Here is a 122,296-nt window from a genome sequence, read left to right on the forward strand (position 1 = left end):
CTTTACCTTTCCTGCAACATATTTAAAATTTTACCAAATTGTGCAATGCAATAAGAAATAACACTTCGCTATAAAATTCATGTCACAAGAGCCCAGACTTCCGGTCACGGGTCGCACTTAGTTGGCTATCATCTCAATAGTCAAAACAACAATTTTTAAAAATAAGAATCTATTATTCCTTCTCAAAAAATATAACTGTTGTGAACGAGAAACTTTAAAACCTACCGTATACTGAAACATATTTAAGAAATGGTGTAAATCAAATGTGGATTTTCAAAAACTCCAAAAAGACTCTAAGAGACTTATATCACAAAAATTTTCCAAAATCAATAACATTAAAACATGTCCATGACTTTTCAACAGTTTCTACAACCATTTCTACACGATGGTTCTAGCTAATATCAAAATATTACTAGTACTTTATGAATAAATCAGTCTGATTTTACACACAAGTACTCCGTATGTGTAAATTAAATATGTATTTTCAAAAGCTTCTAAAAAAAGAACTTGAAGAAAATAAAGATTTTTTCCGAATTCTATTTTTATTGAATACTTAGTTGTCTGTGATGTCAAATTATCTTTGTAAAATTGATTGTAGAAACTGATAAAAGTCATATGTTTTAAAGTTATATGAAACTATGATACTTGAGAATTAACAGCATATATCTAAGACACTTGATGAAACCTTCAGCGTCAGCTGTTCCAAATCCTCAACTTTTACACATTTGTCAGGATTTTTCAAAGCACTCTACATTTTTATTAAGAGTACAAGAAGAAACAAACCAACAGAAATCAGATATAGAAAAAAAATAAGAGAGAAATATTGCCAGTCCACGAATATGCGACACGACCAGACAGACAGTCATGCCAAAACTAATATTCCCATTCTCTGTAGGGGACAGAATAGGGTGTTAATTGCTTAAGATAGCTCCTTTGCCAGAGAATTGCTTTTGATTCGTCATAATAAGCCTATTGCAATTATTTTTAATCAAAACCCTAATCATATTTTTAATTTTATGAGTCTAAGTACCACCGACAAATTACGATCCTTGGACAAAAAAGTTAAGAAAGTTGATGAGTTTATCACACTATTCTACTGATTTGCTATTATGAATTTTTTAATTTGAGTCTTGTATCAAAAAAGGAAAGCTATATTAGGGAAACAGAGTGTACTGGCCGGACAGAGGTCATCATCTACTTCAGCTTTCCAACCAAACTGTTGTATAGTAATCCTTTTACAGTCGATTTTAGAATGTGAGTATTCGATAAAAGTAATTATGTTTGATTCCCACATGTATGGATTTTGTTCTGGGTATTCAAAAATATTTGATGCAGTATTTCTAGATATAAGGCAAACTTTTCCTTTTTACAATGGAAAATACTAGTTTGCACGAAATATAATATCGATTTATTATCTTGTTAGCAAGACATACATGTATCTCTTTTGCTTAAAACAAATAAAAACTTAATGTTTTTTTTTTCACTATATAAGCAGCTGTGATTATACCAGATTTACCATGTATAGGCTTAGCATTGTAAATTGATCTAAGTTTGGATATGGGAAAGATATGAAATTTTGAATTACATTCTGATATATTAGCCTTTGGATTTGCAACTAGAATTAAACGATTTCTTCGGAAAATTGCAAAAATAGAAGTAAATTACACCTTTTTATTTTTCAAACAAAGTTTTGAACCTGACCAGATTTTTTTCATTTATACAGGAAATTACTAGTACGCAGCACTGTTAAGGCGTACTTCGAAGAAATCAACAGAATATAAACGTGCATAAATACATACCTTATTAAAAATAAATTCTAATTTTATAAAGGTACTATACTACCTTATGACTTTAACATTTTTTTGAAATAACATTGTATACCCCGCTCTGTACTAAATTTGGTTTGGTCACGTTATTTGATAGTCACGTGATAAATGCATGTAATGTGTACTGTATGTAGGTCACAAACAAATTTCAATATCGCAAGGGCATACCCTAGTTAAAATTAAAAATCAAAGTAATAGATTGTTTCTACATAACTTGTAGTTTATGGAAAGTGCTGCTGCTTTAAATAGAATTCGCATTTTATTAGTTTAAATTTCAAGTTATCTTGCTAAAGTTGAAATATGTGTGACCTTTACCAAGTATTTTATGTATTTATTAAGTTATGCTATCGATTTCAGAAAAGCAGCAGCACTTTTCAAGTTAAGGAATATGTCCATTATGTGTATTCAAAAAATTGTCAAGATCTATTATGTGTATGCCCTTGCGAAAAGGCGATTTAATGAGGCACCTCGGCGTGAAACATGCACACCCTGTATACAAAAACACGGTAGAATTAATTCAGTACATTCTCTCGATATTTTTTAAATAATGGCACTAAACAAACGTTTCAGATTTGTATTAATGGTCTACCTAAGATTTGCAAATAATATTCTGTTTAATAATAAAATGCATTTTTCACTGTGAAAAAATTACTTGATCCGCCTCTCACTGCACATAAAATGCGTCAAACTTTAACTGATGACGTCATGTCGACAAGTGCATTGCGATCAGTGACTTGTTTATATCTTGCTTTGTGGGATTTAACTAGCGACAAAAATGAATGCAGTGGTAAGTTTTGATGTAGTTCATTACTCTTATGCAGTTTAGATTCGCAAATTATTTCATTTTCTGTTATTGTGAGGAATTGCTATATTTGTGTGACGTCACAGTAAACTTTTCCCGTATAAATTAGGCCCCGCCCCCTTTATGCAGCCTTTATCAAAACTGTATTTATTTAATTATTTGGAGGCGCGGGGGGGGGGGGGCAACTGGTGTAAAAAATGTCAGTGAAAGAAAATTCTAAAACTTTGTTATCAAATCACTCGCATTACTATTCCTAACTCCTAACTGACAATTAATGTATTGCATTTTCTTATTCAAAATGAAGAAGTTCTTTACTTTTTCTTTAAAAAAGGGGGGATTCAAAAAGACTCTTGAATGAAGATGTTCCAGAAGCAATTTAATATAATTTGGCAAGATATGTGGATCGTTGGTTTCGAAATTGTAAGAATGACTTGAATGGCAACAAGATTCTATCCATGCGTACAATATTATTGAGGTGAATAACCATTAATGATTTTATAAGACAATATTAACTCATGAATTTTTATGCCCCCGTTATCGAATATTTGGGGCATAGAGTTTTTGGTCTGTCCCTTTCTGTTAGTCTGTTAGTCTGTTTGTCCGCAAAAACTTCGACCTTGCCCAAAACTTTTGAACGGTTGATGCTAAGGTTTTCATATTTCACTTATTTCTTTTTATGACAAGCTGCATTTTCTATCTAGTATCATTCTGTGAAATGTTCAAGTCCTAATTATCACTGGAAGCCCTCAGTTTCTTAAGTGCCAAAATGTTTTATGTTGTACTCCGAAGAAGTGACAAGTCGAAACGATCATTCTTAGAGGCAGGGGTTACCAAACTGAACACTTACTAGTATATCACGTTTATTCTGCTTAATCATGTGTATTTCTTACCTATGCAAACTGGAAATATTAGCCTGATTAGCTGGTTTAATTTGTTAATTTACGTAAGAAAACTAACTAACTAACTAACTAAGAAAACTAACATGTACAAATGTACTTGAATAAATACAATTCATTTCAAACTTTTTTGAAACACATCACTAGAATCTTGGCTTGCTGTACGAGCACATTCACATGCTGAGTATTCTTCAACAATAGAGACACCCCTCCCTTTCGTTAACTCCTGAAATGCATTAGAGACGCAGGAGGAATAACAGCACAGTTTACAAAAGTTAAAGCCTGTAATTTTACGCCCATCTTTTAAAAAAAAAGGGGGGGTACTTCGCAGACAAATATAATATGATCCTCACTACGTCCTAATTATTTTCATTTGAAAAGTTTGCGTTCCAGTTTTTGATTAAACTTGTTTGTGTCAAGTTGCCAGCCAAACCTGAGCCCAAGATTCTTGGGTACTTAAATGTTCATTTAAAAATTAAAGAAACAATTTAACACTTTTCTCAAAGTTTATATTTATTGAAAAGGATTCACACCTTGAATTGCACCATTATATTACATGGCAGATCTTACAATGTGTGGAAATACTGCACCAAAAGCTTGACACACAGTATGTTGAAAACCAAAAGTCAATGATTATATTGTAACTCTACTGGTGTGGAACTTATGGGAGGGGGGTACAATATTTTATCAAGTTCTGTTTCATACAAATATATTCTCTTTGCAACAGGAACATGCACAAGTTATGGCTAGACCAGGAATCAAACCAGGGACCCCTGCATTACTAGTCAGGTGCTCTAACCACTGAGCTACCCAGGCTAATATCCACAGTCCAGATAAACCAGACCATTACATTCCTCCCTCCTCAAATTGTCTTTGCCGTTGATGACACACTACGCAGGTTCTTTAGCATCTTGAATGACTTTCTTCTGCAAGTCCAGGGGTGTTCCATGACACCAAATGCAACAGAAAGGGAGAAAATTTCTGGCTGGACCAAGAATCGAACCCAGGACCCATGCATACTATTTAGGGGCTCTAATCACTGAGTTACCAACACTAATGTATCCATGGTCCATATGCCCAAACCACATCTTTTTAGTATTTTTTTAAGGCAACACCTACAACTAGAATAGTGTTTCATAGTATACTTTTGTGTGCCAGATTTTATTTAAATCAAACCCAAACTGTAGGAGATGTAGTGTATCTGAAAGAATTTCACAAATTATTCTTATCTTTATTAACCATCACAGCATTGTTCATCAAAATTTTAATGTGTACTCCCATAAATTAATGTAGAACTTCTGTGTTTTTTCTTGAAACCAGAACAAAAGGTATGAGGAGTAGCATTAAAAGGTCACAGAAATTCCTTTTTTTATAGTAATCATGGCAACACCACTCACTGAGACAAAGAGAAGACGTTTCTTGGTGTAGTCCACTTGCCTACCATGTTTTATTGAAATCAGACCAAAAGTTTTAGATACTTGAGAGAGAAACATTTTGAAAAATTACTTACATAGAGACAGAAGGATGGATGACAGACACCTTACTATGTCATAAGCTCTTCTGGTTTTTGACTAGTAAAGCTAAAAAAAATTTAAAAATCATGAAAGACAGGCTTGATTGAGCAGCTCCCATGCTTCAATAATGTGAACTTGACCAATGAGCAAATAACTTTGGCCTGTAAAGAAATAAAACTTGACAATTGTATTCGACCAGCTAGACAACTGGACACACTTTTATGAGAAAAATCAGTTGCATTTAGCATGAGACAGGATTTTTTTTATGTTTTCACTCGTGCTTGCACTTGTGAAAATATAAAAAGAAAATCCTGTCAAACTCGTGAAATAAATTCCATATCCAACAACAAAACACTGAATATCCTCTATACACATGCTGGGAATTCCATTAAATCTGTAATTTTTATGTCTAATAACAAAGCTTTACTCACATAATATGATTGGAACCTTTTGCATATAAATAGAAATAAAGAACGTATTATAATGCATTCACCTACGACAAACAAAATATCTTCCAATCATCCTACTCATTCTGACAGTGCAATTAAACTGTGGGTGTACTAATTACTCATTATCTTTCAACAATAACAGTTAATGTAATAAAATTAACAACATTTGTCACATGTCTGTCACAACTTTTAAAAGTTAATCTTGTGTGCTTGCCATGGTATGCATTTCACGTCAAATTCAAACATAAAAGACACGTGTTATACATAGTGGGGTTTCCAGGGGCCCTGTTTTTACCCTGTTCATGATTCACTTTGTTTACTGGATTTAGAAATTGATCACTGTTTATTTTCTTCACCATTTACATACAAAGAAAGACATTTAAATCCTGTTTTTTACATAATGCACATTATTAAAGGACAAAATTGACTTGTCAAAATGGTAACTGATGTCATTATTTTGTAAATGAAGTGTCTGAAATTATTATAAATATATATGTACACTTGTGCATGCATGACATTTCTTAAAAACCAATAATTGTTTGATTTCGGGTATATATGAAATAATTTCCTTCCCTTTCTCCACAGATATCATTTTTAGTTAAAATTCTAATAAAATTGGAATCAAATTATAGCTGTTCCAATGGAACTAACACTCAAACAATGCATGTTTGAAAAATAACAAAACAACACTATCATTTTGACACTGTAAATTTCTATGACATTCAAATGACCTTAATATGTCAAGGTAAGGGTCATGGCACATTTTCCAGTCAACTGAACTATCTTGCCACCAACAATTGAACCAACCTGACCACCACATTCTTCCCTCCTTAAATGATTTTGCCCCAGATCTAGAAGACACACTATAAAGATTCTTTTATCCCTGGTTAGACTTTCTCCTGCAAGTCCAAGGGTGGTCAACAGCACCAAGTGTAACACAAAGGAAAAAAATGAAACAGACCAGACCCTTTCTTCAAACCAGGGTCCCTATGAACTCCAGAAAGGTGCTCTACCAAATGAGCCATTGAGGCACTGACCACCTGCAATCAAACCTGCATGACTGCTATAGATACCTAGCAGTCAGACTACCTAGATAGAACATTCCATCGTTAAAACGATATTGTCCTACAGACACAGTTTAAGGCTTGTCCCAAGACACAGTTAGATTATTCTAACTAATCACTACCAAGTTAGGGATCTGTTATCAATTTTATATTTTTAATCATGTGACGTTGTTCAACTAATCATGCTTCAAGGTCAACACACATTATCTGAGTATATACTACATTTTGTGCAAAGTATGAGCTGCTAAGTTTCATCCTTTATACAAGTAGAGTTCTGACACAGTGGGAAAGACAAATGGAAGTACAGCTGGATATGACGAATACCTTAATATGCATGTAACCTTTAAAGTTTGTAATAATTAGTATATAAAACATAGACAAACAGTGATCATATGATCTTTTTGCATCTTCAGGCAAAATAAACAATTTATGTGACATGGATTTCTTATTGACATGTAATAAAATATCTTCCAAGACAAGTAGCACCAAATTATACCGTAAGCTGTATACTGTATTCAAGCAAAGACAACTGTTCTAAAACTGTTTCCACAGCCCAGCAGTGAAATGAAGCCTTGAAAATAATAAAATGATTCACAGAGACAAAGCCACAAAGGTCACACTGTACTCTCCGTGCTGATTAATCTTTCCCTAGAAGGAGTACAGCGTGTATCATCCTCTGTAGAAGACACCCTCTCTCCTATACACTCTGTTTTTATCCTCTTCCTAACAGTTTGATCCACACTGGATTCTAACACCTCCTCCACCCCTGACTCCAGAATTTCCTCATCCTGTTTTGGCAATGTAGAGAGATCATTTTCTTTCATATTGGAATGATTGTTTGAACTACCTTCCTCTAAGATGTCTGAATGAAGGTTTACTTTCTTGTGTCTTGAAAGAGGCAACTCCATCACAGAATCACACTTTCTAAGCTCTGTCTCTGCACATTTTTCATGTATATTTGGAATTGACTGAGATAAATTAGACTCCATACACTGAGGAACTTTTGTTTTCATCTTGCCTATGGAGGCCTTTTGATAGACTTGGTCAAACTTATCAAGGGAATGTTGGTCAATAGTGTAGTGCTCCTTGTAAAACTTGTGTTTTTCTTCCATTTCCATCTTTTCTTTTTCCTCTAGGAGTGTGTATGCCTTACCCAATAGAACAATGCTGATAAACACCTTAAAGGTCATCAAACTGCAAAACATGACCAAAAAAACGTGTATACATTATTGATTATATTATAGGAAGTTGACATTCTTGTTCATTATAAATGTACATTGTAATCATGCACTCAGTTTACCTGCTTAAAACCCAGGAGCAGAGAAGAAGATTTTCAAAGAATTAATACATTTTCACTATATAATCAAAAGACCAGCGCTCCTGACCCAGGGGCCAGGAGTTTCACAATTTACAACATAAAGATTTTGACTTAAGCTTAAGATGTTTCATGATCTCAATTTTTGTGATTTGCCATTTAATCTGTACATCAATGTACAAAAATAAACAGTAACTTAGGTTTTATGATGCCAAGACTGTAGAGATCAGTTATTTCTAAAATTATCATAAAAATCCTAGCCCAGCTTTTCTTAACTACCTTCCCGGATCTTTCCAGCAAGCTCGGAAAGACAACCTTGTATATGTTTTCCGAGCCTGCCAGAAAGGCAATGTTCGACTTGAAGCCCACTCTAGATTCACTATTCTGAATTAAGACCCTCCCCCCTTCTCAACCACCCCCAGTGCACCACAGTGTCTTCCCATTAATAGTTAATCGACCCAGAAAATTAAACTTATGGTCCAGATATCTACTTTTGTATTTTATGATGGCTACAGCATTAGCTCACATATCGTTTTTAAAAGATAAGCTTGTACTGTGCCTTAGGCCTTACAGACCTACTGTAGAACTATAGAGAGTCAGTAAATTCCATATATAATTTAACCTTCAGCTTCACTCCAAATTGATTTTATTTATGTGGAAACATTATATTTTGGGGGTTTAATTTCTGTGGAAATTATGGTACTCTTTTCCCATGAAGTTACAACCACCACAACTACTAATATGTATACAATATCCTTCATAAGGAGACCTTGTGCATGAACCTGTAATTTTTTTCAAACCATGATGGCCACCTCAGATTAAAATGGATCAACAAAGATTGAAATGATTCAACTATACCTGCAGTGCCATAGTAGGTTAAAATCAACCATATAACTTATATCAAATTTATACAGAATTTTATTTTGATAGTTATCATGAATTAGATCACTCATACCTGCACAAAATGCACAAACATACAGGAACCTAGCTTAAGTGTGCATACATGATTTTCTGTTTTAATTAGTTCCCTATCAGTGAAACTGGAGGGGCTGTAGGATTCCTCCTCCTCTGTCTGTCCCTCTGTCAGTCTGTCCCACTTAGTTTTTTGCACATGGTTTACTGCATTTTTTCCCCTAAACGCTTGCAGATATTGAGCTAATTTTTGGTATGTGAGTCTACCTTAATGAGTTATAGTATACACTTATTTCATGACTACGACGGGAACAGTCAAACTGTTGTCCCGAGGTAATGGGGAAGACCTGGGAAACTGTTGCCCAAGGCCGAAGGCCGAGGGCAACAGTTTCCCAGGTCTTCCCCATTATCGAGGGACAACAGTTTGACTGTTTCCCGAGTTGTCATGAAATAAGTGTTTTATTACCTAACCCACTATATAATTTCTTAAAGTAATGATATCTTCAAAATAATCAATGGCTTTTAAAATACACTGACAAAAGTTTGTATTATTTTTTAAAACCAAACTAAACAAGATGAATATTAATCAAATTCTCACACCGAAAAGTGTAAAATCAGAAAAATTAATGGGTGTGATATTATCATGCACTAATAGATTGAAAAAAAAACATGTAGTAAACAACATAATGATGTTTTGAAGATTTGAATATTGCACGTTTATGGCAAAGATCTATACTGAATGAAAGGGGCCTACATTTTTCCCAAACTACCCTCAGAAAAGGTGTTCATGGCCTCTTCTTTGAAATGATATTAAAGAGGCTGGGGGGTTGTGGCCATTTTTAGACTATATTGATCTCCTTTAGAAGAAGAGCTCCATATGAAGATATAGAAAATGATCAAATTTTAAAACTAAAATTTTTGAAATTTTTCTTTGCCAAATGATAGTTGACAGCTTAAGATATCATATCTAAAAAATTAAGTTAAATCTGGTGGTTTATTTGTGGTTAATTTGTTGACCCCCCCCCCCCCCCCCCCAGCCTCCTTAAATTGAATATATATTTAAATTGGTATCAGGATTACTTTTCAGATGATAATTTCAAATTGAACGAAAATGCTTCAATTTATACATAATTCAATATTATAGCTGTAAAGTACGGGAAATTAACTATGACATCATAATGGAACAGTTCAGCCATGCAACAGTTCATTCTGTGACCGGGTAAACAGTTTTGACTGTTTCATGATTTGCAAAAACATTAAAAAAAAATCAGGAAACAGTTCAAAATGCCTAATTACAATTTATATAGTAGGTAAGATAATAAATGAAATTAGTATTCAGTTCTGCTTTAATGATTTCTGATGGAATTATGGCCTTTTTATTTTAAAGGGGAACCAGATTACAGTTGCTGGTAGGGGAATGATATTGCTTATGCAATACTCTCAGAATGCTTGTTTCATGGGCTTTGTAATACATGTACTTGTAAAAACATATAAAATCAATAAACTCAAGCACAAAAATCTTCAATCATTAGAATAAAAGAAAGATTTGTAAAACAAAAGATAAATGTTAATGCTTGCTACACACCACAGATATAGAAGAACAAGAAGCCCTGCTCCTGTATATCCGGACACCTTGAATGACTTTGTACAAATCCTCATTAGTAGGACGGCCAGTGGTATAGGGGTAAAACCCATCCTCCGGGACACCAAGTCAGAATAGTCTATGAATGCCTAGGATAAAAAAGAAGAGATGACATTTATGCTTTCCTTCATGGATTCAAAGTATTCAGTACAGAGAATTTGACTCGATGTGATTGTGATAATTTTTCTAACAGAAAATGGTGATTAAAATGAAATTCAAGCAAACTTAGCATATCTACCAAATTTGGAACAATAATTAAACTCGAAAATTTAAGACAGAAATATTCAGGGCTCTAATTGGCGACTAATTTAGTCGCCATGGCATGTAAAATTTTTGATTGGCGCCTAAAATTTTTCAATAAGTCACCAAATTGGAGACCATTTTAAATTGACTGCGATTGTCGAATTCCAGAAATTTTCACATTTTTAACAATTTTTCTGAAAAAACAAAAAGAAATTTAAAACTACATGTGTATTTTTAGCAATGGACATGTCATGTTTTCTTAGGCACGTCATGAGTCCCTATATTCTATTTACTTTTAAAGTTGGTGCCTCAGAAAAATTGCCTGGTGAGCAGCTTGCACCTAACTTTTAGAGGCCACTTAGAGGCCTGATATTGCAATTAATTTTGGTCTTCTCTACTTAATCTCAATTCAATACATGATCATCTGAAGTCAATAGATCAGTTTACCCTGCTTTGTCTGTTGGCCACCATGTCCTCAGCCAGTCTGATGGAGAAGGAATGGTAAACCTACAGGATGTATATAAATAATACAAGTCACTAGATACTCTATCACTAGGTTTCTGTTTCAAGGCAATATTGTGTAGTGAAAAATAATGATGATCATCAAGTATCCTTGAAAATAGGTAATACATTGTACTTATGTTCATATCATTTTATCATTGATAAAATTAATGTGTAAGTCTAAAACATAGCTACCTATTACATGTAATACATGTACAAAAAAAATTGTTAAATTATTTTTACTGTAATAATAACAGATTATTAACATATTGTATTGTATTTTTATTAATAACATATCATTAACATATTGGTGTTGACAAGATCACACAATCATTCTGTCAGATAAATGTACTTAACATGTAACTTAACTGTCCCAAGAGGACTTATACCCCTGCAAACAAAACAAGAGGCTTATGGACCACATCGCTCACCTCAGTTAATAATGGCCCCGCTGTTCTCCCTTTTGTTTGTTGGGGTATTATAAGTAAGCTTTCTGAAAAAGGCAAACAACTTACATCTGCAGATATTTCATTGAACTTGAGAATAAATGCATGCTTCATCCAGTCGACCAAAATTTCAGCAACAAACACCAATACAGCATCAGGCAGGATAACCCAAACATGTTCTATAAATAAAAAATAGTACTTCATTATCTAACATACCTCCAGAAATACTTGCTGATATAGTCTAGCTCTCTAAATCCCTCAATGGATGCATAAATAAATAGTCTCATTTGAAGTTTGAGAGTTTGAGACAGTTACTTAAATCTGCTATCTCAAAGTGATGGGACTGAGAAAAAAAAACAGATAGATATTTGATGATTCAAAATATTGAGGGTAAAACTCGTTAAAAAATATGGTTGATACTTCCAACTCACTTTGACATATCAATGGTATCTGAGATATTTAAAAAATTGTACTTTCAAAACTTCATGTCTTACTACAAAATCTTAATTTATTGATTAAAATATGCCAGTACTTGAAAAATTCTAAGATTTTTCATGAAAACAAATATTGAAATTAGAGAATTATGCAAATAAAGAAAAAACAAGGATTAGGTAAATAGTAATCAATATATACTGACGGGGGTCCCAGGAAAACTCAGTCATATTTCTGATGAAGACTATTCCTAGCAAGACAATGTACAGAAATCTTTCCTTCACATCACTGCAAGAAATGTGGTAGAGGAATCCCTTGTCTATCTTCTTAAAGAGACTGCCTTTTATTTCAACAAACTAAAAATTTGGATAGAGTTGTTACTTTACATGGTAGTTTAATTACATGACTTTTACATTCATTCTAGAAATAACATGAATATTCAATATCTGCATGTAAAAATGCCTACATGTCTCTAAGTTGATGCCATATTTTCACTACAAGTAATACTTACATTATTTGACATCATAACTGTTAGCAAGGCTTTGTTGTGGGAGTTAAAGGCCACTAGAAGGACTGTGGCTTGGAACAGTATTAGAAGAGTATGGATTACTATTACACAATTATTAAGGAAATTTGCATTTTATTTCAATGACTAAAATTTTTTTTAGAATAATTCTTAGACACTTCTTATTGGTCCAGATACATTAATTTATTTTTTAAAAAAGCTAATGAAATAATAATACAGCATGAGCATATACATGTACATCACTCCACCGTTATACACTCAACTTTCTTTGATACTGATTAGTTATTGTTAAGCATCCTTAAAATACTGATATTTAGCATATAAACAATCATTAAGGTACCATTAAGCCATCTTTAACTCCTTAGAGGATGATTAAAGGTAGCTTAAGGGTGTCTTATAGATAAATTATAGGTGCTTAAAGGTGGCTTCTAGACATCTTTAAATCACCTTTAAGCCACCTTTAAGCCAGACTTAAAGGTACTTAATGTCCAAAGTCTTTTAAACCATCTTTAAGCCAGATTTAAAGTCACCTAACACCATACACTGATATACATTTTGCTAGGTAAAATATTATTCTTTTATTGAATCTCTCCAATTATAAATGCTGGATTTACAAATTTGTCAACAAGATGAATAATGTTTGTTTTTGAAAAAAAGAGGAAAATAATAATAAAAAAAAAACTTCTGCACACTGAACTGAACTCACAATCCTATTCTCAGAAGGTAAACACGTTGCCCCATCACAATGCAGCTCTTGTATTTAGACTTGTAATATGGAATCCATATAGTTGGCTAGAAGTGTATGAGACTAAGGTTTGTGTAAAAACATAGAACTGGGATTATATTTATGATATAAAGAAATACTCTTTAATATTACTTCAAAATTCAAAGATATGCCTGAACGATTTGGCATGATAAAAATACTTTATAACCCGATTCCTTTTTTACGTATATAAACTCAACGTCTTTTACTTCATACTGTAAATTTAATAGGATCCTGTGTTACAAAATTTTAATTTTTAATTTAGTACACTAAATATATATTACTGTTGATGAAAAAGAACAAGAGGCCCAAGGGCCTAAATGGTCACCTGAGTATCATACAACAATTTAAAGGATCCATAGAGTATAAAATAAACTGATACATGAATTATGCTTTGTTGCCCAAGAGAAGTAGGATGATCAGGATCAACAAAATAATTAGTCTAGTATTCAGTAACAACTAAAGAATCAAGTTCTAATCTGTCCTCCATTTATCACTCTCACCATGCAGACTATTAACAAACCATGAGTGCTTCTGTACTTTTTTTTAACCTTGTTTCATTACCTTCTCACATTGGCCTCGCTTGGTCTTTGAAGAACAATTTATAAAATATTAAGTTATTTTTGTGTCATTTTTATTTATCTATCATTTACAAGTCTACCTGATCATTAAAACTATAAAAGTACTTATTATATTATACAATAAAAATTCTTGCATGATTAACTCATCATATTAACCTTTACAGTGATTAATTATCAAAAGTGAAAGGCAAAGGGGAATAACTTCTCTCAGTAGAATACATATTAATAGAACAGGACCAGAATGCTTGGCTAAATGGTCCAGATGTTCAAAAATCTGGTAAAAATACCCTTGCTTATTAAAACTTTTACAAGTTTTGCCTTTGATATGCCCAGGAGCAGAGAAGATTTTCAAAGAAATAATGCATTTTCACTACAGATTATGCACAGCCCTACCCTAATACCAGAACCCACGACCCAGGGTCAAGAAATTCACAAATTTGGAAGAGGTACCCTCATCATCATAACTATACACTTAGTTGAAGATTTTCAAAGAATTAACATATTTTCACCTTATTATCAATAGAGCCAGGGGCCATGAAACACAATTCTGGAAGAAGCACTACTGCTCATACACTTTTCTTTGTATATAACCAGAAGCAGGAAAGATTATTTTTTTTGTTGGTTTGCTAAATACCTAGGAGCAAAGAAGAATATTTTCAAAGAAATTGTGCTTTTCTACTACCGGGTATATAATCAATAGACCCCCATTTCACCAGAACCCCTCACCCTGGGGCCATGAATTTTACAACTTTAGGAGAGGCATCCTTGCTTATCATAACCATGCACTTAGTTTGTTACCCAGGAGCAGAGAAAAGATTTTCAAAGAATTAATGCATTTTTACTGTATAATCAATAGAGCCCCACCCTAACACCAGAACCCCTGACCCAGAGTCCATGAAATTCATAATTTTGAAAGAGACATTCTTGCTTATCATAACTATGTACATAGTTAGTCTGTTTGATACCCAGGAGCAGAGAAGAAGATTTTCAAAGAAATAATGCACTTTCACTACATAATCAGAACCCCACCCTAACACCAGAGCCCCTGACCCTGGGGCCCTGGAATTCAAAATTTTGGTAGAGGACTCAATGTTTATTACAATCATGACAACAATTCAACTGCTTGATGTCCAGGAGTAAAGACGAAGACTTTTAAAGATAGCACTAATTTTGATGGTTTTAGCCCCACTCCTCAGGCCCCAGGGGGGCAGGGACCATGAAATTCAAAAAATTTGTTCCCCCTTATTCATATATGCTGTATGCCAAAATTGGTTCAGCAGTTCCAAAGAAGAAGCTGAAAATGTTCAAATGTTTACGGACGATGCACATGGCACAACACACAACGCAAGACAAAGGATGAAAACAGATAGCAATAGGTCACCTGAGTGACTCATGTTACCTAATAAAAACCAGGTTATATTTTCATAAATATTCCCATAAATTTCATCTATTTGTATGCTGAGTAATTTGATAATTTTTGTATAACATTTGACTCTGAAAATATTTCTTAACATATCCAGACCAGTTTTAATTCTTTTTATTCCATGACAGGTATCAAAATAATCATCCTATTGCAAACAATCTTAATCTTCATTTTGTTGTTATACTTGCATTACTTTAAATTTTTTTTTAATAATTTATCACCAAAGCCTGTCACTGTTGTGTAATAGCATCTTGTTAGCTGACCGGAGACTCAGAGTTCATGGCCTTGACAGCTAGGTCTTTTCAGTATTGTCTACTCTGTTTGCTACCCTACACTGTTATTTACACTGATTCCTGTTGTGTATACATCTGATCAGGTGTCACCTTTATTCCACTCTTTAGATTTGTTAAAATTAATTTAGAAATAACATTTCATTGTTTCAAATTCTATTAAAACGTAAAATTATGAACACCAGCCTTTCTTATTAAGCTCATTAAATTTTGTTAAATGTTTGCATTGTTATGAAATAAAGCGTAACTAAATGTTATGAAACCATTAAAAAAAAAAAAAAACAACCAAACAAACATAAATTAATTAAAATTGTTTCTGATGGAACAAGAATTTGATGAGCAAAGACCAGTCTTAATCTCATGGGTAAAGATTATTAATTCACTCCATTTTTTTATCTTAAACATTTTTAGTGAGAGTGATAGTACATGTATATATGATGTCAAGACAAAGTAATTCAATACATACTGTATCAGTTCGATTTACAGAATTGTTCAAAATCTTCATTAAAGAAAAGGATTCTTCCAGACAGTATTCCTATTGCTTTTAGTAGTGGAATGTAGATTTCCAAATACAAGAGAAAAAACTAAACTTCAAATAATTTTTGAAATAAATAAATTTACATTGTATGTGTTTGTGGGTTGGTAAAAATTCTTTTAAAACATGTATTTAAACATATAACCAAAATCATAGGAAAAATGTATGAGAGAAATTACTAGCTTTTAAACATTGTTCAACATGTTCACAAATATGTTATTCCAGCTTTTATATTTGGCAAGATAAAATAATTAAAGAATACAATGTACTAGTGTAAAGGTAACTTAAAGATAGCTTAAAGATGGTTTAAAGACTGTTGAAAGTTTGAATAAAGGTGAAAATAGTGGCTTAAAGAAGTGATTTTTAAGCTGCAGCTTATTCGTGGCTTACAAGAATTAACCTCCTTAAGCCACCATTAAGCATTTGCTTAAGCATTTTGTCCTGTGTAAGCAGCACAAAAAAGTGAATCTTGAACAGAGGGAGTGGCAAATGAACATTGAAGGGGGAAAGGGGTTAGAATTATGTCTCAGGGACTTTATCCTAAAACAATAAAGGTGATAATGAAGGGAAATGAATAGGATTTTGAGAATGATACTGCTGGTACTTTCAGTACATGTACTTTGATTGTATAAGGATACCAACATAAATAATTGCCATCACTAGATGAGGAAGAACCCCAATGTGTTCTCTCTTTCTGTCCTTTGGTTCAGTGGCTGTCCAGAATAAGGAATCCAAGATGTCCTGTCCAAAACTTGAAAACAACTTATCAGCCATCTGTCAATTTGAAAATTTCAATATGTAAAAAAACACAAATATAAATGGACAATATCTTGCAAGAAATAATCTGTATTGTAGAAGTAATATTTTTCCAAAGAACCAATAATTTACTAGTATCAATCTTTCCTAAAATCAAACATAAAGTTTTAGTGAAATTATACCATATAACTGTTTTTTTTTCCTTTCTGCAGGTGCAAATTTTGTAATTTCTTTGTAAATAGATAGATATTACAAATTTTGCTAAAATTCAAATTTCTACAAGCCAAAAGATCTGCAGGTATGAACTGCATGCAGTTTATCTGGTGGCTGGTGCTTCACAAATTTAATTATTCACACAAAAACTTACGTCCAGCATGTTGTAGAAAACATAAAGCTTGATAACTGCTTGTCCTCTGACTAGGTGATACATCATTGAGGTGTCAATATAATTAACAATAAGGAAACAGACCACTAGAATCACCCCCTTCAATATGTCACAAATCTGTGCAGGCTCCAAAACTTCATACCTAAAACAAAGAAATGTAATTTATAGTCCAATCTGACAATCTTTCTACCACATATAATACACACATTTATGCATACAGTAAATTTTTGTCTCCCCAAGTCTCATGGTGTTTCGCAGAGACAAAATTTAAAGAGTGTTTTTTCATTAATACGAAATACATTTCAACACCTCTTTTGAAAAAAAAAAATTATAATCTGGGAAACATAAAGATATTTTAAAACTATAAACATTAAGGTTCTACAGTGATCCGTATCATACCTTGGGATAAGAACTCCACATGGATGGGTCAAGATCTTCAGCAATGCTAGCAAAATTCTTACTGGAAGGAATGTGAAATAAAACAGGAATGCATCTAAACACTGGAAAAATCCATACACTATGAACTGTAAAAAAATATACATGATACGTGTTAATCTAATGGGTAATATTTCAAATTTATAACTGTTACTTATTCATTAATAATACCTAAGTAATCGTGCTTTTGATGCTGAATACAGGCAGTTTTCCCTTGGAAATTTGGTCATTTTCCCCCCAAACATTTACTACCTGGCATATTTTCCTAATTTTCAGATTTCAATTTTCAATATAAATTTCTTCTCAAAATATAAGCATGATCAAACATGTGTACACATTTATACAGTACACTGTTTTACTCAAAAATACCGTAAAATTTCACTTATTTTTGTGAAGTCAAATTTTCATGGTTTCTGCAGGAAAAACTTCTGGTTCAAAGTAATTTGATTTCATGGTTAAAAGATAAAATTATACTGCAGTATGAAATTTTGATATTTTGTTGGGGATATAAATCGTGGGTCTCTTCATAACATGAAAGCAATAAAATTTAAACCCTCATAAAAGTAAGTGATTTCATAGTATACTTTGATTTTGAGAAGACTATCATGCATATTTGCATTAAAGAAATTGTTGAACTTGTCAGCAAAGATTTATATGTTTAACTGATCAGAAATACAGTTTCAAAATTAATACAGTATTTATTTACAGTATTTCAGTTAAACATTTAAATATTTGCTCACTAAAACAACAATTTCTTTAAATACATGTAATGATAATCACAAAATCCAAATAACAAGCTTATGAAATGCATTACTTTTTCCAGTTCTCGAGGAGTTTTCATAAATGTGTAAACTCTCTGTCTTCTTTCTGAGAATTTTGCTTTATCTCTCTCTAAAAGGTATCCTCTGGTCAACTCTGTAGTGATGAAGCTCATCACGGACATTCCTGAATGTAATAATAAAAACTTTCTTAGTGTTAATAACAAACAGGATTCATTCCAGAATCCTGATTGGAGATCACTATCCATTCATTAGAATTATCAATTTATGTACACAGGGAAATTAAGATTCATATGAACTACATTTTTCAAGATGACATTTGTCATTTTGACTTGAACTTACAAACCTTCCACAAATAATTTGACCACTTTTCAATTATAGACACAATGATTTGATATTTTTGCTTTTGTTTGTTTATGTATAGTTTTAAAAATTTAAAGTAAGCACAGTACAATGTGCCTGGGTGAAGAGAAAATTCTGACTGTGCACATTGATCATAACCTCTTGACCCTAAATCCTTTGCAAATTGCATCTCGTTGAAAACTCTATTCTAGCTCTCAGTTACAACAAAATGTTCCCAAAAAATGAACTTACCTGACAATATTAATGGATATTGCAGAAAAATAATAGATTAAACAATATTCTATGTTAAAAATTTGCACTTTGCAGACTTCGTAATGGTTATGCTAAAATTTGCACTTTACAGACTTTGTTATGATTATGCAACTAACATACAACATCGTGTGACATCAGGGTCTAGACATTCCGAACATCAGGTGCGGTTTGAAGAGGCGGATCTAAATAAATTAAAACTGCATGACTAGGTATCAGCGCTGACACTCTAGGCCTAATGGTTGCACCGTCAACATATTAAAGCAATATGAGCTACAACTTTTATGTCCGAAATTTTTGAGGCAAAATCGTAATTAACAATTTCAATGACAGAAAAAAAGAACACTATAAACTTCTGTTGTTCATATTTGCGATGGAAGAACTATTTAGAAGTTTTGATTGAAGCAAAATTACATTATTGTCGTCCTGTACAATATTAATTTCTTATATAATACTTTACATTCCATTGTACAGAAATTTTTCTTCTGAAAAAATTAATAATTTATTTTAGTCTAATTGATGATAAAAGTTTAAATTTCATACAGAATTATCATAACAGCACATTGTAACAGCAAAATAAAATTCTCAAAAATGCAGCTCATATTGCTTTAAATAACAAACTTTAATCAAAATTAAACCAGTGAAAGTGAGTTACTGTAGCATTAAAGCGAGCGCAGCGAGCAGCGCAAAGCGCCGCTTGTCACTGCGAGCTCTAACGACAACACCTGGGTGAAGAGAAAATTCGGACTACTGCACATTCATTCAATAGAATTTTTTTCCGCAGTAATTCTGGACCCACAATGCATCGCTTGTTTAAGCTACGTTCTCGCGAGAATAACAACAACAGTTTAACTAACAAAGAATAAACTAGCCTTGATTTAAAGGCTATGGATATATTGCAGATAAATAGTAAATAAAACGTTCTTCATGAAAGTCAACAATGTTCAGGCTTCAGTTTGGTAATTAATGCAATTTAAATACGACGTTATGTGACGTCAGAGTCTAAACGCACCAAATGCAATTTGATGAATGAGCCCGTGAATAAATATCTGCGCTCGCCCTAACGGTCGCACCGTCAACATATTAGACATTATACAAAGGCTAGCATATATTTTAAATCTGTCAATGGCTAGTTTCTAATCCCTCTTTCTCATGTTCTCTGGTTAAATCAACTCGTGATTAAATACTAAGTGTGAAATTACTGTAAATTTGTGATGTCACTTCTGACATGATTTATACACAATTCAAACACAGTTAATCCGTTTGACGTTCCCTTTAAACATCTATCAAAACATTATTTATCTCTTACAAATTAATTATTCTACATCGTTAAACTTTTTATTGGGCATACTCGTTTGTTTCGTTTCCACTTCTTTCTCAGCTGCTGCATCCCCAGCACCCTCTAAGCTATCGATATTCTTTTCTGTATTTTTCATTTTTCAGTACTGACAGAGCTTACTGACAGCAGGGGAAAAAATCTCACGACACAAATGTCGTCTGTGTGGTTAATCCATGTCGAATGAAGACTGTATACACAATAATCTCTACCTGCAATACTAAACACACAAGCGACTTGGACTTTTCCTATATCCATTTGTGTTTTTCAATTGCAAAAGAGTTCCATTAATGACGTGTTGTTCCGATGGCAGACAAGGGAAAGAAGGATACCACACCACCCCCTCTGCTGCTAATGCCAGCAGGAGGGGGACTTACTTTGAATCCTCCCACGCAATCCAATCTTTTAATGCCAGTGGTGCAATCGGAGCCTTCATTATTGGGATCAGGTACGATTTAAAATTGTTTTATTTCAGCTAAACAGAATACCGGCTGCCATATGACAGTGACGTATCAGGTGTTTGAATTCGGTGGTGGAGATATATGTTTAAAAAAATCTTATATTGGCAATGCTCGTATACAGTAGCTACCGTATTCTCTTGAATGAACAACTGATGGGACTATTGTAAAAAAAATCCTTAAAACATATGGGGCAGAATTTGACATTTTAATAAATACAATGGTTCAAATTGCAAATGTAAATAATGTTTCAGTAAAATACACAACTTACAGCATTTTTGAAAGGAATTCAGATTTATGTATTTGAAGTATATTTAGTATTTTCCTTATATTTATACATGTACTTCAGCTGCATTATGCATGTATACATGTACATGTAATATGACACCTGTCATAATGAAGGTGCATGTATGCAATTAGTTAGAATAATCTAACTGTGTCTCGGGACAAGCCCTCACCACAGTTAGAATACGTTCCATATACTTGCAATGTAGCAAATCGGAGTGGATCCACTCCGAAATGATTTTGAAGAATACAAAAGGAGTTGCACTGAAAATAACAACCAAATTAATCATAACAAACCTTTTTGTGATTGTATATGCCTTTTAGCCTTAAAAATAATCCATATAAATACGAAAAATTCAAAATTCAACTCATTTTGTCAACGTTTTTTCCTCGCTTCAAATTTAACACCATGTTGACATTCGGAACTCTCTGGATTGTTCATAGAAAATGCACAGAGTTCGAGTTATCGCCCTGGTTATTTTGCAACATTGCCAGTACACGGAACGAATTCTATCGTTAAACCGGGTCCGTAGGACAATATCATTTTAACGATTGAACATTCTATCTAGTATGCAATCATTGGGTTATATATATAAGATTTTCACTGTAGTTTATAATGTGAAACATAAATGCTTTTCATAATATTTTTCATCTTTTTTTTAAATCAATAGATGAAGAAGGAGAAGCCGATAGTTTTGTGGGACAGACTCCACCCCAAAGTTCACAGAGTGTTACCCACAGCACTCCATTCAGTCATTTTCAGAACACACCCTCAGGATCAGATCCTTTTGCACATGTTGGCCACAATCCACTGCCTCCTCAGTCAACACCAAGGATGCAGTCTAATGTTGCAGCCCCAATGCCTCCCCCATCATTTGCTTCACCGACTCCTGCAGGCCCCCCTCCAGGTATGATAATACAATGTGTAACAAATGTACATCAATCTAATAGAAGTGTTGTTATGTCACTGATAATATCAGAGAGATTGATGATTACAACTCTAGAATAGGGCTATTTTTAATCAATGATTTACTTAAGTACATGTATATATTTTGATGAAAATAATTATGTATAGGATTGTTAAATAAGTCAGTTTATGAAAATACAGACTTAATATTAGTATGATCTTTGAATTTTCAAAGATTTTTTTTGCTTTGATAGAGTTGTTCAATTCTTTTTGTATTTTAATCTAGGTCCGTCTTCTGCAAATGCATTCAGAAAAACTGAAAGTCTAAGAAAAGTACAATATGCACAAATGCCTCAAGGAACCTATGCTCCTACTGGTGGAGGGGTAGGTGGTCCACCCCAATTCCAAGGTCAGCCCCCTTTAGCGGTGCCATCTTCAGGACCATCAATGTTTAGTCCCCCTCCAGTGGCCCAGGTTCGTAAGATTTGTTTAATGTAACTGATTAACATAAATGACTGTACGTACTGTAAAGGGATAAAACATTACTGTTAAACTTCTTTTTTTTCTGCAAGCACAATTTTTTTTTCAGTTTTGCTGGACTTATTTTTTCCCTTCATTTTAATGCAAAATTGTAATATGTTTAAAATAAACTGAAGAATGGTAAGAACAATTTATATGTACATGTATTTGTGGATATTTTTTTTCTTTTTTTTCATAACAACAAAAACTTGAAAAAAGACAGATAAAGCTTTATTGATACTATTATTTATTATTAATGGAGATAAACACAATAAGTGCATGTATCTTACAAATTTGTAAGTGTCTCCAACAGTAAAAAAAAAAAACAAACTTAGTATCTTACAAATCTGTAGGTTTCTCCAACTGTAACAAAAAAACACTTTAGTATCTTGAAAATTTGTAGGTGCCTCCAACAATGAATCAAACTCACCAACCCCCATCCTCCCAGTCCCCAATGCCCCCTAAGCCCAGTTTTACTGCCACAGTTCCCCCTCCCTCAGGGACTGGAGCTACTGTAGAAGGGAGTGGTATCTACATTCCTGTTCAGCCACATTGGTGTTTCTGTAAGAAAGTGGAGAATCGTGACATCTGGTATCCATTCTCTTTAGTGGACAGCATGCGACTGGAGGATGCTCTTAGATCTGGTTAGCACCTTACAGATTTTATTAACTTGACCTGATAATTAATTATGAAATGCTTGTCTTACACATAATTATTTGTTTCTGTTTAACTGTTTTTTCTTATTTGTCTGATATTTTGGCTTCAGGTAAAACTTCTGATCCGATACCAACAGAAGGTGGTCGTTATGATGCTATACTTTCTGACAGACAGCGAGTAGCTGTATACTGGGAAGAATCACCCAACCCCATCCGACGATGTACCTGGTTTTACAAAAGAGAAGGAGACAACAGATATGTTCCCTATGAGGAACATTTTGCACAGAAGTTAGAGGTATATATTATACAATGATTATCTTAAATTGATCATGCTTTTGAAATATAAAATTTAAAAGTGATATATAGATATGATAATTATTAAAGCCCCACATCAAGATGTGGTTGCATTTTAGTACATAGTGGGGCAATCTTTCCATCCATCTGTTACTTTTATGAAAGAGACCTTAAGTTGAGTACCTTTCAACTTACAGATTATAAATATACATAGAAGCATACTTTGGTGTCCTGTATGACTTTGTCCGTTTTCTAGTTTAATTCATGATCAGTGTTTGAATATTTATAACATTTTTGAATCATCAATTTTTTTCAGGAGGAGTATAGAAATGCCCTTCAGTACAACACCTGGCATAAACGCTTAGAGTTTCCAGGAGGGGAGACAATTGTCATGCATAATGCAAATGTCATAGTTCATTTCACAGCCTCATCACAGCCAGATGAATGGGGGTCCACTCAGGTATTAGATAACTTTTAATGTTCACTAGCAGCTATAGTGGATAAATAAATTATGAAATATATCATTTATAGTTGCATGTACAAACAAATTGGTTCAATTTTAGTATGAGGAACTGCATGTAAGTTTATTTTGTGGGCATTTATTTTCACTACTAGCTGTGATTAGAAACATTCTGTATAATACCACTCATATTTATATGTAGTTTCTTTTCTATATGTCTGATGTACCACTGTATGCCTATTAGATCAGTTTATTTTGAAATCAAGGAGAAAAATGGGAAAATTGATTTCATTACCTTTCTTTGCAGTACTGCTTGTAACTACATGTATATTGTATATATACCTAAGTTATTTGATCTGGCATGTGAGATATATATAGAACACCATTTTTCTCTTTAAAGGCTCCTTCTTCGTCAGTGGTGAGTGTGTAGTTAATGCTACTTAACCACAGAGCTTAAGTTTTCACATTTTCATTTCTACGCCTGTTTTACCCAGACTTTTCTTAGTTGTGTCACATTTGCATTTTTTATTACCTGTAATGTTTTTCAGTAATTCCTTTTTAAACTCATTAGTGTTTCCATGCTGCTCCAATCTGGATTCAATCCTTGAATCAACATTATTATTTATCCTTTATTCTTGAACTTAGGCCATTGTAAAGTTTTTAGTGTACATTTATTATGTTGTAATGTTATTGATAAATCATTCCATTAATATAACTCTCTTCATAATAAAGCATTTCCTTACTGATAAAAATTAATGTCCTATGGTATGTGTACAGTTATTATCTGTAAGTAAAAGAAGGTACAACAATTGCAAAATTTTACCCTTCATATGACATCAAAATAGAAAATATCAAAACTCATTAAAATTTTGGATAGTTTATATTAATGCCTGGATCATAATAAAGATAAGTTTTGATTAACAGCACACACTTTGTCATCTTAAATGTTCCTTTTTGTGATGAATTCATATATGTGTAGGATTGTTAAAATACGTTTATATGTTCTTTTTCTCTTATTAGAAGGGAAACATTGATGATTGCAGCAGCATTTTTGTCATTTTTCAGGGGGAAGGCATGCGTCCCAGAGTTGTTAAAAGAGGAATAGAAGACTTCCAAACAATTAATGATGGTAAGCATATTTTAACTGGTATTTGATACGAATGAAATAAAACCATGTCATATTCAACGATTAAGTTTTAGAGTAACTGAGTTGTATAAATCATTATTCTCCTAATATTTCCTCTGTTTTATTGAGAACTGATTAAATTCATACTTTGCTTGCTTCAATACTTTGTTTATATGTACAGGAGAACCTATACAGATAGATCACCTCGTGTTTGTGGTACACGGCATTGGGGACTTCTGTGATGTCAAGTTCAGAAACATCATTGAGTGTGGTAAGTTTACAGAGAAAAATTTGATGTATTCTTCATGAAAACAGAGAAAAAAAAAATATTCTTGTGAAAGTTTAAAAATTTTATTCATGAAACTTATTATGTCTGATGACTAGTTGATGACTTCCGCTCTATTTCCCTGAGTCTGCTCAAGTCTCATTTTGGTACCTATGTTGACCAGAAACGCATTGGTAGAGTGGAATTTATCCCGGTACAGTGGCACTCAGCGTTACATGGAGACACAACAGGACTAGATAAGTAAGATATCTGTCACTAATAGACTAGATAAGTACGATATCTGTCACTAACAGAATGGATAAGTCAGATATCTGTCACTGACAGACTGGATAAGTAAGATATCTGTCACTAACATACTGGATAATTAGATATCTGTCACTATCAGACTGGATAATTAGATATCTGTCACTTACAGAATGGATAATTAGATATCTGTCACTATGAGACTGGATAAGTAAGATATCTGTCACTGACAGACTAGATATTAAGTAAGATATCTGTCACTAATAGACTGGATAAGTTAGATATCTGTCACTGACAGACTGGATAAGTAAGATATCTGCCACTAGCAGACTGGATAAGTAAGATATCTGTCACTGACAGACTAGATAAGTAAGATATCTGTCACTAATAGACTGAATAAGTTAGATATCTGTCACTGACAGACTGGATAAGTAAGATATCTGTCACTAGCAGACTGGATAAGCAAGGTACCTTTTACTAACACTCAATAGCGTCATTCATTTCCGATTTAATTTTCACCATTTGATTATTTTTCTGTAGAAGTTTTACTACATAGCTCAAAGTTCAAACAAGAGACACACTGATCTAAATAAGTTATATGTATTTGAATCATTGAATTCATATTCAATATATGGTATATTAGAAATACACATTTTTCATAAGCTTGTGATAAAATATGACAACATTATTGTTGCAGGAGGTTAAAAGCCATAACATTGCCCAGCACACCCAAATTACGTAATTTCATTAATGACACACTGCTGGATGTACTGTTCTACACAAGTCCTACATACTGCCAGGTATTGCCCAGATTTTGAAATTAAATGATTTGTTATTTTATTGACATTATTGTAAGTGTTTGAGTTTATGGTAAAGAGCAATATTGAAACAGTAAAAGTTGTAGCTTCTAATGATAATGATATCTTTATATTGACCTGTTGTTTCCATGATTTTTCCCATTTTTTGCAGACAATAGCAGACCAAGTAGGAAATGAAATGAACAGACTTCATCAGTTGTTTCTGGAGAGAAACCCTCAGTTCCAGGGTACCGTGTCAGTAGCAGGGCACAGTCTGGGTGAGTTTGTATAAATCTAGCCCCCTCCCCTCCTCACCTACCCACCATCGAAGTCCCCTTGTTCCAAGGTACAGTGTCAGTAGCAGGTCACAGTCTGGGTGAGTGTCTATAAATCTAGCCCCTTCCTTTCCTCACCTACCCACCATCAAAGTCCCTCAGTTCTAAGCTACAGTTTCAGTAGCAGTGCACAGTCTGGGTGAGTGTCAAAAAATGGAACAAAATTAGTGCCAGGGCTAAGTCCCTCAATTCCAAGATACAGCTTCAGTAGCAGGGCAATCTGGGTGAATTTTTATAAATCTTGTACCCCCTCCTCCTCCCATCCCACCACCACCACCACCACCAAGTGTTACTAGCATGGAACACTCGGTGATTGTTCATTTACTGGATTTTAAAACGTTTTCATTGACACCTAAGTCTTTCAATGCATAAATAGTGGAAAGATTGCAAGTTAAAATCTTTATTTTTAGGTTCCTGTGTGCTGTTTGATTTACTGATGCACCAGAATGACAAATCTGACCAGAGTATTGACCCTTCCTTACCGAGTGAGCCCATACAACAGACTAATGGAGTGGAGATGTCAGGTCTATCAAATGTAGGTATTTTATGTCATACTGTTTACTATGAGATTTTATTTGTTAAGCTGCAGTTGGTTTGAAAAGGGGAAAAAAGGATTTTTTGGCAGAGAAAAAAATTGTACCTGGGGTTTAATTGAAAATTCACCTCCTAATTTCAAAAAATTATTTGATTGTCCTCAAATGTACAATGGATTCAAGTATTAGTTGAAATATATTAGTTTAACAATTGCAGTTGAACTTCAGTATCTTGAACACTGATATCTTGAACATTATGGATGTGTCGAAGTGATTTGGAAGTCCCAACCTCTTATTTTTTAAGTATTTATATTTATGGATGTCTCGAATCCTCAGATATCTCAAAAAAATTTTCTCAGTCTCATTGAGTTTGAGATAACAAGGTTTGAATGTACAGTTTTATATGTATTTTAGTATTTAAAGTTAACTTCAAAATAATTTTTCTTTTATAAAATCCTTTTTCTGTTTACAGACCTCCTTTATCACAGAAACAGAAGAGATAGAGAAAGAGGAGACAACTCTGGAGAAACTTCTCAGTCGTGTGGGCCTTCAGGACAAAGTGTCCATGTTTGAACAGGAACAAATCGATCTTGATGCGCTGGTCAGTGTAACAAAAATATAATATACTTAACTATATAAATTCTTTTTATGATCCCAGACTGAAGTAACATTTATTGTAATTATGTATACGTTATAAGTGAATTCAGGGAGGAGACTAGTAGACTTGTATTTCTTGTTGTGATTACAGACAATGTGCACAGAGAGTGATCTTAAAGATCTAGGACTTCCCATGGGCCCTAGGAAAAAATTACAGGGCATTCTGAAAGAGGAACAGGCCAAAAAGGTACGCTAAATCTACATGTTTTTATGCCCCGCCATGAATATGGCCGGGGCATATAATGTTTGTCATGTCCGTCTTCCGTCCCTCCATCCTTCTGTCCTTCCGTCTGTCCTTCCGTCACACTTTGCGTTTAGCTCTGTTCAAAGCTCAGTTTCAAAGAAACTATCCAAGATATTTTTATCAAACTTCATATGCTGATAGATATTGATGAGAGCTATGTAACTGCATCAACATTTTTTGACCTTGACCTTTTCTTTGACCTTGACCTCACTTTTCTTAAATTAGTGTTTAGCTCAATTTTAAAGATACCATTCAAGATATTTTTAACGAACTTCATATGCTGATACATACTGATGAGAGCTATCCAACTGCATCAATATTTTTTACCTTGACCTTTCCTTTGACCTTGACCTCACTTTTCTTAAATAAGTTTTTAGCTCAGTTTTAAAGATACCATTCAAGATAGTGTTATCAAACTTCATATGCTGATACATACTGATGAGAGCTTTTCAACTGCATCAACAATTTTTGACCTTGACCTTTCCTTTGACCTTGACCTCACTTTTCTTAAATTAGTGTCAAACTTCATATGCTGATACATACTGATGTAAGCTATTCAACTGCATCAATATTTTTTGACCTTGACCTTTACTTTGACCTTGACCTCACTTTTCTTAAATTAGTGTTTAGCTCAGTTTTAAAGAAACCATTCATAATATTTTTATCAAACTTCATATGCTAATACATATTGATGTAACCTTTTCAACTGCATCAACAATTTTTTACCTTGACCTTTCCTTTGACCTTGACCTCACTTTTCTTAAATTAGTGTCAAACTTCATATGCTGATACATACTGATGAAAGCTATTCAACTTCATCTATATTTTTTCACCTTGACCTTTCCTTTGACCTTGACCTCACTTTTCTCAAATTGTGTTAAAATGCTTCATTACTAATATACCCTCGGCGGGGCATTCATGTCCTATGGACATATTTCTAGTTCCTATTGCTTCATTAACAGAGATGCTAATTGGTCCATTTTCATTTTAAAAGGAAACCATATTTAAGAAGTTTATTATTTTGCAGGAGAAAAGAAAACATGACAAAGAAAGGAAAATAAAAGAGTCAGAGGAGAGAAGAATCCGAGAGCAGGTGGCAGCTGAAATGAGGGAAGCAAGGGCTTCACAAGAGAAGTATGGAAACTGAATTACATCATTATCTACCCACATAGTGTAAACCAATGTTAAATACCACGTAGGGGGTATAAATTCACAGGTATTTTCTGTGGCACCTAATCTCAGATGTTTGAATTGATCAAATTTTTCTTCATCATGTACCAATAAATGATGTTTTACAGTTTAGTGTATATATACTGTAAAAGCAGAAATATTCGTGGGGGGTTAATGTTTGTTTATTTCGTTGTTAACAATTATCAAACAAATTAAATCCCGCATGAAATTTTTATATGACTATAAATTGAATAGGGTTACTTTCAAAACAATGAAATTAAATGCCCACGAAACCTTTTTAGCTGACAAATCAACGAAATTTTATCTCAACAAAATTTGTGCTTCTACAGTATATATAATTATACATGTAATATGTGTACATCCTGTTTAGAATTGTTATTCAGTATTCCCTTTATTTATCAGGTCACTTGTCCAATCCAGCTCCAGTGTGTCTGTGGAATTTCTGTTAGGACCTGCTGGGACAGGACAACCCTCGGTGAAGTATCCTAAACTGGACTTCAAACCAAACACATTGTATGCTCTAGGATCACCCATCGGGATCTTTCTCTCTGCTAGGGGTGTAGATAACATTGGGGAGGAATTCACTTTACCCACATGTCCCAGAGTGTTCAACATCTTTCATCCAGTAAGTGACTATATTTGTGTGAAGCTAAGAGAGTCTTTGACAGATTTGAAATATGCATGTCCATGTTTTACTATATTTTAAACTTAAAACTACAAATTTTGCCCAGACAATATGGAAATAGATTACATGTAACATTTTTTTTAGTGATTAGTTCATATAATTTACGACATACTATGATAAATAAAGTGCATTTATGAATACTTTTATTAAATGAAAACTTTAGTTTAAGGCTACTGCAGTAGGAGTTTTATCAAGTTTTCTATCTGTTGATGAGGTAGCTGCAGAACTGTAGCTCTCACTGAAAAAAAAATTACAGACTGGAGAGCTACAGTGCCACCCATAGAAAAAACTGTATATTTATTGCGCACAAAAAAGTGCGCTGTTTCTCAATATACTTCTCCGTATTTTTAAACTGCAATCTCTAAATATTACTGACCGTGTACATGTGTTCCTAACACATTTTTGCACTATTCCCTATCAAAACATTTCCTATAACCGTTGTTAATATCCCTCCTGGGCCTGAAACTAAGACCATCCAAAATTTCGCTTTGTTAATACTGCCATTTTGGGTGGCTAGATAATTTGGCCAAAGGCACTTCGTAAAGATTTCAACTACAAGAGTAGTTGATACAGGTCTAAGGATTTTTTTGAAATCGAGCTTTTGTGCAGTTGAGGTAAGAATTTGGAGAAATAAATTCAGAACCGAGTGCAATTTTTTGTGTGAAATAAATATACAGTTTTTTTCTATAGGTGGCACTGTAGCTCTCTGGTCTGTCTTTCGGAGAGCTACAGTTCTGCAGCTATTGATGAGGCATATTCATCTAATTTATGCATAAATGAATTACCAAGTCATAAATATTTATAAATTTTCTTCATTTTTTTTCAGTTTGATCCGGTGGTAAGTAGATAATCAGAGGTAAACATCCTTATGGAAAAATGAACTTTATCACACAAATGCAAATTACACTGTTATAAGAAAAAAATTTAATCCAAAGTTAATTTTGTTTCATGTATCAAATGTTTTGCCTTGAAATTTGAAGAAAGTTCTATTATTTTCTTTAATATATATCTTTTACAGGCCTACAGATTAGAACCTTTAGTCAATCCTTCAGCATCTCATATAAAACCAGTGTTAATGCCACATCACAAGGGCAGGAAAAGGCTTCATCTAGGTAAATCAACATTTTTAAACCCTCCAGACTGTTAATGGTGCTTGGACACAGATTTGAAGTTAATATTTACTCAAATTTTCTGTATAATTTCATGACTTATATGTTGCTATAGCATTTCATATGAAAATTTGATAAAAATCTTATTTTATCTGGAAGTTATTGAAACTTCAAATTTCTGGACGCGTTTGATAGACATATCCTTGCACTTTCAGAAATTTTAACTTTATCCTTATTACTTTAGAAAAGTAGCAATTTTGTTGTTTATTAATGAAAAATATTAAAACTATAAAGCAGAAATTTCAGAGTAGAAATGTAGAAAGCAAAATCCTCTCACCAGTATTGTCAGTCTGCTCAGTGGTGTATGCAGAGTTTAACAATTGAACACATCCAGTGAAATGTAAACATTAACAACAACAGAGCTCATGCCCTGTTTACAAAAACAGTTTACGTTTCACAGGTGTATTCAATTTGTTAAATTCTACACAACACTGGGCACGGGCTGACAATACTTAAGTGAGTGGGTTTTGCTTTCGCACATTTTTACTCAGAATTTTCTGGATTATAGATGTAATATTTTTTATTAATACACAACAAAATTGCTACTTTTCTTAAGTATTAAGGATAAAGTTAAAAATTGTGAAAGTGCAAGGATTTGTTAATCAAACGCCTCCCGAAATTCATAGTTTCAATAATTTCCAGTTTAAATAAGATTTTAATTTTATTTTCATGTGAAATGCTATAACAACATATAAGTTGTGATATTATACAGAAAATTTGAGAAAATATAAACTTCAAATCTGTGTCTATGCACCCTTAAATACATGTAAAACCACTCATAATGATACACTGCAGTCAGAAAAAGGCTTCAACTAGGTAAATCATCAACATGTAAACCATCAGCATGTATGCTCTCCATCAACATGTAAACTCTCCATCAACATATAAACTCTTCTGTCGTTTAATGTCTAAATACAACATCACAAAGGCAGTAAAAGACTTCAGTTTGATAAATTATTAACATGAAAACCTTCAACATGTAAGCTCTCCAGCCTGTCATACACACTTATAAAACCTGTCCTTATGCTACATCATTTGGGCAGGAAAAGGTTTCATCTAACATAATTTGTCATTGTTTAGCCTCCATTTAAACTTGTCGTAATGCCCCTTCACAAGGCATTTCATTTAAGTAAATTAACAAGTACTCACTACTTAATATAAGCGTTTGAAAATCACTGTAATATTAATTACACTCGTAAAATTAGATACACATGCAGGGCTGATTGCTAATAAGAGTTGTCAGCCCTGCCAAAGATCTACTAGTTTTAACTGCATTCTATAACAGTGACTTTGTGGCGGTGAGTCGGTCAGCTTAACTTCGATCCCAATTCTATAGATTGATGAGTTCTACCGATTGGCTTGTTATTCTTTGCTACCAGTACAATTAGTTGATTTGAGACAGATTTATCTAATAGTATGTAAATTTTTAATTGGTCTAAATTTTAATACATCCAGCTGGGCATCGATACAGGCAAATTTGTTAGTGCACAACAAAGTTAATGTGTTTCCGGCAGTTGGGCACATGGATATTTCAAATACTGTTAATATTAGGGAAAGGCTTAATGTATGAAATTTTTATTCTTGATAAAAAGTGTCAGCTTTTGAGCAGTTATAGATTTATTGAAGAGAGTGAAACAGCAAGCTTTTTTTTCAAATGTATCTAATAGTCAATGTGTAATCAGTAAACAAAAAGTTTACCAAAAGCCTTTTCTAGAACACATTTGAATGAGATGTATTTTTTTTTTTTTTAAGAATTAAAAGAAAGCTTGACGAGAGTTGGAGCTGACATTAAACAGAAGATCATTGATTCTCTGAAGAGTACCTGGAACACTATAAATGAGTTTGCTAAAGCTCATCGTAACCAGGAAGAATCGCTGGAGCAGCACGTAGATAGCCAAATGTCGTCCGTCATGCAGGAGCTGGATGATGACCAGTCATGTAAATATCTAGTGGTTATCTTAACAAGATCTAGGGTCACTTAAACAAGAACAGAGTAGTGTAATCAGTAGTCACACTTTGATTATAAAGATTAAGAAAAGAAGCATGTTATTTAGAAAATCAAGATGTTATATGCAGTGTATTAGTTTTTAGGAAACTGACTCCAAAATTATTTGTTTGTAATGTATAAAATTATTTCTCTATGGCTTGATTTATTTCAGTATACACTGTATATGACTTAAATTTCAGTAGACTTTGCTTTCTGGGGTAAGAAAGGGATATTCATTACTAACAGTATTTGTACAAAGTTCTACTGAAACCAAAGTATAAACAGTATACTCAATGTATACACATGTATATAAATAACAGAACATTTATACCATATAAACTTATAAGGGTAGATAATTTTACCATATATACATGTGTACCATATAAGAAATGAATTTGATTTTTGAAAATTTGTGAGGGCTTGAACTGTGCTTCACCCAAGCATATTTCATGAAGTGCATAAGTGATTCATGATAAATACGCAGGCATGAAGCATTGTTGTTCATGCACCTCATTAATTTTCAAAAAATTAAATTCATAATATATTTCATACACTTCATATCTTATATTTACATTATTAAAATGTATCTGATGACTAACCGTAAATGTTTTCATTGAACTATCATTTTTGGAAGAAAAAAAAATGATTGCACTATATTTTTGACTTGGTGATACATGTATTTACAAGCAAATGAAATTGCATTCCTTTTTTGGAAAATAAAATCTAAGAGAAAATTATCAGAAATGTAAATATTTACCTTTGATTGCAGGAACATACTACACTAGTCATTTTACATTTAACACATTATACACACTTGATATTGTACATGTGCCTTAAACCTTGAGTGCTCAGTACAAGTATGTGGATTACATGTATTTATATTTAACAGCTGTTGCCTCCAGTCAACAAGAAGATATCTACATGGGGCAGTTAAATGAGGGCCACAGGATCGATTTTGTCCTCCAGGAGCGACCCATTGAAAGCTTTAACGATTACTTGTTTGCTTTATCTAGTCATGGATGTTATTGGTAAGACCCAGCAAAAAAAAACAACAAAATTTTAATATAAAGTCTGAGCTCTTTGTGAAATCTATCGACAACAGAAAAATCAAGGTTCAAACAATTTTATTTTGTTTTGCAGGGAGTCTGAAGATACAGTATTATTGGTCCTGAAGGAGCTATACTCCCCTCAGGGAATGACCCCCCAGATGCCTGGCCCAGAGGGAGCAGTGAAGCTATACAACACTGCAGCATCCCCACCCAGGGGATCTGTCCCTCCTCCTATGTCACAGTACCCCTCCCCTCCATCAAACCAGCCTGTGGGAGTCCCCCTGATGACACCTCCTTCACACGGACCCCCTCCAATGAGGACTTCTAATATGATGCCCCCTAGGGGCTCTGTGCCATCTCCTTATATGAACCCAGGGATGAACTCTGGTCCTCCTCCTCAGCCAGCCAGTTTTGGTCCCCCTCCACTGGCTGGCTTTGTCAAACCTCCCCAAAAGTAGAACAAACATTGATCACAGAAATAGATGAGCTGAAAACACTCTTAAATATATTTGTTTTTAAAATGTTAAGATTTAAATAATATAAAAAGGCTGTCATGTGTGGAGTTTCTTTCATTGCAGAACGTTTCATTTTCATCTCTGATACTGTAAGCACATTATTGTTACTCAAAGTATGCAGGGTTGGACATTACATGTATTTATATTCATGTGTGTGCAGATATATGTAATTTTTGCCTACTTCAGCTTGTCATGGATACATTGAAAACACTCCTCACTGAAAAAATTGTTTTATTAGATCTGCACATTTTTTTGTAAGAGATTCATTACTAGTATATATTTTAAAAATAGAATGTTATTTATTAAAATTTGTGAAACAAAGGTGTATATACATCTTTATATTGAATTGAATTATATCTTGCTATCACAAAATATGTAAATAAAGAAAGTATGGCAATTATTTTATTGATTTGTTGTAAATAATGTAAAAATAAATGGTGCTGAAATCATTTGGGTTTTTTTTTTAGTACATTTGGTGCTTGACAATTCTCTCTTCCTGTCATGCCACCATGATCTTACAATTTAATTTTGTGAACCTTTATATTATTTTATTATTAAAAAGTGAATATTTACTTAAAAAAACATTTCACAACCAAGTGATAACAAGAGAATAAGGATCATAAAACTTGGGTACATATGGCAAAGTCAGCCAAATGAGGAAGTTTCCATAAATATGACCAATCATGACCCTGCTGATTTTGAGGATTTTTAAACATTTTCCCCCCAAAAGAACTGTATGAAAAATAATAGTTACATGTACATTGTAAGACATCAAGTTTATAAGGTATACAGCTGTACTGTAGTTTAATTTAAAATGAGGGAGTAGGTGGATATATACATGTATATGTATGATTCAAAATAGTATAGAAAACCAACAAAAAGATATACATATAAACTGGACTTTTATATTCTACCTGGTTTAGATCTACAAATGAAGTGTGTAATAAGGAAAATAATACTAGTACATTCCAATATGTAACATAATGAGACTCATTCAGTATAAAAATAAATGTACATGTAATAATGTATAATATATGTTTTTACTTTTCACAAATGGGATGAAAGATCCATCATGTTTTCAGACAGTTTGATACCAGTTGGATTGATTGGTATCATTATTGTATTGTTTTCTAAGTTAGAATATATATATATATCTCCACATAAGGTTAAAGATATATGTATATACAGTGTAATACTGTGTATGAAACCAAATAATATCTTAATGAGAAAAAATGGTTATACAAGGAAATACTACCCTGACCTACTTTTTAACTAGCTGTACTAGAAGAAACTATGGTAACCCTGATCTACCTTTTCATCAGGTGTGGTAACTTCCAGAAATCAGGAAGTTTTAATACTGATGTATCAGGAAGTCTTAGTATGACGAAAAGGTTCCTTAATTATGTGAATATTTCAATGAATTTTTATATTGAAGTGAGTTATAGATTGTCATTTAAACAGCTTGTTAAAAACATCTTACAGTAAATTCTCAGTAAAACTACTATGTCTTCATGATTTGTAATTTTTAAAAAAAAACAATCATATTCTTTTTAAGACAGGCAAATCTGGAGTATGCCAAAATTAGATCTATAAGTTCCATCAGCAGGTGCCCGCTCTAACACGGTCTGTTGATACTCGGCTGGCTAGTGCTCGGTTGGTCTTGGTCCTCTTCTATTGAAGTAGTGGCAACTGTTCTGTATGGGGCCGTGGAGACGCGATGTACGTAGATGAGAAAACAGAACTCCAGGAGAGCTAGCAACACCGCTAAGGACAGGATAAACAGGGAATATGGAACATTGACCACCAGCGTCGGCTCCTCAGACAGGGTTATACTACTGTGTCCGAACAGGCCTATGATGACCAGGTTAAGAATGACTGGAAATGAAATTTAGCCATTGAAAGTATGCACACCCATCGGCACAATTAACGGAGGCCTATAAAGACTATAGTCTAAAGATAAGACGAGTTGTAGTGTATTTAATTAATCATTGTGTAGGAAAATCAGGAAATAATTATATAAAATATGGATAATTGAGGAAGGTTTAACACTTACAAATAATAAATATAAGTATGGCTAGTTTGAGATTGTTCCACCACGTGGTTTTCGGCTCATTTCCCGCCATATCTCCCAAGACGATTAACGCGCACATGATACAGATAATCATGTCTACCGATACCAGGAGCACGGTCGTGTCCGGTGTAGCTGCAATGTTCAACAATACTAAAATAACTGTTAAAGTAGTACCAATATTCTATCTAATTAAATAACAAAGTCTTCATGGTGAATGACAGCAACTTTGATGTGACACTTTTAGATTGAATGTTGCAATTTGGGCCAGCAGTGCTGTGTGCTACCTCTATACCAATTAACTATATAAGACTGCTATACGACAATGATTGATTGGGCATTTTGTGCATTCAATGATGCTGAATGAGGGGACACGTACGCCCATTTGATCCGGGGAATGAAAGGGGGGAGGGGGCTGGCTAAATTTGTCAAGTCAGATTATTTATCTTCATGCCCTTGTAGAACAGTGTATTCATTTTCAAGATGACCAGAGACAGATTATTTATTTTCTTCCCTTTATAAAAGTTGACAAGGAAAAAACGAACAAACAAACAATCTCCCAATCTGGGGTTACCACCTATCAGATTCCTTATGTTCCTCCCAGAGGAGGACAGATTATTTATTTCAACATTTTCATGGACGGATTATTTACATGTATTTTCAAAATCTGCCCCCCCCCCTCCCCCCGAATGAAATGGTCCCATCTTAGTGTAGTTAGATGTCCCATCTTACCGTTTGTTTTCTCGATGTACATGTAAGCTTCTGGTTGACCGACTCCATGGGCCCCACAGGTAGTGTTCCGAGCACCACACACCATCCAGTAATAGATACTGGCGGAAACGCTCAGCTAAAAATCATACAGAACCTTAAAATTTGATTTTTTTTGTCAAGCGGTCTGCTTTTGAAGGGTTACCTGTCATAGCTGTTTTAGTCCTATTGACATCTAAGACAAGTATTTCAAAAAGCTTTGAATTTGAAATATATAGCTTGACAGTATAAAACCCGAGTTTTGAAAAATAATAGCATAAAAGTAGGCAAAATATTTGGACAATAATCCTACAAGACAACTCACTATCATTAAACATGTCAAAATGCATGAGAATATGGTGTACATGGTAACATACGCTTGAGTTAATTTCTGTAAAGACGATCCACCCAGGGATGAAGATCGACAAGACGATAATTGCCATGGTACCCACAATTGTCCCTGCCAACCAGTTCTGCATGGTCGTCCCCACTGGGGCCGCCGCGACTCCCTCCTCGGGCATGTCCACGATTTAATTATCTTACAACAATGATACTTTCCTTGAATTACGGTACGAACACATTTTTTACAGAGTTATCACAAGATTCAGACACACAAGTCACAACCCGTTAATACACACATTAATGTACGACAATTTCCTCCTTTAAAACCCGGAAGTTAAGGAAGATCAAATATTCTTCCTTGTAGATATCTATATTTAGATTTTTAAAATTTAAATGGACCGTGTGTTAATAAAACGTCAGGAAAATTAAGGTGATTTATTTTCCAAGGACTATAAAAGTTTCTGAAGAAATCTTGGGAAAGTATTTTAAATTAGTAAGACTTTCTCATTTCATTTACTACATGCAGCGAATCAATGTCCATATAAAGAGTTGTAACAATTTAATTATAATATTATTATGTTAAGGACAGATGATACCAAAAAAAAAAAATGGATGCCTTTTATTTTGTTTGTATCATCTGCCCTTAAAACCAAAGAACTCATATTCAAATGACGAGGGAAGTACATGTATTAGTCAAAAGGGGATTAAAAGCGTCCCATCTCATTCCCTAAAATCTTTAAAAATGTTATCATTATTATTTAATGAAATTGAAATTATATCCGAAGAAGTGCATCGATTATAGTAGGTTATGATCTTGAACCTCTGCGAAAAAAACTTTCATGTGTCTCTATTCATTCAAAGATTAAGACAAATCTGAATATTTTTTTAAGTATTTGTCCAATAATGATTAAATATTTTTCAAAACTTGTGTCATTGTGCACACATTTCGAAAGCATCACGACACTTGAAATTAATAAAAGTTTTTAATTATCATATAAAAATACGCAAAAAAAAAACAATCTGTATGAAATCCCATTTTCATTCTATTTTTGGTACTATATACGTATTTCATGTCACATGAGATTTGGAACGTTTTGATTTACACACAAACCCCTCTCTGAATTTCAATGGCAAAAATGCACGAGCTGGCTCGATTCAGTTTCAGGAATGGATGACTCTCATGTTGGATTTTTCAGTAATAAGTATACAATGAGTTGTTTGAATGATTCCCAGTGACACAGTAACCTTCAAAATTATCGAACACTACCACGTGAACTTGATTTAGTTTGCTTCAGTTGGTGTAAGTCATTTTAAATAATTACGCACGGCTAAAGTTCCAAATGTATCGTGGGTTAAGAAAGTCTATACTGGTAATATTGTCTATACCTGATCAATACCTGAGGCTCACGGCGGGTGTGGCAGAGCAACAGGGGATACCTACCCCTCCTACGATCCCAACTTTGGTATTTCCATGGGCTCGTGTTTTTGCCCTGTTCATGATTTATTTTTGTTTCCTGGAATGATGGATTCATCTCTGATTACTATTTCCACCTTTTACAGAAAATGTACGTCAGATACAGAACCTTAAGCATGTCTGGTAGTGTGTATCCCAAAATGTGTCATGAACGTTAAGTCTCCATGAGGCTAATACTGACTTGTCATTGGTATTGCTCCAAAAACTATACCTGTAACTCTTTCAGAAAATGTAGGTCAAATCCAGCATCTCAAGCAAGCCTAATAGCATCCATCCTTAAATGCAGCATTTATGCAAGTTTAGTCACTAAATGTCTTACAAAGACTTGGGAATAGACTTACTGCTAAAACTTTAACCTGGTCATCCATCCAAAAAATGGAAGACACATCCAGCATATAAAAACTCTGGTAGTATCCATCCCTAGCTAGATGCATCATCCATGCTAGCTTAATCCAGGTAGGGCATATAGTTACTTGGCAATGGACTTGCTCCTAAAACTTTAACGTAGGCATTCATCTAGAAAACGTAGGTCATATTCAGAATCTGAAGCAAGTCTGGTAGTGTCCATCCCTAGATGCATCATCCATGAAATATGGAGATGATGATCAGCAAATCTAGCTCAAAAGTCCATTGAAACAATACGAATGGCGGAGCAGAGCAAACATAGACCTTTAGAAACATCAGAGGTGGGATCAGGTGCCATGGAGGAGTGAGCATCCCCTGTCAAACGGTCACACTAGCCGTGTGCTCCTTGTCATGATCGGACAAAAGAGAAAAAATCCGTAGACTATTCAGTGTGAAAATAACGGCTTAACAATTTGCATGAAAAACATTAGACAACATTCAACTTACCGATAGACTGTGTTTGCTAACAAGTTCATTGTTTCGACCTTAGATTTTGCGAAATGTTCACTTAAACGGGACAGTTGATACCTTCGTATCAGCGACTTAATTGTCAATAGTTTGACTCGTTGTAGAAATTGTTCGTACCTGAAGCATGCTCCTGCTCTTGAGTGTGTTATTAAAATCAGGACACAATAGCATTCAAATTAATATATAAAGAAACTCTTCCTTATATCATTATTGATTTTTAAATTTATTATAATTGTACATTAAATTTTGTTCGTTTGTACATGAAGTGTATTTATTGCTCATTTTGTTTGTATTGGAGAGGACAGTCTAAGTTTGAAATATTTTTGTCCAGTCCTAAGGATTTTGACGCAATAAAATGTTTTAATCAAACGTAGGGGAGATTTTTAATTTAATCATGGTTCAATATGAAATTAGACTTCTATTCTGTTAAAGGTTGGTATCTTTCGCCGGGGTTTGTCAAAATACATGATCAGCAATGATTTCATTTCTCGGTCTTAAAAAGCAATATAAAAAGTGGTTCATCGACCGCGATCCTTTTCATTCGTCTCACAATTAATTTGATTCAAATCAGCCCTAGCCCATGATACGAGCTCTCAAAAACCTCATACCGAGTCCGCCGGCCGAGAGATGACATTGGATTCACAGCAAAAATAAATTGTTATAATTAACTTAATGATTGTCTAGGGGATCTTTTCTGAAAAGATCAAATATTTGAATAGCATTCATCATATGCAATTGTTACATAATTTTCTGAATATCGTGGACTCTATCTTTACGCGTAATAGTATGGAACATGTTGCAGAAAATTGCCAATTCAATGGCTAAGATCACGTAGACATGATTTGAAAGCCTTCCCATTGTTCATGCTTTGTTGTAAATATGATAGGTTGTAAAGTCACTCTTGTTGAAACTATCCCGGTGCAAATTTTACTTATTGTCGGTTAATGTATACACTTGTGTTATAACTGAGCTAAGTCATAGCTACCTAATGTATGGATTCCAGAGAGAGAGAAAGAGAGAATTTAACAATTTTTGTAATTTCTTATGATTAAAGCCTTATTTTACATTGTACAAACCAAAAGCTAAACTCGTCAAGCGTATGTAAGGATCTTCACCTTTCTAGGTTATTTGTTTATTGGAGCTCGACATCCATGCAATGTCTAAATTATATTATATAAAGTAATTCATTGACGTTTCTTTTAACTACACGTATTTCAAAAACATCATGAATATTACGAATTGCAAAAAACAGGTGTAAAACGTCACTTCAAAGAACTTTTTGCTTCCATAGGCATTCTCGATGATTTTCAATTCACGTAATAACTTTAAAAAGCTATAAATTACTATTACCGGGTAATTGATCTGCAATTTAGTTTATTTATTTGAAATTAAAATGTCAATTTTCATACAATGATGATATTACTTTCAATTAAATTCAATTGTCCAATGAAATGGGCTCAAAAGATGGTGAAGGTCTCGAAGGTAGAAGCTGATGTCACTAGGTTACATACCCCGGTACATGTAATCAAAACCTCGAAAAACAAAAACTTCAACCAAAAATCACTATCGGTAGTCCAGGAGATTATGTACAGGGCCAGTATTCTTGTCATGTAGAAATAAGTAAGCTATGGAAACCTTAAACAGAAGAGCTAGCTACTGGAGAGGATACTTGCATCTTAGGATGCTAAAATTAAGAAGGTTGTCAGTCAAACCTAGCAGGAAACTGACAACTCGATAGCATGTATCCTTCATCTTAATATATACATACAGAGGGCTGCTGGATTGTGCGGCCTTTCTGTCAGACTGGAAAGATTTCACGGGTGACAAAAGTAGTGGAACACTATAATATCAAGCTCCTCGGAGATAGTGAAACCAGACAGACATGCAGTAGAACAATGCAGTTATAATCTGGACACAACATCCTCGACTTGTGAAGATCATGCAGATGACCAACACAGAAGAGGAATAGGTATTATAACATCATGAAAAATGCTTACCAGTTTACTGGATTGACACATGTTTATTTGTTTCTTTGGGGCCTTGGTTTATACGGTCTCATCCGAAGAACCGGTCACCACCTCCCGCAATGGGATTCGAACCTGCGATGGAAGGATCAACTCCTTACTCCGTGACCTCAGAGCAAACGCTCCAACCATTAGGCCACGCAGGCGACGACCCTATCTGTGAGAGAGAGAGAGAGAGAAATAGGGCCAAATACAACTCAGCATATGCAAACCTACCTCCATGGGTTCCTCTGCTCAAACAGAGGCTGATGAGGATGAAGAGAAAGACTCCTTTTATTACAACCTGCAAAAGACGGAAGTGACCACTCTCTAGTGCTAGCTAAAGGGAGACTCAACCTCCCGAAAGAAAAGAAAAAAGACCAACGACCAGCTCCACTAGATATTTAAAATTTATATACCATAAAATCAGAACAGCATTTCAATTAGAGATCTGGAACAGATCTGCTTCTCTTATGAAAATTGATATGAAGTACAAGTAGTTAATGGTTTATTAAGTTCTTCTAGATACAGACAGACAATTATTTGTCAGAGAAAAAAAAGGAAAAGGAGGATGGGATTTCAGAAAATACATTTAAGGAAAATCAATGAACGAAGGCAAAAAAAAAAATCTATATCTTCAAAAGGACACTGCGTATCTTCTTGCTAAGGGTTATCAGCACTGAAGACCTGTATAGAAAGACAATGCATAATAAATTGATTGATTGAGTGATTGTTTACTGTTTAACGCCAAGTCGGCAATATTTCAGCCATATTGTAGACGTACTTTTACTTGCATGTATGTTGTTTGTTTGTCATTATGCTCTTCCATTTTTGTGACCCATTCTGACTTTTACTGGACAGATAAATGATATTTAAGCTTAAAGGGAAATAATTCAATTTTTCTAATAAAAACTTAGATAATGGTGATCGAAGATAACGAACAGTGACCGATCTCAAAAAATCTACGAACAATACAGTTCTGTGAAGAGGGCATGGAACACGAATCCTGGAAATTCAAAAGGTGGGATCAGGTGCTTAGCAGGGGTAAGCATCCCCTGTTGACTGGTCACACCCGCCGTGAGCCCTATGTATTGATCTGGTAGACAGAACATTTCGTAGTCAAACTCAGTATAAAAACAAATGCCTAACATTTGGTATGAAACGAGTCAGCCAAGATACGACCCAATGATAGATTATATTTACTAACAAGATCATTATAATGGCCTTAAAATTTACGAAATGCTGACTTTAATCGAAGTCGTTGAAATCCCTGAAACATTAACTTATTTGTCAGAAACCTGCTTCGGTTTAGATAGGAAAAGTTGACGATGTAAAAGTTTTTCATTGTCAATTGGGCCCCGTTATTATTTATTGTATTTATATGAAGCAGAATTAATTCAAAACTTATACAGAAGAAGACACTAGCTGTGGCCTTCATTTCGACATTTAGATATATTGACGATGTATTATCAATTAACAATAGTTACTTTCGTTCATATGTCAATTCGATATATCTCATGCAGTGAACTTGAAATAAAAGACATCAGAGGGTCTGCCACATCTGTTTCATATTTGGATGCTTTACTGACAATAGACGGTAAGGTCCAACTTACAACTAAATTGGATGACAAACGAGATGACCATCGGACTTCCTACAGTTTGTTGGAAGACCTGGCCCCGGGATCATGTAACATCTTAAGCTTAAGTCAAAATCTTTAACTTGTTCTACAATGTTATAGAAGTCAAGCAGACCAAAATTAAAATATTTTTCAATATTGCTTTATGAAAGTGTTGCTATCTGCAAATTTAAAGTCGACAATTATGAAACATTTTACAATCGATTGAAAATTTGACTTAAGGTATGTTACTCGTGAAATTAGTTATATCAAGGATTTTTTGAGAAGTATATTTTAGAGAAGTACTCATATAGCATGACTCAAAATCACAAAGAAAATGGGGGGTCAGTGTGCCTCTTACTGAGCTACGGTTCAATTAACTTGACCTTTTTGCACTTAAATTGTAACTCTTTGGTTAATCACTCTAATCTATATCATATCTTATCAGATGTAATCATGGTAATAAATAGAACCTGATTTTACGTAAAATAGTTTGAATAATATTTATCATTGAACAAATCATGCAAATTAATGCGCATAAATTTTTGTGTGACCTTTCAGCACTAAAAAAGTATCATCATTGGCGTATTAAACATCTAAATAGGCAATAAAGTATTTTCTTGTATCAAACTTTTTATGACTTAGGTGCTGATCGGTTGGAAGTATCGTATAGTTTAAAACAATGAAAGAAAAAGTTGCGGTCAGTGATGTAAATTTTGAGATATTGGTCAAAATATGCGATTTTCAGGCAAAACGCAGTGTAAATTTTATCTTGACTTCTTTAAAATATCTTCATTTCGTGGCAAACTCTGTTGAGTGAATGTATAAAATTTGTTCTAAAATATAAATTGAGACCTATATTTAATATTCCAAGCATATCATAACGGAAAATATTCTCTGCGTAAAAATATATCGGGCTAAAGTTACAAGATATTAAATATAACAAATGTGTAGATTTGAAGAATTTTCTTTTAAATATCCTCAAACCACAAGAAATAGTCACTCATAAATCTTGCTTCTTTACGATTTTGTGAGCAGTTTTTTAATTGAATGTTGAATAATTTGCATTGTTTAATTTAAATATGCTATAAAAATTGAATTGCAATAAATAGTTTTGAAGTTAGAAGTTCTGAATGAACTTTTCTAAAAAGCTGACGAGTGACATACCTTAAGTCTAAGTTTGTTTCATGATCCTGGGGTCCGGTCTCCGAAGTCTTCATAAATGTTGGCTTCTCAACGAGGAACTCCAGCATCCTTTTAATATCAACTTTAGAGTACTTGTGTGTAGAATCAGAGTGATTTATAGCAAAGTAATTTTGTTGATGACCAATCACAAGGTAGGAAAATTTCCGACTTCCATTTTTATTGAAGAAGCAGTTGTCTATGATATCAAAAAGTCTAGTTTTTAATTTATCGCGAGGAATGGTTGTACAAAGTGTAGAAAAGTAGTACGTTTTGATGATACTGACTTTTGTAAATTTCTTAAAAGTTCTTTGGAGTTTTTGAGAATCCACATCTGATTTACACCACTTCTAGAATATGTTGTAGCACAGTATGGCTGAAGCTTCTTAATTCTTAACAGCAACTATTTTTGTAAGGAGTAAGGATAGGGGCTTAATAGAGCGTGTGCTTGACCCTGTAATGTATCTCTGAAAGGATTTTTGTTAAGTTTAAGAATCCAATATAGGTAGGGTAGATCGAACTTACCTTGGTTGACTGGAATGTTAAGTTTTAAATACTGAAATGTTATTTTGAAAAATTTCATCTTTTGAAAGTGAACTGCAAGTGTAAGTTGGATTTCCGAAAGAAAAATTAAAACCAAGTTCTTCTAAAATACAGTTATAATAATGAGCTTTGCAAACAAAGACGATATTGTTATAAGCCTTGTCGGCTGGAACCATAACATATTATATATGTTCTTTGATCACCTCCGATTTCGTGAAAACGAAAGGATAGGTGATTTGCATATTGCCTTTCAAATTTCTTTCGATTCTTTGATATATTTCTAAAACATTGGCGACAAAAAACAGACAAAGTGTTCAGATCCTCTTTTCTAATAAATAGCCCAACGCCTGACATAATCTTCGACAGAATTCATATTAGAAATTAAGTTCTGTCGAGAATTGAAAGTTCGGGGCTCCCTGTAATAAGGACTTTTAAATATGATCGCTTTAAGCTCTTATATTGGTACCTCAAGTAATGACGTGTCCAACGCTAACGGGACTGTAACTGAAAGAAAAAGAAGAGCAAGAATATTTGAGAGGATTTTTTTTAGATGTTCAATATCCAGGCACTGCAAGGACAAGGTTTATTTATAATTGAAAAGTTTGGACACAATAGTTTTTGAATATCTGTAGGAAATACAGGGTGTAGATTTCAACTTACAATATGGTGGAATGCAAGAACGAACCTTTTTATGATTAAATATCTTACTAATGTTCACTACATCTATTCCTTTGTTTGCTAATGTAAGTTTAAGAAACCGACGGATTGAGTCAGAATTATCTTTCGACACACGTGGAGGGCTTAAAGAACCTGTGCTTGGCAACATTCATAATCACAAACACTAGTTTGTATTCTGTAGTTGAAGAATGTAAGTATGGACTTGCCTTGGCTTCTTCAAATAGTCCATTGAAAAATATCAAGGGAACCGAGTAGAGTTTAGTGCGAATGTGATGAAGGCCTGATTGTTTAATGACGTGTAGGGCAAAAGTGAATCAAAATAGACGCCATATTAATTTGTTCTGTTGTATGATCGATGACCATGACTACGTCTAGGTGTATTGTTAAAAAGCCCCAGCACATTCACAATCGCACACTCTGGCCTTGAGAAATTCTTCACATTATTTATGTTGTCGTTGCGCTCATTTGGATTGTTTGATTGTATGTTGTTTTACGTCCCATTCAAGAATTTTTCACTCATATAGAGATGTCACCATATACCGATGAAGGGCTTCAAATTTTGACCTTTACTCGGCACTCAGGGCCATTGAGCAGTGAGGGATCTTTATCGTGCCAACGCCTGCCGTGACACGGGCCCTCGGTTTTTAAGGTCTCATCCGAAGGACCCGCAACTTTCACTTCAAAGTGCCGAGCGCATGGCGAAGGAACAGTTGCTACCATTTTAAATCGACTTAGGTCAGTCGCGTCAGAGATTCGAACTCACGACCTCCCGATCACGAAGCGAGCGCTCTACCGACTGAACTACCGTGAACGGTGCATCAATTTGGAAAGGCCGTGTCTAGTTTCCTGTTCCAGTATTCTTCTCGTTGTCTACGGAATGGAGTACTCAAAGTAAGACTACATGTATTATTTGGATGATATATCCCTACCAAAACTCTAAACTTTACCGAAAGAAAAGTCAATAAACAACTACAAATTTGTAGTACAGAATTTAGCCATAATGATAGGCAGTGGTTGTGTTTCATATAAAAAAGAACATGCTATTTCTTGAAAAACTTTCAAGGCCATGCTTTAATTCTTTTACATAAAATCTACAATAATTTATAAATTAAGCTCAACCATTTATATTTAAAATTCAATTTAAAAAACGAATGACAAAACGATGTACAATGCCATTAAAATAAAGCCACGATAAAATGAAAGTACATCATCCATAGTGATTTTGACTCACTAAAACTTAAATTGTATCCAAAGAAATGCATTGATTATTATTATTTTAATTTGACAATCCTGACTTGCGAAAATGATCTCTTAGGGGCCTTTACTTATTCATAGATTAAGATAAAATCTGAATATCTTTAAAATCTTTGTACAATTATGATTAATCATTTTTCAAAACTCGTGTATGTACACAATTTAAAAGCACCAAGACACTTAAAATTAGTTAAACGTTTCCAACTATCATATAAAAATACGTTTAAAAAACCCAAATAAATCTGTATAAAATGCCATTTTCATTCTATTTTTGGCACTATATTTCATGTCACATGGGATTTGGAGCGTTTTGATTTACACAAAAACTTGTTCTATGAATGTTCTTATGGCTAAAATGGTAAAAATCACGAGCTGGCTCGTTTCAGTTTTACAACAGGAATTGATGGCTTTCATGTTGAGTTTTTTAGTTAAGTATGCGCTGAGTGGTTCCGAATGATTCCCAGTGACACAGTAACCTTCTAAATTATCGAACACTACTACGTGAACTTGATTGAGCCTGCTACAGTTGATGTTATTATTACGCATGGTTAAAGTTCCGAAAGTATTGTGTGATAAAAAGCTCAGAAAGTCTACACTGGTAATATTGTTACCATCCAAAATTACATTGGTTTTGTTAAATCGAATAAATGCTTCCTTGTGGATTTCAAAAATGTTGCAACTTGTCAAATTTAGCGTTCTCACAGATAAACTTCCAAAAAAGTCCTTGGAGATATTTGTAAAATTGTTGAACGAGGCGTCCAGTTCTTGCAAATTTTCTAAGCTTGCCAATGCTTCTACTGGTAGAGTTTGTAATGTCATGTTTCGTAGTCTTAGAGTTTTTAATGATTCTTCAAGACCACTAAAGTCAGTTTTACTAAATTTCATAATATTTCCACTTAAATCGAGTTCCTCAAGTTTGTTCATATCATCGAATGTTTCATTGAATATTTCTTTCAAGTAATTATATGATAGGTCCAATTTCCTCAGCGACCTAAGTGGTCTAAATGCATCCACGAGAAACATACCTTCCGGCGGAAGTTGGCACGATCTAAGGTTTAGGATGACAAGAGAGTCCCCTATAACACTGAAGGCGTCATAAGAAATGAGATTTACTCCTGTCCCTTCCATGTGCAACTCAGTCAAGTTCTTGTTAGGAATTTTTAAAATGGATTGTATACTTGGGTTGTAAGATAATTTCAGCACTTGTAGACTAGGTTTGGTACCCGTAACTCCAAAGACCTGGTTATTCAGTTCGTTTCCGGAAAGATCCAGATACTTCAATCTATCAAGACCATCAAAAGCTTTTGGAAATACGACCTTCAATCCAGACTTGGACAATGTCAGTGATTCTAGACTTGACAGACTGAGGTTACCGAATGCTTTCTGTTGAATACTATTATACTTTGAGGAACGAGCGCCTTCCATTGATAATAACTTTAGGTTAGCTAAACCACCTAAAAACTGAAGATTTGAAATGTCCACATTGGTATAATCCATATATAAAAAGATCAGGGTAGATGCTAAAACTTTCAAAACTTCTTCATGAATATTGATATTGGGATTATAACTAAGATCGAGCTCTTCAAGTGGCGATCCCTCGAACACACTCGAATCTTTAAGCTCCTTTATTTTATTTGATCTTAAAGCTAAAAACAATAAATTTGGAATATTTCGTACAAATATTAGATCAGCTGATTCAAGACCACAATTGTTCAAGGTCAATTTCTTGAGTTCTTTTATATTACTGAACGCATTATTCTCTATTTCTAAAAATCGATTGTTGTCCAAATTCAGTTCTTGAATAATAGCACCATCAAATAAAACAGAACTAACTGTAAGTTTGAAGAATGAATTATTCCCTAAATTCAAGCGTTGTATTTGCGTGCCTTTGTATTCGGTCAAGTTGGGAAATAATTCAAGGTCGTTACCCTGACAGTTAATCTCGATGACCTCTGCACTCACATTATTTCTATTACTAAAAATTACACACGAACAGAGAGATTGACAGATTTCACTTGAAGCAGCAAGTCTTTGATTGAGCACCAGGAAGAAAGTAAACATTGAAATTGTGCGCTTCGCCAAAACCGCCATCCTTTTCCTGAAAAAAAAAAAGAAAACAGCTCTTTGTTAAAAGTAAGGTTTTTCTTTCTTATTTAAAACATATTGGATGAGTGATTATGAATGGTAAAACATACTGTTTCACATGAATAGATCTTTCTGTTGTTAATTAGAAGTCTCTGCTGAGACTATGGCAGCTAGTGTATGAACTTCTCTGAAAAAGTTGTATTTAGACGTCTGGCATTTACTTGCTTTAGGTTTTTTTGTCCTCCGCTTTTAGGAAAGCAAGGGGACATTAAAGATGTTCGCTCCTGACACTTTTGAATCCACTGCGCAACTCGAAATGTCGTTATTCGATCTAATGTCGTAAAATTTCTGATCAAGGAGCTTTCAAAGAATATAATGTTAAGACTTATTTTATTTAAACATGTTTTATAAGTAGATACTTAAAAAGCAATAATATATATTTTAAGCCGAGATCGTTCTTCCGAATGCGTTTCGCGCAATTTACGACATGCACTATTGTCGTCTGTTTACAAAACATCGACGGAAGGCGAAACGTCAAAAATGGGGAAAGTTAACAAGAAGAGTTGGTTCTGCACCGCTGTCATTCTGTCCGTCTGTCTGTCACAAAACTTCAACTTTGTCATAGCTTTTGATTAGAAGAGATAGGGCTTTCATATATCACACGTATATTACCTGCGACAATACTTTTCCAAATAAACTATGATTTTGGAACCTGTGACCTTGAAGTTTGACCTACTTTTCAAAATTTTTCACATTACTTTAACCTTGGTCATAATTTTTAATGGGAAAAGATAGGGCTTTCGTATGTCAATGTACGTTTTCTGTGACAAAACCTTTCCAAATATACTAATTTTTGACCCTGTGACCTTGATCTTGGCTGCTTTACAAAAAATTTAACATTGGTTATAGCTTTGAATGAGAAAAGACAAAGCTCTCATATTTTAAATTTATATTACATGAAACAAGACCTTCCCAAATGGACAAAAGTTTTTTTTACCCTGTGACCTTGACCTTGAAGTTTGACCTTTTAGAAAAACACATTAACATTGGTGTTAACTTTTGAATAAGAGAAGATAGGACCTTTTGTAGGTAGTTTGACCTACTTATAGAAATTTTTAAATTTTGCCACAGAAGAGATAAGGCTTTTATATTTTTTTTTCAAATGTGCATTACTTGTGACACGACCTTTCAGACTTGTTATGATATTTGACCTCATGACCTTGAAGTTTTATGCAGTTTTGAGAAGCTTCAATCTTGACCAAACTTTTGTTAATTCCAAAAATTAAATTTTTTGTATGATGGACAGACAAGACAGGTCATACCATCAAGACAGTACAATATGCCACAAGCAATAGCATCCCAACCACTAAGACACTGAAAGCGGGGGACCACAACTCTTTGAATTTGCTTCTTTTTCTTCAGGTTTATATTTTTTTCCATGAAAGGTTACATTTCTTCTTCCTTTATAGCAATGATAAAGAATCATCATTTTACTAGAATGTTGATAGTGTAATTTATATCAAATTTAAAATTGAAAAAAACTAAATTCACAATGAATAATTTTTTTGAAACCTCTATTAAGTTATATTCAAATCAGATGAAAACTAAACGAGCAGCAGTTTGAAATAATCAAACAGATTATTTTAATACCTATTGGTGGACCCACATTTCAATGAAATTAGAAATTTATGCACAGACTTATGGACCTTGGTGAAATTGACTTGGACTTGTGATCAACATCAGGGAAAAACTTATTTAGGATTGGCGTCTATACAAATCGTTTACAAACAGACAGACAAAGGTTAAGCTCCTTTGATATTGCAGGGATGAGAAGTTAGACATATACTATACATTATATATATATATATATATATATATATATATATATATATATATATATATATATATATATATATATATATATATATATATATATATATATATATATATATATATATATTGCATGATCATGAGGGAGATATAAAGATTTATTCAGTCAAGAAAAAATACTTTCTTCGAGGGCTTCGTCTGGCTTTCGGTATATACATGTACATGTATGGTAGATTTTTATCTAATGCTATATACATAATCTAAATTCAATAGGTTTGAGCATACTACGTAAGTTGATTTACAGATAAAAACAATACAATATCTGAGATGATATGTGATAAGTATATGTAAGATCATACATTTGAGATTAACCAAATTTACTCTAGATAATAATCAGATGAGCAAAATCATATTGGCTTTATGGAACACAGCAGAACAGCTGACCATATATTTTCTATAAAATCAATAATTGACCACTACAAACTCAAAAAGAAAAAAGTTTATGCAGCATTCATTGATCTGAAAAAAGCATTTGATACGATTTGGAGAGTAGGATTATTTTACATACTTCTAACAAATGGTGTTCCAAAGAAAATTTTCAATGTGATCTATTCTATGTATGCGAACACCAAGAACAAAATAAAGTTTAATGAGGGGTTAGGTGAACCATTTATATCTGAAAGAGGTGTCAAACAAGGTGATGTACTAAGTCCCTTGCTTTTTAACATTTTCATAAACAAAATTGTTGATGAATTGAACAGTATTAACTCTGATCCAATATTAGTAAAGGACACAAAAATACATTGCTTATTATAGGCAGATGACTTAGTTTTGTTGTCAAGTAGTCCTGATGGTCTACAATGTAGCCTGAATATTCTTGAAAATTATTGTGTTAATTGGAAGCTACAGATTAACACGTCCAAATCAAAAATTATAGTATTTAATTCTAATGGTAAAACTTTTTAAAACCATTTTACTATTAAAGGTATCTGTATTGAAACTGTTGACAAATATTGCTATCTTGGTATCTATACTACTATATTAAAATAATAGACTCGAATTTTTGGCCTTTAATACCGGTAAATCGGAAGAGTGCTGTCTTTTGTTTTATATATTTTAAACATAATTGGTACTTGAAGATTACCAATTTATTTTTATTTTTTCTCAATTAACCCTCGCTAATTAATAATCACCGAAAATTCCTCAGAAAATTCCGGAAATCATCTGGATTTTTTGGATTTTACAATCTTGCGCATGTGCATTACACTCACGCTAAATCACAGTGTTCAAGATAAAAGAAGTACTAAGTTATATTTGTTATTTTATATTTCTCTAATAAGAAATAAGAAATCATAAATATATATGAACAGAATATGTAGCAAATTTCCAATGAAAATTTACACATATTTGCATTATCTTTCTGAGTTTATCCATTACAAATGTGATATTGTGGCAACGTGGGTAATCATTCGCCATCTCGGAGACGCATTTATTATATGTTATTTATGTCTCTGGCCATCTCAACGGGGGCAAAAAGCTCATGATCGTAGGAGCAATATTAATGTAACTACCCGATTTTATTTTATCCCTCCTTTCTTTTATGCTTTATTGAGGGGAAGGGGGGGGGGGGTGCTACAACTCCAGCTAGAATTACATCTTAGTGAAGTAGGCATTCTTTTTCCGCCAAAAATTACAATAACATCATTTTCATTTCTTAACTTTGAAATAAATCGAAGTAATTAAAAAACGTCAATATAACCGATATTTTCAATTTGAAATGTGTCTAAATGATTGCATCTTGAATTTGTTCGCTATGTTTACTATTACCTTCACTGCTGAGATTTATAACGCGGTAAATATGAAACATAAACTAAGGGCAAAGAAATATTTGATTCCATGAAAAAAATTCACATTATATTTCTTAGGAGTGTAGTGAAATCAATAGCATTATTGTAGGTTTATAGTTTTGTTATGTAAATACATGTAATGACCTCTGACCCTGGTCTGTCAACAATACGGTGAACACCCCTTGCAATGCATTTCCCATGTGAACCATCAAAGAAAGCATTTTATTGTTTATATTTAAATTCACCTCCAAAATTTCTTTAACTTTCAAAAAAGTGGGTGAAATATGTAAATTATTGTTATTGATCTTCAGTACGTTATTATATAGAAGGGACGGCCTGTTCTTCTAAATATGTAATGGTTGTCATGGTAACTACGCTTGATAGGTAATCTGAAGTCAGCCCTTGCGGTCCGTACAGTTCAATCTATCAATGCTGCTAAAATATCAATCGTTTGTAAAATATAAACCATGCATAATAAATCTCAAAACTATGAGGTGGGACAAAATTAAGATTAAAAAAAAAAATTATTCATTGTTAAAATGAATTATATTTAATCGTAGCAAACAAACTAACGTTTTATTAAATCGCCACAAGAAAAAAATACACCAGCGTGAAAACAAGTTGTCTTCTTCAGCAGCCATGACAGTTCTCAAGTGATGTAATGACTTTTGATGTTTAATACTGCAGTAGATTACCTTTTGTTATCACTAAAAAGATATATAAATGTTTATGAGAAATTTTTTTTTTATTTTTGCTGCATTATTTACGTATGAAGTAAGAAAAATTCCCATATTCAGTTCAAGATCCCGCTCCCAAATTCTCTTTGACTGTCCCAAAATAGAATCGGTCAAGGTCAGTAAACTCAGACTTAACTAAATATTTTGGAAAAAATTAGGCTCTGAATAATTACATCAGAAACATTTATTTTAAAATGTTTCTGATTACATTGTATGATTTCAATTAAAAAATGGAATGATATTGTATGATCCAAAAAGAGTTGTACCCCCCCCCCCCCCCAGGAAAAGGCTTCATTATTTTGCAGCAAGAAGTACTTTCAAGTTCCTACTTTCCTGCTAAGCTTGGTTTATCTAATAATAATGATAATTTATGTTTCCCATATATTTTATACTGTACTAATTCAAGGATATTAATTTTTATCAAAACAGACAATCATGAGAGCATTTTCTTATATCATATATAAAGTACATTTGATATTCTTAATTTTTATTATGATCTCTTGAACAACCAGTATGTTTTTTGGGGGGTGGGGGTATTTGCAAGATAATCTGTTCTGCTTCACATCTGCTAAGTTGTGAAAAAAAAAAAACAGGTGTAGCACATTTTTCCATTTTCATGTCTGCTTTGACAGATTATATACACGTCTATTACCTGTGTATATATAAAGTATATGTATTAGCAGTGCTTAACTCTTTTATTGTTGAGGTCATATTTTGAACAAGTTGAGACCTGCAGTGTTAAAATTGTTACAAAATTTGTTACACCTTTAGTTTAATAACTGATTTGTGTAAAAATACCAGCTTAGCACATTTCTTCATTTTCATTACTTTGCTTGATATGTATCAGCAGTGCTGAACTCTTTGTTGTTGTCGTCATATTTTCAATAAATATCCATAATTTCTTTTATTAAATTTGTTAGGAAAGGTGAAATTTATGTAGCTTTTTTTGTAAGCTCCGGCGTGATTCGAACTCATGACTTGATTTATAGTTAACTGGGGGTCAAACCCATTCTGCGCTACGCCGTTACGCAACAATTTTGCAAAAAAAAAAAAACAAAAACAAAAACCCACCAGAATTATATTCACATTCATTGTTTATCTTAAAAGTACCTTACAATATGAATGTGTCGATGTATCTATTTTGTAAATGTCCGATATGCACATGGATGCATTCATAACAATGTCAAACCGTGCACGCACGGGTCAAAGTCTAGTAAATCTTGAATGTAATGGCAAATTTAACCTTGCTGCAGCTCAGTTAGTAGAAAAAGCCAGAAAAGCTTTATTCAAGATAAAGAAAACCCTTGGAATACATAATTCCTGTCGATTACTTGAAAAATTGTTTGATACCATGGTAATTCCCATTTTGCTATACGGAAGCGAAGTTTGGGGTATTGAGTCGGTCATAAAAAATTCAGGCTCGGCATCTTATGAAAAGCTTCATATTAAATTTTTGAAAGAAATCTTAGGAGTACATTGCAAAACTTCAAATAATGTTTGCTATTCTGAACTCGGGAGACTCCCATTCAGATCAAAAATTATTATGTTTGCTATCAAATACCTTGATCATTTAATTTCATTTGAACATACATTGGCACGTGATATTTTTATCAAAACTAAAGAAAATAACACATGGTCTATGTGTTTAAGGACTTGTCTTAATAACTTAGGGTTTTCTTATTTAACAAATTTTAATATGTCATTGAAACCAGTGCTTAGCATTGTTAAGCAACGTATTCATGATCAAATATTACAAGAACAAAATGCAAGTATTATGAACTCCTCAAAACTATAATTCTATCGAAACTTCTGTTTTAATAATAAACGTGCACATTATGTTGATAAACTAGAGTCACTGCATGATAGATCATTTTTAGCAAAAATTAGGTTAAGTGCACATAATTTAGAAATTGAAAGAGGTAGATATGTTGAAATTAATAAAAATGATAGGTTGTGTAAAGTTTGTCAAAACCTTGATATTGAGGATGAAAAACATTTCATTTTGCTCTGTCCGAAATATGAAGCGCAGAGAAAAATATTCAAAACAAAATTATCTACTTTCCCTAATTTCAACCAAACAATCCATAATAATGACAATTTGTTAAAATCATTGATGAAAACCAGGTGTAAAAGGGTTCTTAAAATATTATCTTCATTTTTATGTCAAATATCTGATATTAGAAAAAATGTTTTAGCTATAAATGAGTAACTACATTGTTATGAATCATTTAGTATTTGATGAGTACACTACATTATTTGCTACACCAATTGTTTGTATTCTTGTTGTGTTCTATTGTATTATTATACTTATTAATATGTTCTGTATGGGCCTTTACCAATTATTGTAATTGTGTTTGTGCCAATAAAATATTTGTATTTGTATTTGTAATTCAAATCACAAATGACTCGATTTAAAAAAAAAAAGAAAAAAAAAAGAAAAGAAACGTTGGAAAATAATCACTCATTTTTTATGCAATAGGAAAATGGACGTGTATTCTGTAACAAAAATTGGTATCTTCTGCGGGGCTTGTCAACATATTACATTATCAGCGGTGAATTCATTCTACGGTCTTTAAAAAGCCGAAGTATAGTAGTTCCGGAAAACGGCGTGATGCAGGCTAACATTAGAATTCTTCATCGACCACAATCCTTTTCATTTCGTCTCGATTTTTCCCAGCAACAGTACAGATGTAATTTGATTCAAAGCAGTCCCGGTACGAGCTCTCCAAAAGCTGATACCGAGTCCGCGGGCCACGAGATGACATTGGATTCACAACACAAATAAATTGGTATAATTTACTTAATGATTGTCTGGGGGATCTTTTCTCAAAAGATCAAATATTTGAATATCATTCGTCATACGAAATTGTTACATAATTCTCTGAATATCGTGGACTCTATCTTTACGCGTAATAGTACAGAACATTTTGCGGGAAATTGCCAATTCAGTGACTAAGATTGGATTTGAAAGCCTTCCCATTGTTCAATACAGAGAGTTTTTACGTCCCTCTTTTTACAACTGTCTATATATTTCAGTGCATATTATATTCAACTGACAGTCAGTAAATTAAAAGTTCCTTTCACATGTAAAAATATACTGGTACTATCGAGCTAAATAACGAATGGACCGTTTCCTGAGAGAATTAAAGTCATGTAATTTTTCATGAGTAACGCATGTTTTAGCATTGTACATTCAAAACACTCCACTCATCAAACTTCTGTACGGATTTACCAACCTTTAAAGTTAACCGAGACATTTATATATAACAGCAAGTTAAGCCGCACCTTTTAAAATTTATATTAGGTAACCAAATGCATTTTCCATTTTAAAATTACTTGTGAAAAACAACTTTATAATACACAAATGCAAACAAGTAATATACTGAGTATTGAATTTCAATTAGAATTCCATTTTTCTTACAATTGCCATTAATTACTTCCTATTAAATTTCACTGTTCTGTGAAATTCATTGCAATTACACTTGCACACAGTTAGGTTCTTTAAATAATTTAGAACTATGCAAACCGATGTACATGTACCGGGTAAATGAAATACAGCAAGGCAAACTGAAGGCCTCTCATGCGTAGCAAGTATACATGATCGGGCACGGAACTCAAGATTTGACTACAAACAAATAAACTTCAATTTTCTTCACCAGCAATAACTTTCTGTCAAGTAAAAAGATCTGTCAAATTCAAATGAAAAAAAAATCAAAGAATTTCATACATATCGATCATAGAATTTAAAATCATGTTCTTAATTATAAATTCAGGCCCAGCTACATGTAATTTGATAACGGTAACAATAAATCCGAGAGTAAAACTGTATACAAGATAATTTTACCTGGCGGCCGCCAGATAATTATTTCAATGGCCGGATCTAGGAACTTACAGTATCTGGCGGCTGCCAGAAACTTATTTGGCGGCCGCCAGATGAATTTTTTTTTTTTTTTTCAACTGGCACCTACTGGCCTCTGCAGAAAACCTCAGTTAAGAGGTATGAAGAAAACCAACTTCTGTAGTGCAGACACCGATTGTCAAAAATTACAAGCCTTATTTTCAGAGACATTCAACAAAAACCAATTATAAAAGGCAGAACTTATATGAAAGTCATAAATTAGTGTTGTAGGAGATAGTGAAGAATATGTTAATATTCAACAGGACCAATTATAAAAGGCAGAACTTATATGAAAGTCATAAATTAGTGTTGTAGGAGATAGTGAAGAATATGTTAATATTTTTATTCCTGAAACAAGGGCTTTCAGTATACACATACATGTATTGTAGATTTTTATTAAAAAAAAGAAGAAATATTTCAAAGAATTTAAAAATTTGTTTCTTGACATCTGTTGTTCCAAATCTAATGGAATTTGTAGATATTTTGAAAGCAGTACCCGGTATATAAGGGAAACAATTCACACAAGGTTTTTATCTTTCTGAAAAAGGGGGAAATCCCTTCATTAATTAGAATGATTTTTTTTATTTTTTCACGCAAGGGGTGATCAAAAAGTTCACGAACTATCTCCGTATCTACATAACCACAATACAGATCGGAATGAAATTTGGCGTATCGTCGGAGACCCTAAATTCGCTATGGTCCTACATGTAGAGTCGTGCCCCTTTTATTCTCCTCGCGTATCCTGCGAGATTTTGTCTGCAGTTGCGCACACCATGAGAAAAATTTAACGACGATTAATTACGTCATATCTGTAACTGCAGACGACAATGAGGTCCAAAAAAGGTTTAAAAAAATAGTATGCTACAAAATTTTAGCTGATTTACTGATTAATCCATTACCAAATAAGTATGCAAATAAAGTCCAATATATTTTTTTTTTTAAATTACGACCTATATTAAGTGCATGAGTGCTACCGTATGCTTTGTTTACATTTTATCAACAGAAGTCACATGACTTCATTGGAATTTGATAGGCCAAGCAAAGTTAATTTTTCCATTCAAGTTCTATTGTTCCTTAGACATTTTTTAACGATGGATTTGTTTGTTTGCTATTGTAGAAAAGTCTCAAACCTCACAAAAGAAATTATAGACTTTATTCTCCAACATAAATGACAAATGCATATAAAATGGTTAAAGAAAAGAAAATGTCAGTAAGAAAAGCTTCAAAAAATTTTCGGGTGCCCGATACAACACTTAGTGACAGGGTTCTCCTAGAAGTTGACCCAGAAACTGCTTTTTTAAAGTAAAACTCCCGTTCTAGACAACCTTGAAGAGGTTAATCTCATCATTTTAAAATAATGACAGCTTTTGTTTATGTGTATGCCAGACTGGAATAAATAGATATTACAATAGATTACGCAATTTTTGTGGGTAAGAGGACCCCTGACAAGCCATTTTCTATGAAGTGGATGAGAGGTTTTTTTAAAGCAATGGCATGACCTTAAAGTTTTGAAGCGACGAGGGTAACAGCATGTAAGAGTAAAAATGGCTTCCTGCGAAACTGTCAAATACTTTAAAAATCTTTGCAACACTCTCTCTTAAAATGATCTTTATGGAAAGCCTCATCTCATCTTCAATGTTGATGAAAAGGGCATTTCTATTGAGCACAAACCACCAGCCAGCCGGTGGTTCTGCTTACTGTCCTGAAATTCTGCTTAGTGTCCTCAGTCAGTAACATCACAGCTGGTTGTGGTAAGACCATCACAATTCTTGGTGGAGGCAGTGCCAGTGGTGTCTCAATACCACCTTTTTTCGTCTTTCCAGGGAAACTGATGATGCCAGAGCTGTTGAATGGAGCAGCCAATGGATGTTGCCTGCTACGGACCATTTCAAAATATTTACAATAGTCAATGTCACAAGTTAATAAGGGAAACAGCAGCAACAATTACCAGGTAGAGCATTTGTAAAGTTGCTTGACAAGGCATATAAAGGCAATGTCTCCCGAAAACATCCAGTCCGGATTTCGTCGCACTGGCATTTACCCCCTTTGCAAAGACGTAGTTCCTTTCAATTGCCTGGCCACTGATTGATTGATTTTGTGTTGTTTTACGTCCCGTTCGAGAATTTTCACTCATATATAGACACCAACATATACCGGTGAATAACTTCAAATTTTGACCTTTATTCGGCACTCAAGGCCATTGAGCAGTGAGGGTTCTTTATCGTGCCAACGCCCACCGTGACATGGGACCTTGGTTTTTTAAAGGTCTCATCCGAAAGACCTCCAACTCTCACTTCAAAATGTCGAGCACTTGGCGAAGGAATAGTTGCTACCAATTTTTTTTATCGACTTAGGTCAGTCGCGGCCGTGATTCGAACACACGATCTTCCAATCACGGAGCGAGCTCTCCATCGACTGAGCCACCGTGACGGTGCCTGGCCACTGAAATTAGAAATGAAAGCCAAGAGAGTGAAAGAGGATTTGAGCAAAGAATTGAAGAAAATGTAGATCAGCAAAATTATGTGGTAAAGTTACAACAGAAAGAGAAGCATCTGAAGGTAAAAAAAGAGTGGTGAGGAAATGAAAGAGAGGAAAACAATGAGCAGGATTGTTTCAGGGAGAGAAATATCACAAAATATATGTCAGCTAATGAAAGATCATGTAAATAGTCTGGGGAAAAAAAAGAAAGGCATAGTGAATAAGAAGCGTCAGAGGACAAGTTTAAAGAAAATTGCACTTCTTCATGACAATACCTGGCCCATCAACAATGAATCTGACTCCAAAACACTTAAGACATTACACTGTACATGACAGTGATGTTGAGATGCATCGGTCTAAACTTTGCTGCCTTTGCAAGACGTTCCAGCCAGATGAGTTGAAGAGATGCAATTCCCTTGTATTTGTGAAGTAGACTCAATGTGACAAGTGTAGCCATTTGATTCACTTGATTTATTGTATTCCAGTGCGTGTTGTACGAAGGAATATCCACATTGTAATGCACAGTAACGCATTTTTATAGTAATGTTACTACTGTTGCTTTATTGAATTTGACAGTAAAATTCAGCTTTGTTAAAATTTTTAATTGTTTAACTGAAAAAAATTTAATTCATTGTAAAGAATTTAATAATTTGTCTTTTAAAAATGTCAACACAAAGTTAAACTCTGAGTTGAAAAAATGAAAAACGCATATATTCATTCTCTTGGCCTTTTTACTTCAATTTCCGCTGACGTCACGACCTTAGGACCTGCTTTTCGAAGTGGCACCTAGAAGACATCGGTAACTTAAATAATTGAAGATGAAAACATTCAATAAAGGTCGATGTATTTATTTGATCACGTTTACTGCAAAGATTGAGAGAAAAGAACATGTTTAATCAAGGTATGGTTTACGAAATGAAGCAGCTTTTCAATTTTATTTACAAACAGTCACGATCAAATTAGGGTAACAACTCATGAATATCCGAGGATACGTAAAGTCATAAACATGATCTATAAAATAGCATGTGTAACGGAAACTTTTGTTTCATGTTTATGACGTCACACTGTCAAAATGACGTCAGTTTGTAGATGACTTGTGACAAAAAATGGATGACTCGGTCGAACTCGAGCAAGGAACAGCTGTAAAGTTTAACGTAAATCTTGGAATTTCCTTTGCAGTAATAATTATATATAAAAATTTGTACAAGGTTTATAAAGACAAAGGACTTGCCAAAAGTTCGATTAGTAATCGGATAGATTGTTTTATTGAAGGAGGAGAGATGACTAAAACTAATGTTTGTTCTGGGTGCCCTGTGAAATTAAGTTGGGAGAGAGATGTGTCGTTAGTTGAGCAACTTATAGTAAAGGATAGCCAAGTATCAAAAAGAAAATAGTTAAATATCTTAATAATAAAAAAATAATTAATCCCCTAAAATTTCAGTTTGTTAGACTGTTAACAGATGAGATATGGTAAAGAGTAAGCGCCTATACTTGACTCACATTGGTTACACGACGCAGCCAAGACATAGGAGCCGGATTGTGATGGACACCATTCTCATACTGGGAAAAGATATCCTAATCCATACATCCTCTTGCCGAAACTTGACAATTTGTGACAAATTGACTATACTTGTTATAAATATTAACTTGTATGGTAAGAAAAATAAGACCCGGGAAAATCTTTGGGCTTCTGTGAACAGGAACGGAGCTCGGTGTTCAACGAAGAAAGGTGGGAAAATTTTTTGAGCCTTAACACCGACAGAAAAATTAGGCTAAAGTCTGTTAAAAAATACATAGTGCAGTAATTAAATTAACCATGATTGCAATTGGACTTTGGAGGCTCCAAATAGGCCTTTTTCTGTTTCGAAGTATGCGGATACACGCTAAACCCCGAAAGTCAACAGAGTGCAAGTCTTCGTCTGCCTTGTTGAAAAATGTTCTGAGTAAGACTCGCTGTGTATTGGTGGTCGCCATAGTTGTGCTTAAAGTTCTACAACAGTGCGGAGATATCGAATTGAACCAGGACCCTTGAATGAGGACGAAAATCGACAACTCACTAGACAAACCCAAAGAAGGTTGACGTTTGAAAACCGAGGATATTCGGACGTTCTGAAAGCTATCGGAGAATTAGGTTAAGATTTAAGAGGAGACATTTGCTATATTAATGATAAACTAGAAGCAAAATAAAGCTTTAGAAGACAGGGTGTTACATCTTGAAAATAAAATAAAAGCAAATCAAGACCAGAAAAGACAGTGCAACGTCATTTTTCATGGAATAGAAGATGGAGGCACTAAACCACAAGAGACGTATTAGAAAGTTTACTCACTCCTGGAATAACAGCTACCCAATATCAAGGTTGCCAGGCATACAGACTCGGAAAATCAGGTCAGAATACACAGAACCCTCGCCCAATACTGATCAAGTTAACAAGTCCAATGTTGGGTGACATGAGAAGGAATTTTTTGTTTCAATATTGTCCATCCTTAAGAGAGGTTGTATCAATTTGTATTGATCAGCTTTTTAATAGCAAAGACAAAAAAATGTTCTCAAACGCACTGCTGTATTGTCTATGAGACAAGAAATGATATCACTATGATCTATGATATACTATGGTAAAGCAATACAGTATTGTTCCTGTTTTCAATTTTTATGCTTATGCATTGCATTATGTATATAAAATGTTTATGATGAATATGATGCCTAAATGTACAGTAGGCAATGGCACTTTGAGTACTAAATAAACATCCTATCTTATGTCGAGTAACCGCCTGGACCACGCGATTCAAGCATAGACAGAACGGTGGCATATGTGCATTAAAACTGGAGGGGCCTACTTTAGAAATAATAAACACTGAAACCCAGTTTGATTACTTTTATGGAAGTTATTCATTTAGTTCTCGAACCTTTTGATCACCCCTCGTAAACCTTTGCTTAGAAGCTAATAATAAGAATAAAATTGTTCCTAGCTATTTGTTCATGAAATACTCTGTTTCTACTTAAATAGAACTGGATTGAGGACATCAAGAAACTAGTTTGAACGTTTAGCGTTATATCCCCTGTCTTGTTGAAACACTCAATTTTAAGTTTGCCAAGTATGTCTAAAGATAAATTTATTCAGAATTCTGTATTCTCTGGCGAATGTCCTGTTTAACTGAAACGCTAGAAATTGTTTGTCCCCGGAGACAAAAAGAAAATGGCTATTTTAACAGTTGTCACTAAATCCATTTTGGTCCGTTACTCGGATCAATGAAGTCATTGCTTTTGGATACATAATATATCCGGTGCTCTCTAAACTATGTAGGGCTTTTTTCCACAGAATCTTTGACGTTTAATCTTTTTATGATTGATGAAAAATGACATCTTCTATAAAACCTCTCGGTCAAACAAACCATAAAAATGCTAAAAAGCTCCTTATTACACAGTGCCTCAAAGTAACCCTTTTTTTTTTTTGAAGCACAAAGAACACAAACAGATAGCAGAGTTTATATTTACGGGAAAAATCCGGAATTTATGACAGTGAGGCATCGACATTTAGTTTTGCTTGTATCTCTCAATATCATCAAATTATTCCATAGGGTCCCATTAATGTTCTACTGGCAGTTAAATACATTTAGTGTAAATGATTAATACAGAAATAATCCATAGGAAACAAAATAAACGGCGGACAAGTCAAGGCAGACTCCATAGAACTCCGACTTAAATAATTTATCTCAGTAGTTTATCCTTCATAATAACAGACAATGATTTAATTAGCTTATAGAATTCATCAACTATAATTTAGTTTATAAAGATGACGAAAAAAAAAAAGATGTAAAGGCATAGCGTTAACTGATTCAGACAGAATTTATATGTTTCTTAATAATCTAACCATTGTACAACTTCCGTATAACTATGTTATATATTTTCCTTTCTTCATTGCATTAATAATTAAATATCTACTTTTAATTTTCTTCATATTTTTTTTTCAACAAAAGAAATACTTTATATCCGAAATTTTAGATGAGATGTTTTCCAAAGTATTAGACCAAATTGAAATAAAACATGATAATGACATGTACGTGGAACCAAACCTTCTTCTAATGAGATGACATATGATTAAAACAATTGAAAATCAGCAGACTTTTGCTGTTACAGAGTTAAATACTGTAACTGTGCCATTATTGTTTAATGTATAGAATGTACTCAGTCGGTCAAACAATAAAGATTACTCATTTTGTGTCTCAATATAGACATTTTTTCAACAAATTAAGAGCCACACGATTTTCATTTGAATCACTTCTTAAAAACCAGCAGTTTTTTTTAGACATATAACACACCAATACATTGTTCACAAATACTTATTGTCATAATAAATACGTATTTATGAAAAAAAAAATTAAAATTTCTAAAGAAATGACGTTGAATTCAACATTTTAAACTTCCAATGAATTGATTTGATTTAGATGAATTGATTAAAAAATACTTACCTAAATGATGAGGCTTATTCTTTTTTCACACCCAAAAGTAAAAAAAGTTTAGATTCCCCCTTTCTTTTCGTGTCAGATATGCTTAATGCGTGCGCAAACAGCAATTTCCACGACATTCAAAAAGTGTTAAAATCAAATAAACTAGCAAATTGACAGCCATCGATTGACAATGATCCCTGAAACTTGTATGGCTTTGGGCAATAAGCGCTTAATTCCTTCAATCTTTCTGTCCTTTCTCTGCCATTTTATATTAATCATATCGAGTTATATTTCGTATTGGTTACACATTCCCAACGAACATAGAACATTTCATATAGTATGATAAATTTTAAGCAGTGAATAATTTTCCCGCCTGCGTCCTTTTTATCATCAGGAGGCAGACGACGGGCAATCAATGTCGGCTGCTGTTACTGCGGACAAACAATTAGCAATCCTGGCCGCCACCGGAATAACGGGTGAATATTTTCTATCCAGTATCCTTTACTGTGACAGTTCATCACACACGGTGGCTAGTGCCATTAAATGACCCCTCAGAGCGCCGTGGTAATGAGATTGTTTCCATGCCATTAGTGACATGTTGCAATTTTTACGATTTCATTAGATGCATTTTAGACAATCCGATAAACTTCATACGACAAGAACACATCACTGTGCCATCCTGTGTTTGAACATTTCCGAAAATCGAAGAGGTTTCATTTTGATTACTTACATACAAATGTACATTTAGGTATTTTGGAACGGGTTTTTGACTTTTTTTAACTATATAAATCATTTCTCAGACTCTTTCTTCAATTGACAGGGTAAAATTTTAAATCAGTTGCGTCGTTCACTTTGTGAATAAACAACCCAGCTTGCAGTATTATTCAAACATGGAATTAGAAGAAAGTCTTTGGCATTGAAAAAAAAATAAATGTTATTCTACATAAAAAAAGAAACTTTCCCTGTATATACATGATATACGTTATGTATACAAACTATCGGAAGCTCATACAGCAATAAGACATACTTAGAGAAAGAGTCGACAAGGGTTATTTATTTGAGCACCTGATGATTATGACCAGGATTTAAGAACCAAAAAGGGTATATCAGATTCATAATAGACAATCATCTACAAAGCACTGTGATGGAAAATCTGCCATTCACAAAGTTGCAAATAGACGACCGCCTTTCATTTACTTGTCACAAATATCATAGTACACATTATAGTGTAGGTAGTCACTTAAAGTTCAAATTCACATTCACTTTATACAACTATTCTTCACGTATATTAAAGTCCAGGCTTTTTGATATCATTGACAGCTGCTTTTTCAATAAAAATGGAACACGTAAATTTACTGACTTTGTCATTGGTCATTTGCAGAATTACTTTGTTAAATAACATTGTAATTGTACACACAAGTACTTCGAAGTTGAGTTGATGATAAAAAGATGCTTGAGTTTCTGTTTGACAATATCTATGTAATTTTTGGAGTTCAAGTCTTCCAACAATCTGTTGGAATTTCTATTGGTCCTAATTGTGTCCCGTTACTAGCAGACCTATGAATCAGAATTTATTCAAAATCTTCTACATGAAAAAGAAGACGTCTCTTCCTTCAATTCAACATTTAGATAAATCGACGATGTTTTATCACAACTAATAATATTATATTTCTATCCTACGTTGATTCGATGTACACCTGTTGAACTCGAAATAAACAAAACTTTATGATAAACTTGATGACTTCAACTTTTCTATCCCTTTCTTTTATTCCCTTATTTCTGTAGCAATATACTATTATCACCTGCATACGGAGTTTATGTCTCCCAGTTGATTCAATACACAAAGATACATTGCTGGGTCTAGCAAATGCTCTACCAAACCCTTATCTTTACTCCTTACAAAAATATTAATTGCTGTAAAGGAGAAACTTCAGACATACTGTACTACAGCTTATTCTAGAAGTCGAGAAAATCAGATATGGATCCTCAAAAACTCGAAAGAACTTTTAGAAACTTTAAAATCACCAAACTTTTCAAAAGTCTATAACATCAAATGAAGACCAAGTTTTCCAACAAATATGCTCCTTTATTAGCTGACCTGTTTTTATATTCCTATGAAGCAGAATTTATTTAAAATCTTCTACACAAGAAGAGGAAAACACTAGCTCTTTCCTTCAATTCGACATTCAGATATATCGACGATGTTTTATCAATTAACAATAGTTATTTTCATTCGTATGTCGACTCGATATATCCCGGTGAACTTGTAATAAAAGACACCACAGAGTCTGCCAAATCTGTTTCATATTTAGTTGTTTAACTGACTTTAGAAGATAAAGGCCAGTCATGGCCGTAGGAACCGGGGGGGGGGTAGCAACATTTTTTTGGAGGGGGGTCGTTTTGTTGATTTTTTTGAAGATTGATAGTCTTGAAAATTGTTAAGTCAGATGAATATAATATCACCAGAAATTCATCTTCGGTGTCTTGAACAACATTTCCACCAATGAAACAAATTTTTACTTCACTCATCTTTTATCAATCACAAAAGAGAGGAAGTACGTAGTCCGAATGCTCTGTATACTGTCTTCCAAGGAAGACGGTAATCTGACACGGATGGTTTCGAAAAAATTGCTAAAGATGACTTAGCAAATGAGAAATGGCGGCGTTTAAGTTTCTCGATATCATCGATGCTTCTATGTAATTAAATAAGTATATTTAAAAATAACAATATTTCTACTGAGTATACCTCAACCTATTGAGTGTCCTTGAGTTATTCTTTAACTGTCCTCGATTTGAACATCAATGCCAAATAAATTGTTAAACACAGGTTTTCACCATTATTGATGATTGATTATTTGTTGTTAAACGCACAGTTGGTGGTATTTTAGCCATATTTCTTACGTAAAAATAATTTTTTATAACCAATTGTTTTAGTTTCTCTGGCTACTCTTTTTCGAAAACCAGAGAAACGATCAGCCTACTCTTTTATAAAAACTAGAGAAACTATATGAAGAAAAGGTGTTCATTCTGCTCATTTGTATATCGGCGATATTGGTTTGATTTTTCTTCACATCCACTACCGGAAATGTCAAGATTGTTGATACCAAAGTGAAGGTTGTGACTGCCTTTTGATTTGAAAGTATATTGGTGTCTTAACATTTATGATTATGTTAGTGTTTATTGCAAGTTGACAGAGTTATTCCGCCGATAAATAGGTGCAGGAGAAAGTCTGTCTTTATAAAATACAGAAAGATTTATCATTTCGTGAAGAGTTACGACCGCTTTTTTAATTTGAAAAGGGTAAACTTCTTGCATCAATTTGACCTTCTTATTATTAAAAACGGCATCATGTGTTCTAAAATTCTATCCATATAACTATGACGAGGCTGAAGAAAAAAACCAAAACGTAATGGACTTGCGGGTTTAATTATAAAAATTAAAAGAAATTAAATGGACTTTCAAGTTTATGCAGGGTTTTATGAATATTAATGAGCAGTAAATCACGTGGAAGCAATCTCATGAATAAACTGCATACCATTTCTCCATATGCGATATTTTGCGTGCAAAGGGGGTGTAATCCTTAACACGGGGCACCCTTTAAATTCCCATCCATAGATCTAAACTTTAAATATATGAAAACCATTAAAATTGTAATGTCTATATATATTTACAAAAAACCTACAAAAGATATCACCTTAAATGGTTACACCATACAATAAACATTGAAATATAAACAACTTTAAACACTGAGATTCGTGTCAAACCATGAATTAACCAAAGTTATTTTAATTTTCCGAAACCTTTTCTTAAATAGCCCACACAATTGACTTATCAATCAGGGATTATAATAACAATCTTGCCTGAGATTATTTAGTAGCGTAATCTGACCGGATTAATGACGGTCACACACCTTTTTTTACTTTTTAACTTTGTCTTTAATCCTCTTTGTTGTGGACAGGTAAAAAGTCAAAATGGCGGAACAAACAGAAAGTAAGTTTACTCTCAGAAAAAATATATATATTTAGCTCTTGTTCAATTTATCTACATTGCCTCAAACGTTCTAAAAAATTATGTACAAAAAGGTAATAATGGAACTGCAATGATGTTAATTATTTCATGAATTACTATCAGGCTTACAATTATTTTATCAATGTTGACTGTTTTATGAAGTATCACTGAATAAGTATGAGTTGATCGATGAGTAATGAAAAGGTGAAGAGTAAACCACTAGCTTGCAATGTATTAAGTGGAGTTTGGTAGATCTTTAATAATATACAGACTGATTAATACGCTTAAAGTACATATGTCGTGAAATATATCTTATTAGCATCATTCCTGATGCCAATATTGATTTTCGCACGCCAAGTACAAATATTTTTTGCATAAAAACTCACTAGAGAAGAGATTTGTTTTTAAAAAAAGAAAAACCTGAATATCCTTTACCAGGGGATACATTAAAGTCACATAAAAAGTTACCCAGGGTTAGTATCTTATCCACAAATGAAATCGAACTGTGAAAATACCAGATTATTATCTAGAAACGTAAAATCACTTGACACAGTTTCCAATTCCAATATACAATGTTATTCTTTATCAATTTCCTAGATTCACCAAGAGGGAAAATAAAGTGGTAATTTTTATAAAGGGATATAATGATACCAATGTTGACAAGTTAATGAACTGCAAAAAAATTGAATCCATACCCGCAGAGCATTTCATTGCAGAATCTAGTCATCTTTTATTCATGAAAATATAATGATTGTTTATTTTCCAGGGGACGATGTCGATAAAATGATGAAATCAGGGTCTTCTGCCGTCGTACCTACAGGCATGAATAGCAATGCCATAAACAACAAAGCAAGAGTTAAAAATTTCGACGCCAAGGCAAACAGGAAAACAAGAAGTTCTGACGGGTTCCAAGAAATACAGTTTGAGGCCTGCTCCAGCGGCCGGTCACGGTCACCCTCTGTGAGAACTGACAACAGCATTTTTCCTTCCCGCCCACCCTCTGCATCCACCGAAATGTCACCTAGGTTGCCGTCATCCCTCGCAAACCGATCTGAAAATAAAACACCTTTTTTGAACCTCGCTATGATTGGACCTGTGGATTCCGGAAAGTCTTCACTGACTGGGCGGTTACTTTACAACTGTGGCGTTGTTGATGAAGTAACCCTTACAAAATCATCAAACGACGCCACTATTGTGAGTTTAAATTTTAAGCCCATGTCCCTAGGACAGACGATATCTCAACATATATCTGTATTTTCAATTACTGCGATTTTGCTTTGAGTTACATTTTTGAGAAACTTTACATTCAAACTAGTGTCTCAAAATCAAAGGGAGAGAGAGAGAGAGAGTATTGATTGATGACTCTACTTGTCTTTGGCCTGTCTCAATTATTTTATCTGTTCTCATCTCTCATATTAATGTCGTCCATCACGAACATAGTTATTGATTCCACAATAAAGAGAACAGATGAAAAGTAAACAACATAAAGGGAATGTCTGATCTGAGAATAAGGTTGTTTCTAAAATCTCTAATAACTGGATTGATATCTTGGGATTAAAAAAGAATCTAATTTTGTTGAAAAGTTCGAATATTTCTGTCTAATCGTCCTCGAACCCAATCGCGCTAAAATTCCTTACAACCTTATAAACTGGTATAACATTGTATTTACATGTAGTTTAGCTCGGTAGGGTATTCAGATTTCAACAAACTTTCCTGTAGGAGGTGCAGCTGCATTTTTTCTTTCTGCAGCCATACCAAATAACAAAACCTCAAATGGAGAGTATATCTTGGAAACAAACAATCACTTTATAGAGAATTAACCATTTTTAATGACATGTACTCTACATACGGTGAACAATCTTATCAAAAGAGTTCGATAATTTTTCTTTTTACTTAGAAATTGTGTTTAGCTACGATAGTGTGTCCCCTGAGTATCCCCAAACTGAAAAAAAGCTTTGTACGAGCCTGGAGAAAAAAAGAATAGCTTCAGTTTTTATCAATGAAATCTTTAAATTAATATATGTACACGTACATTATTACATGTTCTGTTCGATAATGTTTGTTGTTTTGAATAGGCTGGGAAACCATCACTAAAATTTGCCTGGTTAATGGACAAACTGAAAGTAGAGAGAGACAGAAACCATTCTATAGATAGCAAGAGTCGGCGGATGGAAACATCACTCTATAATATGGTTGTCATCGACTGTCCTGGACACCGGAACTATATTCACAACATGATTACTGGGATATCACAGGTAATGGTATCAAACTATCAAATTTTTCCACGTGCCTAGATGGGCACTTAGACCATCACCAAGTTTTGCATTCTAACTTAAATGTTCAGCTGCAGGTTTTCAACATTCATATATTGATTATTGTGCTTGATATTTATTATATACTAACTACTTTGAAACAAGTAGGAAATTCTTCAAAAACATATGTCAGGTTTGAATATTTTTAATATTCCCAACAATCAACATGAATTTGAATTTTCATATCTATATTGGATTCGAAACTTCACAATAATCTTTACAAAGATAAATAGCGGGTTCCAGTAAATGTTCAACCAAGCCTCTTTCTTTACTCCTCACTAAGATATTAACAGTAGTGAAGGAGAAACTTCAGGAGTACTGTACAACGTATATTTGAGAAGTGGTGTAAATCAGATGTGGATACTTAAAAACTCCAAAGAACTTTTGGAAAATTTGAAGTCACAAAATTTTACCAAAATCAACAACATAAAAACTTACGACTTAATATACAGCCATTCCCCACGATAAATTAAATTCCAGGCTTTTGATATTATTGACAGCTGCTTTTTCAATAAAAATGGAACTCGTAAATTTACTTACCTTGTCATTGGTCATTTGCAAAATTATTTTATTGAAAAACATTCTGATTGTACACAAAAGTACTCAGAAGTCGATATTAAAAAGATGCTTGAGTTTCTGATTGACAATATCCATGTGGTTTTTGGAGACCAGGTCTTCCAACAATCTATTGGAATTCCCATGGGTACCAATTGCGCCCCGTTATTAGCAGACATATTTTTGTATTGATATAAAGCAGGATTTGTTCAAAATCTTATACGTGAAAAGAAGAAAACACTTGCTGTGGCCCTCAACTCGACATTTAGATATATCGACGAAGTATTGTCTATTAACAATTGTTATTTCCATTATGTCGATATGATATATCCCGGTGAGCTTGGAATAAAAGATACCACAGAGTCTGACACATCTGTTTCATATTTTGATATTTTACTAGAAAAGGACGTTAATGGTAATCTAACAACTTAGCTTTATAATAAACGTGAGGACTTTAACTTTTCAATCGTCAGCTTCCCTAACTTATGCAGCAATATACTTTCATCCCTGCATACGGGGTTTATATCTCTCAGTTGATTCGATACGCAAGAGTATGCTTTACGTATGAACAATTTTAAAATGAGATAAGTTATTGACAAACAAGTTGATGAAACAAGGATATCAACAGTCTCGTTTAAAGTCGTCATTTCGTAAGTTCTATGTCGATACAATGACCTTGTCAGCAAATACAATTAATCATTAAGTCAAATGCTGACTGACGTTTTTCATACTAATTGTTAGGCCATTGTTTACACACTGAATTGTGGACGGATTTTCCCGTTGTTTCCCGATCATGACAAGGAGCACACGGCAGGTGTGACCGGTCGGCAAATGATGCTCTTTCCTCCATGACACCTGATCCTACCTCTGATGTTTTAGGCGTCCATGTTTGCTCAGCTCCAAAATTTGTATTGTTTAATGGACTTTTGAGCTTGAATACTGTTCGTCATCTCCATGTTTTTCATAACAAAATCTAGAGAGCAAAACAAGTAAAAATAAACAGCCATTACATTTCCAGAATTTAAATGAACTGTGTTTCAGAAATCTATGGTACTAATAATTTACAATTTATGTTGTTCCTTGTCTTTTGTAGTCAGATGTCGTTGTCTTAGTTGTTCCTGCTCCAAAGAAAGAATTCGAGCTTTCAATCACAAAAACTGGACAACTAAGAGAATACCTCAACATTGCATACTCCATGGGTGTCAAGAAACTCATTGTTGCTGTTAACAAAATGGACGCAACATCGCCACCCTATTCACAGGTCAATGATTATAGTTAATGTTTGTATTTTTTTTATTGTGGATTTAACATATGGAACTCTAATGTTTATGATACATGTATGAAATGGTATTTCAATTACACCTGTAGTAATTAATTTCTAAATCACTATTTGAATCTTTGTCTGAAAGTTGATTACTTTCATTGACGCATGTTGAAATGTCATGTTTGGCACCATGATAGCTTTTTATGATTTAATTTTAACACTATATATATATACAGATATCTACAGTAATTTTATCTGTCGTGGTGTCGTCTGATTTGTCTGCTCCATGTAGTAAAACGTCAGGATAAAGCACTTCTATACGTGACTATGACTGCATTCTCCTTCTTAACCCTGTTTTTTTCCTGTGCCAATGCGCTGAACTGTTATAAACCGTAATTAACGATTAATTTTTTCTTTAAAAATATCTGCCTTGACAGAAGTTACAATAGAGTCGTCTGTGTTGTGTCAGCAGAGAAGATAATTATGAATTCTCTTGAACATCAATCAATATCTGTAATTTGAAACGCTTATTTGTTTTCATTGGAAATTGCGTCTGACAATTTACTTAGGACAAGATGTCAAAAATGAGAAATCTCTTTTTGGTTTTGGTTTTTTCTCTCTCTTTTTATAAGAATTCTCTTTTTCAGATAGAATATAATTCATGTATTCACCTCGTGCAACGTGTTGCGCAAAAGGTTGGCTACAACCCCAATAAAGTCATATTTGTTCCCGTGTCCGCCATTAAAGGTGACAACATAACAACACCAACAACAAATATGTCGTGGTACGACAACTGGGAGACACTCAGCAGGCCAGGAAATCACGTAACCGGTGTGACGTTATTGGACGCTTTACACAAGGCACAACAACCAACGCGTATGAATAGCAAGGCACTGCGTGTCCCAATACATACAGTATACAAGTTAGGGAGTACGTTGCATATTCTTCCAAGTTTGACTTCATACTTGTTACCGCTTTCCTTATTTTTTTCTGTAAAGATTTTTCATTGTATGTTGATTATATCTTTTAGTGGTGAGCATCATCAAAGTGCGTAGTTTTCCTAGTGCACATAATTATTTTTCTCTTCAATATTTAAAGCTATAGGTATTGTGGCAGCTGGTAGAGTTCATGCTGGATCTGTCAGGCCACAAATGGAGCTCAGTTTTGCGCCATCCCACAGAAAGTGTTCGGTATGTTATCTCAAACTAATATCTGTCTAAAATCATTCTTTATTCCCTACAAGGTATTTTAAAGACGATTTAAGTTAAGTTGTATCATTCATTCAGGCCCGTGCAATACAGATATTTGGAGAGGTAACCAATGAGGGACGAGCGGGAGACAATGTGGGTATTCAGTTTGAGGGACTGACTACAAACAAGGTTAAGAGGGGGTATGTGTGTGGAAACCTTTATGATGACCCTCCCCGCGAAGCCAAACAAATCACTGCACAGGCAAGTAACGTCCAATCACGTAGCAAAACAAATCACTCAAGATAAAACCGTGCCATTTAATAACCTAAAAGGTGACTCAATGTTTACTGAAAGGTGACTGAATGGCAAAGCTAAGTCATTTAGCTCCCTTTCAGTAAACTTCCAGTGATCATTCATTGGATTGAAGGCACAGTTTCATCCTGTGTCACTGCACAGGTAAACAGATTGTCATTTACAGGCACGTAGAATCAGGGGGAGCCTGCCCTCCCCTTTTCCAGACATAAGTTTTTCTATTGGAAATGTTCATTGAAAGTCTGGTAGCCCCCCCCCCCCCCCCGAAATAGGATATACGAGTTTGCACAATTTTCCCCTTTTTTCTTTTTTTTTGCTTGTCAAGTTGTCAAGTTTTTTCATGTAAGTTGAACATTTTATCCTTGGGTTGCCCCCCTTTCAAAAACGATGCTACGTCACTGATATAATGTTTAAATCTTTAGCATCTTGGCCCAATACTTTTGTTCCATAACCTATTTAAATTACATGTTTGTGGTCCATTCTTTGCTTTTGCATTGTTTCTTGATCTAAATAGATTTAGACAGGATTAGCTACCCGCAAAATCTTGAAAGAGCTTTCAGTCTCTTTTTGTTGAACATATACAAAATGAAGCAATACACTTCTTATTTGAATGTAACTAATTCTAAACAAAGGTTCCAGATCTTGACCTTTGAAAAAATCTGTAGCATCTTTAGAGCTGTTTATTACAATCAATGGATCTAACGCTATTTAGCCACATACAATTTTTGACAGACAAACTTCCGTATTATTCCATTCTTGGCAGAGGACATATACATGTACTTTATGAAATGTTGTTCTTATTTTTGTCATGAATATACGTACTTCTCATAAAGTTTGGTCATTTTAAAATTGCCATAACTAATGACACACTTCGTAATCTTTAAAGTAACTTTGTATTTCCTTCACATTTCTGTACATAACAAAACATATTTGAAAAATCATAGATCACTGCATATCATATTCTTTTCTGCTCTATCAGGATTATTATATTTATTAATATAGAGTTATGTGATCATAATATACAGTCCTTCATCATTATGCAAGCATATATTCTGAGTTTAAACTAAAGATATCCAAAAAAATACGTCTGTTCTACACTAGCTATAGCTTAAAATGAAAAATGATCATTATTTACATGCTGTTTTTGCATGTTTTACTATTTAAAAAACATAACGCGGATCATTTAAATTGTGCGTAAACACCGTGTGGCTAATAATGCAATGCAGAAAAAATATTTCTTTTTGACATTCACAGATACGCATATTGCACCATCCAGGGAACATTAAGAAAGGTTATTCGCCTTTGCTCCACTGTCACACCGCTATGACTGCTTGTACCATCACCAACATCATAGAACGGACAGATGATCGAACAGGAATGACAGCTGAAGACTTCCCGACATCCCTGTCGACCGGAAACGTTGGTCTGGTGGAAATGATTCTACTCAAACCAATCTGTGTAGAAACGTTCTTTGATTATCCATCATTGGGGAGAATCATTTTACGCGATTTGAAGCAGACGATAGCGGTCGGGGTCGTTGTCAAGGTCACTAAAAGCAATATAAAAGATATGAAAAGTTTATTGAAAACGCAAGCTGAAGAGAAAGCGGCAGATGAAACAGAAATAGATGAACTAAAAAATAAATCAGAGGGTTACGATTCACTTATGTCCTTATCAAATAACATGAAAAACAAGGATACAATTGATTGTATACACAGTAATGTGAAAAGTGAATGTAGTCTTAATACCCCTGCTAGTACAGACAAAGTAGAATCGGTGCTTGAAAGTCAAGAGCAGGGAAAATCTGGTACCGAAGACGATATAACAAATGGAAAGCATACACTGAAGCTGAGTATTGATGTAGCAGGAACAATGAACGACAGTGGATGTATGGAGGAAGATGTATAGTTCTTCGTCGTCAGGGAATCAGAAGAACACAATGACAAACACTTCATGATGACCCATAAAACTATAATAGTACATCACGAAGATATCATGTATTAGTATGTATTTTTTAAAGAGCTAAGCACGTGATTTACAGTTCATATACGACTGGTTACAACAAAAAGTGTTACACTGATATCATTGTAAAAGTCTACAATACAGATCATAGGACCCTATATAGTATTCCTATGATCTGCAGCGATGACCTAGAAATAGCTACACTGATATCACTGTACAAGTCTATAATACAGGTTAAGGGACACAGGTTTGGCTTTCTTAACTTTTTATTATCTGTTTTATTTGTATTTTATTGTAAAATTTTCTTTCAGAAACATTTTCACCAAACTTACCATGAAATCAAAGAGTGACAGAGTTAAAAGAGATATAGTTACTCAAGATTATTAATCTAGAGGATTAAAGATGGTAAATGTTTATAATTTCATAAAATCACTGAAATGTACATGGGTCAAAAGATTGGTAACAGAAAGTTACCAATTACCAATTCTAGCCATGGCTAGAAAAAAGGTAATGGATTTTTATGGATTTTGGTGAAGCTTTAATTTCTAATATTCTAATGCCTCAGAACAACATGGTGTGATGTTTTTACTTCATGGCACGTGTTTTGAAGAATGTAGATCATGATGTACATATGAAATACAAGGCTTGTGTTATTTCTGTATGGTAAAATTCTAACAAAGGTATATAACAAAAGCATTCTTATAGAAAATTGGTATAAAAAGGGGGTTGAAACATGGGTAATATTTTCTCAGATCATTGCAGATTTCTACCAAAATCTACTTTCCAAGAAAAACTCAATATTCCCTTTGTAAGCTTAATGCAGTATAATAGCACTGTGTTTGCTATTTAAAAGTTCTTAAAGAATATGTCAGTAGATAGAATGTTTTTGAGGAAAAAACACATTTATTTATCAAACAAACGCACTTTTTTATTTTGAAAATATTTTTTGTCATAAAAAAAGTACAAAAAGTATTTATAATTTTATAAACAAAAATGATACAATTCCTTCAGCAATTCCAAAACAGAATCTAGATTTATCTTCCGAGGGAGTAATAGATATATGTATTAAATGTTTTTAAGTATTGTTTTAAGACTAAATCTGATTCTTCTGTACAGTGGCTACAATACCGAATTCTCCATAGGATCCTCTCTGTAGATTCTTATCTTAAGAAAATCAATATAAAAAATACTCACTTTCTGTAAGTTTTGTACTCAGGAATCTGAAACTATACTGCATGTGTTTTTCAGTTGAGATCACATTGTATCTCTGGAGAAACTTGAGTTTACAATATACAGAACCATTTCAAAAAGACTAGGATTGAATTTCAAAAATATTATTTTAGATGAATTACCAATTACAACATAATTGAAACTTTATGATGCTCTATACAAAACAATTTGCCTTTTCATATTTATTACAATCAAAAATACATACTTTGACTGGTTTGCTAAGCTATTTGAATATGAAACACAATATTGAGAAATGCACTCAAAACGGTTTTATTTTGAAGAACAATGGATTTTCTGGGAAAAGGTTGAACCAAAATAAAGAAAAAATAGTTGAACGATGCAATAATAAAATTGAACCAAAATATTAAAAAGGTGACCCAAAATTTAAAAAAAAAAAATTGAACCAATATTAAAAAAATTGAAATATTTATGACATTCAAAAAAAATTGAACCAGTATAACAAAAAAGTAAAACCAATATTTAAAAAAAGTCGAACCAATGTAAAACAATGTGAAAAGGATATTGTTTTTTTTTATATCATTAGAATCGATTGATGATCAACTGATATAAATAATTACTACGAAGCAACCATATCAATTAAAGTGCAGGTGGGTGAATAAATGGGTGTGTGAGTGCAAAAAAAAGCTATTGTAATTTTGCTTTAAAATTTATTTAATATTTGTATGTGATAAATGGATAAAAATAATTTTAAAAAACACGAAGCATAATCTGAGTGAAAGAAAAACATATTTGTTCGATAAAAAAACCACACATGCACCTAAAGAGGAGCTGTAAATCCCATAAATGTCACGTTATTACAAGTTATTTTTAACAAGAACTTTATTATTTTTAAATCACATTGCTAGAAAAATACCTGGATGTTTCAAAAGCACTTACTATAATAAGTATTTTTAGACATATTCTTCTTCATACAAAAATATACAGATTAAAATACTCATTCATACAAATCTATGTAGCAATACTAAGCATCTGCTTATAGCTAATTTACAACACGATTGACGATTGGCTAAATTTAATGAACACTTTACGAAGATAAATCATAATGCACCTTAATTTTATGTAAACGATGTTAACGTAAAAAGAATTGAATTATTTATTTTTTCTTATACCTATTGTTCATATCGGAAATCCATGTAGTATAAACAACCCTAGGCGAAATATGGGGGCAATGAATTCAATTAAAAGCCGTTGAAGGAATGCTCATACAGAGTAGATTTAAGATAGCTTTCTGCAAATTTTTCTCAGCACAAAATGTTGAAAAAAAAAACTACTTATAAAGAACAACATTGCTATATCGTGGAATCAAAAAAATGCTCGTTTGGAATCATTTTTAGTTCTACTGGTCGAATTCAGAAGAGCTTATGCGATGGTAATTTGCCATTTTACCGCGTGTCTCTAAACAATTTCTCAAAATGCTATTACTATAACAGGCTCTGAAGGAGGAATAACATTATATGTATGTTCAACAGTGAAAATCTTTCACCTGCTAACCCTCCTACAATATTGATTTGATTTTTATCAAATTTGGTTCGTTAAAAAAACATTGAGATACAAATTTCTGTGACTTTGAAACTAATATAATAAGTGTTTCAAGTTTCATATACTTTACATTTGTAGAACTATTTATAAAGATCATCTGAAAATTCTGGTATTCGATGTGTTTACCCGAGGAGATATAATTTAGATATGTTTTAAACAGGTCTCAAGAATATTATTTATTAGAATTATTTGGAATCATACATAAACAACATACTGCTTTCAAATTATTTCACTTTATTCCTTTTGGGGATCACAAAAAAAACTTTCAATTGCTGTTTGTCATTAGGGGTAAGGTGGCTCATTATACTGTGTTATTAATAGTCAATCACACTCTTGCTTTATCTTTTTAATCATGTCAAACATGGTTCCGACAAGTTTGTTTGAATCATACCAGAGATAAAACAATGTTACCAGAGGCTTTATTACATTATAGGGTTGCCTTTCTTTGATTGCAGTAGCTGATTTCTCTTTAGAAAAGACTAATACTTTGAGATACGTGAAAGAATACTAAGAATTTGTCAGACAAAAAAGGACAAAAGTCTTGTAATCATACAGCCAAAGACAAACAAATAACGTAGATCAGTCCAAGAAGTCTCACAATGCGTGCTAATAGCTCGTTATTTCACTGCATCAAGTGCTTAAAACAAAAGATTAACAAAGGAGTCATTATACACTGTTCCTGTGCTTGGCGTGACAGAATCCTGTATAATTTATGATACTGTTTCTTGAGTCTAGGAGTGGATATTTTTCATATGTTGCTATATTTCACTTCCTTGAGTTAGATATTAGAATGTAATTAAAGGTTTTCCATTCTTTTTAATGAGGACGTCTCAACATCATAATCGTACATAACATGAAAAAAATTAAATCTGAATCTATGCAAAAACCTATCATTGCAAATCAATTTGAACAATAATGTTACTGAGCTCTTTATAAAAATAAAGTCAAAACCTTGAGTACTCTAATTTTTTTCACAGTCTGACCCCGGCTCATGGTTTCAAGAAGCTTGACGTTTCACATATTAGTTCTCTGTACACGTGCACTATTAGCTCTCTTAACACGTGCACTATTAGCTCTCTATACACGTGCACTATTAGCTCTCTGAACACGTTCACTATTAGGGTGAATTCAAAAAAAATGACCAAACGCATATTTATCAACCCACACTAAAAATACATGCAATGAAAATAGATTTCTATGTCTCAGCATATGTCTTTAGATAGTGTCTAAATACCTGCCAAATATCTCGTTGATATCTCAATTAACAAAAAAGTTATGCCCAAAAATGATGCTAAAATTGTCAGGAGTGCAACACCTTTTTGTGACATTTTGAAATTTCAATATTTTTTAGAGATCTGTGAAATAAGAAATAATGCTTCATGTTGAAAATAAGGACTTTCCTGATAATATTCAAAGTATTGAGCTTTAAATGTGGACTGTCATAACTTTTGTTTACTCAAGTTGTGGTCGTGGCTGATGTTTAAAAAAATGTTATACCATGTCAGGAGTGCAACAGAAAAAATGTAGTGTTGCCAAAAAACATCAATTGTAAAATTCTCATAGAAAATTAAGACAAAAAAGAATTTTGGAAGTGTAAAATAATAACTGATATACATTTTAAAACTTAAAAATGTTATATAAATCACAAGCAGCATTAATGAGAGTCAAGTATATGTGCATACCCAAAAATGTCAGGAGTGCAACATTTGATGTTTTGCTCCCAAGCATGAAAAAACTATTATCATTATATGATTTTCTGATTTTTATTTTGGAAAATAAAGACACTAAGAACATTTTAACCAAATAGATTTATCAATTACAGGATCTGTCTGTGCTTCAGATCCATATTTCTATGGTCAGGGGTGCAACACATTTTTTTAAAGATTCAAGTTGTGTGTCAAAAAGACTTCTATTCATGCTTAGAAGTATTCATTAATTAATAATGATCTTTTTGTATAATTTAATGCTAAATTATTGACAGTTTTATTATTAAAATCCTTCCTTTTTCAATTTTATCAATTCAGATGTGTTTTTATCTTTTTTGCGATTTTTTTAATGAATGTTAAAAATAAACGCACTAAAACATTGTCATGAAATTCAAGTAATTCCTCCTCAACTTCACTGAAACAACAGAACAAGTTCTTATGTAATTTTCACTTCACAATTCTACTTTAAAGGCACCAATGCTTTTGGTCAGGAGTGCAACAAATATGTTAGAATTATAAATCATCCAATAAGAATAAAAATAAAGAAAAAATGATGAGTAGAATTTTTCTGGTGGGTTACTGTATTTGTCTTCTAAAGGAAAATATGCTTTAAAATATATTTTATCTTCTAAATATACATTTAAGCTAGTTTTTTTTGGCATAAAATAGGGTATAATTCCAGATAAAATTTGAATTTTAAATACTTTCATCTGTTTAATTATGAAGTATTGGACTATAAGTATTGCACAATTTCATTACCACTTGATGTTGGCAACACTTTATGAATTTTTGTGTTCTATGGTTTTAATTTCAAACTTTACTGCAGTCAGGAGTGCAACAAAACTGGTTCATCATTACCGATGCTTTTTAACTATCTTTACTAAAAAATAAGATGAAAAAAAAATGCTTGATACTATTTGATGTTCAAAACACTATGTCTATCAACAAATTACAGAAAATTTACAGTCAATTCAGGGAATGTTTTTCATCATTTCACATATATTTTAAATACAATTTATATATATTACACTTTGCAAATAATCATGTTTTAAGGTCTTCAAAATATGAAAAACCTGCTGTAAATGATGAAAAATATCAACAAGACAAATTGATTTACAAAGTAAGAATGGGTTATTGTGTGTTATAATTTTTAAAACAATGTTAAATAAAATACATATCAGATGTCAGGAGTGCAACACAATAATGTAACATAGGGTCACTTCAAAATCTAGTATTTTTTGTAAGAGAACTCGTATATAACAATTCTTTTTTGGCCTAGATTTAAAGAATTGACTTGAACGGACAAAAAAGTGAACTTTGGGGAATTTTATTGCTTCATATTTTTTTCATATTAAAACTTTTCAAACCAGAATTGAAAAAATAATTTAAAATAACAATCAAAAAGCCAATTTTTTGTCACATGTACAAGAGAAGATACTCATTCAAGGTATAGATTTAATCATTTATACCCCTTTTACCATTTTGAAGCATAAAAAATTATAATTTCTTGTGATTATATATTTTAGAAAGTCTTTCAAGGTGTAATGATATTTTCTTTTTTCAAAAGAAATTTTACTAATAAAAATTCTGAAACTTTTTAATCCAATTGTCTATTCCATTGCCACTTCAGGATTTTGAACTAGAATGCATTTGCAATATGATGATATAAGTGAAAAATATGTTATAAGTAGTTGAATTTTGCCAAAAAAATTCAGTTTGGTGGTCATTTTTTTTAATTCACCCATTAGCTCTATGTACACGTGTACTCCACTTTGTGTAGGCCTGGTATTTTAAGAGAAAATTTTTAAAAGATTATATTCAATCATGCATACTATGTTTATCTTTTCTCCATATAGTCACCATAACTTGGGGAACAGGATTAGAACAAATCTGAATGTACCCTACTTGGCATGCTTGTTTATTAATATGTGTATATCAAAGTGTAGCCCTGCTATTTTCCAGAGGATGATCAAGATTATGGTCCGTGTAAACCCCTGAGTCATTTTCTGAGCAAAACCTACATAATCTAGTAATAGCTTCCTACATACTCTAGTATGCTTGACTTAGCGACCAAATTCTAGATTTAAAAAATGCAGAATACTGATCTAAGAGTTTAGCTTTGCACGTCAACTTTCTTGCGCACAAGAACTTAATTTCCTAAGCTTTATTTCAGCCTAAGAAATGATTAATTTGTTCTCTCTCGGCGCTCCTAAATTTCAAGTGTTGTTATCTTCCGAAGAGTGTTTTCCATTTTTCATACTTTAGATGTAAATGTCAAAAGAAATTTCAACATGGCATTAAAGTTAAAGCATTATAACCATTCAAGTTGTACAAAACAGGGAAAATGCAGATTGTGTCAGAGAGAGAGAGAAGGCCGACTAAAGAATTGGACTCCAGAACTTTCATAAAATGCAAACAAAGTGTAATATAAACGTTTTTAACAACACTATATATTTGTAAAAACAAACATAAGGGCTGACCTTTATAATATACATGTATGTGTAAATAAATAAATCCTTAATACAAGAAATATCAAACATAATAAAGAACGGACAATTGAAGATTTAAGATAGAAATAAATAAGAATGGTTAAATACACATGTGTAAGAAAATAGAAATCAGATGTGGATACTTAAAACTCCAAGGAACTGTTAGAAAATTTGAAATCACAAAATTTTACCAAATTAAGTAACATCAAATCAAAACGTACGACTTTTGAACACTTTACACAACCATTCCCCACGATAAATTGAAGTCCAGCCTTTTTGACATCATAGACAGCTGCTTTTTTCAATAAAATGGAAATTGTAAATTTACTTACCCTGACATTGATCATTTACAAAATTATTTTTTTCGAAAAACATTCTGATTGACTATATCTATACAGTTTTTGGAGATCAAGTCTTCCAACAATCTGTGTCGGAATTCTCATGGGTATCAATTGCGCCCCTTTATTAGCAGATCTGTTTTTGTATTCATATGAGACAAAATTATTAAAAAACTTAACCATGAGAAGAAAAAACACTTGCTGTGGCCTTCAACTCGACATTCATATATAAATTGACCACATATTATGAATTAACAATAGTAACTTCCATTCATATATCGACTGGATATATCCAAAAGAATATGAATTAAAAGGTACCATCGACTCTGTCACAACTGTTTCATATTTGGAAAATGTATTTGAAAAAGACGTTAATGGTAGCCTAAGAACAACATTTTATGATAAACATGATGAATTCAACTTTTTTCACCGTCAACTTCCTTTATTTATATAATTATTTATATACCCTTATTACCTGCATATTGTGTTTATGTCTCCCAGTTGATTCGATACACAAGAGCATGCTCTACGTATACGTAAGAACAATTTTTAAAACCAGTCAAGCTATTGACAAAGTTGATGAAACAAGGATATCAACAGTCTAGCTTAGAGTCGACATTTCGCAAGTTCTATCATGGTCGATACAATGACCTTGTCAGCAAACACAATTTATTTGTTTGTTTGTATGTTGTTTAACGTCTCTCTCGAGAATTTTTCACTCATATGGAGACGCCACCACTTGCCGGTGGAGAGCTGCAAACTTTGTCCTATACTCGGCACTTACGGCCATTGAGCAGTGAGGGATCTTTTCGAGCCAGCACCTACTGCGACACGAGACCTCGGTTTATACGGTCTCATCCGAAGGACCGGTCTCCACGTCCCACAGTGGGATTCGAAGCCGCGACGTGAGGATCAACTCCTTCGCGACTCTAGAGCAGACGCTCTAACCACTGCGCCACGCGGGCGACGCAAATACAATTTATCATTAAGTATCATTATCATTGCCCAATCTTGGCAATGAGCACTCGGCGGGTGTGAGCGGTCGACATGGGGTGCTTACTCCTCTATGACACCTTATCACACCTCTGATGTTTTTAGAGGTCCGTTTTTTATCTGCTCCTGATTTGTATTGTTTCAATGGGCGTTTGAGTTTGATTACCGTTTGATATCTCCATATATCATACACCATACCAAGAGGTTGTTATAAGTAATACCTAAAATTAAACAGTTATAAGGTGTCCATTAAAATATTCAAGTAGAAATATAATTTTAATAAAAAATCAAGAATCTGTTAATAGTTGTAACACATGTGTCTTTCAAAAAGAAAGTGTTTCGACAACCAAAAACATTTTTATCCAAATCTTGTTTACAAATTTTAAATAAATGTTTCTGATAAAAAATGAAACATATCTTAATTCTGAACAAAACATGCATGGTACCTGGACTATATTATGGCCAAAAATCCATATAAGTATGTGTCAACGTTTTTCCACCATGCTATTTTGTAAACAGAAAAAGAGAAAGTCCTTCATCAACAGAAAGTAAAAACACCTGTTTTCTTTCTTTTTGCTTTAAACACCTGTCAATTCGACAGAATGTGAAATAATGATTACCCATATATGCCTTGTTTATCTAACATATATAACTAACATAGATTTTTTTCTGGATAAAACTAACTGTATATTCTTATTTAATCTGTTAAAAAAATTATGACGAAAATGTTATAACACCATTTTTCAAGGAAATGAAGAATTTTACATCAAATGTTATAATCATAACTTTAAATAGTTTTATAAAGTGCCCTAATTGTCCTGAAGGAAACCCTCTATGTAATGCTGTGGGTGTTAATGACAATTCCGTTGGTGATAATGATAATTCTGAAGGTGTTTATGACAATGCTTTTGGTGTTAATGATAATTTCGTGGGTGCTAATAATAATTAATCATCAGAATCATTTCATCTATTTCAAGACTTTCACTCATGTCAGTTGGAAATATTTTGATCTTTTTCCATTTGCTTTTTATTATTTCACATTTCAGTTGTATTCTTCACAATTTATCATTCGTAATTATGTACAATTTTCTATAGTATTCTACAATTTTCCAGATATATTTGCATATTTCACAATTTTTATTTTATGAAATATTATTGTATTGCATATTTCACGATTTGCATTGTATAATTTTTTATTTGATATTTTATATGAAATGTGGAGATAACGAACAGTATGAAAGCTCAAAGTCTGTTAAAACAATACAAATCGGGAAAAGAGCAAATTCCGACCTCCAAAAAACAGAGGTGGGATCAGGTGCCATGGAGCAGTGAGCATCCCCTGCCGACCGGTCACATTCGCCGTGAACTCATTGTCATGATCAGGAAATGGCGGGAAAATCCGTAGACAACTCAGTGTGTAATTAATGGTCTATCAATCAGTATGAAAAACGCCAGTCAGCATATGACCAGCTGATAGATTGTATTTGCTGACAAGGTTATTGTATCGACCATAGAACTTACGAAATGATGCATTTACAGACAAGTTCATTATAACGAATTTGCGATAAGCTGGTTTTAAACAGGGTTGTGGAAATCCTTGTAACATTAAATTATTTGTCATTAGCTTACCTGGGTTTTCAAAATTGATCGTACTCAGAGCATGCTCTTGCTTACCGAAGCAGTTGTGAGAGACAGACACCATATGCATGTGATATCGGAAAATTACTACACAAATTAGGAAAGATGACGAGGGAAAAGCTGAAGTCATACTTTTGTCATAAAATTTGATTGTTAATTAGCCCTAATCATCTATAGTTAATTTAACATCCATATATGAAACACAGATGTGGCAGACACATCCATATATGAAACAGATGTGGCAGACTCTGTGTTGTCTTATTTCGAGTTCACTGGTATATGTTGGGTCGACATATGAATGCAAGTAATTATTACTAATTAATGACATATACAACGTACCTTACCTACTGATAATTTTTCAAGATATTCTTAATTTAAGATTATAGTGTCATCAGATGTTTTCGTAGACAAAAAATCAGCATGCATGCATGGGTTTTGAAAAGATATCAATTGATGAAAATTCTTGCATAATTCAAAGAAAAATATACAAAAATTACTGAACATATATTCTATATGTTTTGTTTATCCAAAATTGTTTTAAAAGAAGTGCACAACAGCATATATAGACATTAAAATGTAGCACAGTTCCTTTAAGTAATGGAACTCTTCAACTCCAGGGAAAAAGCCAATAAAGTTCAAACTACGTTGCGTATGTCCTTAATAAAACGTCAACAATATATTTCAATGTCGAGTAGAGGGCCACAGCAAATGTTTTCTTTTTCTCATGTAGAAGTTTTTGAATAACTTCTGCCACATGGGAATAGCTAATAAATGAAAATGATTTTTCGTGAGGAATGGTTGTAAAAATTTAGAAAAGTCGTACAGTTTGATGTTACTGACTTTTTTTTTTTTAAAAAAAAAAAGGTAATTCTTAAATTTTAGAATAAATAAAAATTATTCAGAAACGCTACTCCTACAGATTTTGTCCGATTTCAATAAAACAGTACTATAAATCATTTAATAAGACTACATAAGACAATTATGTAGATAACAGTGATGAATCACAGAAATCCAGTAAAGAATACAAATTTGTAAACTGGGAAAAACAAGGACATCGATGTGGGTTCAGGTGCCTTTCTAGGAGTAAGCATCCCTTGTTGATCTGTCACACATACCGTGAGCCCAGTGTATTGATGATCAGCAAGACAGAGTAATCAGTAATCACATTTAGTACAAAATAATGTCCAAACAATTAATATAAAATTTGCTGTTGATTTTTGAAAAGTTTAGTGATTTTAAATTTTCCTAAAATTCTTTTAAGTTTTTGAGATTTAATTTATGCCACTTCTGGAATATGTTGTAGCAAAGTTAGTTTGAAATCTCTTGAAAGCATTTCATATTTTGTGAGGAGACCCTGTTATATATCATTGTTTGTAAGGATCTTTATGACATTTGGAATTCTATATAGGTACGGTATCATTTGCATATCCATTGACTGAAATGTTAAAACTATTCATCACGCATTCTCTGTAAGCTCCAAAAAATTACAGTATGGCTTAGAAACGGCTGACTCCGATCTTCATGAAATCTGCACCACAGGTGGGTCTTGTCACGAAACTAGCATATATGGTGTTGGAAGTTCACTAATGCATCTGTTGCCATTGAGAAGGATGTTATATGGATATAACGAACAATATTCAAGCTATAGGTCCATTTTAACAATACAAGTCGGGAGCAAAGTGAACACGGACCTCCAAAAACATCAGAAGTGGGATCGGGTGCTATGGAGAAGTGAGCATCCCCTGCCGACCGGTCACAACCACCTTGTGCTCCTTGTCATGATTGGGAAAAACGGAAAAATCCGTCAACAATTCAGTGTGTAAATAATGGCCTAACAATAAGTATGAAAAACGCCAGACAACATTTAACTTTATGATAGGTTGTATTTGCAATTGCTGACAAGGATATTGTATCGGCCAAAAAAACATGCGAAATGATGACTTCAAACAAGACTAGATATCCTTGTTTCAATAACTTGTTTGTCAATAGCTCGTTTCGTTTTAGAAATTGTTCATACGATTAAATCAACTGGGAGACACAAACCCCATATGCATGTGATAAGAGTATATTGCTACATAAAGGAGGTTGATGATTGAAAAATTGAAGTCATCACGTATAGCTTTGTTTTTAGATTACCTTTAAAGTATTTTTCTGGTAAAATATCCAAATTTGAAACGGATGTGTCTGACTCTGTGCCATATTTTATTTCAAGCTCACCGGGAAATATCGAGTCGACATATGAATGGAAGTAACTATTGTTAATTAGCAATACGTCGTCGATGTATCTAAATGTCGAGTTAAAGGCCACAGTACGTGTTTTGTTTTCTTTTTCTCATGTAGAAGTTTTTGAATAAATTCTGCTTCATTTGAATAAAAAAAAAATAGGTCTGCTAATAAGGGGGCACAATTGGTACCCATGGAATTCCAAGAGATTGTTGAAAGACCTGATCTCCAAAAACTATAGAGATATTGTCAATCAGAAACTCAAGCATTTTTTAAAGTTATACACGCTATAAATTGCGTCAGTTAAAATAAAGTTGGAAATTTGTTTATTATGTTTACCAATTAAAGTTACAAAAATACTGTAAATTACACAATTGATAACGAACGCGTTATAAAGATGTCAAATTATAATTATTTATTTTCCTGCTAGGAAAGTAATGCCTCTTATTAAATTAATGCATCACGTGCTACTTTTAGGCTGATAAACAAAAATGGCGACAAGAAAACGAGGTAGGCAGTTTGGTATACAAATAACTTTTGACATGAATGGCAAATGTCTAATTCATAAAGATACTGAGCTTTCAAAGCAACCAGTTTTAACCATCTACTCTGTCATGACAAATATTAATCTTTCATCCATAATCGTAGTCAAAATGCAACGTATCTCGTCGTCTCTGATTTCCCGCGGGCATGCGTATCTACATACTTTTTACACACTTCCCTCATCAATATTCATTAAAAGACTGTTTTTTTTTAATTGCAGATCTTGCTTAATTGTTTTGTAAGTACAACGACTTATTCAGTAAAACTTTTTTTAATTATTTTATTTTTTCAACACAATTCATTATATACAAAATATCCAATATCTTTTCTTTAACAGAATTGTGTTTATATAGAATTACGAGAGAGAGAGAGAGAGATATTTAGTAAAACTTTGTGAAAGTATAATTTTTCATTACACATCATGTTTTTCAAACCATTTAATCATTTTGTTTCATAAAAAAAGTCGGCGTATATATAGCGTGTATGTCTTTAAATATCAACTTCAGAGTACTTGTGTGTACAATCAGACTTTTTTTACAAAATAATTTTGTAAATGCCCAATCACAAGGTAAGTATATTTGCGAGTTCTATATATATATATATATATATTTATTTTTTTTTTAAAAAAGCAGCTGTCTCTGATGTACGTTTTGATGTTACTGAATTTGGTAAAATTTTGTGATTTCAAATTTTCTAGAAGTTCCTTGGAGTTTTTAGCTATCCACATGTAATTTACATCACTTCTCGAATATACTGTTATACTGTCTCCTGAAGTTTCTCTTCCGTTGCTGTAAATATTTTAGTGAGGAGTAAAGAAAGGAGCTTGGTAGAACATGTATCTTTGTTTGTCAGGATTTTTATGTAGTTTTGGAATCCAATATAGATTTGGTAAGTCAAATTCATTTTGATTGTTGGGAATATTAAAATAAATTAAAACTGACATATGGTTTTGATGAATTTCCTCCTTAGAAAGGGGGCATGGGTGTAAGTTGGATTACCAGCAAGTGTTTTCTTCTTCTCATTTAGAAATTATGCCATTTTTTTTTTTACCAAATAAAAACATAAAATTGAGGAAATGTAAATGCATTTTTCTGTATCTAGTAGACTCAAACATAATTAAGTCATTGGATCATAACGTGAACTTGTAAGGTATACAGAGCATATAATAGTTTATTCTAGAAATATTCCTTCTCTAAGGAAAAGGATGTGCAAAATGACATGGTTTCAATATTTCAAAATAAAGCAAGAGAATTTTGACAGAGAAACAGACGTTATGACGGACAACAGAATAAAGAGGATAAAAAGGAAATATGTTTTAAAGATATCTCAAGACTATTCACTATAATAGACTAAAATCATTTGGAATTACATATATGTAACTGTTGGTGTATGCTAGTGTTTTCAAATAAAAGACTTTTTTTTATTTTTGGATCACAAAAAGCTTTCATATCATATTTGTCATTAGAGGGCAGGTGATTCACGCCAGATTCGTTGGGCACGACACTCTCCTTCTTGCTCAATACATTTAACCATACTGGTAGTTGCCCATGACACTCTCCTTCTTGCCTAGTACTTTTAACCATACTGATATATTTTTTTATCAAATAAAACAACGCTTACAAAATCGGCTGTCTAGTTAATTTACAACCATTAGCTCTATATGGGTGAATTAAAAAAAAATGACCACCAAACTGAATTTTTTTTGGCAAAATTCAACTACATATAACATATTTTTCACTTGTATCATCATATTGCACATGCATTCTAGTTTAAAGCCCTGAAGTGGCAATAGAATAGACAATTGGATTAAAAAGTTTCAGAATTTTTATTAGTAAAATTTCTTTTGAAAGAAGAAAATATCATTACACCTTAAAGACTTTCTAAAATACATAATCACAAGAAATTATAGTTTTTTATCCTTAAAAATGGTAAAAGGGGTATAAATGATTAAATCTTGACCTTGAATGAGTATCTTCTCTTGTACATGTGACAAAAAATTGGCTTTTTGATTGTTATTTTAAATTATTTTTTTCAATTCTGGTTTGAAAAGTTTTAATATGAAAAAAATATGAGGCAATAAAATTCCACAAAGTTCACTTTTTTGTCCGTTCAAGTCAATTCTTTAAATCTAAGCCAAAAAAGAATTGTTATAAACGAGTTCTCTTACAAAAAATACAATATTTTGAAGTGACCCTATGTTACAATATTGTGTTGCACTCCTGACATCTGATATGTATTTTATTTAATATTGTTTTAAAAATTATAACACACAATAACCCATTCTTACTTTGTAAATCAATTTGTCGTGTTGATTTTTTTCATCGTTTACAGCAGGTTTTTCATATTTTGAAGACCTTAAAACATGATTATTTGCAAAGTGTAATATAAATAAATTTTATTTAAAATATATGTGAAATTATGAAAACTATTCCCTGAATTGACTGTAAAATTTCTGTAATTTGTTGATAGACATAGTGTTTTGAACATCAAATAGTATCAAGCATTTTTTTCAACTTATTTTTTAGTAAAGATAGTTAAAAAGCATTGGTAATTATAAAGCAGTTTTGTTGCACTCCTGACTGCAGTAAAATTGAAAATTAAAACCATAGAACACAAAAATTCATAAAGTGTTGGCAACATCAAGTGATAATGAAATTGTGCAATATTTATAGTCCAATACTTCATAATTAAAACAGATGAAAGTATTTAAAATTTCGCATTTTATCTGGAATTATGCCCTATTTTATACCAAAAAACTAGCTTAAATGTAAATTTAAAAGATAAAATATATTTTAAAGCATATTTTCCTTTAAAGAACAAACACAGTAACCCACCAGAAAAATTCTACTCATCATTTTTTCTTTATTTTTATTCTTATTGGATGATTTATAATTCTAACATATTTGTTGCACTCCTGACCAAAAGCATTGGGGCCTTTAAAGTAGAATTGTGAAGTGAAAATTACATAAGAACTTGTTCTGTTGTTTCAGTGAAGTTGAGGAGGAATTACTTGAATTTCATGACAATGTTTTTGTGTGTTTATTTTTAACGTTCATTAAAAAAAATCATAAAAAAGATAAAAACACATCTGAATTGATAAAATTGAAAAAGGAAGGATTTTTATTAATAAAACTATCAATAATTTAGCATTAAATTATACAAAAAGATCATTATTAATTAATGAATACTTCTAAGCATGAATAGAAGTCTTTTTGACACACAACTTGAATCTTTAAAAAAATGTGTTGCACTCCTGACCATAGAAATATGGATCTGAAGCACAGACAGATCCTGTAATTGATAAATCTATTTGGTAAAAATGTTCTTTGTGTCTTTATTTTCCAAAATAAAAATCAGAAAATCATATAATGATAATAGTTTTTTCATGATAATAGCTTTTTCAAATGTTGCACTCCTGACATTTTTGGGTATGCACATATACTTGACTCTCATTAATGCTGCTTGTGATTTATATAACATTTTTAAGTTTTAAAATGTATATCAGTTATTATTTTACACTTCCAAAATTCTATTTTGTCTTAATTTTCTATCAGAATTTTACAATTGATGTTTTATTGGCAACACTACATTTTTTCTGTCGCACTCCTGACATGGTATAACATCTTTTTAAACATCAGCCATGACCACAACTTGATTAAACAAAAGTTATGATAGTCCACATTTAAAGCTCAATACTTTGAATATTATCAGGAAAGTCTTTATTTTCAACATAAAGCATTATTATTTATTTCACAGATCTCTAAAAAATATTGAAATTTCAAAATGTCACAAAAAGGTGTTGCACTCCTGACAATTTAGCATCATTTTTGGGCATAACTTTTTTGTTAATTGAGATATCAACGAGATATTTGGCAGGTATTTAGACACTATCTAAAGACATATGCTGAGACATAGAAATCTGTTTTCATTGCCTGTATTTTTAGTGTGGGTTGATAAATATGCGTTTGGTCATTTTTTTTTTAATTCACCCATATGCACTGTACATTAATGTTGTCGTCTCACTAACTTGGGGTTGCTTTTCTTCGTTTGCAATGCGTTTCTTTCTTCTATACAAAAGACTATTGTATTCAAGACATAATACATATGTGAAAAAATAATGAGAATTTATTACTGCGAAAAGGGACAGTCGTCTTGTACTCCAATAACGATGGAAAAACAAATACATTGTAACGTAAACAGGTTCACAGTAGCCATAAAATGCGTGCTTAAAGCACGTTATTTCACTGCATAAAGTGCTTAAAACAAAAGATTAACAAAGAAGTCATTACACACAGTTCCTGTGCTTGGCGTGACAGAACTCTTTAAACATTGAAAAATGTGTTTTCTTAAGGCTAGGAGCGAAAAATTTCATATATTGCTCATATTTCACTCTCTTCAACATGATGACAGATTGCATAAGCAGTCTTCCTTCCTTAAAGGTTTTCTTAAACTGTGAAATGTCATCACTATATATCTATCTATCTATCTATCTATCTATCTATCTATCTATCTATATATATATATATATATATATATATATAACACTAAGTATGTCGGTAACTACCCTATTAGATGAAACATCTGTTCCAATAGCAACAACCTTAAAAGTACAATATTGTACTCCTCAAGTGGCCAAATCATCGTATTAACAATTGTATAATATACCACAATTAGCAGTGAAAAAAATATATTTAAGTATCCTCAATTAATAATCTGACATATCTCACAATCATTTAAAGTATAATCGATCTTACCATGATAATTTACATAAACATATATCTTAACATAATTAGCATTACAATTTATACCACTAACATTACAGCATATCTTTCTACAATGAACAGAACACTATATTTAACCACATAAACAGTATCATTTCTTACCAAAATAAAGAGTACCAAAGATCTTATTAGAATCAATATTTCAATAGATCTTAAAATTATGGAATGTTTCTCACAGGTAACAGTACAATAGACAGAATCATAATCAACAAGCATTCTGAGAGTATTGCATTAGCAATACTAGTCCCCTACCGGCAAGTGTAATCTGGTTTCCGTTAAAAATTGAAAATGCTATACTTCCGTCAAAAATCAATGAAGCGTGACGAAATGCAAACTTGATCTATAACTAATCAAGGTAAAGTCACATACCAAAAATCAGCTCAATATCTGCAAGCGTTTAGAAGAAAATTGCGGAAAACCCTTAAAAATTGAAAAGGCCGTAATTCCGTCAAAAATAAATGAAGCGGAACTAAATGCAAACTTGATCTGTAACTCATCAAGATACACTCGCATACCAAAAATCAGCTCAATATCTGCAAGCGTTCAGGAAAAAAGTGCGGAAAACCAAGTGGGTCAGACTGACAGACAGACAGAGGGACAGACAGACAGACGGACAGACAGATGGACGGACAGACTCAGAGGAAACCTATAGTCCCCTCCGGTTTCACCGGTAGGGGACTAATAATTCCTCAGATCTTATTACAATTAAAGGGAACCTCAGATCTTAGCACAAATGACAGGTACCCCAGATCTTACTACAATCAAAAGGGACCTCAGATCTTACCACCATTATAAAGGTACTTCAGACCTTACAAAAATAATAAAATGTATCTCAGATCTTACCACAATTATAAAAGGTACCTCAGATCTTACTACAATTAACAGTTACTTCATATCTTAGTACTATAAACAGGTACCTCAGGTCTTACTATAATTAACAGGTACCTCAGATCTTACAATAATTAACATGTATATCAGATCTTACTACAAGTAACATGTACCTCAGATCTTACTACAATTAACGTAGCCCGCGTGGCGCAGTGGTTAGAGTGTTCGCTCTAGAGTCGCGGAGTAAGGAGTTGATCCTTACGTCGCGGCTTCGAATCCCACTGTGGGACGTGGAGACCGGTCCTTCGGATGAGATCGTACAAACCGAGGTCCAGTGTCGTAGTAGGTGCTGACGCGAAAAAGATCCCTCACTGCTCAATAGCCCTGAGTGCCGAATATAGGTCAAAATTTGTAGCTCTCCACCGGCAAGTGGTGGCGTCTCCACATCAGTGAAAAATTCTCGAGAGGGACGTTAAACAATAATCAAACAAACAAACAAACTACAACTAACAGGTACCTTAGATCTTACCACAGTTATAAAAAAATATCCCAGATCTTACCACAATTAATAGGTACCGCAGATCTGACTACAATTAAAGGTACCTCAGATTTTACTATTAACATGTACCCAAGACCTTACTACAATTAACAGGTACCCCAGATTTTACTACATTTAACATGTACCTCAAATCTTACTTCAATTAACAGGTACCCCAGATCTTACCACAATTAATAGGTATCTCAGATCTTACTACAATTAACAGTTACTTCATATCTTACTACAATGATTTTACTACAATTAACAGGTACCCCAGATTTTACTACATTTAACATGTACCTCAAATCTTACTTCAATTAACAGGTACCCCAGATCTTACCACAATTAATAGGTATCTCAGATCTTACTACAATTAACAGTTACTTCATATCTTACTACAATGATTTTACTACAATTAACAGGTACCTCAGATTTTACTACAATTAACAGGTACCTCAGATCTTACCACAATTAACAGGTACCTCAGATCTTACTACAATTAACAGATCACATTGCAAATGTTCCATTATTCAGAAAATAGCGCACGTTATCTGGAGTTCTCTAAAAAGATGTCCTGGTTAAAGACAAGAAAGCATAATCAGTTATCTTTTTTATGGATGTATTAAGATCGACATTTATGGCTCCCTTACTGTGACTTCAATATTCCGACATAGGATGAACGTGATTTCATCATATGAATTATTATGTAAAACCGCCATGAATGCTTATATCAATAAATCTTTATCAATATGACAGACTATCTCAGTTTATATCGATGAGATTATGTGAATGAATGAGGGCAAATTCCATTAACATTATGTTTCAATTATACCAATTTTTCTTTCTATATATAATTCAGCAATTTTTTCTGGCTCTTTCCATATTTATAATATCAAATGAAAACATAATCATTATCAGGCATCTAAATGAACGACCAGCTATATTGCTTCTATTTTCATTTTGTATGGTTGAATATTTTGTTGATTGGTGTCTCTTTTTTGTCTTCCGCCGTCTAAACTTCAATTATCCAGCTTTATTTTTCCTAAATGATATTTTGCTTGCTTAGATAATGTTTTTTTTTCTTTTGATGAATGTAAAGGAATAATATTCATCATGGCGGGTTTCTCTATGCTGTATAGTATGATCGTAGTGAAGCAAAGAAAACAGCTCAACTCTGAAACCTTAGAGACTGCCACATTTCTAGCTAAGTGAAGTCAACATTATCATAGAAATCAATAGAACAATGTTTATAAAGTATGAGACAATACAAAGTGAAAAATACCACTGTGAGCTTAGGTTTGTCCAACACGAACTTGGTAAATCCCATATATCTGCGTAATTTGATACCAAAAATTTGATGTTGACATAGAAACATAAAAACTTACGCAAAAATCCTTTGTTTTTATTCAAATTATCACTGGATAAGTTGGAATTATATAAACCACGCAATCCTCTTCCCAATCAATCATCTATCTACAGATAATGGACAGCGACTTACGCAGAGTTCCTTACTCAGACACCTAGCATTGTGACAATTACATATATCGTAACTATTGATTAAGACAGAAGAAGAATAATGTCAATGTTTTGGTAAGAAATTGTACGCTTAGACCAGAATATGATGAAGAAAAGAGATCGGTGAACAAAACGTCTATTATAATAGCTTCAAATGTATAAAATAATTTATTCAGTTTGTAAATTTAATGTTCTTTTTATTGCAAGTATGATATTATGACAAAATTTACTGCAAAAAATTCTTTCAGTAAAATAAAAATTATAGTATAAGTAAGTATATATATAGTATAAGTATAAAAATCCTGAGTATGTTTTTTTTTTCTTTCTAAGGGACTTATACGTTTACCAATACACAATACAGCTCATAATAAGTATGGGCTTGCATTTAAATATGTTTGTGATGTGACCCTTGACTTATTTCTTCGAATGATGCATCATAAAAGTGTGTTTTGAAATGGACAGCTCTAAAGCTGGAATGACACCCTTCGCACGTGATAGATTCAAGTTCTATAAAGTTTGTTCCATAGTCCGGGTGATCTCACAACTTGTTTACCAAGAAATTCTGCAGAATCATGTTTGCATTTTGTTGGCTTAAAACATAAATTGTTGAATAAATTCAATTGAATCTTCTGGCGAAGTCTCAGGAGAGTATTGCACACGCAGCTACAGAAATGGTTTAAACTTGTTAAAACTTATTTGAAATAATATGAGATAATTTCAAATCGAATTCACTCCGTAGTACAGAGAAGGAATTTCATTTACAATGAAATTATATTGTAATATAAATCATATGATTGTAGGATAAAGGCTATGAAATAGAACTGCTGTTGATAAAAGCATCTGATTGTGAGAAAAGGCAAACTGCTTATAATCCAGGCACAACTCCTTTTATTTAAACATTGCTTTTATTGTATCCAAATAGAAGTAAGACCAATCTGGGTTATAGGAGAGAAAAATTGTTACTTTGAATGCTAACAGAGGGAAGGTATTTTCCAAACTGTTGATGTATAGTTTATCATTTTTTATGAAATCTACGAATGGCTTTCAATGCAGAATCTATCCTCCTTTTTTTAGAATAACATTACAGATAGAAATAAAAATATGTTCAAGCCAATACATTTTTACTGACAGACTTTTAAGGGACGACCATTTAATTATGAAGGAGGGGGAGGCAAAACTTTTTCGGTCAGATTATTTATTTTCATGCCAGTCAAGGATAGATTTATTTTTATTTTTCCTTCACAAGAAAAAAATTTGACAAGCAAAAAATAAGAAAAATGTCCAAACACCAAAAGTCTATTTTGGAGATGGGGGCGGGGGAGGAGGGTGGTGCCAGCCAAGGGCAGATCATTTATTTTTCTTTTTTCTTGCCAGATGAGGTCAGATTATTTATTTTCAACATTTTCAAGACCAGATTATCTATTTTTAAAATCTACCACCCCTCCCCCAGAATCAAATGATCTTTCCCTTAAATAAGTAAACATTGATTAAAAGAATGAATATTTTTTATCAATCTGTACAAAAAGCACTATTTGAGCAGTGTTGCAAACACTAAATTTCGTCTTAAATTCGAGAATAAGTAGTGCGTTAAACATCATTTAAAAGTGTATTTGAATTTTATATTGATAGCGCTATAACAAAGTTTTTGAATGATCTTCTACAAAGTTGTACAAAATTTAACAAATGAACGCTGTTGGAATGTTCTTCACCATTTTTAAAGAATATCGTGGTATCGACTAAGTGAAAAAATGGAGGAAAAAAGTAAGATAATAAGCTGTGTTCAATTCTGTACACTTGGGGGACCTAGTAGTAGTCAGCGTCTCCTGCCCAGGGGGTCACAACCACCGTGAGTCCTCTCTATTGATGAGGTAAACAGACTTACCAAAATATTGCGTCAAAATAAGGGCAAAAACGGATAAAACAAGTTAAATTGATGCAAATAATCAAATCGGCCGCAAAAATATATTTAGCATTTTAAAGTATTTCCACAAGAAAGAGTCCAAGGAAAACAAAATTCAATAAAGAAAAGCATACGATACATTTAAGTTTTGTTGCAAACTGTACACTAGCTTGCCCAACCTTTCTGTGCAATTTTTAATACTAAAATTTCAGTCTAAAACTCGGACTGAGATCAAGGAAAGGAATGTATTATCATCATATTATTTGATTCGAAAAAAACAAATATTTTAAAATTCTTAATTATGTGAGTATCTGAATCAATGCTGACAAAAAACCTGCTTGTCAAACCTACCTGTCCGTACAAGCGGATCTTTGTTACATGACTTTGCCGATGATATGTATCAATTAATGTACTGATTTTTTTTGTTCCACTTCAGGTCATTTGCAACTGTTTTCAAAATGATCGATATTAACTCTTATAATATCTTAAGCAAGCCCATGTTGGGGAGCAGTTCATGTAACAACTTTTTATAATATCATAAATTAATAAATATCTGGTGAAAATGAAAAAAAAAATTGAACAACAACCATTTAGACTTAGTATTAATAAGATTTTTAAAGCTTTTATTCAGAGCTTTTCTGTAAGCTATCAATAAGAAATTATTCCATCGAAGATATGAAAAAAAATAACGCCTCATTGCAGCCATGTGTTGGTATATGGGGATTGAGGTGGGAGAAGTTATTCAGAATTAAAGGTTTTCTAAACATTAAAAAGATTGTTAATCAGATTGTTCTTTCCCTTTATAAATTACGAGATACACAATATATTTACTTCCATAAAGTGAATCTGTAAAAATATATATGTTTTTCATATTTAATATTTAAAGTTGCTTATCATTTACTATCGAAAAAACGACAGGTCCCTTTTTTTTAGAACATCGAATTTTTCTTGTCGCATAAAAACGTAAAAATGTACTTTACACAGTTCGTGTTTTATATTCTTAAAGTGAAAAATATTTTTGAAAATAGGTGATGCATGTGTCTGGTTTCAAATTATATTTTATGCAGCCAACATTTACTTGAGGAATTGATAAAGTTTAAAAGGGTATCGTTTTTGTTCGATTTTCATCCGACTATAAGTTTTCAAAATATTCTCGACTATCGTCTCCATCATTTAGACGCATGCCTTTTTCACACATATCGAAGCGGTTTGATGATAAAGACTCATTTCCATTGTTTACTTTATTTATTTCCCGGGCGACAATTGATGGTTACATCAATGTTTTCTTGTTTCCCTATGTGCACATTCTAACACAACCACAAATAGATTGGAACGGCCGATACCAATAAATCAATGAAAACAGGTTAGCAAAAATACGACCCATGTAAAGGTTCTATTTATATGACCCGTGCAAAGGTTGTATTTGCAAACAAGATCATTATAACAATTGAATTCGAGAAATGCTGAGTTTGAACGACATGCTGGAAAGCTCTGTAACATCAATTTATTTATCTGTTGCCTCGTTTAAGAATTGACCGCACTCAAAACAGCTCCTACATACCGAAACAGTTGGGAGGCATACCCGTAAACACCATATGCAGGAGATAGTGGAATATTACTAAAGAAATAGGGGAAGTTGACCATGGAAACATTTAAGTTATACCCTTTGTTATATAGTTTAGAAGTTAGTTTGTCATTAAAGTCGATAGTCAGTAAATCATCCAAATATATAAAAGATGTGGCAGCTCCCTAACAAAAAGTACTATAGTTAACTATAGTTTACTATAGTATCAAAGTTTTTACATTATAGTAAATCAAAGTATTTTTACTATGGATTTCAGATCGTTATATTTTTTGTTCTTCAATTCATACCTTCACATTTTTATATTGAATTGAAATATTATTTGTATATTCACACATGATTTGCAAATTTTACATTACTGTTATCGAATTTTAGAGATTTTAAGCTTTGAAATCTCAAAAAAAGTTCCTGAGTAAAGTTTCATAGTAAATCAAAGTATCACAGTTTTCACTATAGTTAACTATAGTAAACTATAGTTAACTATAATAAATTTTGTTAGGGAGACTCCATAGGGTCTTTTATTTGAAGTTCCTTCGTATAAATCCAACAACTCATACAAGAAATTGAATGATAGTAAAGCTTCAATAAGAGATATATTTGATGATTCCTCGTTTGACCAGTGTCTTTTAAATGTGTCCTCTTAATATCCCGCCTAAAACTGAAAAAAAAACATGTAATATTTAATTAACAAACTATTTATTGTTCATCAGTAATCTCACTGGGACAAAGTTTCTTAACCAAAACTTGGAAATACCTGAACTGCAAATCGTTTAATGATGTCTACGGAATAAAATGCACTCTTTGAGGGCTTGTTTGTGTTAGTGAAACCAAGGGATCACTAAATAAAAGAGTATATCGGCATAAATTTCATGTAAACAAGGTCAGCAGGTTCTTTACAAGCATTTTAATTCTCCTATCCATTCCATTTTTGTCAATGAAAATTAGAATTTTCGGAGAAATTTATCATCAAACTAACAGCCCAACCTTTCCTTATATAGCGAGAGGAATACTCGATAAAGAAACTAAGTAATGCTTTTTCATATGATTGCAATGACAATGCTGACAATGTGGAGACTCTTTCAAGTCTACAGTATAGGCGAGTTGGATGTAATTGGACCTTTTAATAAAATTTTTTAACTCGGTAGACGTAAGCGTAGTCATGGACATAGGTCTTTAATATGCATGATGTCTCTTTTGATTCACTTCTTGCTAACCTAAATAAATAGGTCTGAATCACATCCAAATGTAAGTGAAATGCAGTTCAGGAGACAATACAAAGAAGATGATGAGAAGCAGAGAATTTGTGGAAATTGATTGATTGCTTAATATGGAATGGTAGTATTTCAGCAATGTTACGGCACTCGTGCGCATCAAAATCATCAGATGTGGATTCTCGAAAACATTTAGAAAATTTTTGAAAGAAAATTTAAAATCAACAATTTTTGAAAAGTCAGTATCAGCAAAAAGTATATTTTTTTTCTACACTTTATAAAACTATTTCTCACTATAAATTAAAAACTAGGCTTTTTGATACCACAGACAACTTCTTCTTCAATAAAAATTGGAAGACGTATCTTGTGATTGGTTATTTACAAAATTACTTTGTTAAACATAGCTCTGATTGTACACACATGTACTCTGAAGTTGATATTAAAAGGATGTTGGAGCTCGTCATTGACAACATTTATGTAGTCTTCGGAGACCAGGTCTTCCAACAAACTGTTGGAATTGTCATGGGTACTTATTGTGCTTCTTCATTAGCCGACCTGTTTTTTATATTCCTATGAAGCAGAATTTATTTAAAAACGTTTACATGAGAAGAAAGTACTTGATGTGGCCTTCAACATATTATCAATTAACAATAGTTACTTTTAATCATATGTCGACTCGATATATCCCGGTGAACTTGAAACAGAGTCTGCAACATCCGTTTCATGTTTGGATGTTTTACTGACTATAGATGATAAGGGCCAACTAACAACTACATTTATGACAACTGAAACGAGATGACTTCAGCTTTTCCATCGCCAACTCTATGTTGTAATATTCCGCTGTCAACTGCATATGGTGTTTACATCTCCCAAATTGTTCGACACTGAAGAGCATGTTCCGAGTACGATGAATTTTTAAACCGAGGCAAGCTACTGACAGATAAGTTGATGTCAACATCCACGTTTAAAGTCAGCACATGGTCGTTTTAATGACCTTTGTTAGCAAATAAAGTCTATCATTGGGTCGTACTTTGGTGAAAGTGTTTCATACCAATTGTTAAACCTTTGTTTTAATACTAAATTTGACTACGAAATGTTCTGTTTACCTATAAATAGGACCTACGACGGGTGTGACAGGTCAACAGGTGCTTCCTACTCCTAGACACCTGATTCCACCTCTGGAATTTCCAAGGGTCCGTGTTTTATGACCTCTTCTCAGATTTTTCATTATCTTCGCCTTTTTCGTTTTTTTTTTTTTTTGGTACAAAGTTAATTAAATACAATGCAAATTATACCGGTCATCACTGCCGACTTAAACAGCCAACTTGGCGTTATGCAATATCAGTCAATAAAATACTAGGTAGAAGTTGATTTTACATGATACATTCAAATTAAAAAGGTAATTCATATTAATCACTAGTAACCTGAGAATTCGAATTCATCTCGTCATGCCATCTTATTCGATAAGTACAACTTATATTTGAAATTTTAAAACTTGCAAGACATTGAGGACGAGTTTTAAATCAAATACACATAGAAGTAGCTATTCTTGATGTGAATAACGTGTGACAAGTTCCTGATTCAAGGTCATAAGAGTGGTTCTGAGTACGAGGAGGAAAAATATTTATTCATAAAAACACATATACACTATAAAGAAGTTTTAATGAACTTAATAAGCAAAAATTTCAGAGAAATTGAACATTCTCCTTCCATGATTATTAAAGCTATTCCATACTTTCTATCCATTAGGATTTTTCCTGAAATGTGTTCATCCTATTGGGAGAAAATAATCTATAATTACTTAACTATACTGTTACATTCTCTCACCCTGTTCTCCATTATCCTAAATTATGTGGCTACTAAGATGTTTTCCACAAATCTTAAACGTGCGAACCGCGTGCAATATGAGGAAAAATTTCTCGCGCACAAAATAATAACCATTCCCGAAAACATGTTCATAACTCCAAATGACAAATATCAGTTTTAATTGGAGTATAGTACTGATGTTGCTGAAGGATAAATATTTGATGAGCTTTATTGTGCGGCTTTTGCCCTTTAATGGCGATAATGATCAGATGGTAGGAATGAACTCGAGAACGTTGGGTGAATTAAATCTGTCCACAATCAGACAAAGTCATGCGATATTCCCAGCACTTTTGTTGATTTCACTATAAGCGGATCAGATACGATTGTCGAGGCTTGGTCTTATTTCTGCGATCTGAAAAACTACGAACATGTACGTTTTGTATATGTACAAGCATACATCAATGTTAAGTAATAAAGTTAAATTTTCTACTTAGCCTCACTTTGCATCATGATATTGTCTTCGGAAACATTACGATTTGGCAATCTGCCTATTCATCTATCACAAAGTCATTGAAATAAGAAAGAGAGAAGCATCCACTTCTGTCCAAATAAAAAATGATTCGGACTAATAAGGGAAGAAAAACTTAGCAGTTGTAAGGGAAAAACCAATTATAATGCTTTGTCCCTATCTTTTTTTTTTTTTACATGTATGTGCGTCAACTTTGTCGGGTGGTGAAACATGACCGAGCTGTGAATGAATTCTGCAGAGTTGTTCCGAAATGGAGGGAGGAGGAGGCAAAGGTAACATAAACTTTGTGAAAAAGGACACGTTTTGTTTGTAAATTAGAATACAAAAATCTGAATTTTATTACAAATATTGAATAAACGGTAGGTATTAAGGTACAAAATCATACCGGCACTTGATACACTGATATAAAAATTTCAACAATGTTTTTGTATGTTGTTGAAAAACAGAAAAATGTCGCAATCCTGAACAATTAACCACGAGAAATACATACAATGAATCTCCAGCAATACTCTTTGAAAATTACTTTCCGTATGTTGACACTTGTTAATACAAAGTTAACGCTTTACAATTCGGTGTAACAAGCAAACAACCATATACTTCCAATAGTCTAAAATATCGATGACAATGTAATAACATTTCCTGTGTTTTGTATAAACAACGAAATATTTAGGAATTTTTGAATAAAATGTTCATTACCAAAGACATTCTTGTCAATTGAAAGGGGCCATTAAGAGGGACATTGTAGATATCAGACAGGAGACCTCTAACGAGACTTTATAAACGTGGATCTTCATTTGATAATGGAGACAAGCGATATGAACCTGATTCATGCCGTCCATTACTATACCAGACAAATTTGATTTTCATATGCTACACAGCACGGCTGGACTGATGATCGATGGTCATCTTACAGAAATAACGGCAAAATCTGGTTTCTGGAGATAGATTCTATCTGATATCAGATAGAAATTTGTCAGGGAAATGCAATTACTGGTAACAATACTGTTTAAAATTCAAATGGTCCTAAAATAACGTACATTTATCATGAACTCTGTAAAGGGTTAATTATTAGTTAATCTTGCATGATATATCCGGTGATATCGTATATTTTCGTTTCAGGTAGTAAACTCCGTACTGAACTTGTTGTGAGGTGTGTTGTAACTGAAGTAAGTTTGTATTGTTTCATCATGTATATATTAAGTAACATAAAGAAACTTCTGAAATATTCCAGAGTGGTCAACATGTATGGTCATTTTTCTAGAACATTCTTGAATTTCGTGTATGTCCAGAATGTTCCAGTAACATCATGTATTTACAACTTCTAAAATTTTCTAGATTTATGTTAATGTATAAATACACTGTCAATTGTATGCATGGGTAAGACTGGCGTACAAAAGGACCAGCGTACAAGAAGACTGGCGTACAAGAAGACTGGAGTACAAGAAGACTGGCGTACAAATAGACTGGAGTACCAAAGAGACGAGTACAAAGAAACTGGGATAGGATACTCTCACTGGGACATTGTGTGTAGTAACGGACACTCTGTTGAATGTGTGTTTGGATTCTTGTAAGTTTGTATTTTTTTTTATTTTTATATATTACTGTAAATAAATTGTTGTTAAGTTTAAACTGTGTGATTAATTTTTGCTGGTATTTTGGGTTAATCTGACCCATAACAAACTAAACAACATTTCTTACGACAATATTAAAAAAGGTTAATAACAACATTATCCAAGTCACAGAACAGCAAAATCAACATTCAGGCATCCAAACTAGCAACTCAGCTCAGCTGAAGTGAAATAATCGTCTTGACGGACTCCTGCCTGATGCGGTCTGCCGGTGTATGGACGAATAACGACCAGGGGTCATTTTTCGACCGAGAGGGCATTTTTCGACGTCACAAAATGATCCCACTACATTATTTGTAGTCAAAAATTACTTTTTTGTCTATAGAAAAATCTACCCCACGTGAGGGAAATTGACCCAAGTAGAATAATGCCTCTTTGTAGAATTTACTAGGGATGTAATTTTCTTAATGGCTGAAAGAAAATATAGGAATAACAAGTAGAGTTTTTTCAAAAAGCTTTGCCCTCTTAAGGTCGGACGACACATTCCTCAATAATATATATTTTTCCCAAGAATTTGTCATTGAAATATTGCTACTTTAACCAGATTCCTCGCAAAAAATTAAGGTACCTTACCAGTCATTTGTACAAGATACCAGAGGATCCTATTTACTATATAATCATATTGAAAATCAATAGCATTGCATACATAACATTTTTGGTATCTATATCTGCTTAGGCATTTTAAAAACAGTTTAAAAATCACATGGCAATGATAATTATGATTAATTTGTTGTATGTTACGAAGAGATACAAGACAGATATTCAAGCAACGTGTCGTCAGACCTTAAGCAACAACCTTAAACAGTAAACTGACCTACACCAATCAAGTTATTCTTGAGCATTAAATTTTGTTGGCTTTGTATATTTCTTCTTACCTTTTTTAGCACCATATGAAAGACAGCTAGTATCGTTCAACCTGACGCTCGGCTGTCTCCGTTAACTCCAACTCTGCTGGTCGGAGTTTACGGAGACAGATATGATGATATGATTGCTTGCAATAAAGAACATTTCTGATTACCATGAAAATATAGAAACACTTTATAGTTATTGCTATACAAATTAAAGTGTTATTTAGATTCATTTAATTCCATTTTCCTCTGTTTGGTTTGTTTTTTTTTTCTTTATTGACAAAATCAAACTTTGAATCGCTGAAACATTAAAAATATTAATATTCTAGCAAAGAATTTTAAATGGAAGATTTTATTAGCATGCAAACTTTGTCAAAATTAACAGTTTGAGACTTGATAAAAATCCTTTAAAATGAAATTAAGCTGAAAAAGATATGAATCATTTAATTTCAATATTCTGAATACTCATAAGTATGGGAAAAGCCTGTAGTACTACGAGCCTGTAGTACTCGTATGTAATTTGAGTAATTACATGTTTGATATTTGAGTTAAATAATCACTTTGAAGAATGTACAGTGATGACCTATATTTATTAAATTGTAGTTTCATGCAGTAAATAAAAAATATACTGTGATTAACCTATTTTTATAGTATATTTGTCAGAAAAAAACCACTGCGATTGGCTGTAATTTTGCATGCTGCATTTGCTTTAATCAAGAAAACAGCATATTTCTTCAGCCACAACGTGCAATTTGAAAACCTAAGAAACAGAAAGTCAAACACAAAACTTTTAAGCATTTTATGAAGCAGTCTCGTTTGACTTTATCTTTTATAATCTGAGCAATTTCCTTTTCCTTTTTAGTCTAAGATCTGTAGAACATATTTGTCTACAGCATAAAAAGATGGACAGCTTTTTGGGGGTTGAGGGGGGGGGGGGACTTTTGAAATCACTTATATTATCTATAGACAATATCAATTACCACCCTCATAAGAATAATATAGTATACACATTGTCTGATTATTGTTATGCATGTAGGCTTGATTTCGCAGTCATGAATCTGTTAATGTTAAAGGAAGGAATCATTCCAATGTCAATGCTACGTGTATTATGCAACGTGGTCCTCGGACTATGTAAGGTCTGGTTCGTGAGCAGACAGCGCCAGGAATAACAAATCGGTTATTGATAACGTTATGTAAGTGTTCCCATAAGGATTAATGAAAACAATTAAGATTAGTTTTATTACATACATTTATCAAAAATGTACAAATTGGTCAATTAATTTGTTATGTAGATATATAGACAAATATTTGAATTCTTTTCTCGATGCCTGATAATGCTTCGAAAATAATGATTAAAATTGGAACCACTTAGATGAAATTCTCGAAATCAACATTTTCCTTGTAATTGGTATTTTTGTTTTCCTCCTTTTACATGTACTAAAGTGTACACAGATTTTTTACGGGAAGGGGGAGGGGGTTAAGGTTATTGCACTTCGTCTTCGAACGTCATTGATTTATTATTGTATTATAAGCAAAATGCACTGTACATTTAAATGTTACTTACCTTTATTGTTAATTATTATACATTTATTATTATACAATTGGGCGTGACATATTTCAAATTTTTCATGGTTTATTCCACTTCGGCGATGATGTTAGAATCGTCTGCCATTTTGGTTTTTATTTTCCGTTTTGGTTTGGTTAAGCGCAATAGCATGTATATGAACGTCGCCTCGGACTCTGGACTTTCAGTTTGACTCTGCAGAACGCCTGTTTGACAACTTAATATAACTAGTACAAAATAACTGATAGTTTTGGTAAATTTACAACAAATTATCAACGTCTAAGAAGTTTAACCATATATCCCCTTTATTGAATAAATTGATTTATAGAGAAATTCAAGATTTATTGTTATATCATACAATAATGTGACGTCTGAGCTGACCAACTTAAAGCTTGATCATCCTTGTTTAGTTATTTAGTCTTTCCCAATATGTATTTTATTCATCCCTTTATTCAATTATTATCGAGGCTATATTGGATTCCTAAACTTCACTTTCTAGGGACTAATTAGTAATAATAAGCAAATATTTTGAGTGATGAAATATGAAGATAAATAGTAATCAGATTCAAAATGTCATTGGAACAAAAATTGGGAAAAGAGCAAACACGGACCACTAAAAATGTCAGAGTGGGATCAGGTGCCATGGAGGAGTAAGCATCCTCTGTCGACACGGTCACACCCGCCATGTGCTCCTTGCCATGATTGGTCAAACGGAAAAATCCGTTGACAATTCAGTGTGTAAATAACGGCCTAACAATTAGTAGGAAAAACGTCAGTCAGCAATAAACTTAATGATAGATTGCAGTAGCTGACAAGATCATTGTATCGACCTTAGAACTTGCGAAATGTTGACTTTAATATGAGACTGTTGATATTCTTATTTAATCAACCTGCTTGTCAATTTAAAAATTGTTTATACGTAGGGCATGCTCTTGCATATCGAATCAATTGGGAGACATAAACACCACATGCAGGTGATAAAGATATGTGGCAACACACTTTGAAAAAAATACGCACCTTGAAAAAAAATCAAAGTGCGTTAAAATTGGGATAAAATCAATGCACTTTGAAAACTTTTTTCAAAGTGCGTTAAGAGTTTCATCAACATAAACTCCATATGCAGGTGATAATGGTATATTGATACAAAAAAACCCAAGCATTCTGAGAGTATTGCATTAGCAATACTAGTCCCCTGCCGGCAAGTGTAATCTGGTTACTGTTAAAAATTGAAAATGCCATGATTCCGTAAAATATCTTTGAAGCGGAACGAAATGCAAACTTGATATGTAACTAATCAAGGTAAAGTCACATACCAAAAATCAGCTCAAAATCTATAAGTGTTAAGAAAAAATGTGCAGAAAACCAAGTGGGACAGACAGACAGACGGACGTTCGCTCTAGAGTCGCGGGGTAAGGAGTTGATCTTTACGTTGCTGGTTTGAATCCCACTGCGGAGACCGGTCCTTCGGATGAGACCGTATAAACAGAGGCCCTGTGTCGCAGTAGGTACTGGCACGAAAAAGATCCCTCACTGCTCAATGGCCCTGAGTGCCGAGAATAGGTAAAAAAAAAATGCAGCTCTCCACCGACAAGTGGTGGCGTCTCCATATGATTGGAAAATCTCGAGAGGGACGTTAAACAATAAACAAACAAACAAAAAACGAAAAAGTAAAGTTTGTAAAAAGCTGAACTCAAACGGTGTTGTTGAAATTCTTTAACATCAACTTATTGGTCATTAGCTTGCCTCGGTTTAAAAACTGATCGTACTCAGAGAATGGTCTGGTGTATCGCATCGGTTGAGAGATATGAACGCCATGTGAGAATGATGTTGGAATATTGCTACATAAATAAGAGAAATTAATGATTGAAAAGCTGAAGTCATCCCGTTTTCCATAAAGTTTAGTTATTATATGGCCATCACCGTCTATAGTCAATTAAAACATCCAAACTTTGATATGAAACAACAGTATTCTAAAAGATTGTTGGAAGTTTACAAAGACTACATATTGTCTAGATATTGTCAATGAGGAACTCCAGCGTCTTTTTTAAATCAATTTCAGGAATACATGTATGTAGAATCAGAATCAAAAATTTTTAACAAAGTAAATTTTGTAGAAATCACAAGTTTTGAAAATTTGCGAGTTACATTTTTATTGAGGAAGCAGTTGTCTCTGATGTGAAAAAGCCTGCTCCTTGATTTATCTTAAGGAATGGTTGTATAAAGCGTAAGAAAAGTCATACGTTTTGTTGCTATTGGTGTTTGAAAAGTTTTGAAATTTTAAATTTTCTCTGGAGTTTTTTTTTTTTAAAAATTCACTTTTGAAATATATTAACATATTGTAAATATGTAGTTGCACAACACGTTGTAGTTTCTCCTTCACAACAGTTGATATTTTCGCAAGGAGCAAGGATAAATGCTTCTTTGAACATTTACTGGAATTTTGAGTAAAGAACAATGGGTCATTTAAACATGGGATTGTTTAGATACAAATGGAAAGTATAATTTTAAATCATTTATTAAAGGCCTGTGATATTTTACCATCAGTTTCCTACATGTTAAGAAATATGGTATTGATTCCACATGTCAGAACACAGACTGATGATAAACAACTGTCATTTCATCAAAGACATTATAATGTGAAATACATGGAGATAACGAACAGTATTCAAGCTCAAAAGTCCATTAAACAATACAAAATAGGAGCAGAGCAAACTCGGACCTCCAAACATCAGAGGTGGGATCAGGTGTCATGGAGGAGTGAGCATCCCCTGTCGACCGGTCACACCCGCCATGTGCTCCTTCTCATGATCGGGAAATAACGGAAAAATCCGTTGACAATTCAGTGTGTAAATAATGGCCTAACAATTAGTATGAAAAACGTTAGTTAGCATTTGACTGAATGATAAATTGTATTTGCTGACAAGGTCATTGTATCGACCATAGAACTTACGAAATGATGACTTTTAACGAGACAGCTGATATTCTTGTTTCATCAACTTGTTTGTCAATAATTTACCTCGTTTTAGAAATTGTACATACGTAGAGCATGCTCTTGCGTATCGAATCAACTAAGAGATATATACCCCGTATGCAGGTGATGAAGGTATATTGCTGCATAAGTAATAGAAGGTGACGATTGAAAAGTTAAAGTCATCACGTTTATCATAAAGCTTGGTTGTCTTTTTCAAGTAAAATATCCAAATATGAAACAGATGTGCCAAACTCTGTGGTATCGTTTATCTCAAGCTCACCAGAATATATCGTATCGACATAAGAATGGAAATAGCCATTGTTAATTGACAATACGTCGTCGATATATCTAAATGTCGAGTTGAAGGCCACAGCAAGTGTTTTCTTCTTTTCACGTACAAGATTTTGGAGAAATTCTGCTTCATATGAATACAAAAAAAGGTCTGCTAATAACGGGGCGCAATTGGTACCCATGGAAATTCCAATAGATTGTTGGAAGACCTGGTCTCAAAAAACCATATAGATATTGTCAATCAGAAACTCAAGCATCTTTTTAATGTCAACTTCAGAGTACTTGTGTGTACAATCAGAATGTTTTTTAACAAAATGATTTAATATTTTATAAATGAACTCTTTTCTGCTGTCCACAAATATAGAAATAATAATTTTCCTCCATAGCATCCCTACATGTCGCAGCTGGTGTTACTGCAGCTTTGAGTGAGGGTCTTAATTGAAGATAGATGTCGATAATAGTGGGTATGTGTGAAGCCAAGTTCTATTCCGCATACAGACTATACTGACACACAACGAAGGTCATTGACTTCTGTAGGCGGCCATTCTTATTAGAACATGTATAGACCACAACTCTCACTTGATCAAAATATAATGAGAATTTTTGTGATATCAGTTTCGACATTTTAAACCAATTACTAAAGAGCTACATTGAGAAAGCAATATAACACACAAGCTTAATAAGCAACTTACTAAACAAAGATTAATAACTGCATTGTATCTTATAAGTTCAGAATTCATTCAACAGGGAACATTTGTAAGTGTTTTATAACATATATTTAAACATAGTTGACGACATTTAAAACTATACATCATCATTCTTTATAGTTTGTGTTTACATTACTTTGCAAGCAAATATATCGATAATACACCAATAGGTGTATATGAAAATCACAACCAATGACTAGTATTTCTCATGCTGATGGTGCAACTAGGCTTTAACTTCATAAAATTCAATATTGTGAAAGTAATTTTATACAAATATAGCCCTTTCATGAGGTCAATCCAAAAATATATCGACTTCACAGAAAAGCATTTCGAGCACGAAGTGCAAGGTCGATATGTTTTTCTGTTAAGGTCTACATTTGTTATATTATTTTTTACAAAGGCTTCATTCGTTGCATTATTTTTTTAAATGAAGATTGTCAAAATGTAAAAAATAAAAAAAAATATATTACTAGAAAGTACCGGTCAATCCGAGTATTTGCTGATTAACTACGTGAATAATATCAGACAGCGAATCACGTTCATTTGTACACTTAACAAAATCTTCCAAATGACAAAGAGCACACGACGGGTGCTCACTCCTCCATGGCACCTGACCCCACCTCTGATGTTTTAGAGGTCCGTGTTTGCTCTGCTCCTGATTTGTATTGTTTGAATGGACTTTTGACCTTGGATACTGTTCATTATCTCCGTATTTTATTGGGTATATAGGTAGACAACTTATGATATTAGAAGAGAGCGCTCATACAACTTTGTAAGAAAATTAAATTTAGATACCTTTTGCTGATGGAGGAACAGAAAAAGAATTCGCTTAGAATTCTCAAAGAAACTCCGAAAAGAATTCAGAAAATGCAGTAGCAAGAAGTTGTCTATTTTTTTGACAGGAGATGAGACTTGGATCTACACGTTGGAACCGCAAGGGATGTCGGACAATAAACAATGAAAAAACAAAGCACAAAAACGTCCAACAATTTTGCAAATTTAAACGCCAAGTGCAAAGAAAGTGTTGTTTACAATATATTTCAATTCTTGTGTACCTGAAAAACACTTAAGGAGGAATTCTCATATTTCTTGGAAAAAAAATTGATTCAAGAAGGCATTATCACTAAGTGATGGTATCATTACATTAAATTTGACCGTTTTATTTTAGAATAAAAGTCAGGTCAATGTCATAATCTTTTTCTTTGACATTAAAAAAAAAAGGTTGCCAATCATGTGATGCCTACTTCTATTTCAAAAGATTAATTTTTTTTTTTTTTTTTTTTTTTTTTGCATAAAAAGATATTAACATATACAGTCTATCAGATGATACTACCAAATTGACATAAATGTTTTAACTGAAATAGATATTGGTTTATCCGAATTTCTCTATCTTTCTTATATATTTAGGAAATATTAGTTATTTTTATATGCTTTGTATATTTAATTTTTATTAAATGTAGTCGTAAAGATACAAATTAATACAAAAACAAAAAGTTTTGACCGTTTACTATAAGAGAGAAAAACACTTTTTACAGATTTTATTTATCAAATCTGTATTTAGATTGAAAGCTTTTAAAAGCAAACAAAAGTGTAGTTTGTTTGAAAAATCATACTTATGTGATATATTTTAAAATTTCAGTCCATTATTTTTAATTTACTTACATTTGAAAATTTCCTTAAGTATTTGATTGTTTAAGAATTTTAACTAAATTTGTTGTTTTATAGTAATTTTGAGAAAGGGGATATTTTTATACGCCGTCTTTCCGCCAAAAATATAGTCCCTGCAAGATTTCAAACGCAGTTTACCATTTCTATTTAAAATGTACAATTACGATGAGGAAAGAAAAATCTGATCTTTTAAATCCCTTACAGCTAAATATTTAAGACATATAAACAAAATTAATATATATGCTTTAAATATTTCATCTAGTCAGAAAACAGACAAGAATCCCTCCTAAAGATAAGAATGGGGTTTTACAAGAATTTTTAAAAAAAAAATTAAAAACCCAAACAAAAGGACCAAGAGCCAGTTTAAGAAGCATATACCTATTACAAGACAATGTGTCAGCTCATAAAAGCAAGGGGGTTTCGGAGTTTTTAGACAAAGAAAAAGTGAGGGTGCTCAAGTCCCTTAGGACCATGATTTAAAAAAGAAACGTGAATCTACACCATTTCAAGAAGCTTTGATACAAGTGTAAGCTTCATTCAAAACTGTGTCAGGAAGTTTTCATATAGGTGTACGCTTTTCTGGCCCAGTGGTTCTTGCGAATTTTAAAAGATGACATCAGATTTTCATTTATTCTCAAATGTCTTCCCTTGAAAGAGGGCGCGGCTCTACATTTGAACAAACATGAATAACTTCACCCATGCTTTAGTTCAAATTGGCTCCGTGGTTCTGGAGAAGTCAAAAATATCAAACGTTTACAGCTAGAGAGACGAGCGGACGGACGCCAGACAAATGTGAGCAGGAAAGCTCAGGTGCATTCCTTTTTCAAGGAAAAATTCTTCAAATTCATGTCAGTTTAAAAAAAAAAATTAAAGTTTCCCCAACAACCAAAATCAATTTGAATTTCCATATTTTATGGCATGTCAAACGTTGCAATATTCGATCTTTTCCATTTGTATAATTTCCCATTTGTATTGTAAAATTTTATTCATATTTTAAATTTTTCCATTTGTATTGTATAATTTTTCATTTATATTGTATAATTTTTCATTTGTTTTGCATAATTTTTATTTTGATTGTATAATTTCCCATTTGTATCGTATAATTTCCAATTTGGACTGTTTAACAATTTGAATTCTGTATCTTCCACTTGTAAAAATTTTCATTTGTATAGTATAATTTTTCATTTGTATTGTAGAATTTCTTATTTGTATGCGATAATTTCTCATTTGAATTGTATCTGAGGATTGTTTACTTTTTCTTTACAAAGGATTTCATTGGTCAAGTTTTAGTCTTTGTTGAAACTGGTGAACTGGGCTCCTCTATTTGCGTGGATGAAATAATGGAAATATGGAGATAACGAACAATAGGTCCATTGAAACAATACAAATCGGGAGCAGAGCAAGTGAGTGGGCATCCCTTGCCGACCGGTCAAACTTTTTTTTCAATCTCACTGGTATATATACCGTGTCGACATATGAATGGAAATAACTATTGTTAATAGATAATACATCGTCGTTATATCTAAATGTCGAGTTGAAGGCCACAACAAGAGATTTCTTTTTCTCATGTATAAGATTTTGAATAAATTCTGCTTCATATGATTACAAAATAGGTCTGCTAATACCGGGGTGCAATTGGTACCCATAGGTATTCTAAGAGTTTGTTGGAAGACCTGGTCTCCAAAAACCATATATAGATATTGTCAATCAGAAACTAAAGCATCTTTTTAATATCAACTTCAGAGTACTTGTGTGTACAATCAGAATGTTTTTTAACAAAATAATTTTACAAATGCCAATGACAAGGCAAGTGAATTTACGAGTTCCATTTTTATTTTAAAAAAACAGCTATCAATGAAATAAAAAAAACCCAGGACTTTAATTTATCGTAGGGAATGGTTGTATATAGAGTTGAAAAGTCGTAAGATTTTATGTTATTGATTTTGGTAAAATTTTGTGACTTCAAATTTTCCAAAAGTCCCTTGGAGTTTTAAGTATCCACATCTGATTTTCACCACCTCTCGAATAAATTGTTGCACAGTACCTCTGAAGTTTCTCCTTCACTTCTGTTATTTATGAACCATTCACGGTAGCTCAGTTCGGTAGAGCGCTCGCTCCGTGTTCGGGAAGTCGTGGGTTCTAATCTCGGCCGCGACTGACCTAAGGCAATAGAAAATGGGTAGCAACTGTTCCTTCGCCATGCGCTCGGCACTTTGAAGTGAAAGTTGCGGGTCCTTCGGATGAGGCCTTAAAAACCGAGGCCCAGTGTCACGGCAGGTGTTGGCACGATAAAGATCCCTCACTGCTCAATGGCCCTGAGTGCCGAGTAAAGGTCAAAATTTGAAGCCCTTCACCGGTATATGGTGACGTCTCTATATGAGTGAAATTTCTCGAATGGGGACGTTAAACAACATACAATCAATCAATCTGTTATTTATGCTAAGGGACGGTCATTTAATTCTCAAAAGGGGAGAGTGGGTGACAAATTTTGTCGAATCAGATTATTTTTCATGCTCTTGCAGGAGAGAATATTTATGTCCAAGATGACCAAAGACAAGGAGAAGAAGAAAAAAATGAAGAAAATCTGCCCAAACCCGACAACCCCACTTCTTAGGGGAATGAAGGGGCCGGGGTCGAGGTACCACAAGTCAAGATTAAATTATTCATTTTCTCAGACAATATTTCGAAGGACAGATTATTTGGTATTAGCCAGCGCTCACTTTTCATCTAAATGGCCGTCCTCTTACATGCACGCAAATACATATATACATGTAGGAGTCCAGTTTGCTTTACGCACCCGGAACTCAACACGATACAGGCTAAATCTTGGCCAATGAAATCCTACGTAACGAAATAAGTAATCAATCCTCGGATACAAAACAAAGGAAAAAATTATCGAATACAAATTTTAAAATACAAATAAGAAATTGTATAAATCCGAAATGCGCATCTGGTACATCAAAATTGGTACAGTATATGATTAAAAAATGTAAATGGAAATATGGAATACAAATGAAAAATTATCCAAATGATTCTAATGGGTTTTTTTTAACAATACAGACGGAAAATATAGAATACAAATAAAAAATTATACAGTTATACAATTCAAACAAAAAACTATACAATACAAATGGAAAATTATAGAATGCAAATAAACTATACAATGCAAATGGAAAAGATTGAATATTGCAACGTTTGACTTGCTATAATATTTATACTGGATTCCTATATTTCATAACAATCCTTATAAAGATATATGATGGGTTCTAGCAAGTGTTCTACCAAGCCTCTTTATGCCTCACGAAAATATTAAGAGCAGTGAAGGAAACATTTCAGGAGTACTGTGCATCAACATATTTGAAAAGTGGTGTTAATCAAATCTGGATATCCACTTAAAACTCTTAGGAACTTATAGATAATGTGAAATCACAAACACAATTTTTTACCATAAACATATGACTTTTCAGCACTATATACGATTCCCCACGATAAATTAAAAGACCATGCTTTTTGACATCATAGACAACTGCTGTATCCATAAAACTTGAACTCGTAAATTTGCATACCTTGTCAGTAGTTATCTGCAAACTGTTAAAAACAGTCTGATTGTACACACAAATACTCAAGGTTGATATTAAGGAGTTTCTCATTGACAATATCTATCTTCTTTTGGATACAGGTTTTCATCCTAACATCCAACAACTATAGATTAGAACGATCATTTTCAATGGATTAAATGTTCCTGATGAATAAATCCATATGTTGAATGATGTCATTAATATTTATGAGAACGAACGAATCTCGCAGCAGGTAACCGCGAATTTGTGGGAAAATAATGGACAAAATAAAGAGGCTTAGGACGATGGATATGACCAGGACATGAATTATACATTTTTCTGCCAGTGACCTTGATTTCGTACAATTGTTCTTTAAAGTTACATCATGCATTATCCCCATATTATAAGTAACCTTCAAAAGAAGTATTAACCTGCAATGTCCCTTTACTAGAAAGTTATGGACACGATATAAATAACGCACATTTTACTAGTGACCTTTAACTTGCCCTAATGACCTTGCTATAAAGTCATGAATAACCCTCAGGTCAAAGGCCATCTGTGGGTCAGATTGGAGCTTCCAAAGTTCCCCCATTTCGAAGTAATAATCCGATCAATTACTAAGTTAAAAGACGGACAAACGGACAAGGTAATTTCAAAATACCCTCCAAACTTCTTTCAGGGGAGGTACATGTATAATGATTTATGAAGAGATTTTATTCATATACTATTATGGTATAACTTAGTCCACATCCCTCCCATACCCCAATGAAACATAATATTGAAACATAAATATTGCTCAGTAAATATGAGAAGTCAATTTTGTTAATACCTCCGGGAAATAATCAACCTCTCCATCATTTGAATTGTAATGAAAACCAGAAGTCTCTGATGAGACTGTAGCTCTACTGGTCTGTACGTATAACAAAGTAGCACTTGGATTTGCAACATGCATTAATAAATAGAATTATGTATCTTAATGTAGTCTACTTCTGTGCCAAGTTATATTGAAATCAAACAAAAACTGTAGGAGTAGCGTTTTGAAAGTATTTCACAGAAATTTCTATTTTTAGTAACCACATCAAAAACCGAAATGCATATTATGTATCGTAGTGTATTCTAATTGTGTGCCAAATTAGATTGAAATCAGACCAAAACTGTAGGAGGAGTAACGTTTTAAAGGGATTTCACAGAAATTTCTTTTTTTTAGTAACCATGGCAACACTGTTCATCGAAATCAAAAACCGATGCATTAAATCATGTATCTCAGTATAGTCTTCTTTTATGCCAAATTATATTAAAATCAGACTAAAACTGTAGCAGGAGTAGTGTTTTAAAGGAATTTCACAAAAATTTCTATTTTTAGTAACCATGGCAACACCGTTCATCGAAATCAAAATCCGATGCACTAAATTATGTATCTTAGTGTAGTCTACTCGTGTGCCAAGTTATAATGAAATCAGACCAAAACTGTAGGAGGAGTAGCTTTTAAATGAATGTCACAGAAATTTCTATTTTTAGTAACCATGGCAACACTGTTCATCGAAATCAAAAACCGATGCACTAAATCATGTATCTTAGTGTAGTCTACTTGTGTGCCAAGTTATATTGAAATCAGACCAAAACTGTAGGAGGAGTAGCATTTTGAAAAATTGTTTACAGACAGACAGACGGACGGACGACGGACACCTTACTATCGCATAAGCTCTTCTGGTCTCTGACCAGTAGAGCTAAAAAGTAAGAGTCCTATGTAAATAAGTCTCAAAGGCAAAAAAAAAAAGCATTTTCCAAATATGGTAATCTACTATTTATTACTTCAATGACTTTTATAATTTAGCTGTGCATTTCTTTGCAAATCATTTACTATTTCATTTAACAATAAGGCCTTGTAGCCCGAGTGAAAATCATGTGCGGAAGTCAGCGGTCAGTTTCTCTCGATCTGGCTATATGTACATCATGTGGTCCAGTTAATGAAGACTCTGGTCTGTCTCTTATCAAACAGGGAATAGTGTACCGTGCAAATCGGAATTATTTAAGATTAAAAAGGGGAATCCTTGAAACCTTAAATTTGAAATTTTAACATTTGCAGACAGAGTTTTATCTTGTTTTCTTTTCTTTCTCTTAAATTGTAATTATTATCACTCTCACTGCAAGAATTTCTCACATATAATTGTCAGGAGGTCTCTCCACGATTTCATTAGATATTTTTCTTACTGTCGCACCGAGCTCCCCGGTGACAAAAGGCGTAGGGAAATCACGTTTATATCCCGATCAGAAACCTCTGCTATAATTGACACGGCTGATTGAAGTCTGGCGGAAGGCAAGGTTTCCAATCCCAGCAGCTGTCATCCCTCAGAACACAAATAATTCCACTTTATCACGTCACAATGTCCTCTCCCTCATTTCCAGAGGAAGCTAGCTGTACAAGACACAGCAGATTCCCTGTCTAAAGTTAAGCTTTAATTGATTTCCTAGCTCCTTTTATAACTTTAATATAAAAAAAGGTTTCATTTCTCCAGTAATGCAATAATTCTTGTCATTATGACCTACTTTATGTTAAACCGTCGCTCCAGGAATGGACTAAAAATCATGAGTATTTTTTAACGTGATTTATTGGCAGAGATTTCATTTAACTGGTTAAGACTGATTTTAATCTATTTAGGATATTAACTCTTATGAAAAACGTAGGTAGCTGTGTGGTGAAATTGTTACCTTGCTTTTAGAATATATTCCATCTTTTTAAACCATATGTTGACGTTTATTTGAGTTACAATATTGACATCCTGTTTTAGAATGTTTTCTTCAAAATGATGAAATTTAAAGTAATAAATAAACGTTAAACTCTCAAATCCATTTAGGCTAGAAATGTTAATCATGTATGGATGGTGTTAAAGTTGTTCAAGAGATGACTGCGTAGATGAAGATTTTGTAGCGGAGTAATCAAGATGCCCTTTGTGTGCTCAACTCTACATACACACGATGTTTTAAGATAAAAAAAATTGTATGTACAGAATAATTTCAATGGCTTTAGGTCTGACTACACGTTTCTCGAATATCTGTTTTGCATCTCTTCGTAATACATGTATATAACAAATAAATCATAATAATCATTTTTTGAAATTTTTAAACTGTTTTCAAGATATCTAAGATAAAGACACCCCCCCCTTCAAAAATGTGATATTAGATGGGATAGTGATTTCTAATAGAATTAGATAGCAAATAACATCCACTGGTATCTTAAACAAATGCCTTGTAAGGTACCTTAATTTTTTGTGAGGAAACTTTTTAAAGTAGCAATACATCAAAAACATTCTTGGAAAAAATACATATTATTGAGGAACGTGTCATCTGACTTTAAGGTTGAAATAGACGTGCATTTAGATTTATCTTCATGTGCCTGACATTTACAGATTGGAGGAATACGGTTATCATGATTAAATTTTTTAGGACAGACAGGATTCTCTATCTCTAATAGTTACCTGACATAGTTTTACGTGTCAGTAGAATGCTCTCTATATGTGAACATGCTTAATACCCGAATACCTTTAGAAAATCGGAACCACGCAGTCTTTCATCTCAACATTTAGAATTTTACTTAATATCCTGTTCCGGTAGGTATTATTTCTTTTGATCGGCCGAGGTTGATCACATTTCATTCTTTTGATCAGCTGAGGTTGATCACATCAGATTCCATCTTGGTATCCGGCAAATTAAGCTACGCTTACTTGACGCGACGTCTCTTTTGGTTACGTTGCAGATTTCCGAGACATTTTTTTTCACATATACTAAATAGCATTTTCTATAATTATTTTCAAAATTAACAATATGTTTCAAAGAAAACAAAATTATATTTTCTGTAATGTGCGCAAGAATTTTTTGCGAATGTAAACTTGAAGTTCATCTTTCATTTCGAAACAGTATTGCAAGTAACGCACAGTGTTTTCTGGGGAATTTCCATTTGAATCCCAGTCACGGATGTGGATTGTAAATTGTTCACTAGAGAAATTTTTTTTAAAATTGAAATGATAGGACAGGTACAATTTCCACAAGCTTATATTAATGGAACTTAGGGTACATATTTGCACCTTTAATAAATATGTGACTGGAAAATATATGAAGTTAGTTGTAAAAGATTATTCAGATAAAATACAACGTATACTGTAAAATACTGAAATAACGAGGTGCCAAGGACGAAAAAATGTTATTCGTTATAAAAGTAATTTCCTTAATCCGTAAAGTTCCTGATGTGTTTTAAACTACAAGGATTGAAACCGTGTTTTACTGTGCATGTAAATGATCTTCTTCCAAAGAAAATTAAAAAAAAATGTTTGGTTATATATGGTACACAAACACAAGTGAACATGTATGCAACATTACTTTGTAAATAAACGATGTTAATTTTCAGTACAGGAACACGGGAATATGAAATTTGACAAATCCATTAGGAGTTTATTATATATAATTACGTCAATATTAAATACACAAGCATTTCCATTATAAGTCGATTTACTGGGAAACTAATCATGTAATTTTGAAGGTAAATACATTTTTACATCCACCAAGAAAATGCAAAATTTAAAAGATGACCCTACTTAAGTCAATTCTAGTAATGTCACCAGACCGAAGTCAGAGAGAAATATTCTTACTGTTCCAACCACATTTGTCCACAGATGGCTCAGGCAATATTATTTGAAGAAACATCACAGGAATAAAGTCCTTTTGTGCATTCAATTTTTTTAAATTTCCAGAATTGGGACCGTTGACATGGAAATGCACGAAATCTTCTCAGTAACTGTCCAACAACTTGTTTTACATAATAATGTCACATGTATATACGGGTCTACCCGAGTTTAGAAAATAGCATTCATATGCTTTTGCTTTAAAGAGCAAAGCTTCTAGTTTTACTTTTCTTCCCTCCTTTTTAATTTTGTTTTGTTTTTCTTCTATCTTACTGTTTATATCGATTAGGGCTGTGTCAGTATATCAATACATTGATACCTTTCGATATTCAAGAATGTATCGTATCGAAAAAATAACTCCCAATACGTATCGGGCAGACAGTTTTTCTTTTTCCTGGTAAAAAGTTGGGAAT

General features: G+C 33.1%; 5 protein-coding genes across 6 annotated transcripts; 2 read left to right on the top strand and 3 right to left on the bottom strand.

The window, feature by feature from the left end:
* Positions 1 to 4,018: 4,018 nt before the first annotated feature.
* LOC133193995 (transmembrane anterior posterior transformation protein 1 homolog) lies at positions 4,019 to 20,586 on the bottom strand. Its single transcript, XM_061329909.1, has 11 exons — positions 20,479 to 20,586; positions 18,551 to 18,681; positions 17,701 to 17,825; positions 17,284 to 17,443; positions 16,799 to 16,934; positions 12,554 to 12,651; positions 12,248 to 12,398; positions 11,680 to 11,789; positions 11,111 to 11,170; positions 10,364 to 10,509; positions 4,019 to 7,745 (listed from the first exon to the last, which is right to left on the bottom strand). The coding sequence occupies exons 1-11, from the start codon at positions 20,561 to 20,563 to the stop codon at positions 7,166 to 7,168; spliced, it is 1,782 nt and encodes a 593-aa protein (XP_061185893.1). The 5' UTR covers positions 20,564 to 20,586; the 3' UTR covers positions 4,019 to 7,165.
* A 158-nt stretch (positions 20,587 to 20,744) lies between these two features.
* On the top strand, positions 20,745 to 35,236 carry LOC133194005 (phospholipase DDHD2-like). Of its 2 annotated transcripts, XM_061329920.1 has the most exons (22): positions 20,745 to 20,911; positions 21,878 to 22,114; positions 22,400 to 22,587; positions 23,036 to 23,276; positions 23,399 to 23,583; positions 23,899 to 24,042; positions 24,443 to 24,460; positions 25,108 to 25,171; positions 25,350 to 25,439; positions 25,553 to 25,694; positions 26,395 to 26,497; positions 26,667 to 26,772; positions 27,240 to 27,364; positions 27,835 to 27,963; positions 28,111 to 28,206; positions 29,291 to 29,397; positions 29,857 to 30,079; positions 30,966 to 30,977; positions 31,158 to 31,251; positions 33,061 to 33,246; positions 34,185 to 34,323; positions 34,436 to 35,236. In XM_061329920.1, exons 1-22 carry the CDS (start codon positions 20,770 to 20,772, stop codon positions 34,800 to 34,802), a joined length of 3,138 nt encoding a protein of 1,045 aa, XP_061185904.1. In that variant the 5' UTR covers positions 20,745 to 20,769; the 3' UTR covers positions 34,803 to 35,236. The 2 variants fall into 2 exon arrangements, with proteins under 2 accessions (XP_061185904.1, XP_061185913.1); XM_061329929.1 differs by lacking the exon at positions 24,443 to 24,460 and having other exon boundaries at positions 34,436 to 35,235.
* An 11-nt stretch (positions 35,237 to 35,247) lies between these two features.
* LOC133194019 (uncharacterized) lies at positions 35,248 to 38,297 on the bottom strand. Its single transcript, XM_061329941.1, has 4 exons — positions 38,052 to 38,297; positions 37,660 to 37,774; positions 36,913 to 37,062; positions 35,248 to 36,734 (listed from the first exon to the last, which is right to left on the bottom strand). The coding sequence occupies exons 1-4, from the start codon at positions 38,193 to 38,195 to the stop codon at positions 36,475 to 36,477; spliced, it is 669 nt and encodes a 222-aa protein (XP_061185925.1). The 5' UTR covers positions 38,196 to 38,297; the 3' UTR covers positions 35,248 to 36,474.
* A 9,165-nt stretch (positions 38,298 to 47,462) lies between these two features.
* Positions 47,463 to 65,571, bottom strand: LOC133194061 (leucine-rich repeats and immunoglobulin-like domains protein 1). Its single transcript, XM_061329999.1, has 2 exons — positions 64,982 to 65,571; positions 47,463 to 49,737 (listed from the first exon to the last, which is right to left on the bottom strand). The coding sequence occupies exon 2, from the start codon at positions 49,728 to 49,730 to the stop codon at positions 47,955 to 47,957; it is 1,776 nt and encodes a 591-aa protein (XP_061185983.1). The 5' UTR covers positions 49,731 to 49,737; positions 64,982 to 65,571; the 3' UTR covers positions 47,463 to 47,954.
* Positions 65,572 to 69,740: 4,169 nt separating this feature from the next.
* LOC133181541 (elongation factor 1-alpha 1-like) lies at positions 69,741 to 76,509 on the top strand. The gene is made up of 7 exons (XM_061316029.1): positions 69,741 to 70,162; positions 71,044 to 71,223; positions 72,929 to 73,096; positions 73,747 to 74,029; positions 74,198 to 74,289; positions 74,386 to 74,550; positions 75,856 to 76,509. The coding sequence occupies exons 1-7, from the start codon at positions 69,752 to 69,754 to the stop codon at positions 76,507 to 76,509; spliced, it is 1,953 nt and encodes a 650-aa protein (XP_061172013.1). The 5' UTR covers positions 69,741 to 69,751.
* The last annotated feature ends 45,787 nt before the right edge of the window (positions 76,510 to 122,296 follow it).

This window comes from Saccostrea echinata, unplaced genomic scaffold, assembly GCF_033153115.1.
Source record: "Saccostrea echinata isolate AGI-Se365-2 ecotype Australia unplaced genomic scaffold, CSIRO_AGI_Sech_v1 ptg000001l, whole genome shotgun sequence".
NCBI lineage: Eukaryota > Metazoa > Mollusca > Bivalvia > Ostreida > Ostreidae > Saccostrea > Saccostrea echinata.

Coding starts and splice junctions, on each gene's coding strand:
- LOC133193995 (XM_061329909.1), bottom strand. CDS start 20,563: ATGAAAAATACAGAAAAGAATATCGATAGCTTAGAGGGTGCTGGGGAT. Junction 18,682..20,478: donor AGTGGAAACGAAACAAACGA/GTATGCCCAATA, acceptor TATTACATTCAG/GAATGTCCGTGATGAGCTTC. Junction 7,746..10,363: donor CTTGTTCTTCTATATCTGTG/GTGTGTAGCAAG, acceptor CATGTTTTGCAG/TTTGATGACCTTTAAGGTGT.
- LOC133194005 (XM_061329920.1), top strand. CDS start 20,770: ATGGCAGACAAGGGAAAGAAGGATACCACACCACCCCCTCTGCTGCTA. Junction 25,695..26,394: donor GACACAACAGGACTAGATAA/GTAAGATATCTG, acceptor TTATTGTTGCAG/GAGGTTAAAAGCCATAACAT. Junction 27,964..28,110: donor AAATCGATCTTGATGCGCTG/GTCAGTGTAACA, acceptor TTGTGATTACAG/ACAATGTGCACAGAGAGTGA.
- LOC133194019 (XM_061329941.1), bottom strand. CDS start 38,195: ATGCCCGAGGAGGGAGTCGCGGCGGCCCCAGTGGGGACGACCATGCAG. Junction 37,775..38,051: donor TTACAGAAATTAACTCAAGC/GTATGTTACCAT, acceptor TATGATTTTTAG/CTGAGCGTTTCCGCCAGTAT. Junction 37,063..37,659: donor GTACATCGAGAAAACAAACG/GTAAGATGGGAC, acceptor TGAACATTGCAG/CTACACCGGACACGACCGTG.
- LOC133194061 (XM_061329999.1), bottom strand. CDS start 49,730: ATGGCGGTTTTGGCGAAGCGCACAATTTCAATGTTTACTTTCTTCCTG.
- LOC133181541 (XM_061316029.1), top strand. CDS start 69,752: ATGATGAAATCAGGGTCTTCTGCCGTCGTACCTACAGGCATGAATAGC. Junction 70,163..71,043: donor CATCAAACGACGCCACTATT/GTGAGTTTAAAT, acceptor TGTTTTGAATAG/GCTGGGAAACCATCACTAAA. Junction 73,097..73,746: donor CATCGCCACCCTATTCACAG/GTCAATGATTAT, acceptor TCTCTTTTTCAG/ATAGAATATAATTCATGTAT.